Source organism: Macrobrachium nipponense, chromosome 6 (genome assembly GCF_015104395.2).
Source record: "Macrobrachium nipponense isolate FS-2020 chromosome 6, ASM1510439v2, whole genome shotgun sequence".
NCBI classification, from domain to species: domain Eukaryota; kingdom Metazoa; phylum Arthropoda; class Malacostraca; order Decapoda; family Palaemonidae; genus Macrobrachium; species Macrobrachium nipponense.
In genome coordinates, this window is record NC_061108.1 from 114,675,861 (window position 1) to 114,820,039 (window position 144,179).

General features: G+C 41.5%; 2 protein-coding genes across 2 annotated transcripts; one reads left to right on the forward strand and one right to left on the reverse strand.

Annotated features, from left to right (window-relative positions):
- The first annotated feature begins 9,609 nt into the window (after positions 1-9,609).
- Positions 9,610-103,821, forward strand: LOC135216010 (V-type proton ATPase subunit C-like). Its single transcript, XM_064250931.1, has 9 exons — positions 9,610-9,793; positions 34,264-34,417; positions 54,817-55,003; positions 55,121-55,219; positions 83,539-83,700; positions 92,320-92,413; positions 95,818-95,915; positions 96,148-96,277; positions 102,366-103,821. The coding sequence occupies exons 1-9, from the start codon at positions 9,656-9,658 to the stop codon at positions 102,462-102,464; spliced, it is 1,161 nt and encodes a 386-aa protein (XP_064107001.1). The 5' UTR covers positions 9,610-9,655; the 3' UTR covers positions 102,465-103,821.
- Positions 103,822-109,353: 5,532 nt separating this feature from the next.
- On the reverse strand, positions 109,354-125,785 carry LOC135216013 (arylsulfatase A-like). The gene is made up of 12 exons (XM_064250944.1): positions 125,771-125,785; positions 116,710-117,146; positions 116,340-116,423; positions 115,448-115,571; positions 114,955-115,154; positions 114,493-114,625; positions 114,139-114,305; positions 113,265-113,389; positions 112,868-112,998; positions 110,231-110,339; positions 109,843-109,978; positions 109,354-109,632 (listed from the first exon to the last, which is right to left on the reverse strand). The coding sequence occupies exons 2-12, from the start codon at positions 116,961-116,963 to the stop codon at positions 109,419-109,421; spliced, it is 1,677 nt and encodes a 558-aa protein (XP_064107014.1). The 5' UTR covers positions 116,964-117,146; positions 125,771-125,785; the 3' UTR covers positions 109,354-109,418.
- Positions 125,786-144,179: the final 18,394 nt, after the last annotated feature.

Sequence of the window (144,179 nt, forward strand, 5' to 3'; positions counted from 1 at the left end):
AGTTAGGAAAAATGCAATTTTTCGACATTGTCATTTCTGGGCTCAGCTCGTGTCGCTGCGCGAAATATCCTTTAATCTATTATTTCTAGGGTAAATGTACTAACACATACCAGAGAATAGAAATAAATAGAAAAAAAGAAAAAGGTCAGTTAACTTGAAAACTGCGTCGCTTCACGCCTCCAGGAGGGTGTCGGTATGAAACACTAGGCGAGTGAGGACCACAACCACGAGCCAAACGCCAATAGAAATCTCCCATACCAAATCCCTCCAAGAGGGGAGCCGACCCACAGGGTGAGCAGCTCGTACTACTACTACTCCATCCCATGCTGTCGACCTGCTGCGCCCCTCCCCTGGTGGTCATCCTTTTTCGTTAGCTCGCACGAGTCACAAGTGCTATTTTTCTCTCTGTGTGTGCCCTTTCTTCGGATTTTCGATAATGGAGCGTTCAGCTATTGCAGCAGCTAAGTTAAGTACTCAGTATTTACGGTTAGTGCGTTTTTTCCGTCCCTGAGACAGTATGTTTAGACGGTTTTTTAGGTATAAATACGTTCTCGGGGGGGTCGGAAGCATGGCGGCATGGTCCTGCCTCGTGATGGGTTCGTTCTTGGTCTTCCATACCTGGAACATCCCCCCTTTCATTTACGCTCTATTTTTGATTATCCTCGTTATTAAGGTCTACTCAGGTTGTCATGCATGCATGTTTATCACCTTATGTAGGCTTTTTCTATCCAGACCCTAGTCTGGGTTCTTTGTATCGGCCCCACCCCTGACTAGCTTTGAGTGGTAGACTTGCCTTCGGGTTAGTCGTACACTCCTGGATTTTTTTCTCCTGCTTTTTTACCTTCTTTCTTTCATTTTTATTTTATTTATTTGTGTATTTTGTCATTATTAGGTAGTTTGGCGTCTGGCTTAGCCTAGGTCCCGGCTCGCAGAGTCTATTCTACCGCTGATCAGTTCGGTGCTTCCACATAGTCTTCTCTCTGATCAGTTGGTTTTGCCCTATGGCCTTTAGACTACCGCTTTCAGTTCAGGTTGCTTCCCGATAGCTTTCTCTCTGATCAGTTGGTTGGCCTAGGTTGGGTTACCGTATCCCAGTTATCGCCTCGTGGTCCACTGTGTGATCACGGGGTCGGCCAGACGCCTGGCCCAGTCCCCTTTCCCCTACCCCGCCTCTCCATAGAGTCGGGGCGGGGGTGGGTACGGTCTGTCCTTGCCGCCTCACATACCCGAGCCTGCCTCCCCCTCTCCCCTCCACCGGAGGGCTAGGGAGTCGGACAGACCCAGACTGGATCCGACCTCTCCGCTTCTGGTTATCCGGCCAGGGTGTACGTTGTGGGGGGGCCCTGGCCTTTCCCCCCCCTCCGTTACTGCCTTGTCGCTCCGAGTTAGCTCGAGCACGTATGTCCTCTCGCCCTTCCCTCCTTACTAGAGCTCCTCCCTATCGGAGTTCTGGTATCCAGCGGAAGGAGATAGTCCAACCATAGTTGGACAGGTGCATACAGCAGGTCTCTACTAACCTTACCGTTAGCTGAGTTACTACACTCCGCTTCAACTGGACCTAGTCCGGTTCGCTTGTGCTTAGGTTTAAGTTATTTTTAAGTTATCTTAATTATCTTAAACCAATCCCCCCCCCCTCCCTATATTGTACCGGATCTTTCCGATTATAGCCTATTCAGGCAATGCAGGGAGGGGTTATGCCCAAATTTTTTTCCGAGCTCCGGCATGTAACGGAGTTCTTTTGCCTTTTTAGTCTGTAAGTGTTATCCTCTAAGATACTCATGTTGTCTTGCCCACTTACAGCCACCAACTGTGAGCATCCGGGATGTTCCGCTACACTTCAGGACCCCTGTGGACACGAAGTTTTGCCGGTCCCATGCTCCATGCGCGACTCCGCACGGTGACATCCAGGTCTGGTACCATGAAACGTGTACCACTATGTTTTTACGATCTGGTGAGCCAAGCTTTGGAAGGGCGTAAGTATTTCCAACCTTTCCAGTAGGCCTGCTTAGCTTCTTTTAGTACTTAAGTTTCCATCATTTATTAACTTAAGACATCTAGTTTAAGTTATACTCTAAGTTTTAGTTCTAAGTGATTCTTAAGTCTAAAATACGTCCCAGCCTGCTTACAGGCTCCGGCAGTAAGAGATACAGCACTGGCTACCCTGCGGGCCTGGGTCGGAGGTTTTGGCAAGAACGCCGCCAAGGGTCAGACCCTACATTCTTGAGAAGCGTCTGGCATTGCTCATCTTTCCCGGAGGCAGGGCGACGGGTTACAACGGTCCGACCCGGTAGAATGCGGACCCGTCTATTGCCTTCATCCAACAACAGCTGGCGGCCTCTTTAACTGAACAAGACCAGGATATCTCCACGGATGTCGCTACCCTGGATATTAATGTTGAACCTATGGTAGGTATAGACGACCTGTTGGTCGAGGTAAAGTAATGCCAGGTAGCCCCAAGGGTCCTCCCTTGAGTCTGACGTCTCTTCTTCTTAAATCTTCCTGCAGAATCTTTCGCCGATAACCCTTCCAAGGCTTTACGGCTGATGACTGTATACTCCTCCTGAGGCTTCGGTTAGGCCTAAGAATCAAGTCTAAAATAATGACCTTGACTAAGACGTCATCGTCTTCGAAGAAGACGTCCTCGTCTTCTTCTTCCTCGCGTAAGTCTTCCGGCTCGTAATCCCGGCTCAGACAGGTCTAAAGGCTCTAGCTCCGGCTCTAAGTCCTCGAAAAGTAAACCCAAGGAGAGATCTCGTACCCCGGCAGTATCACCAGTTCCGCTACCTTTGGTTCCTATTCAGAGCCTACCCTCCACCTCCGCAGCAGCTCCGGCTTTGGACTCCAATGCTGGCCGTGTTGCAACAGGTGGGCGATCTAGTGGGTACCCTTAAGAGTAGTATGGAACAACAAATGATATCTCGCCTATCGGACAGAATCACTCTCAGGATTCTATTATAGCCGGTCTAAGAGAAGCTGCTAGCCTCTCCCTCAACCTCCAACACTAGTGGATCTCAGTCTTCCCCCGTAGACTCGCTGCCCGCTTTCTCCATGAACAATCCCTTGGAGAGTAGCGTCTAATGCCCCCTTCCAGGATGGTCTTATCTCCATACCGGAGTTCGGAACTCGAAGAATAGAGGACTTCGAGTTCTACCCGGAAGGCCTACAGCCTCCTTGTTATAGGCTGACGCAAGGCTCACGCCTTCGGCTATGGTTCGGGACGATAGGGTACCAAAGGAGACAGTCCTCTATTCTAGAGACCAGGCTCAGCAGAATGGCTCAGATGTTAGAGGAGGCATGGATTGTTCAAACACCAAAGTACAACCATTTAAAAGTCCCTTTACCATTTTCACAATGGATGAAAGTACCCCGCTCCCGTTCCTAAACCAAGATAGCAAGGTCGACCATCTCAGCAGCTCAGAAGGGGGAACCCATGCCTCAGTTGAAAGAAGCAGATCCCACATCTCCATTGCTCCCTTCAATCGGAGAATTGTGGGAAGACTTGCCAAATACATTCTCAGCTGGCAAACTCAAACCTGACTGTGCTATGGAGCAGTTTGGCGAAAAGCTACCCAGGCTCCCAGATAGTCTTATTCAGGGCTGAATTTGACTCAAAATCACGACTAGCCAGATCAATCAACTCGATGGCTATGTCTGAGGTAGCAACCATGGCTTATGGTTCAGAACCAATTTTTAAGCTTATGACCAAAGCCCTGACTCAAACGGTGCAGTCAGATATGTTCGATTTGCCACTGCTAGAACGAATTGTAGGAAGCATGTCCTGCTAGAGGCAACCATTCGTCACGAACCGAATAGGTTACTCTCTTCCAACATCTGGGGCGCAGATCTCTTCCCAGAGGCCATGGTTAAGGAAGTACAGGCAGAGGCTACGAGGTTGAACCAGAGCCTTAAAGACCGTTGGGGTCTTACGGCTAGGAGGAGGCAAGACCTGACACCTAAAGGTAAGGGACAAAGGAAACCCAGACGTTTCCACCTTACCAAAAGAAACAAACCGCGCTTCCCCAGCAAGTTCCAGCTGTGCCGTTAGTGCAGACAGCCCAACCCTCCACGTCTAAAGGTCAATCACAATATTTATGTGATATCCCCTCAGCCTCAACCCTCCACCTCATATGCCATCTCTCCAGCTTACAATCAGCCTTCGAGAGTCAAGCTTCTCAGAAGTATGACCGCTCGGGCAAGGGAGGCAGAGGTAAGCGGTCCTTTCGTGGAAGAGGATCGGGAGACCCCTTTCAATAGGGGAAGCACTTCAGAGGAGGCCGAGGTGTTACAAGAACCAATGAAGAACTTCAGGTAGGAGGAGGCTGTTTCACTTTCGCCACCGGTGGAACTTCAGCCAGTGGGCTCAGAGCATAGTGTCAAAAGGGCTGGGTTGGAGCTGGTTGACGAACCCACCTCCAGCCAGACCTTTCCGTCAACTTCCTTCCAAAGAATTGAACAGAATACGCAGAGGACCTCCTTCAGAAAGGAGCTATAGCCAAAGTCAAGAGTTAAAATTTCAAGGTCGCTTGTTCAGCGTGCCAAGAAAGGCTCAAACAAAAGAAGAGTAATCTTAGACTTGTCCCGCTTAAACTTAGCCATCCGCTGCGACAAGTTCAAGATGCTCACGATCTCACAGGTGCGGACCTTACTTCCCCGTGGGGCCGTCACCACCTCTATCGATCTTACAGACGCCTACTATCATATCCCTATTGCAAGACACTTCCGTCCATATCTGGGATTCAAGATAGGAGACCAGACATTCTCCTTCAAGGTATTCATTGGGCCTCAACGTGGCAATCACATGGTGTTCACGAAGCTAGCGGAAGTAGTAGTACAACAGCTCAGAGCGCAAGGGATTATGGTAGTGGCGTATCTCGACGATTGGTTGATCTGGGCCCCGTCAGTCGAAGAATGCAACAAGGCCACACTGAAAAGTGATCCAGTTCCTAGAATATCTAGGATTCAAGATAAACAAATCCAAGTCGAGACTCACTCCAGAGTCAAACTTTCAGTGGCTAGGCATTCAATGGAATCTATCCTCACACACTCTGTCGATTCCATCTACCAAAAGGAAAGAAATAGCGAAGTCAGTCAAGCAATTTCTGAATCACAAACTGGCATCCAGGAGAGCTCAGGAAAGGATCCTCGGCTCTCTCCAGTTTTTGCATCAGTAACGAACATCTTGATGAAAGCCAAATTAAAAGACCTAACCAGGATCTGGAGCTCACGAGCAAATGTCAAAGTCCAGGGACAAGCTATCCTCAGTGCCTCTGATTCTAAAGAATCGGCTTCGACCGTGGGCAAAAGTCAAGAATCTATCAGTGTCAGTTACCCCTTCAGTTCCCTCCACCAGGGATCACCATCCACACAGACGCGTCCTTAAGCGGCTGGGGAGGGTACTCCCAAGTCAAAAAGGTTCAAGGGATTTGGTCACCTCAGTTCGTCGTTTCACATAAACGTACTGGAGGCAATGGCAGTATTCTTGATTCTGAAAAAGATTACTCCCACCAAAGTACTCCCACATAAAGCTAGTCCTGGACAGCGCAGTGGTAGTACATTGCATAAACAGAGGAGGCTCCAAGTCACGTCATCTAAATCACGTCATGATAGCCATCTTCTCCCTGGCAGACAAATTCAGTTGGCATCTTTCCTCCACCCACATAGCTGGAGTCAGAAACGTCATAGCAGAACGCCCTATCCCGATCAGTACCCCTAGAGTCGGAATGGTCACTAGACGACAGTTCGTTCCAATGGATCCTTCAAAGAGTCCCAGGGCTTCAGGTGGACCTATTCGCATCCCAAGCGAACCACAAACTACCGTGTTATGTAGCCCCCAACCTGGACCCTCTGGCTTACGCCACCCCGGACGCCCTAGCTCTAGACTGGCAAACAAAACTGGGGGAAGATTTGACGTTCCCTCCAGTGAATCTCCTTATGAAAGTATTGGACAAACTCAGGACATTCAAGGTCAAGTGGCTCTAGTAGCCCCAGACTGGCCGAAGAGCAATTGGTACCCCCTGATTCTGGAACTGGGCCTTCGTCCCCTTCGGATCCCCAGTCCCAAGCTCTCCCAGTCAGTACAAACGAGACTGTGTTTCGCTTCCTCAGGGATTCTCAAAACCCTAACTTTATGGATTTCATGAAGTTTGCGGCTAAAAGAGATGCGAATATTGACCCTCAGAATATTCTCTTCTTGGAATCCGATAAAAGGGATTCAACTTTGAGGCAGTATGATGCTGCTGTCAAAAACGTTAGCAACCTTCCTGAGAGAGTCAGAATATCAGAATCATGACAGTTAATTCAGTATTCCTTCTTCAGATCCTTATTTGAAAAAGGTTTAGCAGCTAGCACGATTACGACAAACAAGTCAGCCTTGAAAAAGATATTTCAATTTGGATTTAACATAGACTTGACGGATACCTACTTCTCGTCTATTCCTAAGGCATGTGCTAGACTTAGGCCTTCTGTGAGGCCTACGTCAGTTTCATGTTCTTAAACGATGTTTCTAAAACTGGCTTCCGAAACCGATAATGACACATGCTCGTTTATGATGCTCCTAAGGAAAACCCTATTTTTATTAAGCTTGGCTTCAGGAGCAAGAATTTCAGAACTGTCGGCTTTGTCCAGAGATCCGGATCATATTCAATTCCTTCCCACAGGGGAAGTACTACTTTCTCCGGAACGTAGCTTTTTGGCAAAAAATGAAGATCCTTTGATGAGGTGGGAACCTTGAAAGTTTTACCTCTTCCACAAGATGTATCCCTTTGGTCCAGTTTCAGCCTTTACGAGCCTTTCTATCCAGGACCTCCTCATCCTCATCGGGGCCCCTCTTTAAGAGGGAAAAAGGTGGAACTTTATCCATTAAAGGCATCAGGCAACAAATCCTGTACTTTATCAAACAAGCCAATCCTGACTCTTTCCCAAAGCACATGATGTCAGGGCAGTAGCCACCTCAATTAATTATTTCCAACACATGAACTTTGATGAGTTGAAAAAATATAACCGGATGGAAATCGCCGACAGTGTTCAAACGCCATTACCTTAAGTCCTTGGAAGCTCTGAAATTTTCAGCAGTAGCAGCGGGAAACATAGTTTCCCCTGACTCTAGTTATTTGTAGTAGAAGATTCAGTCCTCCTTTCTACCTGCCTCACCCAACAGTTCGTCTATTCCTACAGTGTTCATTTACATTCACCTTGTGCCTTAGCTGCTTTTTAATAAGGTAGTGAGTGCCCCTTATTTTTGTGCTAGGGACACTCACAGATGATTATGCATATTGATCTCATGGATGTTACCCCCTTATTTTTATGCTAGGGGATACATCTCATTTATAATGGTTACGGGTTTTGTATATTAAGTCCATTATACATTCCTTATATATATATTATCATTGTTGATTAATTTGATTGTTTGAATTGCTATTATATTTTGATACATGCCTTTACACAGATACCATTCTGTTACATGTAAGCCAATTTACCTCTGTACATATGTAAATTACCTTATGTTTAAGAAACATGTTTAGAATTAAGGGTAATTTAAGCATATTGTTACTTTGTATCACTGTGTATTTGTATCTTTTTAGCAATTATATTCTTTATTATTTTTTTCTTTATTTTATTTGGGACCTATGATTATTTTAATTTATTACTTTTGTTTACAATCTTGTGCTATTTCTCTGGTACGATTTCGCGCAGCGACACGAGCTGAGCAGAAAAGGGATTTTTGACGTAAGGAAAAATCTGATTTATGGGCGGGGATTAGGCTCGTGTCGCCAGCGAAAATCCCACCCTACCCATCCCTTCGCCAAGATTGTCTGCTAACTTCAGGATGGCCACCAGGGGCGCAGCAGTCGACAGCATGGGATGGAGTAGTAGTAGTACGAGCTGCTCACCCTGTGGGTCGGCTCCCCTCTTGGAGGGATTTGGTAGTGGGAGATTTCTATTGGCATTTGGCTCGTGGTTGTGGTCTCACTCGCCTAGTGTTCATACCGACACCCTCCTGGAGGGTGAGCGAGTCAGTTATACTGACCTTTTTCTTTATTTTATTTATTCTCTGGTATGTGTTAGTACATTTACCCTAGAAATAATAGATTAAAGGATATTTCGCTGGCGACAGAGCCAATCGCCCAGAAATAGATTTTTCCTTACGTCAAAATCCCTTTTCTCCAATCCCAGACCGTCTCGGCTGGAGGATGGATACGATGTTGCAAGACTAGACTGGTTTGGATGTCTACGCCTTCCCTCCCTTCATTATGATCAGGGAGGTCATAAACAAGTTAGCCTTTCACCAGAATGCAACAGTGACTCTAGTGGCCCTCTTTTGGCCAGGGAAAGAGTGGTTCCCAGACTTGATGATACTAATTAGTTAACAACTTTTAAGTCCTGAGAGACCAGCATCACTCACGTTATCTGCTTGTTGCCTCTAATCATGAAGCAGGAGGGAGTGAATTGTCTGATGGTACCTCTGAACAGGTGGCTAATGAAGGAGAGTGGGCAAAGGGAACATCTCCACAGCTCAACCAGGAGATTAAGCAGATCAAGATACCAATCAAGTGGCCAACAAGGTCCCACATGGTACGATCAAGACCTGGTTGGTCACTTAACAAATCAGGGTGAATGGTGGAAAGACACAGAGGTCCAGCTTATGCTAGGGGACTGGGATCATCTTTTGCCCTCCGAATCTATTTTTGATTTTTTAGGTAATGAGGGTGGGATTCTTGAAACGTCAGACCACATGCCCATGGATACTTTTTCCTTTAGACCTGTAGTAACTGCTTAACAGATTGTTTAGCCACCAAGCTTTGCTTTTATCTTGTTTGAGGACTGAAGTCTGTGTAAATCTTGGGTTAAATGCAGAGTGACTGATCTTCCTGCTTTCTCTTCTCCTTTCCTTCTGTGTGGAGCAGCAGCTAAGGCCTAGTACTTACTGGATTGGGCCATGATACAGGTAAGCTACAAAATCAAGCATCCGGTCTTTGGGCATCAAGACCTGTCTCCCTCCCATCTTTGTTTTGACAAAGAGGATGGGTGGCACTGGTAGAGGTATTAGCCAGGTATTAGCCTTGCAATTGGTGTAACCCTAATGAGGGTAGCACATTTGTCTCAGAACTTTTCTGTATTGGAGCAAGGCTCAAGACACATTCAGTGCCCTACCAGTCCATCATCCTTATGCAAGACCATGTACAAGGTTACAGTTATTGCTCCCCTTGCTTGCTTTTGTGATAGAGATCATGAAATTTCTATGTTGGTTTGTAGCTTCCAGTTAGTTGACAGAGATGACCTCCCTGCTTAAGAGTGATGTCCTATATAAGAGGTGATGGATTCTATTTCTGTATAAAAATGGATTTTTTTTTTTTTTTACACTTTTCTAAGGTTTACAAACCAGAGATTTTATCATATTACCCACTTCATCCATTCCATTATACCTCCCCTCCCTCCCAGCCACCAGTTACCTACCTTGTTACCAAGGTTTAACAACTGATTGCAGTTCGTGCTGAATAATGCTACCTAAAAGACTATGGTTTATACCTATGAGAAAAGTAGATTTGTTATCTTCTACTACTATAATATAATAGCTATTACTGTTGTTAAAGCCTAATAACAAGATGTTGAATTATTTGCCTTTTTACTTTATTTTAGCTGTGGTTCGTAATCCATCATGACGTCCACTGAGTACTGGCTTATTTCAGCCCCTGGGGATAAAACATGTCAGCAAACATGGGAGAAAATGAACAACACCACAGCTGTGCAGCACCAGCTGTGTGTCAACCACAAGTTTCATCTTCCTGACCTTAAGGTAACATAAATTAGTTTGAGATGTTGAGAATGAGTATAGTACATAATGTTTTTACACAAATAACTTACCAAGCAGTTACATAGCTGAAAGTTTCCTACCTAGGCAATCGAAAATTCAAATGTTGTGGTGACCCACCCACTTTTGGGATAGCCAGATACAATTTAGCAGAACTGTCAAGAAGTCGAAGGTAGTGAGCACGGAGTTGGTGCAGCTGGAGTGTTTGCCTGCCTCTCACTGGTGCTTTCAAAAGTTCGACTCTAAGGGATTCTCTGTCGATCTCGAGTGTTCTAGTCCCCCCCCCCCCCCCCCCCCCACCCCCCCCCCCCCCCCCCCCCCCCCCCCCCCACATCTCGCATACGTACGTCCGCCATGCTCATGACTGTTCATGGACATGTGGAGTCATCTGTTGAGGTAGGTGATGTTCCTAGTGTTATAATGGGTTGTCTCGGAGGCCGACGCTTGGACCCAGTCCAGACAGGATAGTAGGTGTTTCGGACTGTTTGGCTGCCAACCCTTCCATTAATTTTGGTGGAGGAGGCGCATTAGAAGAGCCTACACACCCTTCTCGTCGTCGGTCTCCATTGCCAGAGCAGGAGGAGGGAGACACGCAAGAGTTTCTGTCTTCCTTTTCGGAAGTTGTTGATCTCATTCGTGGGTTAACAATTTGGAAAGTAGGACTCAGGCTCAGTCGTCTTACACTCCTTGCTTGGAAGCCTTGTTGGGAGCTACTCAGGACTCCAAATCATCTCTTCAGCTTCCTTTGTCGGGGCACGTTCATCTATGCTACGAGCTCTGCGTGGGTGAAGGAGTTTCTGGGGAAGGTAGAGGGTCATTCTGTCGTTCTCATGTTGAACAACACCACGGTGGTAGCCTATGTGAACAAACAGGGAGGCCTGGTTTCACATCAACTTCACGCCTGGACCGTCGAGCTTCACCAGTGGGCGGTCAGCAATTTGGTAGAGCTCTCAGCCAGGTATATCCCAGGGAAACGGAATGTGGTCACAGACAAACTCAGTCACCAGGATCAGATCCTAGGCTCAGAGTGGTCCCATCATCAAGTGATGGCAGACAAACTTTTCCAGACTTGGGGGAGACCCATGCTGGACCCTTTTCGCGACGCGCTTCAACAGGAAGCTGGAGGTGTTATGTTCAGTGGTTCCAGATCCTTTAGCATTGGCAGAGGACGCATTCCAACATCCCTGGGACAACCTGGAGGTGTATGCCTTCCCTCTGTTTTGTTTGATCTGTCAGGTTCTGAACAGGCTGATGAGTTCACAGGATCTCAGGATGTCTTTGGTAGCCCCCTCTGTGGCCTCAGGCGGAATGGTTTCAAGTTCTGCTGTCGTCGTTGTCAGAGGTTCCGAGGGAGATTCCGCCTTGGTGGCATCTCCTGTGTCAGCCCCATGCGGAAAGGTTCCACCAGTCAGTAGAATCCCTGTCTCTTCACAGTTGGAGGCTATCAAGTATCTCCTCCGAGCGAGAGGCTTTTCTCAGAGAACAGCTGGGCATATGTCCAGCAGTCTGAGAAAGTTGACCTCCGCAGTTTACCAAGGCAAATGGGCGATCTACTGTGATTGGTGTCATAAACGGGGTTTTCATGTATGACACTTACCTGGCAGGTATATATATAGCTATATCCTCTGTCGCACTGGCAGAATTTTCAAAACTCGCGGCAACCACTAGATCACTGGTAGATTAGGGGATTGCCACCCCGTTCCCGTGGCGCTGGCGCTCTGAACCATTCCCATTTTCATCAAATTTTCTCTGCCAGCCGAACCGTCAACATCGTTGAGGGTTCCCTGCTAGGATTTCGAGCTCGTTGCTGACTTTTCACTGTATATGGACAGATTTTTTGGTATCGTATTGGAAAGTTAGATTGGCAATCGCTTTTGGATTTTTCTCACAATGTCTGATTCTGGTATTATCTTTAGTGTGTGTGAAAGAAGGGTGTAAGGTGAGACTACCGAAAGCTTCGGTAGACCCTCACACTGTGTGTAAGAAGTGTAGAGAGTGTGTGTGTACTTGGGACAATAGGTGTAATGAGTGTGAGAGTTTGAATGAAAAAGAGTGGAAGACTCTCACGAAATATGTGGAGAGATTGGAGAAAGATCGAGTTAGGAGATCTGTGTCTCGGAGTGAGAGGTCAGGCTCTTCTAGTAAGGCCTTGAATGATTCAGTGACTATTTCTCCACCTCCTTCCCAAGTAGAAGTTGTAGCACCTTCCCCTCAGGTTTCTCCTGCGCCTGCTGCTGTTTCTGAGGATGCGAAGGACTCACATTATGTTAAAGTGTTTGCTGCCCTAGCATCAATGGGCGATCAGATTCAGCGTCGTACTGACAAAGTGGGTGTTTTTGATGTGTGTGACAGTGTAGTGGAGGGGGCGGCTGATCGTCTCTCTCGTGCTCCTAGACCTAGACCGCTTCCAAGCTCCCAGACCCAAGGGAGAAGGTATGTCGACAGTCGAAGGGAGGCGAGAGGGGTCCCATACAATCAGTCGTCCCTTCAGGCAGTCCTGTTGCGTCCCAGGCTGCAGCAGTGCGCAGTAGAAAAGGCGTCACTGGGAAGTGTTTTTCGTCTTCTGATAGCTCTGCGTCAGGCAGGTATCGGCGCTATGCGGAGGAATCGCATCCCCTCAAGAGGACGCTCAGACCAGCCTCATCTCAGGACGAACTCGGCTACGCGCAAGAGAGATGGAGTAGCCCCGAGATTTTCTCATCTAGTGCGGATGAGGACGATTTTCCTGTTGAAAGGAGGAGAACGTTTCGTTCAAGGGAGGACGCAAGACGTTCTATGGTAGGCGGTTCTCCTGAGAGAGAGACTCCTTCTGCGTCCTGGGTGCACTCTCCTGTATCTTCTCCGTCTTGCAGACCTCAAGTTCATTCTCCTCGTCGTACCAGTGCTTCACGACTTCGCTCTCCGCCTTCGCGTGCGATCTGTCAGGAAACGGACACTAGAGACTTTCTCAGAGAGATGCAAGTGAAATTAGCCGACCTGGTTAAGTCTTGGGAAGCAACGGATCAGCCTTCCTCGAGACGTAAGGACGCGTTTCTCCCCGTCAAGTCCTCCAAGAGGACGCATGATCAGAGTTTGCCTCCTCCTCCTCGTCCTTCGGTTTCTCGGACAGGACGCACGGTACCGGCTAAGACGGACGATCGCTCAGTTATGCAGGACGCAGGATGCAAGAACAAGCTGGATAGACGTACGGTGGACGCAGCTCAAGCGATGGACGCAGGCGGCAGGACGTTAACCCGTCTTTCTCCCGACTTCTGAGAAGACTTTCGTCAGGACGCGATGAAACATTCGCTTGCTAAACAAGTTTTGGATCCGTACGCTGGGGATTTTCTTCGACAAGACGTCGGCTTACAGGAGGTTTCTTCAGCGGAAGAAGACGTTGAGGACTTAGCTTCTGAAGAGGAGAGAGATGTTGAAGCTCCATCTTCTGATTATAAAAGGTTGACTGATTGTCTCCTGTCAATCTTTGAAGGGGAGTTTCAACCCTTAGCTCCGTTGTCCCCCCTTTCGCAGTTCTCGAGGAACAAAACCCCCAAGAAATCATCGTTTTTGAAGATGACTCTTTCTATTACTGCCAAGAAAGCCCTTCAAAGGATTAACTCCTGGTTGAAGGAAAAGAGGGAAGCAGGGAAGACTTCTTTCTCCTTCCCTCCAGCCAAGTTGGCCTCAAAGTCTGGGGTCTGGTATGCAACAGGGGAAAGTCTCGGCCTGGGAGTACCTGCCTCCTCCCAGGGGGACTTTTCCAATATTGTAGACAGCTCCTGCAGGCATGCTCTGCACGTGGCCAAGATTTGGTGGACGTCTTCAGAGTTGGATCATCTTCTGAAGGGCATTTTCCGGACTTTTGAAGTGTTTAACTTCCTTGACTGGTCCTTGGGGGCTCTGGCTCGCACATTAGAAGACAAGGAATCGTCTGCTTCTCAACTGCCAAGCAGTATTATGTCCTGCATGGACAAAGCCCTGAGAGATGGGGCGAACGAATTGGCGTCCCTCTTTACGGCAGGAGTGTTGAAGAAGAGGTCCCTCCTGTGCTCTTTTGCAGCAAAGGGCGTTTCTAACGCTCAGAAATCGGAGTTGGTTTTCTCCCCACTCTCAGATCAGCTTTTTCCTTCAGAATTGATTAAGGACATCTCGCTATCTTTGACTCAGAAGGCGACTCAGGACCTTTTGACTTCGTCTGTAAGGAAATATTTGCCCCCCAAAGTGGTTAAGAAGACCCCTAAGGAGTCAAGACAGTCTCAACAGCCCTTTCGAGGCAAAACATTTTCTCGCCCCTCCTTTAGAGGTAAAAGGGCTCTTCCCAAGAGAGGGTCGAAGCCCGCTAACAAACAATGAAGCACAAGTCCTCCAGTCATCAGTTGGGGCCAGACTCCAGGAGTTTTGGGAAGTTTGACACAACAAGGGAGCGGACCCTTGGGTCGTCACGATAGCCAGGGAAGGTTACAAGATCCCCTTCCTGAAGAAGCCTCCTCTTTCTACATCCCCGAGGGATCTTGGGGCTCATTACAACGATCCAGAGAAAGAAGAGGCCCTGCAGGAGCAACCCCTCTCCATGATCAGGAAAGGAGCAATAGAACCTGTTCTGGACCACTCATCCCCAGTATTCTACAACCGGCTTTTCTTAGTAGTGAAAGCCTCGGGCAGATGGAGGCCAGTGCTGGATGTAAGTCATCTCAACTTGTTTGTGGAAAAGACAAAATTCACCATGGAAACGAACGAATCAGTACTGGCAGCAGTGCGTCCAGGGGACTGGATGGTTACCCTGGACCTTCAAGACGCGTACTTCCACATCCCCATTCATCCGGGATCCAGGAAGTACTTAAGGTTTGTGATCCAGAACAGGGTCTTTCAGTTCAAAGCCCTTTGCTTTGGACTTTGCATGGCTCCACAGGTGTTCATGAGAGTGATGTCGAACATGGCGAAGTGGCTGCATCTACTAAGAATCAGAGTCTCTCTCTACCTAGACGACTGGCTTATAAGATCCCAATCAAGACAACAATGTCTGGAGGACTTAGAAGTAACGTTGGAATTGACAAACGAATTGGGTCTGATGGTGAACTTAGAAAAGTCGAATCTGATCCCCAAACAGGAGCTAGTCTATTTAGGGATTCTGATTTCCTCAGCGACTTTTCAGGCTTTTCCATCCCCCGACAGGCAAGTTCAGTGCCTTCGGAAAGTGCAAGCCTTCCTAGAGAAAGACCAATGCTCGGCGCGAGAGTAGATGAGCTTACTGGGGACTCTCTCGTCGCTGGAGCGGTTCGTTTCTCTAGAAAGGCTTCGCATGAGACCCTTACAAATCTTCCTGAACGAAGTCTGGCCAAGAAAATCGCAACCGGATTTCTTCCTGTTTCGGATTCCTTACAAGATCAAGGAGGAATTGCAATGGTGGCTAACTCCAGGAAAGTTAGCAGAGGGTGCGTCGCTCCAGCAGAAGAACCCAGACCTTGTATTATTTTCAGACGCATCGGACGCAGGCTGGGGAGCGACTCTAGGCCCTCAAGAAGTGTCAGGTCGTTGGAGCAAGGAGGAAGCGTCTTGGCATATAAACAGGAAGGAACTGATGGTGATTTTCTTGGCTTTGAAAGCGTTCAAGGCGTTGATCTGCAACAAGGTTGTGCAGGTCAACGCAGACAATACCACAGCTCTGGCATACATTCGCAAGCAAGGAGGAACTCATTCCGTATCGCTGTGCAAGTTAGCGGAAGAAGTCCTTCTTTGGGCAGAGAAGGAGAACATCACCCTGCTCACCAGGTTCATTCAAGGGGAGAAGAATGTGAGAGCGGACCTGTTGAGCAGGGAAGGTCAACTGCTGTCTACAGAGTGGACCCTACATCTAGAAGTATGTCAGAGCCTGTGGAACTTATGGGGTCGTCCAGTGGTGGACCTGTTTGCGACCACAACAACGAAGAGGTTACCGACATACTGCTCTCCAGTCCCAGACCGTCAAGCAGTCACAGTAGATGCCTTCCTTATAGATTTGACGGGCCTCGATGCTTACGCCTTTCCCCCGTTCAAAATTTTAGGAAAGGTTATGAAGAAGTTCAGGGAGAGTCAAGGGACAAAACTGACTCTCATAGCCCCCTACTGGCTGGCCCAAGATTGGTTCACAGAGGTACTGGAATGGACAGTCGACACACCAAGAACACTTCTAGCAAGAGTAGATCTACTCAAACAGCCTCACTTCAACAGGTATCACAAGAACACCCTCGCTCTGGGTCTGACTGTGTTCAGACTATCGAAAGACTTGTCAGAGCAAGGGGGTTTTCTAAAGAAGAGGCCAAAGCTGTGGCCAGAGCAAGAAGAACCTCAACAATCAAGGTGTACCAGGCGAAGTGGGAGACCTTTCGTAAGTGGTGCAAGAGTTGGAAGGTTTCCTCATCCAGTACCTCTGTGACCCATATTGCGGACTTCCTTCTGTTTATGAAGGAGGAAGCAGGGTTATCTACTCAAACAGTCAAAGGATACAGAAGTATGTTAGTCTCAGTTTTTAGATACAGAGGCTTAGACATTACCAACAATTTGGATCTGAGGGACCTCATAAGGTCCTTTGAAACAAGGAAGGAACATCGTTACAGAACTCCTTCTTGGAATCTAGATATAGTGCTGAAATTTCTAGGAACTAATAAGTTTGAACCAATGGGTCAAGCTTCTTTGAGAGATGTCTAGAAAAAGACAATCTTTTTGGTGGCCTTGGCCACAGCGAAAAGAGTTAGTGAGCTGCAAGCCATTAGTAAACATGTTGGCTGGAAACATGACAAGGCAGTATGCTCTTTTCAGGAAGACTTCTTGGCCAAGAACGAAAATCCATCTCATCCTTGGCCAAGGTCTTTTGAGATTATGGGTCTGTCAGATCTTGTGGGACGAGAACAAGAAAGAGTTCTTTGTCCAGTAAGGGCTTTGCGCCATTATCTAGAGAGAACTAGGAGTATTAGAGGGACTTCAGAATCACTTTGGTGCTCTGTGAAGGACCCCAGCAGAGCCATGACTAAAAATGCTATCGCCTTCTTCCTAAGGGAGCTAATTAAGGAATCACATATGCTATGCCACAAAGAAAACTTCGGCCTGCTTAAGGTTAAGGCGCACGAAGTGAGAGCGGTAGCTACGTCCTTGGCATTCAAGAGAAATATGGCCCTCAAAGGATATTATTGAGACAACGTTTTGGAGGACTAATTCAGTTTTTGCCTCTCATTATCTTAGAAACGTCAAAACAACTTTTGACAACTGTCAAACGTTGGGCCCTTAGGTATCCTCAGGTGCAGTATTGGGCAAAGGAGTTTCCACCCCATAACTTACTAACATGCTAGGATATTTTAATTAGTTTGTAGTGTTTTTATGGTTGTCTGAGAGGGTTTATTCCCTCTTCAGTCTATGAAGTGTAGTTTGTTAGGGATAATGTGTGTGTGTGGTTCAGGTGGTCTAACATTTCCTAGCATGAATGCTAGGGTTTCCTGTCAACAAATTGGTCTTGTCCAGTTGTCAGACCCTTTTGATAGCTTCTTCAACATTCAGGTCACATCCTAGTTGAGAGCTACTAAGGTTTAGCAGGCTAAGAGGCAGGACCTATGAAGTCAGCTACCTTAGCAGGTAAGGAACCAAAGAGTATTTTAAAATTTATTTTAAGTTTTAAACTCTGACGATGTTGCTGTCTTTGACCCACTCCCAAATGTGTCAATCAGCTATATATATACCTGCCAGGTAAGTGTCATACATGAAAATGACGTTATTATGATATAACAAAGTTTCATGTATACTTACCTGGCAGGTAATATATAGCTATATCCTCTGTCGCACTGGCAGAATTTTCAAAACTCGCGGCAACTGCTAGATCACAGGTAGTTCAGGTGATCGCCTCCCCGTTCCCGTGGCGCTGGCGCTCTGAACCATTCCCATTTTCATCAGATTTTCTCTGAACCCTGTCTCCTGAGGGGAGGCGGGTGGGAATTTAATTATATATACCTGCCAGGTAAGTATACATGAAACTTTGTTATATCATAATAACGTCATTTTTTCTCCACTCGCAACCTCTATTCAGCGAAAAGCAGACTTTTTAACCTTCCTCAGAGATGAGAAACGTTTGTCCTTTTCTGCTTTTAGAGGCTACAGGGCGGCACTGAGTTTGGTTTTACGCCTTAAGGGTATCGACACCTCCTCTTCCTGGGAACTTTCCCTGCTAGTTAAGGGGTTTGAGCAGTCGAGTTCTCCTAGAGAGCTCAAGCCTCCAACGTGGGATGTTTCCTTGGTTCTTAAGAGCTTCACTAAGAGACCATATGAGGCCTTGCGTCACTCATCTGACAGGAACCTGACGCTCAAGACAGTTTTCCTTCTGTCTTTGGCATCCTCCAAGAGGGTAGGAGAGCTCCAAGGTCTCAGCTATGAGGTGAAGCACACCAGGGGTTGGGGTTGATGTCCTTTGATTTGTCCCAGAATTTGTGGCCAAGACCCAAAATCCCTTGGTGCATGATGAGAGGTTCACTTCGTTTTCCATTCCATCACTGACTGACTTTGTGGGTGGTGATGCTCAAGAGCTTTTGTTGTGCCCTGTCCAGGCCCTGCGTTGCTATCTTAAAAGGACTCGGCACCTTACACCAGGCTGCCGCAGACTTTTTGTTAGCACAGGCCGTACAAGAAAGAGATGTCTTAAGAATACTGTCTCTTTTTCGATACGGGAAGCCATCAAACGGGCATACTTGACTCTTGATGATTCCACCACTACGTCTGTGCAGGCTAGAGTGCATGACGTCAGAGGTATTGGTCCCTCTCTGGCTTTCAAAATAAACTTGGCTGTACATAGAGTGCTGAGCGCTGGTACTTAATTACACCAATCCACGTTCACCTCGTATCTTAAGGATGTTGCCCACAGGTCTACGGACACGTTTTCCCTGGGTCCTGTGGTGGCTGCCCAACAGGTTGTGTAACTCATAGTTGCCCTTAACAGGGCACCTTTGTATCTTACCTAAGATGATTGTGTGGATGAGAGAATGAGTGAGTTTGCTGGCCTCCGTCTTTCTCTTGTACCTTTCCTTCTTCCTTTGGGCGGTTTAAGGAATAGACACGTCATTTGCTGGACTGGTCTGATGCAGGCGAGTAAGGTAGTTATACTGGTAGTGTGGTCATGCAATATGCAAATATCTTACCTGCTATTTGGTAGCATATGCTCCACTCCTTGGCAAGGAGGAGTTGGGAGTAATACAAACCCTGGTTTCTTGGTTTGTTATTGGACAGTCAAAGTTTCTCTTTGGTTCCCTATACAATGGTTATCCCATATATGTATCATTGTATGTCACTCAGGTTCTGAGTGGTTAGATATCAATTTATTTAGCTTCTCAACGGGCTTCAGTCCCTCTCCAAGAACCATTTCTTTCGAGAGCTGGACTGGTGGGTAGGCCCCCAGCTGGTCTACGATGTCTTATACCTCCCTCCAAGTATGAGTCTATCCTATTGTTAAGTCTGAAGGTTTGTTTGCGTATGAACAAATGACAAATTTTCTAAGACATTTTGTATTTTTCATAGCTACAAACCTGAGGTCTTAACGTTATACTGCCCACCTCTAGCCTCCCCTCTATTTGTTAAGTCATCCTGAGTTGGGAAAGACTGACGCGTTGTCGTAGGTGAATGGTTTTCGACCATTCTTCACCCAATCTATGCATGCGTTGCCAGATATCACAAGATTCCTTGCTTTCATCTGCTTTTTAACCGGATCCAGCTAGGTGCTAGAAATTATCCTGTTGTTAAGACCTCAGGTTTGTAGCTATGAAAAATACAAATTGTCTTAGAAAATTTGTAATTTTTCTGCCGGCTCCAGACCAACATCAGTAGTTGTATGCAGTCCTTACCTCATTGGTTGGATATTTTCCAGGGATTTGGTGAAATGTTTCATCTTGAATGGTGTTGTTTGCTCTTAGCTTTTGCCGGCATCAATGACCTAAGTTGTTGGGACGCCATGGTACATGTTTTACATCAATCAATCTTAGCTTTTGCTGTTAGTCTGTTATGTCAGATTCCAGTTCTTCTGGAATTTGGTACTGCTTCGATGGATGCAGGACCAGGTTATTTAAGTTAGGTTATGATACGTACTCGTACTAGGAGTATCAAGAGTAGAGGGTAAGAGTGCACTAAGGAGTTAACATGCTCAGAGTGTAAAGGGTGGGATGATTATCAGTGGAAAATTTAAAGATCTCAGGCAGACAAGTTAGATAAAGATAGGAAAATGGAGGTGGCTCTTAGAGGCAAAAGTAGAGCTAGTCTTGAAGCTGCGTACTACTACTTTACCTGAAAAGGTAGAAGATAGCGCTTTTCCTTCCACCCCTGCTCCTGTGTGTCACCCATTCTTAGCCCTCCTTCATCTTTGCCATGGACTCCTCTCCCAGGTTCCCATGCCTTCAATCCTAATACCATTGCCAGTCTCGAGTCTTGTTGTGACAAAAAGTTTGGGTGTTTAGGAATTAGAGGCTTCATTCAGAGCTTTTATTGATAAAGTATCAAGTGAAAGTGCAGTGAAAAGTGTCCAGCCTACCAGCGGGGAGAAGACGTAATGGAGGTCCAAGGGAGGCAGTTGCTTCTTCCGTCATACCTGTTGTGCGCTCCCAGGTGTCAATAGAGTACCATAGAAAAGGCGTCTCGGACAGTGCTGCATGAGTGTCTTTGGACACGGATGTGTCATCACCAGACAAGAGGCGCCGTCAACGTAGTAGTGTGGCCTTGCGATCTCTTAAGAGGTATTTAACTGCTGATATTTTGCCTCCTCCTATCAAGAAGCCTAGAGAGGTGGTGTTTAGCCTGCAACCTTTGTGTAGTTATATTTGGTTTAGCCTGCAGATACACCCGCAGCTTGTGACTGTCGTCCACCTTGGGACAGTCCTCTGACTTCCGCGGCCTCTGTGTTTCTCATGAAAGTTAGCTCTCTCTTCTTCCGTCAAGACGGTAATTCGCAAAGTGGATGACTGGTTAGTCTCTGAAAGAGACTGGTAAGGCTTACTTTGCGTTCCCACCGTCCAAGTTGATCAAGAAGACACCATTTCTACACCACTGGGGAGGCTCCTTCCTTGGGAGTTCTGCCTCCTCCCAGGGGGACTTCTCTGGTTTGGTAGAAGCCTCTCATTGGTTGGCTTTTGCTGCTGCAAAAGTGACGTTCTCATCACCAAAAGTGGGCCACCTTGATTGGAACCTGTTTAAGGTTATGGAGATATTCAGCTTCCTTGATTGGATGGTGGGAGTGTTGGTAAAAAAGATTGAAGATATTCCTGCACTCACTGAAGACTTTGTCTCGGATTGGTTGGGGGTTTTGTCTTGCGCAGGTAAGGCAGTCAGGCATGGTTCTGCCGAAGTTGCTTCCTTATTTGTGATGGGGACTCTCAAGAAGTGGGAGTTGTAGTGTTCCTTTGCCACTAAAGGGGTTATAACTAACCAGAAATCTGTGTTCCTGACAACTAACCAGAAATCTGCACTCTTTTTCGCTCCCTTGGATGAGCAACATCTTTTCCCTCAAGAGACTGAAAAGACATTCTTTCGGCTTTGCAGGAAAAGTCAACAACCGACCTGTTGGCCCTGTTGACTAAACGACCAAAGGAATCTTTGTCTTCTGTTTCCAGTGTTAGGGTGGCCTCCCCTTCACACCAACACCCCTTTCAAGGGGATAGGTCCAGACCTCAGCAGAGACCTTGTTCTAACCTATGACCCCCTTCCTAGACTAGCTAAGAAGCCATCAATCAAATCAATCAAGCGATTTGTAGGTCCTTTGCGCCCCAATTAGAGGGAGACTTCACCTTTTTTGGGAAGAGTAGAGTCAAAGGGGTTCAAAAGCTTGGGTTGTCCAAGTACTAAAGGAGGGTTACATCATTCCCTTCTTAGAAAAGCCTCCCTTGTCCAAATCGCCGATCACCTTAGCAACATATTCGGTAGGGTCCAGGTAGTGTTTAGGCCTCTCTAAATAATTATGTACAGCTGTTAATTTGCAAGAGAACGATAGAGGAGGTATTGGATCATTCGACAGAGGGGTTATACAACAGACTCTTCATAGTCCCCAAATCATTGGGGGCTGGAGACCGTTTTTTGTATGGAAACAAACTGCCTGGTAATGTCGTCTGCACCAGGAGGACTGGATGGTATCCCTGGATATGCAGGACGTGTATTTTCACATGCCAATCCTTGCGGTTTGTATTTCGAGGCAAGATTTTCCAGTTTCAGGTGCTGTGCTTCACCCTGTCCACAGCCCTTCAGGTATTCACATGGGTACTATCTCCTCTGGGCAAGTGGCTTCATCTTTTAGGAATCAACATTTCATTAGTATACTGAGATGACTGGCTTCTCTGTTCTACATTGTATCAACAGTGCATGAAGGACCTAGAAAGAATGCTACATCTAGCTCAACGATTCATCATTTTAATAAACACCCAAAAATCCCAGATGACTCCTTCACAACAAATTCTTTATTTGGGAATGAAGCTGAACAGTAGCTTTTCAGGTTTCTTTGTTGCAGAAGAAAGTTTTGTGTCTGCAAACAGTCCACCAGTTCCTAACCTTGATGCGATGTACAGCTCTACAGTGGATTAGCTTGCTTGTAATAACGTTGACCTCAGTAGAACAATTTGTGAATCTGGGTAGATCTCACATGAGGCCTCTTTAGTATTATCAGTATTATTTCAAGTCAAATTGGTATCGGAAGACACAGCCAGACTCTGTAGTTTTTCCAATTTTGATGGAGATAAAACTAGACCTCAGTTGGTGGTTACCGAGGGAAAAACTGCAGGAGGGGATCTCCATTGTTCCTCTGAACCCCAACCTAGAATTGTACTCCGACACGTCAGGTCTGGGTTGGGGAGCACTGTTAGGAGACCAACGAGTATCAGGGAAAAGGATGTCAGAAAAACAATCCTTCCACATGAACATCAAGGAACTGTTTGCAATTTTCCTGGGAATTTGTGCTTTTTTTAATGTTATGCCTTTCTGCCGTTCAGCATGATGAGAGGTGATAACAAATTCTTGTCTCACTTCAACGTCTCTATGACACTGGTAGCTCCTTTTTGATCCAGGAAAGAGTGGTTTTTGGACCTTCTTCAGCTCTTAGTAGACTTCCCAAGACTCCTGCCACAAAGACGGTTGCTGCTCAGACAGCCCCACTTCCTCAGATATCATCAAGGATTGTTCAATCTGGCCCTTACAGAACTCGGACTGTCAGGAACCTCCTCAGAGTGAAGGGATTTTCAAGGAAAGCTGCAGATGCTAATGCTAGAAGCAGGAGAATTTCTAGCTAACTCTGTCAGTCAAAATGGTCCGTTTTCAGAGGATGATACATAGAAAATCCCATCTCTTCCTCTGAAACAACTGTAATGCAGCTAGCAAATTTTTTCCCTTTATATAAGGAATACCAGGAAGCTAATGTCAACCACTATTAAAGGATATAGGTCTATGTAAACCCTTAAATGCCGAAGCGGTAAAAAAAAAATGTCTCCCGTGTGCCGGAGGTGTTTCAGAGTGAGCGCGGAAGCGGAAAAAATATTTTTTTCAAAAAATCACAGCGCGCTTAGTTTTCAAGATTAAGAGTTCATTTTTGGCTCCTTTTTTTGTCATTGACTGAAGTTTAGTATGCAACCATCAGAAATGAAAAAAATTATCATTATCATATAGTATAAATAATGCGATATATGATAGCGCAAAAATGAAATTTCATATATAATTGTATTCAAATCGCGCTGTGCGCAAAACGGTTAAAGGTAACAAGTTACTTTTTTTGTTGTTGTAATGTACACTAAATTGCAATCATTTTGGTATATAACACATTGTAAAACGATAAAAGCAACACAGAGAAAATATTATCACAAAATAATGCATGAATTCGTAACGCGCAGACGTAAACAAATATTTTTTTCAAAAATTCACCATAAATCTAAATATTGTCCTAGAGACTTCCAATTTCTTTCAAAATGAAGACAAATGATTGAATATTACTATACTGTAACAGTATTAGCTTATAAATGCAGTTTTTGACCATATCTGATGAGTTAAAGTTGACCGAATGTCAAATTTTTTTATATATATTTTTTTATATGCAATTATTTCGGAAATAAGAAAAGCTACAACCTTCAAATATTTTTCGTTTTATTCTACATGAAATTGCGCACATTTTCATATATAAAACTATGAAATGCCTAATATGAAACGGAGCAAATATTCCGAGAATGGGACGTACGCATTTCGGAGATTTGTGGCGGAGAATCCACGAGCGAAGGGAAGGAAAGTTTTTTTTTTAAATTCACCATAAATCTAAATATTGTGCTAGAGACTTCAAATTTGTTTCAAGATGAAGATAAATGACTGAATATTACTAGACTGTAAGAGCTTTAGCTTACAATTGCGTTTTTCGACCATTTCGGTAGAGTCAAAGTTGACCGAATGTGGGTATTTTTCTATTTATCGTGATTTATATGCAAATATTTCAAAAATGAGAAAAGCTACAACCTTCAATTATTTTTTGTTGTATTCTACATGAAATTGCGTGCATTTTTATATATAAAACTTTATGTAATTTAAAATGGTGCAAACATTACCACAATCACACGTATGATTTTTTCGGAAGAGTTACCGTGCGGACGTAAAGAAAATGTTATTTTTTTCATAAATTCACTATAAATCGAAATATTGTGCTAGAGACTTCCAATTTGTTGCAAAATAAAGGTAAATGATTGAATATTACTAGAATATAAGCGTTTTAGCTTACAATTGCGTTTTTCGACCATTTCGGTAGAGTCAAAGTTGACCGAAGGTTGAAAATTTGTCACATCATTTTTTATTTGAAAATATTTCAAAGTTGATAAAAGCTACAACCATGGGTTGATTTTAATTGTATTGTGCATGAAATTGCGCACATTTCCATATATAAAACTTTATGTAACGGCTAATTTAAAATGGTGCAAACATTACCACAATCGCATGTATGATTTTTTTTTGAAGAGTTACCGCGCGGACGTAAGGAAAAAGATTTTTCCTAAATTCACCATAAATCAAAATATTGTGCTAGAGACTTCCAATTAGTTGCAAAATTAAGGTAAATGATTGAATATTACTAAAATATAAGAGTTTTAGCTTACAATTGCGTTTTTCGACCATTTTGGTAGAGTCAAAGTTGACTGAAGGTTGAAATTTTGGCACTTATCGTTATTTATATGAAAATATCTCAAAAGTGATAAAAGCTACAATCATGAGTATTTTATTGTTGTATTCTACATAAAAATGCACACATTTTCATATATAATACTCCATGTAACGGCTAATTTAAAATGGTACAAAAATTATGTCAAAGTGACGAAATAATTTCCGAGATGTGTCACAGATACTTTTTAGTGCGGCAAGAAAGAAATTCGCGCTTGCGCGCCTGGGTAACGATTGTAAACAAAACAACACCTTGATCCGTGAACTCCCAGCATCCCCCAAGGCGCGTGATTCAAGAGTTTTCGGGTGGTAGGCCTAAAAGTATTTTTCCGCGAATTTTTAAAAAAACTTTTGTATGTCGACGTAAAATATGTCCAGTCTGCACCCGAGAGACAAAAAATGTTGACATAAAATACGTCCAGTCGTCGTTTAAGGGTAAGTTCAGTCTTTAGATACAGAGGGCTAGACATTTCAGATACCCAAGATTTAAGTCAACTTATTCATTCCTTTGACACGTCAAAAGTTACAAGTCCTGTTGTATTGGCATGGAACTTAGATGTGGTTCTGAAATGGCTCTTATCCTCAGCTTTTGAATCTCTTTCTGTGGAAACTAACACAAAAGTCACTTTTCTTAGTAGCATTGGCAATAGCTAGACATGTCAGCAAGATTCAAGCACTGGACAAGAGAATAGAGTTCAATCGAGATGCAGTGTGCTTCCTTTCTCTGTCCTTTCTCGCCAAGAATGAGAAGGCATCTGTGCCTTAGCCTCAATCATTCATTTATAAAAAATCTGATGGATATCCTCAGGCTGGATGAAGAAGAAAGGCATGTGTGTCCAGTAAGGGCTCTTTGTTATTACATTAGGAGAACCGAGAGATTAGAGGACCATCAAGCATTTGTTGGTCCTCGGTTTAGAATCCATCACGTCTCTTTTCCAAGAATGCCCTTTCCTTCTTCTTACATAATATTTCCTGTGAAACTCCTGATACTTCCATTGACGAATCAATGAAAGAAAAGGAAGGCACCAGGGATATACTTGAACCCGCCACAGGGAGAGCATTAGCCGAAGAGGGAGAAGTTGAGTCATCCAGTTAAGGAGAAGAAAAACCCTCCCAAGAACGACAAGTCGAAACTCTGTGATGTTCCCTCTTCTTGTAAAACACCCTCCACTGCAGCAGGCTAGGAACAACATTCCAGGCAGGGATTAGTAATTGTATAATAATTAGCTTGGCACATACTGCAAGTCATATGAGGATCAATGATTGCAGACGCCAGAAACCTGGAGCACCGAATCCCTAAATGCCTGGGCACATGACCAGCTCTCACCTCGTTCCCACAGGATTTGCCAGATCTCACAGATTCCTTGCTATACAATCTTTGATTGTTTTTAACTGGTTTCCAGCTGGCACGCTAAAGATTTATCCTATTGTTAAGACTGAAGGTTTGTTTGCTATGAAAAATACATATTGATTAAAAATTTGTCATATCTCCGAAGCGCATTCGCAGGGCCAAGAAAACTCTTTTGAAAGTCAAAGCACATGAGGTTCAAGCAGTAGCCACATCATTAGCCTTCCGCTAAGGTATGTATTTGGCTTCAATTCTGCTGTCGACCTTCTGGAGATCAAAGTCAATCTTTGCCTCGTATTATCTAAAGGATGTCGAAACAATGTGTGAAAATGGTTATACAGTAGTGCTTCAGGATATGAAATTAATCCATTCCGAAGCGGCCTTCGTAACCTGATTTTTTCGTATCTCGAACTACGTTTTACATGTAAATTGCCTAATTCGTTCCAAGCCCTATAAAAACACCACAGTAAATTTTATAATAAAGCTAAATTGACCAATAAACAATGAAATACAACAATTTGGACCATTCAATACCTAACATAACCTTTATTGTATTACTACCTGTAAATAAAGTGTATTAGTATACAGGGTACAAGAAATACTGTACGTACATATGTAGTAAAATGTGGAACCTTACCTTTCAAGTGAGGCAAAGTCTGAAAATGGCAGCAGAGGAGGAGGACAAATGGCAGAAAACATGAATGTTCAACTTTACGAAACACATTAAAAAATGGCAGAAAACATTAACACTAAACTTTATGAAACACATTAACAAATTGCAGAAACATTAGCACTTAACTTTACAAAAAACTTAAAATTAAATTTTTTTTTTTTCAAACAAAATTTCAGTTTCTTCACCACTTTCAATTTTCTGTTTTTTTGTATCACTTGGATCTTCCTGTTTGCTTATTACTAAAGGCCTCTTTAAAAAATAACTATCCAAGGAAGATTGCTTCTGCCTGCTTTTCAAAATGTTCCTGAAACGACTTAGGCAAACGTCATCAACCTGCGCAAGCATACGACCTGTGTAAGCCTTTTCGGGGTGTGTGTTTTCTACAAAGATTGCACTTTATGTAAAGCAGCTAGAGCATCTTTAATTTCTGCCGTTGTCATAGGGTCCTCCCCCTCCTCCTTGCTGCTGCTAGAGAACTCTTCTTGAACGACATTATGTTGGATGGCCTCTAACTCCTTCAGGTCATCCGTCGTAAGCTCCTCTTGGTGCTCCTCAAGAAGGTCATTGATGTCGTCCTCGTCGACGACCAGCCCCATGGACTTGCCGAGTGCAACGATCTCGTCAAGATCTGGTTACAAAACAGTTTCAGGATTGTCAACTGTTTCTGAATCTGCATCAGCTTCGCCCACGTTGAATCCCTGGAAGTCTCGGGCGGATATGGCATTAGGCCAGAGTTTCCTCTACAAAGAATTTAAGGTTTGCCTCGAAACCCCCTGCCAAGCTTGATCGATGAGTTGGATGCATATGACGATATCGAAATGCTCCTTCCAAAATTCACGCAAGGTGAGGTTTGTGGTATCAGTGATGTCGAAACATCTCTTGAAAAGATGTTTTGTATACAGCTTCTTGAAGTTTGATATCACTTGCTGGTCCATGGGCTGGAGGAGAGGGGTGGTGTTAGGCGGAAGATAAAGAACCTTGATGAAGGAATACTCTGCTAGGATATCTTCCTCGAGGCCAGGAGGGTGAGCAGAGGCATTGTCCAACAACAGCAGACATTTCAGAGGGAGGCACTTCTCTTCCAAGAATTTCTTCACTGTCGGGCCGAAACACAGATTTACCTACTCGGTGAACAAAAGTCTCATTACCCAGGCTTTTGCATTAGCCCTCCACATCACCAGAAGCTTCTCCTTGAGCACTTTGTGGGCCTTGAAGGCTCAAGGAGTCTGAATGATAGACAAGTAGGGGCTTGACCTTACAATCCCCACTGGCGTTAGAACTAAGTGCAAGTGTAAGCCTGTCTTTCATAAGCTTATGCCTGGGTAGCTTCTTCTCTTCCTCCGTGATGTACGTCCGACGAGGCATTTTTTTTCCAAAAAAGGCCAGTCTCGTCACCGTTGAAGGCTTGCTGAGAACTGTAGCCTTCCTTGATCGTCATCTCGTCGAACGTCTTAATAAAGGCTTCGGCCGTTTTCGTGTCCGAGCTGGCAGCCTCCCCATGCTGCACCACCGAATGGATGCCAGTCCGTTTATGGAATTTATCAAACCACCCCCGAGAAGCCTTGAAGTCTGGGGTTGCCGTCAATTTCCCTTCTCCTCCGTCATCTTTGGCCTGGGCAATCAGATCACCAAAAATAGCGCTGGCCTTGTGGCAGATTGCCATCTCGGTTATCGTATTGCCAGCGATTTCTTTGTCTTTAATCCATACAAGAAGCAGCCTCTCCATCTCATCATGCACGTGGCTCCTCTTGTTGGACAAAATAGTCATGCCCTTGGAAGGTGTAATGCTTTGATGGCTTCCTTCTGCTCAAGGATGGTGACTATCGTCGATGGATTTCAGCCGTATTCCTTAGCGATCACACTTAACTGCATGCCAGCTTCATACTTTTTAATGATCTCCATCTTTGTCACCATAGAAAGTATCCTCTTCTTTCCATGAACTTCAACATTCTTGGGACCCATGGCTAATTAAGTTAATTAAGTTCACACACAACATGATAAAGTAACTTACTACGAAGAAAGCAAAATCACTAACACGAATTTATGTTAACAAACGAAATCTATGTGAACGAACGAATTCCATGTGCGTATGATAACACTGATGTGAGGAAGTGGTTGAAGGATGCCTTTACGTAGAGGAATGATGGGACAGATGCTGACCAATAGGAGAGCAGGATCTTATGGCAGTGACTAGCATCAGGAACCAATGGGAGAGTGGGAGGATGGTGGCGAATCTACTCAGTTGGCAGTGTGCGAGTTTTAAAATTGTTCTTGGTGGTCCAGGCGAATCACAGACTTTACCCTTTCACAACCTGAATTATTTTCGTATACAGAAGAAAAAAAATCTCCGTCTTTGCTTTCATAACCAGGATTTTTCGTAAGTAGGGACTTTTGTATGTAGAGGTTCCACTGTACTTTAGGACTTATCTCCATGGCTGCATGGTATAAGAAAAGGTATGGGGACTGTCCCTTATACATATACGTACTCTCTCCTTGCCTTGGTTAAGGTGTTGAGTCTTTTGGGGAGCCTGGGGTACAACGTACCCAGAGTACCCTCCAGTTCTTATTTTAGTGGATGGGGTTGTGGTTTTTTAATCCAGTGTAGGTGTTGGTGGTGGTGTTTTTTTGTTTGTTTTTGTGCTCAGGGCAAGGGTAATATTGTTTTCTTTGTTGTTTCATTAGTGTACTGCCATAAAATCAAGTTCCCTCTAAGTAGAAGCTACTCATGGCCAATACTGCCAAGTCTTCTATAACGTAAGAGAACGCCAACCAGAGGCAGTAATAACCTGCAGCTGCTCTCTTAAAGGTGAAGTACAATAAGCATTCGTGCAATGCTAGCAGTTATCTATTTCAAAGCCATTATCTTTTCTATAATGTTTTGGAGTAGTTAGTCCATGATCCCCCCCACCTTTTAATGTGAAATCAATTATGTAACTGCTTGGTAAATGACATTTTTATGATAAAACTAAGTTTTTCACCATACTTACCAAGCAGAGTTACATAAGCAAAGCCCTCCCTCTTCTCCACAGATGGATGTTTTTGGAAGAAAATGAATTGGGAGGTTCTGCTATATTGTACCTGGCTATCCTGAAAGTGGGCTGTTCACCTATAGTAGCGATGGTAGCGCCACTGCAAAATTTGAATTTTGGACTGCTGAGGTAGTAACCCTTCAGCTTTGTAACTAGGGGACAAAGGCACAACACTAGTATGGGGTGTGACAGCAGCAGGAGACGAAGCATCAGGAAGAGAAGAAAAACCCTCCCACGAAGGAAGAGTACAAACCCGACGATGCTCCCTCTTACTATAAAATAACTTCCACTGCTCTCTAGGCCACGCACGGCATTCTGTGCAGGGATTTGTTATTGTACAGTAAGTTCCAAAACTGAAGCGACAAATTTCAGAGAATTTCGTTCGAAATTCACTAACTGGCAACTACAACTCGTAGCTGAAAAATATATATTTTTTCTACAGTGAAAGCTCTTTCAAGCAAAATAAAGCTAACATATGATGCACAAATATCAAATCTATGATATTTATAACAATCATAAGAAAAAATTAAGGTAATAGTAATTATTTTAAAGTATAGCAATTACTTCAAACTATAGAAACGAAACAATTTGAAATTTTCGTTCAACACAGGATTACCAACATTACCAATGTATATTTCGAGCAATGTGGAAACAAATATTTAATATTATAGTGTATTATCAATTATTTTAGCGAAGATGCATAAAACCATGCAAGTATCAATAGAATGTGAAGGGAAAATCTCCGCGACATTAAACATAATCAACCATGAATGCACCTAGATTCAATGGAGAAGTTGGGGGTGGTTGGTAGTTCTGACTCTAGCTTCTAGGACCGAGCATAAAACACCATCTTCGAGAAAGGCTCTAACCTCTGTTGCTACCTTCAGGTGACTAGGCCTAGTTCCGGGCATTGCAAGGCTTACAATGCAGGGGCATTGTCTGTTATTTAGGCAAAGATAGAACCTTCAGGACCGACACCAGGACCTATCCTTGCACCTGGGAAACAGACTCGCTATATAAAAAATAAGAAAGTCGGTCGCAAACAACCAGAACACCCGTAAAATCACCATCTGGTTAAGTAGGGAGACGACAGACCCCAACCACCCCTTCCCCCCTCTACCTTTACCTCTACCCACAATACTAACTCCACCTTTTTCATTTTTCTTCAACCTATTACTTCAAATCTTCGAATCATATCCCAACCGTGAAATTTAAGACTGAATTTGCGTAAGTGGGCGTATCATAAGGGAGTGATATCACCCAAATTCATATCACCACTGACAACCAGCAATCAGTTCGATCCAGTCAAGTATCATTGCATAACAGAAATTTATAAGTTTTTGGGGATATATATATACTATATATCTATATATATATATATATATATAATATATATATATATATATATATAAAGAAGCACCTGAGCATGACCAATAGGCCTAGTGCTTGATTCTTAAAACAGACCTCTGGTTATTCCTGATAGATAAAAACGTAAAAGCGCGAGAGAGAGAGAGAGATGAGAGCATAACAGGGAATACTCGAATTAAAATAATACTCGCCAAGCATATTCACACTCCGGATCGTATGGACAAGAATAGTCTCACTTATGCACTGAAAGAAAGAAAGAAAAAAAAAAGGTGGAAACCTACGAAATACTTGTCTGGTGCGACCCTGAACGCAATTCCGCATGCAAAAATTTGCACAATCGAGATATTCCATGAAATTATTAACTAACAAGCTGGAAAATATATTTCCTTGATTCTTGAAATATGCCTAACCATGTAACCAACGCTAAACGCGCACATAACTTGGATTTCGTTTTTTTTTTTTTTTTTTTTTTTTACACCAACTTGTCTTATTTATATTTCATTTAATCAGATGCTAAACTTCTCTGTGCTTTATCAAAAGAAATCATAATAACTTTCGATATAACGCTATAAAAGTAGAAAGTTAATTTACAAATATTAGGCCAATGCTTATGCACATGGTTCCTGCTGCCACTCTATGGTGAACACTTCATATCACACTTTGGAAGCCGCAGATGTTTCTTTGGGGAAATTCTTTTTTTTTTTTCTATTAATAAACAATTACTGAACTAACATTGATCATTCACTGGGGAAATACTTTGTGCGCTTATTCAGTTAATCACTGATACGTATTATCAGATAAATAGGATGACAATAATTGGAATAAAATATACTAACTGGCAACCCCATGAGTTTCTATAGAAGTACGATCAATTCTGAGATTTGTCGCTTCACTTCTGGAACTTACTGTACAAACGTTAGAGCAACACCTACTACAAGTGATGTGGGGGTTGGTCGCAGCCGAAGCCAAAATATGAGAACACAGAAAACCTGGAGTTCCGGGGCACACTCATTGATAAGGCCGAGTGGGGCAGAAGAAGCCATAATAACAGCACACACACACTAAAACAAGCAAAAAGGGCAATGAACTGGGTAAAGGCTGAGAGAGGTCAACCACAACTCTCCCAGGCAGTTAAGAAAAGACTAATGCAGTGGCGTAGGTGCGTGGTCCTTGACCACTCTTCACCCAATATACGCACGCATTGCCAAATCTCACAAGATTCCTTGCTTTCATCTGCGATTTAACCGGATCCAGCTAGGTGCTAGAGATTATCCTATTGTTAAGACCAAATGTTTGTTTGTGTATGAAAAATACAAATTGTCATAGAAAATTTGTCATTTTATCATAAAAATGTCATTTTCAGAGAAAACACTTTTACCAATGCAAACTCATCTTTTACATTATCCCAATTTGTGGTCTTCACAGTAAAAAAGATTTCTTTCCCTATTTCTTTGATAGGTCAGGGGAAATCAAGTGAAGTCATTGGCTCATTTTGTCCAAAGTTTTTCTGCCTGCCACGAAATCTGACATGACAGATTTCGTGGCTTTTTCAGTTATATTTTTAGCATCAACAGTTGTATAAGGTATTCATACCTTTTGTTTTCTTAGTGGGATCATCTTCCATAGTTTGAACAGTTCTTTCTATAGAGTATGTACTTAGTTTAATGGGCCTACAACATCATTATTACCCCTTAATCTAGAGACTTTGTGTTGGGGTCAAGTAGATGACTTTGATACCTAGTGTGAGGTTATTTAGTACTGAAAGGGAAAGTGAGTTTAGAAAGGTTTTAAACGTGTAACAAGAGGAAAACTTTACAATTGCACTATGAAACAATTGCTAGGAGAAGAGAGATTATAAACAAAGATACAGTAAAGGGAGTGAAAGGGGTTGCATCTAGGGGGCAAAGGGATGCTGCGAAGAGCCTCAAGTAATGCCTACAGTGCATCATATGTGGTGCACAGGTGGCACAACCTACCTTCAGGAGACACCATTGGTGGACCTTTATCTTCTGACTTCAGAAAAGTGTTCTGGAAGTCAATGCCTTCTTACAGTACATCAAAGAGAATGACAGTGGGAATGGACCTTTTTATTGCAGTGTCTTACCGAACAATTATACAGCTGTTCTCTACACCTGTATAATTGTTTGGTAAGTATGCAATAAAATTTAATTTCATTGTAAAAATTCCATTTTACCTTCGAGATTGGGATAAGGGCTGTTCTAATACAAAACCCAGTGGTGCTTGCACTAAACAGCTAAATCTGTCTCTTGTCTTGCCTTATAGACTGGTGCTTGATACACTACTTGACTACTTTATGTATGTCTTCTGTGGTATTTTTTTTTTCAGAACAGTCCAGTTTCATTGGCAATAAATATCTGCTCCAGCAAATATTCTTGCACAACTGTAAGATTTAGTATCCAGTGGCTTATTAAGTGCTTTTTGGTCAGCAGAAGCTGCTTTTGCTTTACATTTTTTAGTTCATACCTCCATAAAGTAAATGGGTTTTACCATTTTATTTATAGCATATTAAACTTTTTTAGTTTTCTTCATACTGAAGTTCAAAAAGAATTCCATTTACCTATTTGTAGAAGAAAATTCATTGGGTGTTTAAATCCATGACTCTAAAACCCATGAGTTTTAAGCATCAACACTATTGTAAAATGAATAAATTATTTTCTCCTTAGTAAAAATAATCAAGGCTTGAGTAGAGTGTTAGTTTTCATTTTAAAATTTATTTTTCTTTTCAGAATATACTTATTTATTCACAACCCTTTTAGTGTAATGAATTTATAGTGCAATGTAAAAGTGCTCTGCTAGATTTTTTATGAACTGGTAAGGATCTCAGCCTTATATTTCATATTACATGAATTTCATTTCACCATACTTAATGTTTCAGGTTGGTACCTTAGATCAGCTGGTTGGGCTTAGCGATGACCTGGCAAAACTTGACACTTATGTGGAAGGTGTTACCAGAAAAATTGCCCACTACCTTGCAGAGGTGCTTGAAGACCAGCGGGACAAGCTACCTGAAAATCTTATGGCAAATCAAAGTATGTTTTTTTTTTTTGTCAGTGTTTATAGGCATTGTCTCTTTTGTGAATACAGTGGTCCCCCGTATTAGTGGGGGATGTGTACCAGACCCCCCCGTGAATAATTGGAACCCCTTTAAAAATGCTTAAAACCTCCTATTTTGTTAGTTAAAACTCAAGAAAAACCCACTAAAAATGTTTATACCTGGTTTTTTTTAATAGCTTTATCACAAAAAGTGCATTTTCTGGGCTCAGCTCGTGTCGGCCTATGAAAGTATCCTTAATATCATTCTTTCTAGGTAAAATTAGCCTAAAATTACCAGAGAAAAACAAAATTAAGAAAATGTCAGTAAAACTGACTCGCTCACTCTTAAAAAGAAGTGTCGGTATGAAATAGGGGCGAGTGTGGAACACTACCACGAGACAGACACCAATTAGAACTTCCCTATCAAAATCCCCCCAAGAGAGAGCTGATACCAACGGGCGATGCAGCCTCTACTACTAACTACTAGAGGACGCCACGGACAGCAGCGCCCCTAGCGGTCATCCTTAATTTTTAGCGCCAGCATCTTGACGCTGTTTTCTCTTGTGCTTTTACTATTGTGGATTTATCTCGTTTTCTAAGATGGAACGTTCTGCAATTGCCACGGCTAAGTTAAGTAACTCATAAGTAATTATTTAATCATAGTTTTATCTTCCGGTACCAGTATTTTCCTTTTATAGGTCATATACGGTTCCCCGGTTGTCTCGTGGCGGCCATGCTGCCTCGTAAGAATTCCCGGTCCTCCATACTGGGACTTCGTTATACTTATGGGCTTATTTTTCACGTTCATTGTTTTTACATCGAGTTTTAGCTAGTTTAGCCCTCTTACCATTCTCTTAGCTTGGTATTTAGGGCTATCATTATTTTATTCTGGCCCAGCATCCCGGCTCTTGCTCTACATCGGCTATCGCTGGCTCCGAGTAGGCTACTGTTTCTTGGAATAGTTGCCTCCTCCTGGCTTCTTTCTCTTTCCTAAAAGTGTCTCTTCCAGGGAAGTCGCCCTACGCCACTCTGAAAGCGTGGGTAGGCGGCTTTGGAAAGAACGCCGCCAAGGGCCAGCCCTACATTCTGGACAAAAAAGCTGGCCATCCAGATCTTCCCTGCGGCAAGTCGACGGGTCTACGTCGATCCCTTGTCCGCCGCCCCCGTAATAGCCGCCATCCAGCAAGATCTTCAGCAGTCGTTGGGGCTCGTTAGCCGCCCAGGAGCCAGTCCCGGACGTCGCCGGCCTGGATCTGAACCTCGAGCCGATGGCGGTAGTGAGTGAGGGTTTGTTGGTTGAGGTAGGTTTGTCGGGCGCCCAAGGTCTTTCCTTGGACGCTCCTGGATCTTCTCCTGTCCCTTCTTCTTCCGCATCTTTCCAAGGCTTTCCGGGATCTGAGATCCCTAGCCGCACTCCCGCTCTCTCTGTACCTCCCAAGGAGAAGGGAAAGAGAGAACCGAAGACTCTGTCTAAGTCGACTTCTAGAAAGTCGTCTTCGTCTTCTTCGGCTAGGAAGTCATCGACTTCTTACGCCGACGCGGTGAGGCTAAGCCAAGCTCTTCCCAGTCGAAGAGTTCTAGAGGCAAGCTTCGAAGGAGAAAGCTCGCGCTACCTCCGAGTCGTTGCCTTCTCCCGCCTCCGTTGCCCCCTCTCCGGCTATGCCGGCAGGGGTAGCAAGCACCAGCTCCTGCGTTCCTTCTCCTGTCTCACCAGGAATGATGGAGCAGGTAGGGTGATGGTGGGTTCTCAAATCTCAGCTTGGGGAACCCGCTTTGAGCAGATGTTCGCACAATTGTCGAGCACTCTGTCTCAAACTGGACAGACCGTCCAAGAACTCTCGAATAGAGTAAAGAGAGACTGAGGATCGGATGTCTGGGCTATCCCAGGCTCCTCCCCCAGTATCCCCTGCTTCTAGCACGGGATCATCCAACTCCCGTCTTACGACTCTCTGCCAGCTTTCTCTATGGAGAATCCATGGAGAGTAGCGGCCTATGCTCCCTTTAAGGACGGGATGATTTCGATCCCGGAGTTTGGCACTCGAAGGATTGAGGACTTCGAGTTCTATCCTCCGGGTCTGTCACAGCCTTTCATCGGGTATGCTAGGCTGACACCAACGGCTCTTACAAGGGAGGACAAGATCTCGAAGGAGTCTGTCCTCTACAGTAGAGACCACGCCCAACGGGAAGGGAATGGGTTCACTGCCTTGAGGACTGGGAGTGTACGAATACTAAACTCCAGGCCTATAAGAGCCATTCACTATTTTCGCCACGGAAGAGGAGGTCTCTCTTCCGTTCGCCACGAAATTGGTGGAGAAGGCTCTTCAGGCAGTCCTCAAGGATGAGCCCCTTCCGCAGTTGAGAGAGTCGGAGTCCACTTCTCCACTCTTTCCCGCCTTCGGAGAGTTATGGGAAAAACCTGCCTGCTACTTTCACGCAGGGTAAACTCAAGCCGGACTGCGCTATGGACCAGTTCGGTGAGAAGTTGCCTAGGCTGCCGGACTCCCTAATCCAGGCAGAGTTCGATGCGCGGACTAGGTTTGGCAGGTCCCTTAACTCTATCATAATCACGGAAATGGCTGCACTGACTTATGCGAACGAACCGCTATTTAAGATCTTAGCGAAATCACAATTTCACACGGTTTTGCTAGACGCTTTTGACTTCTTCCAAGCCAGGAAGAACTGTCGGAAGCATGTTCTTCAAGAGTGTACTATCAGGCACGAGCCTAATAGACTCTTATCTGCCAGCATGTGGGGGAGCGGATCTCTTCCCAGAGTCAGCAGTGAACGAAGTTCATCACGAAGCTGCTAGACTCAACCAGAGCCTTAGAGCTAGGTGGGGCATTTCCTCTAAGAGGAAACAGGAATCCGTTCCTACTGCTGGCAAGAAACCAAAGAAGGCTGGTAAGAGATTCCAGCCATACAAAAAACTCCAGCCTCAGCAGCAGTTTGTGCAGGCGGTCCCAGTCACCCAACAAGGACAACCTGCTACAGCTAAACAAACTCAGCCGTTCCTCCTGGTGCCCCAGCAATCCCAGCCTTCGACCTCCTATGCCATCTCGCCTGCCTTTAACCCTGCTTATGAGGTTCAAGGCTACTCTCAATCGAGGGGTAGGGCGAGAGGTTACTTTCGTCACCGTGGCGCAGGAAGGGGCGCAAGGAGTAAACAGTTCAGAGGAGGGCGTGGTGGCCAACCCGCCCATCAGCAATGAGGTTCTCCAGGTAGGAGGGAGGCTGTTCCTTTTCCGCCACAGGTGGGGGTTCAGCAGTTGGGCACAGAGCATAGTGTCCAAAGGATTAGGCTGGAGCTGGATCCAAGATCCTCCTCCAATCAAATCATTCCATCAGCTACCGTCAGAGGAATGATAGATTACGCGGAAGAACTCCTTCAGAAAGGAGCTATTGCGAGAGTCAAGCATCTAAAATTTCAAGGTCGCTTATTCAGCGTTCCAAAGAAAGGCTCAACAAAAAGAAGGGTAATCTTAGACTTGTCAAAGCTAAACTCTTTCATTCGCTGCGACAAGTTCAAGATGCTTACCCTCTCGCAAGTAAGGACCTTACTGCCGCGTGGAGCCGTCACATGCTCCATCGATCTTACAGACGCATACTATCATATCCCTATAGCCAGGCACTTCCGCCCATTCCTAGGATTCAGGCTAGGAAATCAGACATTCTCATTCAAAGTGATGCCCTTCGGTCTGAATGTAGCCCCCAGGGTATTCACAAAGATAGCAGAAGTGGTTGTACAACAATTGAGAGCTCAGGGAATCATGGTAGCGGCATACCTCGACGATTGGTTAATCTGGCACCAACAGTCGAGGAATGTCTCAAAGCTACCAAAAAGGTAGTTCACTTTCTGGAGCATCTGGGGTTCCAGATACAAAACGAAATCCAGACTTGTTCCGGAATCTCGTTTTCAGTGGCTGGGAATCCAGTGGGATTTGTCCTCCCACAATCTATCAATTCCAGTAGCCAAACAGAAGGAAATAGCAAAATCTGTCAGGCAATTTCTCAAGTGCAAACAAACGTCAAGAAGAAACCAGGAGAGAATCCTAGGGTCTCTTCAGTTTGCTTCAGTAACAGATATCCTTCTGAAAGCAAGGCTGAAAGATATAAATCGAATTTGGCGGTCAAGAGCAAACTCCAAATATCGAGACAAGTTGTCAGTAATCCCACAGATCCTCCGCAACCAACTACGGCCTTGGTCAAAAGTAAAGAACTTAGCCAAGAAAGTACCCTTCAATATCCCCTCCCAGTGTTAACCATTCACACGGATGGCATCCCTGGTCCGGGTGGGGGGGATACTCTCAGTTCAAAACAGGTTCAGGGGACTTGGTCAGTTCAATTTCGCCAGCTCCACATAAACGTGTTGGAAGCAATGGCAGTATTTCTTACTCTGAAGAGACTTGCTTCCCCCGAAGAAGTCTCATCTAAGGCTAGTTTTGGACAGTGCAGTGGTAGTTCATTGCATCAACAGAGGAGGATCCAAATCCAAGCATGTGAATCATGTCATGATAGCCATCTTTGCATTAGCAAACAAACACAAATGGCATCTGTCTGCCACTCACCTGGCAGGAGTAAGGAATGTGATAGCAGACGCCCTGTCCCGGTCAGTTCCTCTGGAATCAGAGTGGTCTCTGGACGACGGGTCATTCCAGTGGGTAAGCCGGAGAGTCCCAGGTCTCCAAGTGGATCTCTTCGCCTCACAAGCGAACCACAAGCTCCCTTGCTATGTGGCCCCCAACCTGGACCCTCTGGCTTATGCCACGGACGCCCTGTCGTTGGATTGGAATCAGTGGAGGAGAATTTACGTTTTTCCTCCAGTGAATCTTCTCCTGAAAGTCCTAGACAAACTAAGGTCTTTCAAAGGGATAGTAGCTCTGATTGCACCGGACTGGCCCAAGAGCAACTGGTATCCACTTCTCTTGGATTGGGTCTCCGACCTCAACGGATCCCCAATCCCAAACTATCACAATCAGTACAAATGAGGACTGTGTTCGCTTCCTCAGGAACTCTCCAGACCCTAACTTTATGGACTTCATGAAGTTTGCGGCTAATAAAGATGCTAACATTGATCCACAGAATATTCTCTTCCTGGAATCAGATAAGAGGAGTCAACCATCAGACAATATGACTCAGCTGTTAAGAAATTAGCATCTTTCTTGAGAGAATCGAACACTACAACCATGACAGTTAATTTGGCTATATCCTTTTTCAGATCTTTATTTGAAAAAGGTTTAGCAGCTAGCACGATTACCACTCACAAGTCGGCTTTGAAGAAAATCTTTCAAGTAGGTTTTCAGATAGATTTAACTGAATCTTATTTCACATCTATCCCTAAAGCCTGTGCTAGACTTAGACCTTCTCAGAGGCCTACTACAGTTTCATGGTTCTTGAATGATGTTCTCAAACTAGCTTCAGATACTGACAACTCATCTTGTACATTCATAATGCTCCTGAGGAAGACTCTATTCTTTTATTAAGCCTAGCCTCAGGAGCAAGAATTTCAGAACTGTCGGCTCTATCCAGAGATGCGGGTCATGTGGAATTCCTCCCATCAGGAGAAGTTCTACTTGCTCCGGATCGTAGCTTTTTAGCCAAAAATGAAGATCCTCTTGCAAGGTGGGGGCTCCTTGGAAGGTTATCCCACTTCCACAGGATCCTTCTCTCTGCCCAGTATCAACCCTTAGAGCCTTTCTATCTCGTACTTCTTCTAGATCCTCGGGTGCTCTCTTCATGAGAGAAAAAGGTGGTACTTTGTCAGTTAAAGGTATTAGGCAACAAATCCTTTACTTCATTAAACAAGCCAACCCTGAGTCATTCCCAAGAGCACATGATATCAGGGGAGTAGCCACCTCTATTAACTATTTCCAACATATGAACTTTGAGGATCTTAGGAAGTATACTGGATGGAAATCCCCGACAGTCTTTAAACGGCATTATTTAAAGTCCTTGGAATCTTTAAAGTTTTCAGCAGTAGCAGCGGGAAACATAGTTTCCCCTGATACTGCTTAGTAGTTGTAGTATTGATCCAGGTCTCCTTTCTACCTACTTCAACCAACATGCCTCAACCTATCACCAGGCTACTCATCATTATAGCCTTAGCCGTTGTGTGTTATAGTGGTTTGTCCCTTATTTTTTGCTAGGGACAACCACATTGGTACTGATATGTACCCCAGTGGTCCTAACCTTATTTTTATGCTAGGTTAGGCCACAATATGTTTGTGTAAATTTCCATTTAACTTGTGATAACTTCAGTCACAATGTGTTTGTATATATTTGAATTACTTATTTTATTTGTATTAATGATGGAATTGAGTGTACCTACCCTTATTTTTATGCTAGGGTAGGACACATGTATGTATATAATTGTACCTATATATTCTAATTAAGTAAATTCAAACTATTTTCTTTGTTTTACATGCATATTATATTATTGTTACTACCATTTAAGTACTTTAAGTTTACTAACATTCTGTTATTGTTTACCATAGTTAGTTTAAGTACTTATTTTGTATGCTGTATTTGATTTACTTATATTATATCCATCATTTTAACAGGTTTTTCATTTTTCCTTTTCCATCTTGTCTGTTTCTCTGGTACTCTTTCATAGGCCGACACGAGCTGAGCCCAGAAAAGGGATTTTGACGAAGGAAAAATCTATTTCTGGGTGATTGGCTCGTGTCGCCCTATGAAACCCATCCCCTTTTTTATGGTTTGTTTTCCCCCCCTTGCAGGACAAGATGTATTTATGTTTTTATTAAGGATGACCGCTAGGGGCGCTGCTGTCCGTGGCGTCCTCTAGTAGTAGTAGTAGAGGCTGCATCGCCCGTTGGTATCAGCTCTCTCTTGGGGGGATTTTGATAGGGAAGTTCTAATTGGTGTCTGTCTCGTGGTAGTGTTCCACACTCGCCCCTATTTCATACCGACACTTCTTTTTAAGAGTGAGCGAGTCAGTTTTACTGACATTTTCTTAATTTTGTTTTTCTCTGGTAATTTTAGGCTAATTTTACCTAGAAAGAATGATATTAAGGATACTTTCATAGGGCGACACGAGCCAATCACCCAGAAATAGATTTTCCTTCGTCAAAATCCCTTTATGATGAAATTTATAAAAAAAACAGGAATTTGTAGATATTTCTCATAGAAAAATACAGTGAATAGGTGAATTTTCCGCAAATAATGGGGGAAAAATGTTCGAGAGAGGAATCTGCGAATGTGTGAGTCCGCAAATCCAGAGAACTCGAATACGTACGGGGTGTCCACTGTATTATGAATCTGAGCTAGTACGCTGAGTATGGTGTGTACTAAAGGGATTTTGACGAAGGAAAAATCTATTTCTGGGTGATTGGCTCGTGTCGCCCTATGAAAGTATCCTTAATATCATTCTTTCTAGGTAAAATTAGCCTAAAATTACCAGAGAAAAACAAAATTAAGAAAATGTCAGTAAAACTGACTCGCTCACTCTTAAAACAAAAAGAAGTGTCGGTATGATATAGGGGCGAGTGTGGAACACTACCACGAGACAGACACCAATTAGAACTTCCTATCAGAATCCCCTCAAGAGAGAGCTGATACCAACGGGCGATGCAGCCTCTACTACTACTACTAGAGGACGCCACGGACAGCAGCGCCCCTAGCGGACATCCTTAATCAAAACAGCTAAATACATCTTGTCCTGCAAGGGGGGGTTTCATAGGGCGACACGAGCCAATCACCCAGAAATAGATTTTTCCTTCGTCAAAATCCCTTTTCTGGGCTCAGCTCGTGTCGGCCTATGAAAGAGTACCAGAGAAACAGACAAGATGGTAAAAAAGGAACAATGAAAAACAGTGTAAAATGATGGATATAATATAAGTAAATCAATTACAGCATACAGATTAAGCACTTAAACTAACTTATATTAAACAGTAAAATAATAGAACGTTAGTAATCTTAAAGTACTTAAATGGTAATTACAGTAAATTACAGAGCTGCATGTAATATAAAGAAAAAAGGGGATTTACTTAATAAAATTACAAGATATACACATTCATGTGCCCTACCCACCCTAGCAAAAATAAAAAGTAAGGGTAGGTTACACTGAAATCCATCATTAATACAAAATAGTGCAAAAATATATACAACAAAACATTGTGACTGAAGTTCCACCTAATACAAAAATGGTGAAATAATAATACAAACATATTGTGTCCTACCCTAGCATAAAAATAAGGGTAGGTACACTGAAGTACATTATTAGTACAAATGTGGATGTCCCTAGCAAAAAAATAAGGGACAATCCACTATATGATTCAACGGCTAAGGCTATGATGTTTGAGTAGCCTGGCGATAGGGTGAGGCATGTTGGCTGATGTAGGTAGAAAGGAGACCTGGATTTAAACTACAACTACTATACAGTATCAGGGGAAACTATGTTTCCCGCTGCTACTGCTGAAAACTTTAAAGATTCCAAGGACTTTAAATAATGCCGTTTAAAAGAGGGGGCTGTCGGGGATTCCATCCAGTATACTTTCTAAGATCCTCAAAGTTCATATGTTGAAAATAATTAATGGAGGTGGCTACTCCCCTGATATCATGTGCTTTTGGGAATGACTCAGGGTTGGCTTGTTTAATGAAGTAAAGGATTTGCTGTCTAATGCCTTTTACTGATAAAGTACCACCTTTTTCTCTCATGAAGAGAGCACCTGAGGATCTAGAAGAAGTACGAGATAGAAAGGCTCTAAGAGTTGATACTGGGCAGAGAGAAGGATCCTGTGGAAGTGGGATAACTTTCCAAGGAGCCCACCTTGCAAGAGGATCCTCATTTTTGGCTAAAAAGCTACGATCTGGAGCAAGTAGAACTTCTCCTGATGGGAGGAATTCCACATGACCCGCATCCCTGGATAGAGCCGACAGTTCTGAAATTCTAGCTCCTGAGGCTAGGCTTAATAAGAATAATGTCTTCCTCAGGAGCATTATGAATGTACAAGATGAGTTGTCAGTATCTGAAGCTAGTTTGAGGACATCATTTAAGAACCATGAAACTGTAGTAGGCCTCTGAGAAGGTCTAAGTCTAGCACAGGCTTTAGGGATAGATGTGAAATAAGATTCAGTCAGATCTATCTGAAAACCTACTTGAAAAATTTCTTCAAAGCCGATTTATGAGTGGTAATCGTGCTAGCTGCTAAACCTTTTTCAAATAAGGATCTGAAAAAGGATATAGCCAAATTAACTGTCATGGTTGTAGTGTTCGATTCTCTCAAGAAAGATGCTAATTTTTTAACAGCTGAGTCATATTGTCTAATGGTTGACTCTCTCTTATCTGATTCTAGGAAGAGAATATTCTGTGGATCAATGTCAGCATCTTTATTAGCCGCAAACTTCATAAAGTCCATAAAGTTAGGGTCTGGAGAGTTCCTGAGGAAGCGAACACAGTCCTCATTGTACTGATTGTGATAGCTTGGGATTGGGGATCCGTTGAGGTCGGAGACCCAATTCCAGAAGAAGAGGATACCAGTTGCTCTTGGGCCAGTCCGGTGCAATCAGAGCTACTATCCCTTTGAAAGACCTTAGTTTGTTTAGGACTTTCAAGAGAAGATTCACTGGAGGAAAAACATAAATTCTCCTCCACTGATTCCAATCCAACGACAGGGCGTCCGTGGCATAAGCCAGAGGGTCCAGGTTGGGGGCCACATAGCAAGGGAGCTTGTGGTTCGCTTGTGAGGCGAAGAGATCCACTTGGAGACCTGGGACTCTCCGACTTACCCACTGGAATGACCCGACGTCCAGAGACCACTCTGATTCCAGAGGAACTGACCGGGACAGGGCGTCTGCTATCACATTCCTTCCTCCTGCCAGGTGAGTGGCAGACAGATGCCATTTGTGTTTGTTTGCTAATGCAAAGATGGCTATCATGACATGTAAAATAACGTACAATTAGGGTATATCCTTAAAATAAAAATAATAAAACAACCTCTCTCCGCCCGTCTACTAGAAGAGTGCGTAGGTAAGGAGTAAGCTCCCTTCCGGTAGCGGGGGAGAGATATAAGGATATAGTAGGCAAGCAACCGACCACTCGTAGTACCCACCCCGCCCGCTAGCGGAGCCAGTAACCTATAATCAAAGGTGCCCCGGCTGCGACGGAAGGCTCCTTTCGTATAGCAAGGGAGGTGGCTGAGCAACTGGGGAGGGGGGGAGGAAGGTCTCGGCGAAACACGGCGGGAGCGAGAAAAGGGGGAGGGATGGCCTACTCCTCCCCGCCTCACCAACTACCCGCATGGAGACCCGGTACCTCATGAGTGGTCGCCCTATACCCCCCGCTGGAAGGAACCCTTGGTCACCTCCGAGAGGATGAGAGAAGGCGACTGAGGTTGTTATAACAACCAAGGGGTCCCCCAGCTCCTCCCTATACCAGAAAGGGAGGGTAGGGGCAGGGTAAGGTGCTAAGGAACACGTGACCGCAAGTGGCCTAGGCCGCGAGCAACACAACCGTGAGAGGGCCACGTGAACCAAGCTGTACCAATACAAGGAACAAGCACCTAGGCTAGCCTAACACCCTAAATAAAATAAATATATACATCGAAAAAGGGGGAAGAGACACTTTTAGTAAAAGAGAAAGAAGCCCAGGAGGAGGCAGACTGTTCCAAGAAACAGAAGCCTACTCGGAGCCAGCGATAGCCGATGTAGAGCAAGAGCCGGGATGCTGGGTCAGAATAAAATAATAGCCCTAAATACCAAGCTAAGAGAATGGTAGGAGGGCTAAACTAGCTAAAACTCGATGTAAAACAATGAACGTGATAAAGTAAGCCCATAAGTATAAGAAGTCCCAGTATGGAGGACCGGGAATTCTTACGAGGCAGCATGGCCGCCACGAGACAACCGGGGAACCGTATATGACCTATTAAGAGGAAAATACTGGTACCCGGAAGATAAAACTGTGGTAAATATTACTTATGAGTTACTTAACTTAGCCGTGGCAATTGCAGAGCGTTCCATCGTAGATTACAAGGATAAATCCCAAAAAGCACAGCACAAGAAAAATGGCGACTTGTTGCTAGCGCTAAAATTAAGGATGTCCGCTAGGGCGCTGCTGTCCGTGGCGTCCTCTAGTAGTAGTAGTAGAGGCTGCATCGCCCGTTGGTATCAGCTCTCTCTTGGGGGGATTCTGATAGGAAGTTCTAATTGGTGTCTGTCTCGTGGTAGTGTTCCACACTCGCCCCTATATCATACCGACACTTCTTTTTAAGAGTGAGCGAGTCAGTTTTACTGACATTTTCTTAATTTTGTTTTTCTCTGGTAATTTTAGGCTATTTTACCTAGAAAGAATGATATTAAGGATACTTTCATAGGCCGACACGAGCTGAGCCCAGAAAAGAAATTTTGTCCAAGTCAATGCAAAATTACGTACTACTGTTATGAAAATAAGCTCAACAAGCAGGGTTTTGATATTTATGCCCATTTATTGGGCAAATAGCATAAAACTCAGTACAGCAGGCACCCCCTGTATTTGCAAACACAGCTTCGCGGATTTCTCTCTGAACCATATCTACCATTATTCGTGGGAAATTCGCTTATTTGCGGTATTTTTGTATGAGAAATATCCAGAAATTCCTGTTTTTTTATCAATTTCATCATAAAATGCACTTTTTGTGATAAAGCTATTAAAAAAACTAGGTATGAAAATTTTTAGTGGGTTTTTCTTGAGTTTTAACTAACAAACTAGGAGGTTTTAAGCATTTTTACAGGGGTTCCAACTATTTGCGGATTCCAAACATTTGGGGGGGTGGGGGGGATGTCGGGGGGGATAGTACGCATCCTCCGGTAATACCTGGGGACCACCACTGTACAGGCACTGTACTATAAGGAAATTAAGATTTGAAATACAGGGCCTTGAATAGTTAATAACATAAATACGTAGATGGTAGTTTTGGTAAATAACTTCCTCACAGTATTAGGATGGATATTCATACACTGCATTGCTAGGATGATAACTTAGCAGATGCAGCTGGGAAAGTTTTAAAAATGAAAATAAAATAACCACGTATAAAGTACATGAAACAACAGTTGTAGATACCAACTGCAGAGTATGTAGTATATGCAGGACAAATAATTTTTGTACATGAACTTCCCTGACAGATATATACTTAGCTATAGTCTCCGACGTTCCCGACAGAATTTCAAATCTCGCGGCACACGCGACAGGTAGGTCAGGTGGTCTACCTTACCCGCCGCTGGGTGGCGGATGTACGAACCAATCCCCCTTGCTTGTCAGATTTTTCTCTGTCGCGGGAACGATAACAACTGTTGTCGGTTCCTCTCGATAGTTTTTCGATTCTCGCTTGCCTGGAGTTAATTTGGACTTCTTTTGGTGACGTATTCGCTTTGTTTGGCTTGGCATACGCTAATTGTGGACCGTTTTGATTTTGATTTTGATTTTCTTTAACGATGTCTGACCTAGATTCAGTAGTTAAAACTTCTGTTTTGTTTAGGATTTGCGTGAATGAAGGATGTAAGGTGAGGTTGCCGAAAGCTTCGGTGGACCCTCACACGGTTTGCATGAAATGCAGGGGGAATGAATGTTCTTTTGCTAACCCTTGTAGTGAATGTAAGGTTTTGAATGAAGAAGAATATAAGGCTCTCTCTTCTTATGTTAGGAAGTTGGAACGTGATAGAGTACGTAAGGCTTCCTCTAGAAGTTCTAGTAGGTCTAGAATGAGTGAGTTGGATGTGGATCCTAATACTAATGTAGAATTAGAACCTTCTTCCCAAGTTGCAGCCCCTGCTCCCCGCACCGAAGCCGAAGATTCGCCTTCGGAGGCGGCAGCTCTAAGAGCCACGATTCTATCTATGGATCAGAAGATTTGTCAGTTGGAAGGTAAGGAGAGTGTTAGTGATCAGTGCAGTGTCCCCAGTGTTGTGGAGGGTGTGTCTGACCGGCTCCTTAGTGCCTCTAGGCCTAGACCTCTTCCAGACTCCCAGTTCCAGTGGAGTAGGAAAGTCGAAAGCCGCAAGAGGGCTAGGGAGAACCCCACCGGTCAGGCGTACCCCTCGGCAGATCCGAAGTATGCTCCCAGGCTGCCTCGGATCGCTACAAGAAGGAGCTCCTACGCCAATGCTTCTCCTCTTCGTCTTCTCCCTCTCCGAAGAGAGGTTGGAACTCCCCGGATGCGTCGCGCCCGTTGAAGAGGGCTTGGAAGGCTCCCTGCAGTCCTTTGGCTTCTAGTCTGGAGGTTTTCCCGGAAGAATCGTCGGTGGAGGCGAAGAAACCCAAGAAATCCTGTGATCGTTCTTCTTCTCGCGCTCCTCGCTCTGCGCCTGCTTCCAAGGAAGAACAAGATTCTCCTACGAGAGTACTCGCGGGACTTCAAGCTCAGATCACGGCGCTAGCAGATTCTCTAGCAGTTAGATCATGTAGGAAGAAGGACGTTTCTCTTCCGATCAAGAGATCTAGGCGCCGCTCTTCAGAGGATCGTTCTCCTCTTTTTAGGCGGTCTCCTTCATATGAGGAGGTTTCGTATGAAGGTAGGGGCTCACATGAGCGCCCTCGCTCTCCTGGCTCTCTTTCGACTTCAAGGCGCCAAACATCGGTAGGACGCTCTATGGAGAAAGAAGTTTTTTCTCCAGATTGGATTCCCGCTTCCGGTAAGCGCACTGCACCTGCTCATCACGCTATTTCTTCGACTCCCTCGCGTGGGACTTTTCCTCAGCAGCCTCAAGATCCTAGAAGGCGCCCTTATCCAAGTAGGCGTTCTTCTTCCAGATGTCGCTCTCCTCGAGTGTCGGATCGTGACTTCTCTCCTTACAGGCGTCAAGAGTCTGGTAGGAGTCGTGTGCATGATAGACGGCCTGCTGTTAGCCGCTCCCCGCAAGGTAGGCGCCAAGAGCCTACTGCACGTCGATCTCCTAGTAGGCGCTCGTCTCTTTTAAGGCGTCCTACACCTGATTATTCTCCTCGGGGCAGACAACAAGAGTCTTTCAAGCGCCCTTCTCCGTGTAGGCGCTCTCCCTCTTCTAGGCGCACTACTCCTGACCGTTCGTCTCTTGTTAGGCACCAGGAATCTCGGAAGCGCCCTTCGCCAGGTAGGCGCTCGTTAGCTTTGAAGCGCCCTTCTCCTGAATGTTACCCTCTTGTTAGACGTCAAGAGTCTCGCAAGCAGCCTTCTCCTAGTAGGCGCATTTCGCCTTCCAGTCGAACTTCCGTTGATCGTACTCAACTGGACAAGTATGGAGAGCCATGCAAGCGCTCTGCTCCCGATAGGCGCTCTTCTCCTGGCAGCCGCTCGCCTCAGGATAGGCGCAAAGAGTCTAGCAGGCGCTCGCCTCCTCGTAAGCGCCCTGTGGATGTTTCCAAGGATTCTCGGAGTAGGAGCCCTACCTCTCCTTCTGCTGAGATTCCGTCTACCTCGAAGAGGGAGTCTCATCGTAGACAACCCAGATCTTCTCATCGTTCTCCAGTGGATGTGAACTCTTCTACGAGAGGGCGTTCTCCAACCTCTCGCTCAACTCCTACTAGGATCCCTTCGTCACCTAAGGATCTTCCGCGCTCGCCTCGACAAGACGTCCTAGAAGGTTCGGATGAGGAACCGAACACTTCTGCTGCTGTGTCTTCTTACAAGAAGCTTACAGAGCTACTTTTGCAAGTTTTTGGGGATTCCCTTACTCCTACGGCTCCTCCTTCTCCTCACTCACTTTTTTCAACGGCGAAGACAGCGAAGAGTTCTTCTTGTGTGAGGATGAAGCCAACTCTTTCAATGAAGAAGGCACTTAGGAGTTTTGGTTCCTGGATGGCTTCCAAAGAAGAAGTGGGGAAAACGATGTTCGCTTTTCCTCCTTCGAAGTTATCAGGACGCGCTGGTTTCTGGTACGAAACAGGAGAGTCCTTAGGATTGGGTATACCGTCTTCGGCTGATTCGGTTTTTTCGGCGCTGGTAGATTCGACAAGGAGAGCTGCCCTTAACTCTGCAAAGACGACTTGGGCAATGAATGAACTAGATCACATGCTAAAAGGCATGTTTAGAGTGCTGGAGGTATTTAACTTCCTTGATTGGTCGTTGGGGGTCCTAGCAAGAAAATTGAAGTGCCAGAGTCATTTTCGCCAGAAGATCTCATGTGTTTTGTCTTGTATGGACAAGTCGGTAAGAGACGGAGCGAGTGAAATCGCCTCCCTGTATGGGGCCCCGCCGGGATCGTGAAGAAGAGGTCCGTTTATTGTTCCTTCTTAACGAAGTCTGTCTCCCATGCCCAGAGGTCTTCTTTGCTGTTTGCTCCTCTGTCCGCTCAGTTGTTCCCTAAACATCTAGTGCAGGACATTTCGAGATTGCTTTCGGCTAAAGCCACCCAGGACCTTTTGGCGCAGTCGGCAAGAAAACCTCGCCCTTCCTTCCCTACCAAGGCTAAGAAGGAAAAGTCAGGTGTTCGAGAACCCTTTCGAGGGGCGTCTTCCTCAAGAACCTCTACGTTTAGAGGTCGTAGACCTTCAAGAAGGGGTAAGACTTTCGCCAAGTCAGTTAAAGCCCCCAAATAACTTGCAAGTCCTTCAAACAACGGTGGGCGCCAGACTCTTAGAGTTTGCAGAAGTCTGGGCCCAAAAAGGGGCGGATCCTTGGACCCTTTCAATTTTGAGGAGAGGTTACCTCATCCCTTTCGTCGAAAGACCTCCCTTGACGACCATCCCAAGGGAGCTGACGGCCAGGTACAGAGACCCCATCATGAATCAAGCTCTCCATCTAGCAGTAGATCAGATGCTGGAGAAGGGGGCTATCGAACTAGTGACAGACCATCGTTCATCGGGCTTCTACAACCGCCTTTTCCTAGTTCCGAAGTCCTCAGGGGGATGGAGACCGGTGTTGGACGTAAGCGCCCTGAACTTCTTCGTAGAAAAGAAGAAGTTCACGATGGAAACACCTTCATCAGTGCTGGCAGCACTTCGTCCAGGGGACTGGATGGCTTCCTTGGATTTACAGGACGCTTACTTCCACGTACCGATCCATCCTTCCTCGAGGAAGTTTCTCAGATTCATGATGGGGGGGAAAATTTTTCAGTTCAGGGCTCTGTGTTTCGGCCTCTCGACGGCCCCTCAAGTGTTCACGGGGATTTTGAGGAATGTAGCTCAATGGCTTCATTTGAAAGGGGTGAGGATATCCATGTACCTCGACGATTGGCTGATAAGGGCCAATTCAGAAGATCGTTGTTTGAAGGACTTACAAGTAACACTAGAATTGACGAAGGCGTTGGGACTTCTCGTCAATTTCAAGAAGTCGTCACTAATTCCCGAGCAAGAGTGTGTATCTCGGGATACAGATGAACTCTCTGAGTTTTCTGGCTTTTCCCTCTCAGGAAAGGATAGCCCGAGGATTCGAGAGAGTAACAACCTTCTTAGGGAAAGAAGTATGCACAGTGAGGGAGTGGATGAGTCTGCTGGGGACGCTCTCGCTGGAGCAATTCGTTTCCCTAGGAAGGTTGCACCTGAGACCGCTCCAATTCTTTCTTCATCGGAATTGGAGTCGTCGTTCTCAGGATTTGATGTTCTCCCTGTCGTTATCCCAGGACGTCAAGAAACATCTATGTTGGTGGACAGATCCCAACCTCTTTGCGAAGGGACTGTCTCTTCAATCCCAGACCCCCAACCTGGTGGTGTTCTCCGACGCGTCGGACACGGGGTGGGGGGCAACTCTGGGAACCAGCGAAGTGTCAGGTACCTGGGTGGGGGACCAGGTAGCCTGGCACATCAACAGAAAGGAGTTGATGGCTGTGTGGTTGGCTCTGAAGGCTTTCGAGCCCAAAGTCAGAAGATCGGTAGTGCAGGTCAACGCGGACAACACTACAGCTCTGGCATATATCAGGAAACAGAGGGGGACGCATTCCTTCTCCCTGTACGAGACAGCAAGAGACCTTCTTCTGTGGGCAGAAGAAAGGGGAATCAAGCTTCTCACCAGGTTCGTGCAGGGAGAAAGGAATGTAAGAGCAGATCTCCTCAGCAGGAAAGATCAGGTCCTTCCCACAGAGTGGACCCTTCATCTGGATATATGCCAGAGCCTGTGGAAGTTATGGGGCAGGCCACACATAGACCTCTTTGCCACGTCAAAGAACAAGAGACTGGATCCTTACTGCTCTCCGATATCGGATCCAGAGGCATTAGCAATAGATGCTCTTCTTTCTGACTGGAGCGGACTCGACGTCTACGCGTTTCCCCCCTTCAAGATCCTGGGGCTAACCATCAAGAAGTTCGTAGAGTCTGATTCAACGAGAATGACCTTAATCGCTCCCTTTTGGCCGGCCCAAGAATGGTTCACAGAGGTACTGGAATGGTTAGTGGACCTTCCAAGATCGCTCCCGCTAAGGAGCGATCTACTCAGACAACCCCACTTCGACAGGTACCACAAAAATCTCCTCGCTCTCAGTCTGACTGGCTTCAGACTGTCCAAAGTTTGGTCAGAGCGAAAGGCTTTTCAGCAACAGCTGCTAAAGCAATCGCAAGAGCGAGGAGACCTTCCACCTTGCGTGTATACCAGTCAAGTGGGATGTCTTCAGACGTTGGTGCAAGAGGAAGAACATTTCCTCTTCCAGTACCTCTGTGACCCAAATTGCGGATTTCCTTATTTTCCTCAAAGAAGAGTGTCATCTTGTTGTGTCAACTATTAAAGGATACCGCAGTATGTTGGCGGCGGTATTTCGGCATAGAGGCTTAAATATATCCGATGATAAGGACCTGCATGATCTTATTAGATCATTTGAAACCATTAAGCGTCCTCATGTGGTACCGAACTGGAATCTAGACGTAGTTCTGCAATTCCTTGGATCGTCTAGATTCGAACCTCCTGGCTTAGCCTCTTTCAAGGACCTGACGAAGAAGGCTCTCTTCCTTTTGGCCCTAGCTACAGCTAAGAGGGTGAGTGAGCTCCAAGCTATTGAGGGCAATGTCGGGTTTAAGGAAGATTCTATGGTGTGTTCGTTTCTTCCATGGTTTTTCGGGAGGGCAAGGAATGAAAACCCATCACGCCCTTGGCCCAGGAGCTTTGAAGTTCGTAGTTTTATCTTTTCTAGTAGGGGAAGAGCCTGAAAGAACTCTTTGCCCTATGAGAATTATGAAGTATTTCCTTAAGAGGAAGGAACAACTTAAGGCTAATCAAGATGTGCTTTGGTGCTCCGTAAAGGACCCCACTCGGCCCATGTCGAAGAATGCTCTTTCCTTTTTTCTGAGAAGCCTTATTACAGAGGCACATGTTGCCTGTAAGGAAGAACATTTTAGACTACTGAAAGTGAAAGCTCACGAGGTGAGAGCCATTGCAACTTCGCTTGCATTCAAGAAAAATATGTCTGTGCGGAACTTGATGGAGGCGACTTTTTGGAGATGCCAATCGGTTTTTGCAAACCACTACCTACGTGATGTAAAAATCACATATGATAAATGCTTCGCCTTGGGTCCTTTCGTATCGGCGGATTCGGTGCTGGGGCAGGGAGCTGAAACTTATCCTGTGTAAATTTTTTATATGTTACCCTATATTTTATATTGGTGTTTTTTGGTTGTCTGAAAGAGGTTGCAGGAGGCACCTCTTTTTGTCGTAATATTAACCCTTTGTATTTTGGTTAGGTGGTCTGGTGGTTTTTGGCTCTTTGCAGAGGTAGTGGTAAGGATCTGTTATGTAAGCGGACAAGGTCCCTCTAACAGGATCCGACTTGGATTCTACCACAATAGGGGATCACATATCCCAGTGGTAGATCCGAGAGTCTTTCAGCATCAGGTCACGTCCTAGCTGTAGCTCTCCAGGCAATGCAGACTCAGAGACAGTATCTATGAAGTCTTCATCCTGAAAAGGTGAGAACCAAGGTTTTTATATCCTACAACATTAGTTGTTTCCCGTCTTACCTGTATTATTTAGCTGTCTCTTACCCTCCACCAAGGGTGCCAATCAGCTAAGTATATATCTGTCAGGGAAGTTCATGTACAAAATTGATATTGTTAAACTACAATAAAGTTTTGTACATACTTACCTGGCAGATATATACTTAGCTATAGTCTCCAACGTTCCCGACAGAATTTCAAATCTCGCGGCACACGCGACAGGTAGGTCAGGTGGTCTACCTTACCCGCCGCTGGGTGGCGGATGTACGAACCAATCCCCCTTGCTTGTCAGATTTTTCTCTTCCACCTGTCTCCTGAGGGGAGGCTGGGTGGGCCATTAATTGTATATATCTGCCAGGTAAGTATGTACAAAACTTTATTGTAGTTTAACAAGATCATTTTTTCAAGCAGAATTTTTGGCTCTTATGAGGATAAAAAGCTGGAGTTGTATATGGTACACCACTGGCACAAGGTGGTTCTGTCTTTGAAACCTGGTAATAAGAAGTTAACTAGCATTAAGCATGTGATGGGATGGAGAACTGCCCACTAACTTTACTGTCAACCCCAAATTTTTTTCCACCTGTATTTGAGTCAAACTGAACAGAACTTTGGTTGTGAAAGTTATTTATATATTTGTTTAGTATTTATAGTTTGTTTTGTGGTTGTTCTGTATGCTAGGGATTCTATATTGGTGATTTGATTATTTTGTTGATTTATCTTGCTTTTAGTTACTTGTCCCATTATATACTAAGTCCGTGGAGGGTGATGGAGTTTCTCTGCACTCATACAACAACTGAGGTGGGTGATTGAGGATGTACGGCAAAGATCTTTTCTATCCTGGTTCCCTTTGCCCTGTGACCATATGTTTCTTTTATTTTCACAGTCCTGGTAATTCGTGGAAGTCTTTCTGGTCAACTTTAAGGTTTACCAGTACTTGCCATCAAACTAGTATGTGGTTTCATTGGTGAGGAATTAGCTTGAACAAGAGGCAGTCATTGACAGGAAGAAATATGAGGTATATGAGGTATAACCAGAAAATTTACTGGCAAATAAGCTGTGAAACCCCCACTCAGCTAGTTATGAAAAATTTCCCTGGAATACTATCGAAACTGTTTTGTACCAATAGTGAAGTTAAAGGGAATATATGCATGCATAATTAAAGAAAAAATTAAATAGAAAATGACTTAGTTCTGGCAAAAATGTTTTTAAAAATGGATTTTTTTTTAACTAATAGGCTAGAACCATGAAAAATGAGACTACAGCCTGTGATTAAAAAACTGTAAGGTGCATGAGCAGCGCTACCCGTCTGCAAATGGTTCTATTTTTAAATTCAAGCTAATTACCTGTATAAGTTCAGTAATGGTTTGTTGTGAAACAAATATTAATAGCACAGTAGTATGGCAAATTAAAGAAGCAAGAATTCCATCTTAAATCATACTTAAAATGAGAAAAGTTACTTACCCCTCTCTCATTTATGAAGTCCCTTTATATTGCCATGCTATTTCCTCAACTGAAGTATTTTAGCTCATTAGTAGTCTAACTTTGCATTAATGCTTTTGTGTTGATACTTTCCAGTGACATTGCCTGTGTACTTAACAAGATTTCAGTGGGACATGGCAAAGTTCCCAATTAAGCAGTCTCTTCGAGGGATTGTGGATGCCATCAATAACCAGTGTACTCAGATTGAGAATGACTTGAAGTCCAAGGCTAGCAACTACAATAACCTCAAGTCAAATTTGGCAAACATGGAAAGGAAACAAACGTAAGGAAATCAGGCAAATCAAATGTAGACTTTTGAGAATATACAGTACATTTACGATATTTGCTTATAGCTAGAAGGTATATTATTCCATATAGTAATTGTTTTTTCCTTTCTCAGTGGTAGCCTTCTGACACGTAATTTGGGAGATCTGGTCAAGAAGGAAGATTTTGTACAAAATAGCGAGTATCTTGTGACTCTACTTGTAGTTGTGCCAAAGTGAGTATATATGCTCTTTGTATCTTTTACAATGATTGTTTTTATTCAAAAGATTTGTATCTTTGTATTTCCTAATATATTCTATATGTAAAATATCAAACAGTATTTGACAAACACAGATGTTAGAACTATAGTTGGGTTATTAAGCCTTCTATATCTGATAATTTTAGTTAGAATTTTATTGGTTTACACTAAACATACCATATGTTTTGCATAGGCAGTCCCCAGTTATTGGCAATCCGGTTTTATGGCGCTTGTGTAGTGACGACAACTGAATTTTCAGCACTGCTATGTGCTGAACCCTGCTTATTGGCACTGATCCTCGGTTATCAGGGCTAATTCCCAGTTATCGGTGCCAATAACCGGGAATCAATGCTGTTATCGCCAATTCCCAGTTAATAGCAGCACTGATTCCTGGTTATCGAACCAGGGATCAGCACTATTATCACCAATTATCATTATCAACAATTGTTCATATGCGGAACAAACCTCTGGTCTTAACAATAGGATAAATCTTCTGCCCCCAGTTGGAAACTGGTTAAAAAACAATCAAAGATTGTATATGCAAGGAATCTGTGGCATCTGGCATCTAAAGCATAGAAGAGGTGGAGAGTGGTCACCGACCACGCTTGAACCCTGTGACACATTTACCGGTAGTCTTTCTTCAACTACATACCTTGAAGAGCAGATGTTTGCTCTTTCTCTCCTCCTCCCAAGCCAGTCTTTTTTAGATAGCCTGTGATTCCTTCTTGCTTTTTGGTGCTTTTGGGTGTCTGTGTGCTTTATGGTATGTTATGGATTGCTCCATCAGATCTAAAAAGTTGTGGGTGCGTCAGCACATGTGTCCCGACCTTCCAGGGTTCCCATGCTCACACTTCCTAGCTTCCAGTTTGACTGACCCCCATATAACTTGCAGTAGGTTTCATGCTAATTCTTGTAATGTAATCAATCCATGCCCGAAGTGTCGTTCGTGGCCTGTTGTGCAGTGGATGAACTAATACAAGAAGAGGGAGCATTGTAACATGTCTGCGCATCCATCTTGGGAAGGATTCACTCCTCCTCAAGTGGACACTTGTGCTTCCCCTTCTTCCAGACTTTTTCCTCCTGCATCTCATCCATTGATGCCTTGTCTCCTTCCTTTTCTTCCATTGATTCGTTTTTGGAAGTATTGGGAGTTGATCAGGGTGATACTATTTTGTTTAATGCTGCTCTTTCTTTCTTTTGGGGAAGAAGGCCCTTCAGGGAAGAAGGAGGCAGCACCATCTTGTTCCTTTGTTTCAGAGACCGATTTGCACAAGATGGTGTCTGGGCCTCCTTAGGCCTACTATGGGTTCCCTCCTTGGGAGGCCTGTTGTCCCATTTCATGTCTGCATGCCTTCTAGCTACTGCTCCCCCAGCAGTCCCCCCTCCTCCTGGCCTCCACTACTTTGGGTCATGTATGCTGCCACTTAGCGAGATGTCATCATTAACTACGTCTCATCCTGGGTCACCTTTTATCTCATCATCAGCGAGGCCATCGTCTCTGGCTAAGAGTCCAGTGCATGCCGTGATGTCACTGCAGCATTGTCTCTGCTGTGAAGTCAGTACCAGTGACATCACACTCCCTGCCTGTTGCTTTGATGTCACATCCAGCTTCCTCCAGAAGCTTGTCAACCCATCAGAGGTTTTCATACAGGCTGTGATAGACAAACTGGAATGTTTTTTGAGAGAGGTACCGTGGTACCTCTAAGAGGAAACATGTAGATCACCATCTTTGTCCTCTTCATCTTCATCGTCTCCTTTGCCTTAGCCTCCCCCTCCTTGTTCTCAAGTTAGACGTTGGAGGCTTGAGGACTAACTCGCTCCCACTTTAGGGAGCCTGAAAGCTTTGTCATCTTCCCCACATGGAAGTGAGTCACCTCTCTTCACGTTTGTGGTTATGATCCTCTCTCTCACATTTGTGTGCCTGTGGAAGATGATCTTCGTCCTTCTTCTTCTCAGAAGTCTCTTGCTTGTTCTACGTCTCCTCAACCTGTTCGAGTTCATTGTAAGGATGACAAGGCTCTGATCAAGAAGTCAAAGATGCTGGTCCCTCAGGTTAGAAATCCAGTTGCTTCGAGACCTTCAAGACGTTCTTCTCCTCTTCTGAAGTAGCATTTGCTTCTAAGTCTAGAGCTTCCTTGCCTGTTACTCACCTTCACGGATGTGCTTCGAATAATGGCTGTGAGGTTGTTGACAGCCATTTCCCTCATCACAGATGTGCTTCTACATCTATTCGTGATGGTGAGAGAAGTTGCATTTCACCAATTTCCAAGAAACCTAGGCATTCCTCATCACATTCTCTTGGGAGGTCCTATGTTCGTTGTTAGTTTTCCAGAGTCAGGGGTTGTGACTCATCAAGGCAAAGATCTTGTGCTTCTCCTTCTCCCAGATGATCTTACATACGGTCATGTATGTGATTCTTCTTGGTTGGAGACAGACGCATGTTCATATTTCTTCATTCATGGACGTAATCCTTCAAGGGGAAGAGATGACGTTCGCCCTTCAAGGAGGAGCTATCTCAGTCTTCTACTTCAGGACTTCGAACTTCGATGCATGATCAGAGGACCGGAAGAGTCAGAAGTTTCTTTCTTCATACATGGAGGTTATTGATCTCATTCATGAGTAAAATAATCTTTCTGAGAAGATTGAGACTCCTCCATCTGTGATCCCTACAGACATAGAGGCCTTGCTTAGACCAAAGAAGGATGTGAAGACTTCATTTGAACTGCCATGTTCTGGGCATGCTAATTCAATTTTGCATCATGGGAGTTCTTTGGTCTCGGGACAGGAGAATTCTTTCCGTCCCATCAGGTCTTTCAAGCTTCTTTCCCCTCCTCTTGTTCGGCATAAAAAGTATTAGTCGATTAACCTGGTACAGCTGATGAGTAGACAGGTGATATGTCTGAAACCTGACGTGACCCTGGATCAAGTTAGGGCTGAGAGCCCTTCATTAACTTTTCAAAAGGCTTTTACCTTAGAGTCGACTGCCTTTTCTGCCTTTTAGACTTTCTCTTGGCTGGACATGTGGTCGTCAGCAGTCTGAATGCTAATTTGTGGGCTAACTTACTCCTAATTAGAAAAGACTCAGCTCTTTCTAAAGTGGCTCATTCTGACAACAACAATCGGGTTGTCCAGCAGCCAGTCACTAAATCAACGGCTCATTCTTGCCCTCCAGCTCCAACAGAGTAAGCAGTCACCTGCCAGGAAGTCTTCAAAGACATTGACTTCCACTAGGGCCTCTCAGCCAGTTCCTATGCCAGAGAAGCAGCTGCTGCAGCGTCGCTTTCAGCCTTGCTCTTCGAAACCAGGGAGGGGGCTAGGGGCAGGGGCAGGTCAGGTTGTTGATAGATTGGACGCCACTCCCTGCCTGTTGCCATAGGTGGGGGGAATGCCTGTTGAGCTATTGGGCCAAGTGGCAATTGCACAGAACGGAAACATGGGTAGTAGATGTCCTTTGGGTAGGGTATCTACTTCTGTTCGTCTTGCCTCCTCCTCTTTCCGATCATCCTCTCCTACACTTGATGGATGCCCAAGGCTCTGAAGCACCTGGCTTTCCAGGAAGAAGTGTCAAAGATGGTGAACTAGGCTGCAATGGAAAAGGTAGATTGTCTTTTCCCTGGGTTCTACAGTCAAGTCTTCCTGGTACTAAAGGCCACTGGCAATTGGAGGCCAGTGATAGACCTTTCAATGTTGACCCACTTTATCAAGAAGACGAGGTTCAACATGGAGACCCTGGACAGTCTTGGCGGCCGTAAGAGAGAACGACTTCATTCTGTCAATAGATTTGAAGGATCCCTACTTCCAGATTCCAATCCACTTTTCGTCCAGGAAATTCCTCTGCTTCAGCTTTGGAGTGCAGTTCTTCCAGTTTAAGGTCCTTTGCTTCGGCTTGACAAGAGCTCCTTAGGTGTTCACAAGGGTCTTTACCCTAGTGTTGACGTGGACTCATGCTCAGGGGATTTGCCTATTGAGATATCTTGACGATTGCCTGGTCTTGGCAAGTTCCAAGGAAAAACTGGTACAGGACAGGGACCGTCTTCTCCTTAAACGCCGAAGTGGTATTTTAAAAATCGTCTCCCGTATGCCGGCAGCGTTCGCGAGTGAGCGCCGAAGCGGAATAAATGTTTTTTTTCAAAAAATCACAGCACGCTTAGTTTTCAAGATTAATAGTTCATTTTTTGGCTCCTTTTTTTGTCATTGCCTGAAGTTTAGTATGCAACCATCAGAAATGAAAAAAAAATATCATTATCATATATAAATATTGGGATATATGACTCATTATCATATATAAATATTGGGATATATGACAGCGGGAAAAAAAATTTTCATATATATAATTATACAAATCGCGCTGTGAGCGAAACAGTTAAAACTAATGAGTTAATTTTTTGTTGTTGTATTGTACACTAAATTGCGATCAATTTGGTATATAACACATTGTAAAACGATCAAGGCAACATAGAGAAAATATTTTCACAAAATGATGCATGAATTCGTAACGCGAGGACGTGAAAAAAATCTGTTTTCAAAAATTCACCATAAATCAAAATATTGTGCTAGAGACTTTCCGTTTGTTGCAAAATGAAGGTAATTGATTGAATATTACTAGACTGTAAGTGTTGTAGCTTACAATTGCAGTTTTCGACCATTTCGGTCGAGTTAAAGTTAACTGAAGGACAAATTTTTTCTATTTATCGTTATTTATATGAAAATTTCAAAACTGATAAAAGCTACAACCATGAGTTATGTTTTTTTTGTATTCTACATGAAATTGCGCACATTTTCATATATAAAACTTTATGTAACAGCTAATTTAAAATGGTGCAAACATTACGACAATCGGACGAAAAGATTTCTGATTTTTTCGGAAGAATTACCGCGCGGACGTAAGGAAAAAGTTTATTTCATAAATTCACCATAAATCAAAATATTGTACTAGAGACTTCCAATTTGTTGCAAAATAAAGTTAATGATTGAATATTACTAGAATGTAATAGTTTTAGCTTACAATTGTGTTTTTTGACCATTTCGGTCGAGTCAAAGTTGACCGAAGGTTGATATTTCGGCACATCGTTATTTATATGAAAATATTTCAAAACTGATAAAACCTACAACCATGGGTTGTTTTTAGTTGTATTCTACATGAAATTTTGCACATATCGGCTAATTTAAAATGGTGCAAACATTACGACAATCAGACAAAAAAATTTATGATTTTTTCGGAAGAGTTACCGTGCGGACATAAGGAAAAAGTTTTTTTCATAAATTCACCGTAAATTGAAATATTGTACTAGAGACTTCCAGTTTGTTGCAAAATGAAGATAAATGATTGAATATTACTAGAATATAAGAGTTTTAGCTTACAATTGCGTTTTTCTACCATTTCGGTAGTCAAAGTTGACTGAAGGTTGAAATTTTGGCACTTATCGTTATTTGTATGAAAATATTTCAAAAATGATAAAAGCTACAGCCATGGGTTATTTTTCGTTGTATTTTACATGAAATTCCGCACATTTTCATATATAATACTCCATGTAACGGCTAATATAAAATGGTGCAAAAATTATGTCAAATTGACAAAATAATTTCTGAGATGTGTCGCTGATGCTTTTTAGTGCGAGAAGAAAGAAATTCACGCTTGCGTGCCTGGGTAACGATTGTAAACAAAACAACACCTTGATCCGTGAACTCCCAGCATCCCCCAAGGCGCTGATTCAAAAGTTTTCGCCTAGTAGGCCTATGACTATTTTTCAGCAAATTTTTTAAAAAATTTTCTTCGACGTACCATACGTCCAATCGGCACCCGACAGACAATTTTCGTCGATGTTTAATACGTCCAATCGGCGTTAAATGGTTAACAAAGCAGTGGGTTCCAGAAATCTCAGGATGACCTTGGTAGCTCCTTTGTGGCCTCAAGCAGAGTGATTCCCAGACCCTCTGTCTCTTCTGTCAGTGGTTCTGAGAGAAATTCCCCCTTGGCACAACCTTCTCTGCCAGCCTCATGTAGAGGTACTACTAGTTGGCAGGGTCCCTATCTCTTCAGGGCTGGGGACTGTACTGTATTTCTTGTGAGTGGGAGGTTTTTCTCGCACAGCAACGACTCAGATGTCTGTCTACCTCAGGAGATCTTTGTCAGCTGTGTACCAGGGCAAGTGGGCCGTCTACTGTGATTGGTGTCGTCAACAGGGTTTCTCTCCACTCGGAACTTCTATTCAGCAGGTAGTGGATTTTCTGGTTTTCCTCAGAACTGAGAAGCATCTCTTTGTCTCTGCTATCAAAGGCTACAGGGCTTCCTTGGGATTAGTTCTGTGTCAGAAAGGTGTGGACATCACTTCATCCATCACTTCATCCTGGGAGGTCTCTTATGTTGTTCAGGAGCTTTGAACAGTCTTATTTACCTAGAGAACTCACACCTTCTACATGGGACCTTACTCTGGTTCTGAGTAGTCTCACTTGGGCTCCATTATCCACTACGTTGATTGCCAGACAGGGAACTGACTTTGAAAACAGTTTTCCTCCTGGCCTTGGCTTCCTTGAAGAGAGTTGGTGAGCTTCATGGCCAAGATTATGACGTAAAGCACACCAGGGGTTGAGGGGCTGTAGCCTTCGAATTAGTCCCGGAATTTGTAGCCAAGACTCAAATCCCTCGGTTTACGATGACAGATTTGCCTCCTTTTCCATTACTTACTTGAAGGAATTTGTTGACAATGATCCTCAAGAGTTGCTTTGTCCCGTCAGAGCACTGTGTTTCATCTAAAAGGAACTCGCCACCTAAGCCCTAGGTGTTGCAGACTCCTTGTTAGCACAGGCTGAGCCAAGAAGGAAGTGTCCAGGAATACCATTTCATTTCGGCTTTCTGAGGTGATTAGGCAACCCTACTCATCACCTTCATGTTCTGTTATCAATACTGTGCATGCAAGAGCACTTGACATCAGAGGAATAAATTCTTCTCTGGCTTTTAAGCTTTTAAGAACTTGTCTGTCCATATCTAAAGAATATTGCCCACAGGTCCTTGGACACTTTTTCCTTGGATCCGGTGGTGGCGGCCCAATAAGTTGTGTAGTTCATCTGGTGCCCCAGTTCATATCATGCCTAAGATGATTGTGTGGAAGTGAGAATGAATGAGATGATTGGTGTCTTTCTTTCCCTTTCTTCCATTCTTCATTCCTATAGGCAGGTTGAAGATAGGACACATCATACACTGGAACTGGCTTGATGCAGGTGAGTACGACAGTCTTACTGTTATAGCACTTTATTTTTATGTTCCATACAGCATACATATCTGCTTCTCAGTAATGCATAACCCTCTCTCCAGCAAGGGAAGTGAGGAGTGGTGACAAACCCTTTGCTTGTTGCCGACACGGTTTGTTGCTTGAACAGATAAAGTTCCCTTTATCTTCCATGTATGCAGTGAATCTGGACATGTCTAATTGTATTTACTGAGTTTTAAGATACATTTTTAGTGGACCCTCTGTATTCACATTCTAGTCATTTGTGGACTCACATATTCGCGGATATCTCTACGGACCATATCTACCCCATTATTCGTGGGAAGTTCATGTATTCACTGTATTTTTCTATGAGAAATATCTACCAATTACTGTATTTTCATATGAATTTCATGATTAAATGCACTTTTTGTGATGAAACTATATATAAAATAAAGGAATAAGTAATTTTAGTGGGTTTTTCTTGAGTTTGAACTAACAAAGCGGTTTTATAGGGATTTTAAGTATTCGCGGATTCTAGTTATTCGCAGGGGTAGTCTGGAATGCATCCCCTACAAATATACCACTGTACAGTGGCCCCCCTGTATTCGCCGACTTGCATTCGCAGATTTCTCTCTGAAACATTTCGCCCCATTATTCGCGGAAAATTCGCCTATTCGCTGTATTTTTCTATGAAAAATATTCACAAATTCCTTTTTTTTTTTTTTTATCAATTTCATAATAAAGGGATTTTGACGTAGGAAAAATCTATTTCTGGGTGATTGGCTCATGTCGCCCTATGAAATATCCTTAAGATCATTATTTCTAGGTAAAATTAATCTAAAAAATTACCAGAGAAAAAATAAAATCAAGAAAATGTCAGTAAAACTGACTCGCTCACTCTATATAAGAAGTGTCGGTATGGGAATAGAGGCGAGTGGGATCACTACCACGAGTCATTTACCATTTAGACCTTCCAACATAAAATCCCCACCAGAGAGAGCTGATACTAAAGGGTGATGCGGCCGCTACTACTACTACTACCGACGCCACGGACAGCAGCGCCCCTAGCGGTCATCCTTAATCTATGAACATCTTGTCCTGTATGGGTGGGAATAAAAGGAAACAGGGTGGGTTTCATAGGGCGACACGAGCCAATCACCCAGAAATAGATTTTTCCTACGTCAAAATCCCTTTTCTGGGCTCAGCTCGTGTCGGCCTATGAAATAGTACCAGAGAAACAGACAAGATGGGAAAAAGGACAAATGAAACCCAATAGTAAAAAAGTTAATATAAGTGAATCAAGAACATTACAGTATACAAACAAAAGTACTTAAAGCTAACTTATACTAAACAATGGCATGGTAAAGAAAGCAATCAATATAAAGTACTTAAAATTAGCTTATACTAGACATGGTGATACATAATAGTGTAATGGCAAGAACAATATAGAATGATTCACTTAATTTAGATATTTACAAAATATACAAACTCATTGTGTTCTACCCTAGCATAAAAATAAGGGTAGAAACACTGAAGTACATTATATGTACATAACATGGATGTCCCTAGCAAAAAAATAAGGGGCATTCCACCAATATGATTCTAGCGGCTAAGGCTAGAGTATCCCGAGTAGCATGGCAATAGGGTGAGGCATGTTGGACGAGGTAGGTAGAAAGGAGACCTGGATCTATACTACAACTACTGTGCAGTATCAGGAGAAACGATGTTTCCAGCTGCTACTGCTGAAAATTTTAAAGATTCCAAGGACTTCAGGTAATGACGTTTAAAGACTGTCGGTGATTTCCATCCAGTATACTTTTTAAGATCCTCAAAATTCATATGTTGGAAGTAATTAATTGAGGTGGCTACTCTCTGATATCATGTGCTTTTGGAAATGAATCAGGGTTGGCTTGTTTAATGAAGTAAAGGATCTGATGTCTGATTCCCTTTCACTGATAAAGTGCCACCTTTTTCTCTCATAAAGAGAGAACCTGAGGATCTAGAGGATGTACGAGATAGAAAGGCTCTTAAAGTTGATACTGGGCAGAGAGAAGGATCTTGCGGAAGTGGGATGACTTTCCAAGGGGCCCACCTTGCAAGGGGATCCTCATTTTTAGCTAAAAAGCTACGATCCGGAGAAAAGTAGAACTTCTCCTGAGGGGAGAAATTCCACATGATCCGCATCTCTGCATAGAGCCGACAGTTCTGAATTCTGGCTCCTGAAGCCAGGCTTAACAAAAATAACGTCTTTCTAAGAAGCATTATGAATGTGCAAGACGAGTTGTCAGTATCTGAGGCTAGTTTGAGGACATCATTTAAGAACCATGAAACTGAAGTAGGCCTTTGAGAAGGTCTAAGTCTAGCACAGGCTTTGGGAATAGACGTAAAGTAAGATTCTGTTAGTCTATTTGGAAACCCAACTGAAAGATTTTCTTCAAAGCCGATTTATTAGTAGTAATAGTGCTAGCTGCTAAGCCTTTTTCAAACAAGGACCTGAAAAAGGATATAGCTAAGTTAACTGTCATGGTCGTAGTGTTTGATTCTTTCAGGAAGGATGCTAATTTTTAACAGCTGAGTCATATTGTCTAATAGTTGACTCTCTTTTATCTGATTCTAGAAAGAGGATGTTTGTGGATCAATGTTAGCATCTTTTTTAGCCGCAAACTCATGAAGTCCATAAAAGTTAGGGTCTGAAGAATTCCTGAGGAAGCGAACACAGTCCTCTTTGTACTGATTGCGACAGCTTGGGATTGGGAATCCGTTGAGGTCGGAGACCCAATTCCAGAAGCAGAGGATACAGTTGCTTTTTGGCCAGTCTGGAGCAAATCAGAGCTACTAGTCCTTGAAAGTCCTCAGCTTGCTCAAGACTTTCAAAAGAAGATTCACTGGAGGAAATACATAGATTTTCCTCCATTGATTCCAGTCTAACGCAAATGGGCTGTCCGTGTGGCATAGGCCAGAGGGATCCAGGTTGGGGGCCACATAGCAAGGGAGCTTGTGGTTCGCTTGTGAGGCAAAGAGATCTACTTGGAGACCTGGGACTCTCCGGCATATCCACTGGAATGACCTGTCGTCTAGGGACCATTCTGACTCCAGAGGGACTGACCGGGACAGAGCGTCCGCTATCACATTTCTTACCCCTGCCAGGTGAGTGGCAGACAGATGCCATCTGTGCTTGTCTGCTAGAGCAAAGATGGCTATCATGACATGATTCACGTGTTTGGATTTGGACCCTCCTCTGTTGATGCAATGTACTACCACTGCACTGTCCAAAAACTAGTGTTAGATGAGACTTCTTCGGGGGAAGGAGTCTCTTCCAGGGTATAAGAAACTACTGCCATTGCTTCCAGAACGTTTATGTGAAGCTGGCGGAACTGAACTGACCAAGTCCCTTGAACTTGCTTGAATTGAGAATATCCCCCCCAACCGGACAGGGAGGCATCCGTGTGAATGGTTAACACTGGAAGGGGAGGTATGAAGGGGTACCAATTTGGCAAGATTCTTCACTTTTGTCCATGGACGGAGCTGATTGCGAAGGATCTGTGGAATTACTGACAACTTGTCCCGAGATTTGACGTTTGCTCTCGATCGCCAAACTCGATTTATATCTTTCAGCCTTGCTTTCAGGAGGAAGTCTGTCACTGAGGCAAACTGAAGAGACCTAGGATTCTTTCCTGGTTTCTCCTTGATGTTTGTTTGCATTTGAGAAATTGTCTCACAGACTTGGCATATTTCTTTTCTTTTGACCACTGGAATTGACAGATTGTGGGAAGACAAATCCCATTGGATTCCTAGCCACTGAAAACGAGAACTCCGGAGTAGTGAGTCTGGATTTCGTTTTGTTTATCTGGAACCCCAGATGTTCCAGAAATTGTACTACCTTCTTCGTGGCTTTGAGACATTCCTCGACCGTTGGTGCCAGATCAAACCCAATCGTCGAGGTAAGCTGCTACCATTATCCCTTGAGTTCTCAACTGTTGAACTACCACTTCTGCTATTTTCGTGAATACCCTGGGGGCTACATTCAGACCGAAGGGCATCACTTTGAATGAGAACTTCTGATTTCCTAGTTTGAAGCCTAGGAATGGACGGAAGTGTCTGGCTATAGGGATATGATAGTATGCGTCTGTAAGATCGATAGAGGTTGTGACGGCCCCACGGGGAAGTAAGGTCCGTACCTGCGAGATGGTGAGCATTTTGAACTTGTCGCAACGAATGAAAGAGTTTAGCTTTGACAAGTCTAAGATTACCCTTCTTTTTGTTGAGCCTTTCTTTGGCACGCTGAATAAGCGACCTTGAAATTTTAGATGCTTTGAACTCTCGCAATAGCTCCTTTCTGAAGGAGTTCCTCCGCATAATCTGTCAACTCCTTTGATGGTACTTGATAGAATGATTTGATTGGAGGAGGATCTTTGATCCAACTCCAACCCAATCCTTTGGACACGATGCTCTGTGCCCATTTGCTGAACCCCCACCTGTGACGGAAGAGGAACAGCCTCCCTCCTACCTGGGGAGCCTCACTGTTGTTGAGCTGGGTTGACCTCCGCGCCCTCCTCTGAAGTGCTTGCCTCTTGCAGCTCTTCCTGTGCCACGCTGGCGAAAGTGGCCTCTCGCCCTGCTCCCCCTAGAGAACCTGTTGAAGGTTGGGTAGGCCTGGCTTTCATACATCGAATTGAAGGCCGGCGAGACTGCGTAAGAGGTCGAAGGTTGACTTTGAGGAGAACAACAGGAGGAATGGGCTGTGTCGCTTTGAGGTTGGACAGCTGTCCCTGTTGTGTAACTGGGACGGCCTGAACGAAATGCTGTTGCTGCTGTTGTTTTTGATAGGGTTGGAATCTCCTACCCGTTTTCTTTAACTTCTTACCAGCAGCAGGGGCGGTCTCTTGTTTCCTCTTGGAAGAGATGCCCCATCTGGCTCTAAGGCTCTGGTTAAGCCTAGCAGCCTCGTGGTGCACCTCATTCACAGAGGCCTCTGGGAAGAGGTCCGCACCCCACATGCTGGAAGCTAAGAGTCTATTAGGCTCATGCCTGATAGTGCCTCCTGCAAAGACATGCTTTCGGCAGTTCCTTCTGGCTAAGAAGAAGTCAAAAGCATCGGCTTGAACCGTCTGGAGCTGGGATTTAGCCAGTATCTTGAACAGCGGTTCTGTAGCATAGGACAGGGCAGCCATCTCCGTAATGATAAGGGAGTTAAGAGACCTCCCAAATCTTGTACGGGCATCGAACTCTGCCTGAATAAGGCTATCAGGCAGTCTTGGGAGCTTCTCGCCAAACTGATCCATCGCGCAGTCTGGCTTCAGCTTACCTACTGAGAAAGTGGCAGGTAGGTTCTCCCACAATTCTCCGAAGGACGGGAAGAGCGGAGATGTAGATTCCGCCTCCCTCAACTGTGGCATGGGCTTGTCTTTGAGGACTGCCTGTAGAGTCGCTTCTACTACCTTAGTAGCGAACGGAAGAGAAGCCTCCTCCTCCGTGGCGAAGATAGTAAAGGGACTCTTGAATGCCTGGAGTTTGGTATTGGTACAGTCCCAATCCTCCAGGCAGTGAACGCTCCATTCCCTCTGTGCATTGATCCCTACTATATAGCACAGTCTCTCGGGAGATCTTATCCCTCTCTATTGAGAGCAGTTACGGTCAGCCTAGCATACCCTATGAAAGGCTGAGGTCAGTCCGGAGGGTAAGAACTCGAAGTCCCTCAATCCTTCAAGTTCCGCACTCCGGGATAGAAATCATGCCGTCCTTGAAGGGGGCATAAGCGGCCACTCTCCATGGATTATCCGTAGAGAAGGGCTGGTAGGGATTCATAAGGAGGTAGCTGTAAGAGACCAGTACCTGCTACAGGGGAGCTTGGCTGAGGGGCCTGATTGAGGCCAGCAAAGCGGTCGTCATGCTCTCTAACTCGGTTAGAGAGGTCTTGGATGGACTGACCAGACTGGTTGATCGTGTTTGACAGCTGGCAAACATTTGCTCAAACTTGGAACCAAGAGAGCCAACCATCTCTCCCACTTGCTGCATCACTACTGCTGAGAAAGTGGTGGGATCAAAAGAGCTCGGTCCCGCCACCCCAACAGGAGTTACCGGAGTAGATCCGGTAGATGCCGGAGAAGGCGTTGGCTCGGCCGGAGCGCGAGCCTTCTCCTTAGAAGCCTTGCTTCTAGAGCTCTTTGAATAGGAAGAGCTAGGCTTCGTTTTCACCGCGTCTGCGTAGGAAGTCGTAGACTTCCTAGCTGAAGAAGACGACGACTTCTTAGAAGTCGTCTTATGTAGGGTCTTCTGTTCTCTCTGTCCCTTCACCTTCGGGGGTACAGAGAGAGCGAAGGGAGAACAAGCAGGGATCTCAGATCCCATGAAGCCTTGGAAGGAAGAAGATGAAGGAACAGGGGAAGAAGATCCAGGAGCGCCCAAGGGTAGACCTTGGGCGCCCGACACACCTACCTCAACCAACAAATCCTCTGCCCCTACCGCCATAGGCTCGATATTAAGGTCCAGGTTGGCCACATCTGGGACCGGCTCCTGCGTCGAGACGGACCCGAACGCCTGCTGCACCTCCTGCTGAATAGAAGCTATTGAGTGGGGCTGCCGAGATGGGGTCCACATAACCCGTCGCCTTGCCTCCGGGGAAGATCTGGACGGCCAGCTTCTTGTCAAGCATATAAGGCTGGCCCTTGGCGGCGTTCTTCCGAAGCCGCCCACCCAAGCTTTCAGGGTTGCCTCAGGGCGACTCCTTCACGGCGGCAGCCTGTAAGAGAAGGCGATATGAAGCTTCTAGCGGCGGAGATACGGTTTAAAGAAGCTTAAAACTAAGGGTTAGTGAATGATAAGACGAAGAAATGTCCAGGAGTAAACTTACCCCACCCAAAAGCTGACTCACGAGGTCATAGCAGATGGTGCATGCCTCCGGGTGCCAAACGATCAGCCCGTTGTGGTTGGTGGCACACGGGAGGGGCGTGGGTCCTACACTCTTCATGGCGCAGGGGTCGTACAACTTAGCGTTGCAACCTGGAACCTTGGCAGTTCGGTATTAAGCCTGTAAGTGGAGAGATACACGAGTATCAGAGTGCACACTTACAGCCTAACAAATACTCCGCTGCATGCCGGAGCATGTAAAGTTAGATTAAACTAGAGCCCCGCCGTAATAGTGTGGTTAGCTAGGCGGTTGGTAGGAGGTCTGAGGCTTACGCCGGAGACAGGAAAAAGATTCCAACCAGGAGTGGTGAGGAGCCATGAAACCACGACGGAGAATGACGGAGATAGTACATAAAAAATAAACTAAAACAAAAATAAAAGTCATCGTAACAGTTAGGGTATATCCGTATATAATGAGTGGTATAAAACTTTCCGTCTACTAGGTGAGTGCCCCGGGTAAGGAGCGAGCTCTCCTCCGGGTAGCGAAAAAACAGGATATAGTAGGCAAGCAACAGACCACTAGTAATTTCCCACCCCGCCCACTGGCGGAGCCAGGCGGACCTACCTATAACTGAAGGGGCTCCCGGCTTCAGCGGAGGCTCCGTCCGTTAAGGTAGGGGAAGGGTGGGACTGAGGAAAAAGGGGGGGGGGGGTCCCGGCGTGGAACACGGCGGACGAGAGAGAGGGGGGGTGGCCTCACCACCCCCCACCCCCCCCCCCCCCCCATCGCTACTACTACCCGCTCGGTAACCCGGTACCCGAGACAAGTGGTCGCCCTATACCCCAGCTGGTATGGAACTCCTGGCCTCCTCGGAGGGAGAGGGAGGTAGGCTACGGTGGTTGTCGTGACAACCAAGGAGATCCACCAGACCCCTCCCTATCACATGGTAGGGAGGGAAGGGGAAGGGTAAGGTGCTAAGGGACACGTGATCGCAGGTGGCCTAAGCCGCGATAGCAACACAACCACAGAGGGGCCACGTGAACCAGCCTGTACCAACACATGGCACAAAGCACCTAGGCTAGCCTAACACCCTAAATAACACTGATAATACATCGTAAAGGAAGAAGAGACATTTTTTAGTAAAAGAAAAGAAGCCCAGGAGGAGGCGAACTGATCCGAAGAACAGTCGACTACTCGGAGCCAGCGGTAGCCGATGAAGAGCCAGAGCTGGGATGCTGGGCCAGAAAAACACAGTATAGCCCTAAATACCAAACTAAGAGAAAAATGGTAAAAGGGCTGTGTCCTAGCTATAAAAACGATGTAATAAAACGATGAACGTAAATATAAAAAGCCCATAAGCATAAGATGTCCCAGTATGGGAGACCGGGAAATCTTAAAAACACGAGGCGGCGGCACGGCCGCCACGAGTCAACCGGGAGACCGAATATGACCTATAAAAAGGAAAATACTGGTCCCTGGAAGACTGGAATACCAGGAAATACTACTTATGAGGCACTTAACTTAGCCGAAGCAATTGCAGCACGTTCCATCGTAATGGGTGATAATAATCCGGTGAAAAACAACACAAGGGAAAAATGCACCTAGCGCTGTAAAGCTAAAGATTAAGGATGACCGCTAGGGGCGCTGCTGTCCGTGGCGTCGGTAGTAGTAGTAGTAGCGGTCGCATCACCCTTTAGTATCAGCTCTCTCTGGTGGGGATTTTATGTTGGAAGGTCTAAATGGTAAATGACTCGTGGTAGTGATCCCACTCGCCTCTATTCCCATACCAACACTTCTTTTATAGAGTGAGCGAGTCAGTTTTACTGACATTTTCTTGATTTTATTTTTTCTCTGGTAATTTTAGATTAATTTTACCTAGAAATAATGATCTTAAGGATATTTCATAGGCCGACACGAGCTGAGCCCAGAAAAATGCATTTTTTGTGGTAAAACTATTAAAAAAACAGGTATAAAAATTTTTAGTGGGTTTTTCTTGAGTTTTAACTAACAAAATAGGTTTTAAGCATTTTTATAGGGGTTCCAACTACTATTTTTGGGTTCTAACTATTCGCAGGGGGGGGGGGGGGGTTTGCTCTGGTACGCAGTCCCTGCTAATACAGGGGGACCACTGTATATCTAATCTTTCATAGTTGTAGACCCCCTTCTTTAGAACTCTCATTTCTAGGAAGAGTGGTCAGGTGTACCATACCGCCAGTTTTGTTCAGAATTCTCGTGCCTCCCTCCAAGTATGAGGCTACCCTATTGTTAAGACCGAACGTTTATTCCACATATGAACAAATGACAAATTTCTGGGCTCAGCTCGTGTCGCTGCGCGAAATATCCTTAATCTATTATTTCTAGGGTAAATGTACTAACACATACCAGAGAATAAATAAAATAAAGAAAAAGGTCAGTATAACTGACTCGCTCACCCTCCAGGAGGGTGTCGGTATGAACACTAGGCGAGTGAGACCACTACCACGAGCCAAATGCCAATAGAAATCTCCCACTACAAAAACACCTCCAAGAGGGGAGCCGACCACAGAGTGAGCAGCTCGTACTACTACTACTCCATCCCATGCTGCCGACTGCTGCGCCTCTGGTGGCCATCCTTTCAAGTTAGCGCACACGAGTCGGTTGTGATATTTTTCTCTCTGTTTTTTGTGTCCCTTTCATTGGATTATCTATAATGGAGCGTGCAGCTATCGCAGCAGCTAAGTTAAGTACTCAGTATTTACGGTTAGTTGGTTTTTTCCGGCCCTGAGACAGTTTTTGCCGTTTTTTAGGTATAAATACGATCTCGGGGTCGGAAGCATGGCAGCATGGTTCTGCCTCGTGGTGGGTTCGTTCTTGGTCTCTCCATACCTAGAACAATCCCCTTATTTATGTACGCTCTATATATTATCCGCTTTACTTAGGGTACGGTCTACTCAGGTTTGTCATGCATGCATGTATTTACCTTATGTAGCTTCTTCTATACAGACCCATAGTCCAGGTCTAGTATCGGCCTCTGACTAGCCTTTGAGTGGTAGACTTGTCCTTCGGGTTAGTCGTACACTCCTGGATTTTTCTCCTGCTATATTGCTTTCTTTTCTTTCATTTTATTTATTTATACTGTGTATTTTGTATAGTTAGGTTAGTTAGCGTCTGCTTAGCCTAGGTCCTGGCTCATTGAGCCTATACTACCGCTCATCAGTTCGGTTGCTTCCCTATAGCATCTCTCTGATCAGTTGGTTTTGGCCCAGTGGGCCTATGCTACCGCTTTTCAGTTCAGTTTGCTTCACGATAGCATCTCTCTGATCAGTTGGTTGATAGGCTTAGTTGTCGTATTTGGTCTTACCGCCTCGTGGTCACTTCGTGATCACGGGACAGCCAGACGCCTGTCCAGTCACCCTTCCCCCCCCTCCCACCCGCTCTTCCATAGAGTCGGGCGGGGGTGGGTCGGTCTGCCCATGCTCGCTCCGCATACCCGAGCCTGCCTCCCTCTCTCCCCTCAGGAGGAGGGGCTACTAGGGAGTCGGGACAGACCCAGACTGGTCTACCCCCCCCCCCCCCGACCTCTCCGGCTTCTCGGTCCGGCGGGTGGTACGTAGTGGGGGGTACTGGCCTTTTTTTCCCCCCCCTCCGCGCTACCTTGTCGCTCCGAGGCTAGCTCGAGCCTGTATGTCTTCTCGCCCTTTCCCACCTTACTAGGTGGCTCCTTCCTGATCGGAGTCCTGGTATCCAGCGGAAAGATGTTAGTCCACCCAGTAGAGTGGACCGGAGCATACAGTGGGTCTCTGCTAACCTTACCGTATTGCTGAGTTACTACACTCCGCTACGCACTGGACTTAGTCCGGTTCGCTTGTGTTTTAGGTTTAAGTTATCTATAAGTTTATCTTAAGTACCTTAAACCATCCCCCCCTCCCTTACATGTCTTACCGGATCTCTCCGGGATTATAGCCTATTCAGGCGATGCAGGGAGGGGTTATGCCCAAATTTTTTTTTTCCGAGAGCTCCGGCATGCAACGGAGTTCTTGGCTGTCCTTTAGTCGTAAGTGATGTTTTTTAAGATACTCATGTGTCTTCCCACTTACAGGCCACCAACTGTGAGCATCCGGGATGTTCCGCCACACTTCAGGACCCATGTGGACACGAATGTTTGCGGTCCCATGCTCCATGCGCGACTCCGCAGGGCGGGGGACATCCAGGTCTGGTACCATGAGGAACCAGAAAACTGTACCATATGTTTTACGATCTGGTGAGCCAGCTTTTGGAAGGGGTAAGTATCCATCTCCAGTAGCTGCTCCCGCTTCTATTTTAGTGCTTAAGTTTTCATCATTTACTTTAACTTAAGGCATCTAGTTTAAGTTTATCTTTAAGTTTTGGAGTTTTAAGTGATTCTTAAATCTAACTTACTACGCCCTCTCTTCCAGGCGCGGCAGTAAGGATACCGCACTGGCTACCCTGCGGGCCTGGGTCGGCGGTTTTGGGAAAAACGCCGCCAAGGGACAGCCCTACATCCTGGAGAAGCGGTTGGCATTATTAATCTTCCCCGGAGGCAAGGCGACAGGATACGTCGACCCGGTAGATGCGGCTCCGACTATCGCCTTCATCCAACAACAGCTGGCTGCCTCATTAACTGATCAAGACCAGGATATCTCTACGGATGTCGCGACCCTGGATATTAATGTTGAACCTATGGTAGGTATAGACGACCTGTTGGTCGAGGTAGGTAAGGTGGACACCCAAGGGTCACCCTTGGGCGTAAATGTTTCTTCTACCCTGCAAACCTCTCCATCCTTCCAAGGCTTTACGGGTGACGAAATATATTCTCCTCCTGACGCTTCGGTTAGAACCTAAGGTCAAGGCTAAAGTGATGACCTTGACTAAGACGTCGTCGTCGTCTAAGAAGACGACTTCGGCTTCATCCTCCTCCCGTAAGTCTCGGCTGGGAATCCCGGAGCAGACAGGTCTAAAGCTTCTAGCTCCGGCTCTAAGTCCTCGAGGAGTAAATCCTCCAGAGAGAGATCTCGCACTCCGGCAGAGTCACCAGTTCCGCTACCATTGGTTCCGATTCAGAGCCTCCCCTCCACCTCCGCAGCAGCTCCGGCTTTGGACTCCAATGCTGGCCTGTTGCAACAGGTAGGCGACCTGGTTGGGTCCACCCTAAAGAGTAGCACGGAACAAATGATCTCTCGTCTGTCGGATAGGATTACTTCCCCAGGACTCCATTATAGCCGGGCTGAGAGAAGCTCCTCTAGCCTCTCCTCCACTTTCCAACACAAGTGGAACTCAGCTTCCTCCGTATGACTCACTACCTCCGTTCTCTATGAACAACCCATGGAGAGTAGCGTCATACGCCCCCTTCCAGGACGGTCTCATCTCTATACCGGAGTTTGGGACTCGACGAATAGAGGACTTCGAGTTCTACCCGAAGACCTCCAGCCTCCGTTCATAGCTACGCAAGGCTCACGCCTTCGGCTATGGTTTGGGACGATAGGGTACCTAATAAGGAGACAGTCCTCTATTCACGAGACCAGGCTCAGAGAGAATGGCTCAGGTGTTTTAGAGGACATAGGATTGTTCTAATACCAAGATACAACCGTTTAAGAGTCCCTTTACCATTTTCACAATGGATGAGAGTACCACCCCGCTCCCGTTCCTAACCAAGATCGCGAGGTCGACCATCCCAGCGGCCAGAAGGGGGAACCTATACCGCAGTTGAAGGAAGCAGATCCCACATCTCCGTGACTCGCTCAGTTGGAGAATTGTGGGAAGACTTGCCGAACACCATTCTCGATGCTGCAATCAAACCGGACTGTGCTATGGAGCAGTTTGGTGACAAAAGCTACCCAGGCTCCCAGATAGCCGCCTTATCAGGCTGAATTTGACGCAAAATCGCGACTAGCCAGATCGATCAATTCTATGGCTATGACTGAGGTAGCAACATGGCTTATGGATCAGAACCGATTTTTAAGCTCATGACCAAATCCCTGACTCAAACGGTACAGTCAGATATGTTTGAGTTTGCCACTGCTCGGACGAATTGTAGGAAGCATGTCCTACAAGAGGCAACCATTCGGCATGAACCGAATAGGTTACTCTCGTCTAGCATCTGGGGAGCAAGATCTCTTCCCAGAAGCTATGGTTAAGGAAGTCCAGTCAGAGGCTACGAGGTTGAACCAGAGCCTTAAGGACCGTTGGGGCCTTACGGCTAAGAGGAGGCCAAGACCTGACAGCTAAAGGTAAGGGACAAAGGAAAGGAAACCCAGGCGTTTCCAACCTTACCAGAAAAAGCAACCACGCTTTCCTCAAATCAAGCAAGTTCCAGCGTACCGTTAGTGCAGACAGCCAACCCTCCACTTCTAAAGGTCAATCACAGCCAATTTATGTGATATCCCCTCAGCCTCAGCCCTCCACCTCTTACGCCATCTCTCCAGCTTACAATCAAGCCTTCGAGAGTCAAGCTTCACAGAAGTATGACCGCTCGGGTAAGGGAGGCAGAGGTAAGCGGTCCTTTCGTGGGAGAGGATCGGGAGGCCCCTTAATAGGGGAAAGCACTTCAGAGGAGGCGAGGCGGTTACCAGAACCAATGAAGAACTTCAGGTAGGAGGGAGGCTGTTTCACTTTCGCCACCGGTGGAAACTTCAGCCAATGGGCTCAGAGCATAGTGGTCAAAAGGACTGGGTTGGAGCTGGTTGACGAACCCACCTCCAGCCAGACCTTTCCGTCAACTTCCTTCCAAAGAAATTGACAGAGTACGCGGAGGACCTCCTTCAGAAAGGAGCTATAGCGAGAGTCAAGAGATTAAAATTTCAAGGTCGCTTGTTCAGCGTGCCAAAGAAAGGTTCACAAAAAAGAAGGGTAATCTTAGACTTGTCCCGCTTAAACTTAACCATCCGCTGCGACAAGTCAAGATGCTCACGATCTCACAGGTGCGGACCTTACTTCCCCGTGGGGCCGTCACCACCTCTATCGATCTTACAGACGCCTACTATCAAATCCCTATTGCAAGACACTTCCGTCCGATATGGGTTTCAAAGATAGGAGACCAGACATTCTCCTTCAAGGCTAGTTCCATTCGGACTCAACGTGGCACCCAGAGTGGTTCACGAAGCTAGCGGAAGTGGTAGTGCAACAACTCAGGTCACAAGGGATTATGGTAGTAGCGTATCTCGACGATTGGTTGATCTGGGCCCCAACAGTCGAGGAATGCAACAGAGCTACACTGAAAGTGATTCAGTTCCTGGAATATCTAGGCTTCAAGATAAACAGGACCAAATCAAGACTCACTCCAGAGTCAAACTTTCAGTGGCTGGGCATTCAATGGAATCTATCCTCCCACACTCTGTCGATCCATCAACCAAAGGAAAGAAATAGCGAAGTCAGTCAAGCAATTTCTAAGTCACAAACTAGCGTCAAGGAGAGCTCAGGAAAGGATCCTGGGTTTCTCTCCAGTTTGCATCAGTGACGAACGTCTTAATGAAAGCCAAACTGAAAGACCTAACCAGAATCTGGCGCTCGCGAGCAAATGTCAGGTCCAGGGACAAACTATCCTCAGTGCCTCTGATTCTAAAGAATCGACTTCGGCCCGTGGGCGAGAGTCAAGAATTTGTCAATGTCAGTACCCCTTCAGTTCCCTCCACCAGGGATCACCATCCACACAGACGCGTCCTTAAGCGGCTGGGGAGGGTATTCCCAGGTCAAAAAGGTTCAAGGGACTTGGTCACCTCAGTTCCGTCAGGTTCCATATAAACGTACTGGAGGCAATGGCAGTGTTCTTGACTCTAAAAAGGTTACGCCCACCAAAGTATCCCACATAAAGCTAGTCCTGGACAGCGCAGTGGTAGTACATTGTATAAACAGAGGAGGCTCCAAGTCACGTCATCTAAATCACGTCATGATAGCCATCTTCTCCCTGGCAGACAAGTTCAGTTGGCATCTCCTCCACTCACATAGCTGGAGTGAGAAACGTCATAGCAGACGCCCTATCCCGATCAGTGCCCCTAGAGTCGGAATGGTCACTGGACAACAGTTCGTTCCAATGGATCCTTCAAAGAGTCCCAGGGCTACAGGTGGATCTCTTCGCATCCCAAGCGAACCACAAACTACCGTGTTATGTAGCCCCCAACCTGGACCCTCTGGCCTATGCCACGGACGCCCTGGCTCTAGACTGGAACAACTGGGAGAAGATTTATGTCTTCCCTCCAGTGAATCTCCTCATGAAAGTATTTGCAACAAACTCAGGACATTCAAGGGTCAAGTGGCTCTAGTAGCCCCAGACTGGCGAAGAGCAACTGGTATCCTCTAATTTTGGAGCTGCGCCTTCGTCCTCTTCGGATCCCCAGTCCCAAGCTCTCCCAGTCAGTACAAACGAAGACTGTGTTCGCTTCCTCAGGGATTCTCAAAACCCTAACTTTATGGATTTCATGAAGTTTGCGGCAAAAAGAGATGCGAATATTGACCCTCAGAATATTCTCTTCTTGGAATCCGATAAAAGGGATTCAACTTTGAGGCAGTATGATGCTGCTGTCAAAAAGTTAGCAATCTTCCTGAGAGAATCGGTATTAGAATCATGACAGTTAATTCAGCTATATCCTTTTTCAGATCCTTACTTGAAAAAAGGTTTAGCAGCTAGCACGATTACGACAAACAAGTCAGCTTTGAAAAAGATATTTCAATTTGGATTCAACATAGACTTGACGGATTCCTACTCTCGTCTATTCCTAAGGCATGTGCTAGGCTTAGGCCTTCTGTAAGGCCTACGTCAGTTTCATGGTTCTTAAACGATGTTCTAAAACTGGCTTCCGAAAACCGATAATGACACATGCTCGTTTATAATGCTCTTAAGAAAAACCTATTTTTATTAAGCTTAGCTTCAGGAGCAAGAATTTTCAGAACTGTCGGCTCTATCCAGGGACCCGGATCATATTCAATTCCTTCCCACAGGGGAAGTCCTACTTTCTCCGGAACGTAGCTTTTTAGCAAAGAATGAAGATCCTTTGGTGAGGTGGGAACCTTGGAAGGTACTGCCCCTTCCACAAGAGTATCCTTTGCCCAGTTTAGCCTTACGAGCCTTTCTGTCCAGGACCTCCTCATCTTCATGGGTGGGTCCCCTCTTTAGAGGGAAAAGGTGGAACTTTATCCATTAAAGGCATCAGGCAGCAAATCCTGTACTTTATTAAGCAAAGCCAATCCTGACTCTTTCCCGAAAGCACATGATGTCAGAGCAGTAGCCACCTCAATTAATTATTTCCAACATATGAACTTCGATGAGTTGAAAAAGTATACTGGATGGAAATCGCCGACAGTGTTCAAACGTCACTACCTTAAGTCCTTGGAAGCTCTGAAATTCCCAGCAGTAGCAGCGGGTAACATAGTTTCCCCTGACTCTAGCTAATTTGTAGTAGAAGATTCAGTCCTCCTTTCTACCTGCCTCACCCAAAAGTTCGTCTATCCTACCTTGTTCATTTGCATTCACCTTGTGTCTTAGCTGCTTTTGTGATAGTGTAGTGGGTGCCCCTTATTGTCTGGCTAGGACACTCATGATTATAAACATTGATCTCATGGATGTTTCCCCTTATTTTTATGCTAGGGGATACATCATATTATAATGGTTACGGGTTTTGTATATTAAGTCATATACATTCCTTTATATATTATTATCGTTGGTTGTTTATATTAATTGCTATTATACTTTTGATACATGCTGTTACACAGATATCATTTGATACATGTAAGTCATTTTACCTGTATATATGTAAATTACCTTATGTTAACAAACATGATTAGATTTAAGGGTAATTTAAGCATATTTCTAATTTTATACCCCTGTGTATATGTATCTTTTAGCAATTATATTCTCTTTATATATATTTTATCTTTTATTTGAGACCTATTCTGATTTATTTTATTTTATTACTTTTGTTTACAATCTTGTGCTATTTCTCTGGTACGATTTCGCGCAGCGACACGAGCTGAGCCCAGAAAAGGGATTTTGACGTAAGGAAAAATCTATTTCTGGGCGATTGGCTCGTGTCGCCAGCGAAATCCCACCCTACCCATCCCTTCGCCCCCAAGATTGTCTGCTAACCTTCCAGGATGGCCACCAGAGGCGCAGCAGTCGGCAGCATGGGATGGAGTAAGTAGTAGTACGAGCTGCTCACTCTGTGGGTCGGCTCCCCTCTTGGAGGGTTTTTGTAGTGGGAGATTGTTTCTATTGGCATTTGGCTCGTGGTAGTGGTCTCACTCGCCTAGTGTTCATACCGACACCCTCCTGGAGGGTGAGCGAGTCAGTTATACTGACCTTTTTCTTTATTTTATTTATTCTCTGGTATGTGTTAGTACATTTACCCTAGAAATAATAGATTAAAGGATATTTCGCTGGCGACACGAGCCAATCGCCCCAGAAATAGATTTTTCCTTACGTCAAAATCCCTTTTTTAATCAATTTGTATTTTTCATGGCTAACAACAAACCTGAGGTCTTAACATTGACTGCCTACCTCTAGCTGCCCCTCTAGTAATCCTGGGTTTGAAGACAGGCTAAATGTGTCACAGGGTTCAAGCATGGTTGGTAACCGCTCTCCACCTCTTCAAAGCTTTAGATGTCAGATGCCACAGATTCCTTGCATATGCAGTAGATCCCCCGTATTTGCAGGGGATGGGTACTACACACCCCCCCTGTGAATAGTTAAAATCTATAAATACTTGAAACCCCTCTAAAATCACTTAGAACTACCTATTTGATAGTTACACACACAAAAAAAACTTCTAAAAATGCTCATACCTAAGTGTTTTGATAGTTTCTCACAAAAATTGCATTTAGTCACGAAGATGATATGGAAATACAGTATTTGTGAATATTTCTCAGTGAAAAATACCACGAATAGGTGAATATTCCATGAATAATGGGTATTATATATGGTGCCAAGAAAAATCTGAGAATAGGCAAGTCCGCAAATGGCAATGGTTGACTGTACTACAATCTTTCTTTGTTTTTTTAACTACCGTATATTTTCACGTATAAGACAACCTTTAAATCCTAAAATTCCCCCCTAAAAATTGGGGGTCGTTTTATACTGCAATACTAAAGATCAAACCTTGAATTCTAAGATGTGTATCTGTAGGGTAGCCTCGGCCTCGGTGCTATAGCCTAACCACCAACATACATAAAGATTCACTTTATGAAATAAAATGATAATGAAGGTAATAAAATCATTTTACCATATTATTGGCATATCTTCATAACAAATCGCCTGTTTGAGGAATAATTCTAAATCAAAGAAAGAAAGAAACATTTATCTATGCGATCCTAGCTGAGAAAATGTAATCATCTAGTTGCAGTTGTGCTGATAGCAACCTTTATAACTTTTGGTAACCCTTAAGAAATTTCATTAGTAGTGTAATTACAGTAGTAATAACATTTATGATAACATAATATTTATTTTTCATTAAAAGTTTCTCATACATATCACAAGATTGATCACATGTACCACGATCTTAGGGATTCTAGTCTGGTTCTGGCGAGTCGACTTCGGCTTCATCGTTGATATACAAATCATCTTCGGTACCGTTCATGGCATTTTTGAAATTATTTTATAGCACTATATTTTCACGTTCCCTCTGTAATTTTATGATAGACACAGCGAACATCAAGTGAGGCAGGACACAAAGCTGTTTGTAATTTAAAATTGTAACTGTTTCGAACAAGTCAGGCAAATGAAGATGATTGTGTACAATTATTATTGTTCATTATTGTAGTATTATTAGCGGTTGTTTGAGAATACCGACGAAATGTAAACATATAGACTCGGCTTTTTTAAACCCAACATTGATAATTTATGAAAGGAATGTATGTATCTCTTAATTAAGTTCCATTCAGCAACTAAAGACAGTGATGATATTGGTAAAACGCGATCAGCTGAGACTGTAAACAAACCTAGAATGCGAATGGCACAGCATTATTTTTTCTTATAATGTAATATAATAATACATATATGATTAGTTAAACATATTTTATTTAAATTATCATTATCTCAATATACAACTATTATTTGACTTTTCCAAGTGGATATCTATCAGTGTAACAACCTGACCGAGGCATCTCTCTCTCTCTCTCTCTCTCTCTCTCTCTCTCTCTCTCTCTCTCTCTCTCTCTCTCTCTCATCGATTGTAATACATACTAATGATACTCCTCCATCCTCCACTACAAAATTCCGGTTTTTAGAATTCTGAATCAAGCGATTATTGTAAACATGTATTGACATAAGCAACCAAATTGAAAACAGCTGATAGCTGACATCATTTACCGTAACTTTTGAGCGTTTATTAAGAGCTCCGTTAAAATTGTTAAACCCTACTGATTCTCAATAAGTAAAAATAAAATACATTTTTGTTCATTTCTCATGCAGTGGGGATCTCAAGAAAACATACTAGTAAATTGAAGCTGCAGGTTATAGCTGAGGGTGAATAAAATTAATAACGGCCTGGTGACAGTGATGTTTGGAACTGGAGAAAGTGCACCTACTCAGTGCTTATACAATCAAGTAATATGTGCATGTTTTCAACCAAACTTCGTTATGATAAACGTATCTCCGAATTATATCTCTCCTCACAAATACAGTGGATCCCCCGTAATAGCGTTCTCTGGATTCGCGGACCCACACATTCGCAGATTTCTCTCTGGAACGTTTCCCCGCATTATTTGTGGAAAATTCGCCTATTCATGGTATTTTTCTATGAGGAATATCCACAAATTCCAAGTTTTTGTATCAATTTCATCTTAAAATGCATTTTTTGTGATAAAACTATTAAAAAACTAGGTATACAAATTTTTAGTGGGTTTTTCTTGAGCTTTAACTACCAAAATAGGAGGTTTTAAGCATTTTTATAGGGGTTCCAACTGTTTGTGGGTTCTAGCTATTCACGGGGGCATCTGGTATACATCCCCCGTGAATATGGGGGGGACCACTGTAATGGCATTCAAGATATTGATAATACTCAAATCAGCTGAGATTTTGAGAATGTAAACCATATCAAATGCAAATGCTGTACATGACGATGTTTATATTCTGTAATACAGTAACAATATGATAATAGTAATAGTACTGTTATTGGATACAACAAGCAAAACAACCTTTATTTAAGTCATCATTATTATTAATATAGTTGTACTGTTTAATTTTTGCAAATAATCACTTTTCTCCAAAAAAAACATTTCGATTTGTAATTTAGAAGTCATCCTATACTACAGATATGAGATAAATTCATGAAAATTTGCCATGATTTTTGTCCTCGTCTTATCTAAAGGTTGTCTTGTACATGGAAATACACGGTAGTTTCCAGCTGGCACCAGAAGATTTATCCTATTGGTAAGACCTCAGGTTTGTTAGCTTTGAAAAATACAAATTGATTAAAAATTTGTCATTTTTCGGTTATCAATTTTCGGTTATCGTCATGCCGTCAGGAACAGAACCCCCACCAATAAACTGGGAATGCCTAGTTCTAAAAATATGTGAATGCTCAACCATAACATTGTCAGGAGGACTAGGTATGAAAAACCTTTTGTGTTTGGCAAAGTAGCACAAAGTAGTACAGTATTCTGATACTCTGTAAAACAAGAAACAGACACCTGTATCTTATAATGATAACCTTTGGTTTATGTCAGAAGAAACATCTCTTACATGTGATAAATTGCAAAACAAGGAGGCCAGAAAGTTCATGATTGCTGGATGAATCTGCTGAACACCACCAGTAAAGATTATTCACAAAATTTTTAGTTGTACTTTGATGGCTTCAGCAGAATATGATTCCATTGTTTTATTGAAAGTGGAATATGCAAAATTTATTAGGAACATGAAAATCTGATAACATTACATTGCTAAATTTGTTAGTTGAATAATTGCATCATGAAATTTTGTGTGATGTTATTGAATTAATTTTATGAAGAAATAGATAAAAGTGGCAACCGTAGCAAAAGCTGCAACAAACTTATTGTCATTCCATAATGACTACATCTGTGCCTGTTGCTAATTCTGTTTAGATATATGTCTGGATTGGCATATTTTGTATACATATACACTTTTCAGTTACACAAATGCTTGAAATAAAGGTTTGACTGTTATGAATCATTAATTCTTTACTAAAATGTTAGGGTTTAATATACCAGAAAAGTGTTTTTATCTTTCTTTTGTAATAAAGTATCCTGGATTATTGAAAATTACCTTATAAAATATATTTTATCTTTTCTCCTAACAGGAATATTTATCATGACTGGCAAACTAAGTATGAGAATTTAGCAGATATGGTTGTTCCCCGCTCTTCTCGTTTGATCTTTGAGGACCAAGATCATGGCTTGTACACCGTTACCCTCTTTTCAAAAGTAGTTGATGAGTACAAACTTCATGCTCGTGAGAACAAGTAAGGCAGGGTTTTAGTATATATTTTTAAATGGGTTCAGGGATTTAAATGCTGTTTTTGTTTCACTAAAAAATCCAATGCAATGTACGTATGTACTTGTAACTACTAGCCCACTTTTGTGGTTTTCATGAATCCTTTTTGACAACTGAACTGAAGCTCTTATTCTGTATGCACTAATCAAGACCACAGCAAAATCATAGTAACTGTATTGGTCCATCAGGCCAGGAGTGGACCTTGTCCAATTAAAGCCATATGTAAAAAATTTGGAATTTGATAAATTGATGGTGAATTTTCTGTGATTACTTGATTTTTTCCTGATTGGAGAGAGAGCTTTTGACTATAATTAATGGCACCTGCATAGTTGAACAAACAATGTTTAAAAAAGACATTTAAAGAAATAAGATTATAAAATAAAAGAAGCCAAATGAAATTATTACACATTTGCAGCATATCGCCAATTGCGCTTAAATGCTAACATAAATGGTTGGGTAAGTCTACCTGTAAATGCCATGTATGAAGAATAATTAGGAGTTCAGGGTTGTGAAAATTTTTTTCTTAGTTTTATTGTATCCTTAAAGATCTTATGCATAAAAAATGGAAATAAGTAAATTATGTAAAATTTCTTATGATTTTCTGACTTCTGTAACTGAAAATTTTGCATTTTTGTTCGAAAGTTTTTAGGCATATGATCAACTGAAAATAGCAGATGTGCTCAATTTAGCCCACCAAATGTTTTACATTTGTAAAGCCTAAAGGATTTACGTAGAGGGATATTTTTTACTTTTTTAACCTTGTTTTATCTGTGCATGTATGCCAGGGAAGGAATGCCCTGACTGGGGGAGGATGGTAGATAAGTAATTTCCTTTAAATCTAGTTTCCTTTTGCCAAAATTCTAATGCGGCATGCTTTCTTTTTGTGTGCTTTAGTTATTAAGTGAAATATGTATATAAATAAAATAAAATGTAGTTTTCCAGAGATACATGAAGTTTACTAAAAATTTGCAAAGGTAAAGTCATATGAAAATTAGTGTTCAGTACTATCATAAATTCTTGCTAAACCCTATTTTTTTGTATGCCTGATGCAAAAATACACATTCTAAGTGAAATTTTTTTTGCATTATGGTTTGTTCATGAAACTTACCTGTCAGATATATATATATATAGCTGTATTCTCTGAAGTCCGACAGAATTTCTAAAAACTTACGACACACGTAGTGGGAGTAGGGTGGTTAGTACCCATTCCCGCCGCTGGGAGGCGGGTATCAGGAACCATTCCCATTTTCTATCAGATTTCTTCTGTCGCCGGTGTTGTAAACAACTGTTTACAGCACCTCCGCCTCAGGATTTTGGAAAACTTTTCATTGGCTTGAGTATCCTCTTGACTTTTTGGTTTTTTGTTATTGGATCGATAGCTTGGCATACGTGACTTTGGATTGTTTTGATTTTGGCTTGGTTTTTTCCTTAAATATGTCTGGATCTAGTTCGGCTAGCGCCAGGGTGTGTATGAAAGATGAATGCAAGATGAGGCTACCAAAGGCCTTGGTTGATCCTCACACAGTGTGTAAAGGTTGTAGGGGACAAGTTTGTAGGTATGATTTTCGCTGCAATGAGTGCAAAAGTTTGAGTGATGTGCAATGGAAGACGTATGAATCCTACGTTAATAAATTAGAGCGTGACAGGATCAGGAGGTCTTCCTCCAGGAGTAAATCGGGTAGCAGACAGGGTATTAATGTAACCCCTTCTAACCCTCCTTTAGATTTTGTCTCTCCTAACCCCATAGTGTTGCCTTCGGGCCCTCAAGTGGTGTCTGCTTATTTTGGATTCATTGAAAACGCTTGAATCTAAAGTTCTTGCCCTTGAAAACAGGCAAAGTGCTAAGTGCAGTGATAGTGCCCCTAGTGAAGTGGAGGGGGCGTCAGATCGGCCCTATAGCGCCTCTAGGCTGGGACCTCTGCCGGACTCCCAGGACTCAGGGAGAGGGCATGTCGAAGGCCGAAGGAGGGTTACGGGGATCCCCCACCGATCTGACGTCCCTTCAGCAGTTCCTGTGGACGCATCCCAGGCTGCTAAGGAGCGTGCTCGAGCACGCATCCTGAAAGATTGTTTCTCGTCTTCCGACGCGTCCTCCCCGCGCAAGGGGTGGGAATCTCGTCCGGATTCGCGGCCTTTGAAAAGGACTTTTCAAGATCAAGACGCTTCACGTCATGCTCTGTCTGATTGGCATTCTTCTCCGGAAAGCGTGTCCTTTCCGCCCCAGAAGAAGTCTAGGACGTCATCTGATGATGACGCCTTCGAGCGCCCCAGTCGCTCTAGAGCCAAGGCTGTTCCTGGGAGAAGGAAGAAGGCGTCCCCTCGCCCCTCGCCTTCTCACAGGCACAGCTCTTCTCCTTGTAAGGAGACTTCTCAGACTGAGATAATCCTTGCTATGCAACGGCAACTGGACGCTTTACTTAAGCAGAAGGAGACGGTTCCTCGTCGCAAGAAAGACGACAGACTTCCGATCAAGAGAACAAGACAGTCTTCTCCACCTGCCCCTCTTTCGTCCCCGTCTCCTGGTATTTCGCCCTCTAGACTTCGTTCTTCTCCCCAGTGTTCGTCTAGAGGTGGCGGTAGACGTCATGAAAGAGAGGTTTCATCACGCTCCCCTCTCTTCGCGACGAGAGGACGCTCGGCATTCCGACCTCGACGTTTCTGCTGGCGACGATGTTGTTCCTGTCGGACGAACTTCAGTACGTTCTGCTCCTCTTCGACATGCTCGTGTCGACGCTCAACGGGACGCTCGTCAGGTGGCAGGCCCTGTTTCTTCGCGGGACGTTCGTAGGGACGCTTCGCGTGACGTTAGGAGAGACGCTTCGCTGGACACTCGGTTGGACGCTCGGAGGGACGCTAGGTTGGACGCTCCGATGGATGCTAGTAAACATAGTCGTAAGAGCACTTTGGACGCGAATGTGGAAGTTCGCTATCACTCGGACGCTGTTCCCGAGTCTTTTGCTGACGCTTCACGTCTTCCTACAACTTCACGTTCTCCTCAAGTTTTGATTTCTGACCCTGTGACTGTTAAGGATTCTGTTAAGGGTCCGCTACCCTCTTCTTCTCGACATCGTTCTGACATGAGACTTGGAGCGAAAGGACTTTTGCCTCTTCCTTCGGGGTTTCACTCGGGTAAGAAAGAAGGGGAATTAAGCTGTTCTTCTGAGGATGTTGACGAAGAACAACCTTCGACGTCGGCTTCTTCAGACTACCAAGTATTGGCTCGGCTGCTTCGTGATTCGTTTGGGTATACCTTCCTTCCTTTTCGTCGTCGAAAGCAAGCAAGACGCCAGGGTTTGTGAAAATGAAGACGTCGTTGTCTACCAAGAGAGCTTTCCGTAAGGTTAACACCTGGATGGAGTCTAGGAAAGCAAAGGGAAGGACCACTTTCGCCCTGCCTCCGTCTAGACTTAGCGGTAAGGCAGGGATGTGGTATGAAACCGGCGAAGAGTTAGGATTGAAGGTTCCTACTTCAGCGCAAGGAGATTTCGCCAGCGTTGTGGATGCCTCAAGGAGATCTCTTTTGGCTTCAGCTAAAGTGTCGTGGACGACTTCGGAACTCGACCATCTGTTGAAGGGACTTTTTAGGTCCTTGAAAGTCTTTAACTTCTTAGACTGGTGTCTCGGAGTGTTAGACAACCAGTCTCGTAAGCCAGATTCGATCAGCTTGGGGGAGCTGTCCAGTGTATTGTCATGCATGGACAAGGCCGTCAGGGATGGCTCAGAGGAGTTAGCCTCTCATTTTTCAGCAGGCGTGTTGAAGAAAAGATCGCTTTATTGCTATTTTGCGGCTAAGTCTGTCTCTCCCTCACAGAGGACAGAACTTTTTTATGCGCCTTTTTCGAGTCATCTCTTCCCCCAGGCTATGGTGAAGGATCTGGCAGTAAGTCTTCAGGAAAAAGCCACTCAAGACCTTTTGGCCCAGTCGTCGAGACGTCCTGCTGGCCCTTCCACGTCTTCAGGAGTCCAATCGAATAGAAAGTAGAAGCCCTTTCGTGGAGGGACTTCCGCTAGATCTTCACCCCGAGGAAGGAGTCTTCCTAGAGGTAGAGCCCCGGCTAAGTCTAGGGGCAAGAAGTGAGAGATCCTTCTTTCAGTCACCGGTAGGAGCCAGGCTGCAGTTGTTTGGAGAGGCCTGGAGAGAAAGAGAGGCGGACACCTGGTCTCTCAACATCATAGAGAAGGGGTACAAGATCCCTTTCGTAAAGCCGCCCCCGCTGACTTCCACTCCCAGGGACTTGTTCCCGTCGTATCCTCGAGAAAAGCGGAAGATACTCTTCGACCTGCTCGAGCAGATGCTCGAGAAGCGAGCAGTGGAACAGGTCTTAGACCTGGCAACGCCAGGATTTTACAACAGATTGTTTCTTGTACCGAAACAATCGGGAGGGTGGCGGCCGGTCTTGGACGTAAGTCATCTAAACCTCTTTATAGAGAAGCAGAGGTTCAAGATGGAGACACCTCAGTCAGTTCTGGGGGCCTTAAGACCTGGAGATTGGATGGTATCACTCGACCTTCAGGACGCCTACTTTCACGTCCCGATACATCCCCAATCTATGAAGTACCTTCGGTTCGTCCTGCAAGGGAAGGTCTTTCAGTTCAGGGCTCTTTGTTTCGAACTGAGTACGGCCCCATTTGTCTTCACCATCTTAATGAAGAATGTGGCGAGGTGGCTCCATCTTTCCAACATCAGGATCTCGCTCTATCTGGACGACTGGCTCATACGAGCCTCTTCGCAGACCCGGTGCCTGAAGGACCTGCAAACGACTCTGTCTTTAGCTGCGTCCCTGGGACTTCTGGTGAACTTCGAAAAGTCACATCTGACCCCAACACAGTCCATCGTGTATCGGGGATTCAGATGGATTCAGTGGCTTTTCGGGTCTTTTCCGTCCCAGGAACGTCAGCAACAAGGCATAGAAAAAGTGTCAGCCTTTCTAGGGAAGGATTCATGCTCGGTGAGGGAATGGATGAGTCTGCTGGGGACCATTTCCTCGCTGGAGAAGTTTGTTTCCCTGGGGAGGCTACACCTCCGACCTCTTCAGTTCTTCCTGTCGGACAGCTGGACGGACAAGGACAACTTCGACGTGATGTTAACCATCTCAGAAGAGGTAAAGAGCCATCTAAGATGGTGGCTCGATCCGTGGAAGCTGTCAGAGGGCATATCCCTCAAGCTTCGGAACCCCGACCTAGTGTTGTTCTCAGACGCGTCATCCACGGGGTCGGGAGCAACACTAGGTGGGGAGGAAGTGTCAGGCACCTGGAGAGGGGAACAGGTAGCCTGGCATATCAACTTCAAAGAGCTGGCATCTGTTCAGTTAGCGCTCCAATTCTGTCAGGACAAAGTCTCCCGTCGAGTAGTCCAAGTCAACTCGGACAACACCACAGCCCTGGCATACTTGAAGAAACAAGGAGGAACACACACTCGCTCCCTGTTCGCTCTAGCGAAAGAGATTCTGCTTTGGGCGAAGGCGAGAGAGATCACGATCTTGACAAGGTTCATTGCTGGAGTCGAGAACGTCCGTGCGGATCTCGTCAGTCGACAAGGACAGTTGCTGCCGACAGAGTGGACCCTCAATCAGGACGTATGCCAGGAGCTGTGGGGTCTTTGGGGATGTCCTTTGGTGGACATTTTTGCAACATCAAGAACGGCGAGACTTCCTCTTTACTGCTCCCCGGTTCTCGATCCGGGGCATTAGCAGTAGACGCCCTTTTATGGGATTGGACGGGCCTAGATCTCTACGCATTTCCCCCCTTCAAGATTCTGGGGGAAGTGATGAGAAAGTTCGCAGCTTCGGAGGGGACGAGGTTGACGTTAATCGCCCCCTTTTGGCCCGCAGCGAACTGGTTCGCAGAGGTGATGTCCTACCTGGTGGATTTTCCGAGATCTCTTCCGTTAAGTAGAGATCTACTCAAACAGCCCCACTTCGAGAGGTACCACAAAAACCTCTCCGCTCTGAGTCTGATTGCGTTCAGACTATCCAGAAGTTGGCCAGAGCGAGAGGTTTTTCGAAACCTGTGGCTAAAGCTATCGCCACCGCGAGGAGACCTTCATCAATCGCGGTTTACCAATCAAAGTGGGCAGCTTTTAGAAGCTGGTGTAGAAAGAAAGGAGTTTCCTCTACCACGACCTCTGTGAGCCAGATCGCCGACTTCCTACTTTATCTTAGGCGAGATCTGAAGCTTGCAGTGTCAACCATTAAAGGCTACAGAAGTGTCTTATCTGTGGTTTTTCGCCATAGAGGTCTTGACCTCGCTAATAACAAGGATCTCCATGATCTATTGAGATCTTTCGAGACCACCAAGGTGCCGCTACCAAAGTTACCTTCGTGGAACCTGGATGTGGTCCTCAAGTTTTTAATGTCAAGTCGCTTTGAACCTCTTTACTCTACATCTTTGCGAGATTTGACGAAGAAAACTGTATTCCTAACTGCTCTGGCGACGGCGAAGAGAGTTAGCGAGATACAGGCTATTAGTAAACACGTCGGCTTCAAAGGGCATAATGCGGTCTGCTCTTTGGGTATGTCTTTTCTGGCTAAGAACGAAAACCCTTCCAATCCTTGGCCTAAAACGTTCGAGATCAAGGGTATGGCAGAGATCATTGGTCAAGAGCCAGAAAGAGTCCTGTGTCCTGTTAGGGCTCTTAGAGAATATCTTCGTAGAACAAAGGATTGTAGAGGTTCTGCGGAGAACTTATGGTGTTCGGTCAAGAGACCAAATATGCCCATGTCCAAGAATGCACTGGCATTCTTTTTAAGAAACACCATAAAGGAGGCGCACTCTTCTTGCAAAGACAGTGACTTTAGGCTGTTAAAAGTTAACGCGCACGAAGTAAGGGCTATTTCGACCTCGATAGCCTATCAGAAGAATATGGCCCTCAAAGACATTTTAAGTGCCACTTTTTGGAGGAGTAACTCAGTGTTCGCCTCGCACTACCTACGGGAGGTGAGAACGACATATGAAAACTGTTACTCTCTTGGACCATACGTTGCCGCAGACACTATTTTGGGGGCAGGAGGTAGCACTCATCCTTTCCCATAGAAAAGGGTAGGTGAGTTTTAATAATTGTAATGTTTATGGTTGTAGGGTCGGCCGCCGAATGCGGTCGTCCCTTCTTTTAGCCTTTGGTATATGGGAGTATTTTGTTAGGCTAACTTAGGTGGTGGTTTTGCCTCGTTGCCCTCAGAAGTATGGTCATGGTCTAGTCACATTGTGGTCTCGTCCCCGTTGACAGATCATCTAGAGCGCACCAACTACACAGGTCACTACCTTGTTGGTAACTCTAGTGAAGCAGATGCAGGCTTGGGTGACAGTAATCACGAAGTCAGCTATGCTAACAGGTAAGGAACCAAGATGTCAATCATCTACATTTATACGTTTCCTAAAATCCTTTTCTGTCTCTCCCACTGCCAAAGGTGGGATTCAGCTATATATATATCTGACAGGTAAGTTTCATGAACAAAATGATATTGTTAAGATACAATAAAGTTTGTTCATACTTACCTGGTAGATATATATATTTTAAGTACCCACCCACCTCCCCTCAGGAGACAGTGGAGATAGAAATCTGATAGAAAATGGGAATGGTTCCTGATACCCGCCTCCTAGCGGCGGGAATGGGTACTAACCACCCTACTCCCACTACGTGTGTCGTAAGTTTTTAGAAATTCTGTCGGACTTCAGAGAATACAGCTATATATATATATCTGCCATGTAAGTATGAACAAACTTTATTGTATCTTAACAATATCATTTTTATTCTAATGAGTATGTATGTGGTGTGTGAAGGACCAAGAGTGTGCATAACATAAGACTATATTCTGTTTTTTTTCCATCTTTCCATCCGCCTGTGGTGTTTTCGCATGGTAACACTGCGTCCCGGGCTTTAAATAGTTACGCTGTGTAAGTTTTAGGTAAATAAAAGGATATCTGGGTGTACATTTTGCAGCTAAAAGTGTTTTAATAAATTACTGTATGCGAATTACACTGTTAATGTTCGAAATAGGATATTATTTAAAGCCAGGGATGCAGTGTTACCATGCGCAAACACTACAGGCGGATGGACAGATGGGAAAAAACAGAGTATAGTAATACGATACTTGTGTAGTATATAACTATTAATAATATAGCACACTTTCACCACTTATTCTCTCTCTCTCTGATTATACAGGAACAGAAGACACCACACATGCACTAATTACATACATGCACATTATCTACAGTACATACATTCATTTGCTTACAGATCTAAACTTTAAACATATTGCTCTTAGATTAGAAAAAAAGAAAAAAATGGCCATAATTGGATAAGTGGTCTGCAGAGGGTCTCTGATCGAGTAATTGAACGTACATTGAGTTTTCATATAGTGATGCTTGCATGTATTTTTGATTGTAGTAAATCTAGTACAGTGTTTGCTTTTGCTCCCAAAATTATGGAAGGTTTGGCATCTTTTTATATTTTTATTCTTTCAAAATAACGTTAAGTAGTAATTTTTTATTCTAAATTTCCTGTGACTGATATCATTATACATTATATATACTTTTTTTATTTACTCTACAGGTAAGGATTTAATAGCCTACTAATTTTAACTTTCAGATTTGTTGTCCGAGATTTTACTTACAATGAAGAAGAGTTGACTGCCGGCAAAAATGAACTATCCAAGCTCATCAATGACAAGAAAAGGCATTTTGTAAGTTTCCAATGATCATACTTATCAAATGTATCATGTGTTCATATTAACCCTTAAACGCCGAAGCGGTATTTTAAAAATCTTCTCCCGTATGCCGGCAGCGTTCGCGAGTGAGCGCCAAAGCGGAAATAATGTTTTTTTTTTTTCAAAAAATCACAGCACACTTAGTTTTTAAGATTAAGAGTTCATTTTTGGTTCCTTTTTTGTCATTGCCTGAAGTTTATTTAGTATGCAACCATCAGAAATAAAAAAAAATATCCTTATCATAAATAAATATTGGGATATATGACAGCGGGAAAAAAAAATTTCATATATAATTGTATACAAATCGTGCTGTGAGCAAAACGGTTAAAGCTAATGAGTTAATTTTTTTTTTTTGTATTGTACACTAAATTGCGATCATTTTGGTATTTAACACATTGTAAAACAATCAAGGCAACAGAGAAAATATTATCACAATGATGCATGAATTCGTAACGCGCGGACATAAAAAAAAGCTGTTTTAAAAAATTCACCATAAATCGAAATATTGTGCTAGACTTCCCATTTGTTGCAAAATGAAGGTAATTGATTGAATATTACTAGACTGTAAGTGTTGTAGCTTACAATTGCAGTTTTCGACCATTTCGATCGAGTTAAAGTTGACCGAAGGACGAATTTTTTCTATTTATCGTTATTTATATGAAAATATTTCAAAACTGACAAAAGCTATAACCATAGGTTGTTTTTTTGTATTCTACATGAAATTGCACACATTTTCATATAAAAAACTTCATGTAACAGCTAATTTAAAATGGTGCAAACATTACGACAATCGGACTAAAAAATTTATGAAGTTTTCGAAAGTTACCGCGCGGACATAAGGAAAAAGTTTATTTCATAAATTCACCATAAATCAAAATATTGTGCTAGAGACTTCCAATATGTTGCAAAATAAAGGTAAATGATTGAATATTACTAGAATATAAGAGTTTTAGCTTACAATTGCGTTTTTCGACCATTTCGGTCGAGTCAAATTTGACCGAAGGTTGAAATTTGGCACTTATCTTTATTTACATGAAAATATTTCAAAACTGATAAAAGCTACAACCATGGGTTGTTTTTTGTTGTATTCTACATGAAATTGCACACATTTTCATTTATAAAATTTTATGTAACGGCTAATATTACAACAATCGGGGAGGAGTTACCGCGCGGACGTAAAGATTATTTTTTTTATAAATTCACCATAAATCGAAATATTGTGCTAGAGACTTCCAATTTGTTGCAAAATAACGGTAAATGATTGAATATTACTATAATGTAAGAGTTTTAGCTTACAATTGCGTTTTTTTACCATTTCAGTTGAGTCAAAGTTGACCGAAGGTTTATATTTTGGCACTTATTGTTATTTATTCGAAAATATTTCAAAACTGTTAAAAGCTTCAACCAGTGATTGTTTTTAGTTGTATTCTACATGAAATTGCGCACATTTCCATATATAAAACTTTATGTAATGGCTAATTTAAAATGGGACAAACATTAAGACAATCAGACAAAAATATTTAAAATTTTTTCGGAAGTTACTGCGCGGACCTAAGGAAAAAGTTTTTTTTCATAAATTCACCATAAATCGAAATATTGTGCTAGAGACTTCCAATTTGTTGCCAAATGAAGGTAAATGATTGAATATTACTAGAATATAAGAATTTTAGCTTACATTTGTGTTTTTCGACCATTTCGGTAGAGTCAAAGTTGACTGAAGGTTGAAATTTTGGCACTTATTGTTATTTATATGAAAATATTTCAAAATGATAAAAGCTACAACCATGAGTTGTTTTTCGTTGTATTCTACATGAAATTGCACACACTTTCATATATAATACTCCATGTAACGGCTAATATAAAATGGTGCAAAAATTATGTCACAGTGACAAAATAATTTCTGAGATGTGTCGCTGATACTTTTTAGTGCGAGAAGAAAGAAATTCGCGCTTGCGTGCCTGGGTAACGATTGTAAACAAAACAACGCCTTGATCCGTGAGCTCCCAGCATCCCCCAAGGCGCGTGATTCAAAGGTTTTCGCCTAGTAGGCCTATAACTATTTTTCCGCAAATTTTTAAAAAACTTTTTTATATTGACGTACCATACGTCCAATCGGCATCCAACAGACAATTTATATCAACGTTTAATACGTCCAATCGGCGTTAAAGGGTTAATGATAGCTTTCTATGTACTATAGTAACTGTGTATACATAACACACTTGGGTACTTTATTGAAGTATTAATTTTCATTGATTGCTGGTAAAGTATTCATTACATTGTCTGCTGTCTTTAAGTAATGTAATTTTGGTTGCTGATAAATTATTACCCATCGTGATATAAGACATTATGGCAGTTTGTCTTCCTTTTCTTTTTTTTTCTAAAAGCTTACAGTTTTACAATGGTCCTTTGTATATAGACCATTTTATATGATACTGATGGTGATGTTTTGTTAGATATCTCTTGTAAAGTAGAATTAATGAGCTATGAAATTTAATCATTAAAGCCACATTAATAAATGTATTGTGGCACTTTCAGCCACTGGTTATGCTAAGGTGTGATAGTGGCTGAAAAGAAAAATGGAAGAAAGGAAAGAAGGAGGCTATTCAATTATAATTTGGGCCAACATTTTTTTTCTTATATAGGGAATTGACAATTGTACATATTACTTTACTTTAATTTTATCTTCCCACCACTGGCCAGTGGCATAAGGCTGATACAGTTCCTCACCATCTGTCTCTATCCCGAGCCATTTCCCTCGCTTCCTCTAGGTTATGGATTTCATCCTCAAGATCCCTGACAATTATGTCTGGCCACCTCATTCTTGGTCTACCCAGAGGTCTTCTTCCTATTTGGTTGTACTTATAGGAAACTAAATCTCAGCACTTGAATGGCCTTACAGGTCTCAGTGCTTGGTCTTTGGCCTAAATTTTATATTCCATTAAAGAAAATTAATGCCATTACCAGAGCCAGTTAAGAATTTATATTAGAAACCTCTGAATCATAGTATTCATCCTTTAGTAATTTTACCAAAATAACCAACTGTAAAACAGAGTTGATCCCAAAAGTCTGTGACTAAGAGAATTTCAGTCAGGTTCTATGCTGAAGATACATTTTGTATCAAGGTATCCCCCTTCTATACCCAGGTACTTTATACTACATATTGTTTCTGCCTTATATAACTTCTCATCAATAGATAAGAGATTGTCACAGAGGGTTATGACTTTTAAGGTATGTTTATTGCAGACAGAGAAAAAGAAAATTTTTAAGTTTTGTGTTTTACCTCATTACATTTTCACTGCAAAGGATTCTGCATTTCATAAATCCCCAATTTTTTCAAGTGGGATACATGTAAGTGTAATGAGGTACATTTTTCCTTTTAGGGTCCCCTGGTGCGATGGCTGAAAGTGAACTTCAGTGAATGTTTCATATGCTGGATACATGTGAAAGCCATCAGAGTCTTTGTTGAATCAGTTCTCAGGTGAGTATCTTATTGTCTCATGATTGTATATGATTAGGCTCATCTAATTTGTTTAATTTGGTTTGTTGACTTTTTTTTAACATGAATTATGCCTAGCATAAATACTGTACTTGAACAATCTAAGCTTAAAATGAGTGCTGCTATACTATAATTTTAAATTGAATCAATCAGTTTCACCACAAAGAATCACATGATGAAACATTTAATTTTGATAAAAATTATATTCCCAAAGGTATGGATTACCAGTGAACTTCCAAGCTATCCTAGTTCATCCACACAAGAAGAGTATGAAAAGATTAAGAGATGTCCTTAATCAGCTATATACCCATCTTGACTCTTCTGCTACTGGTGGTGCTGGTGAAGTGAGTATTTGTGAAACACTATAGTAGTGATTCTTTTGGAAGTAGTATCTGACTTTTGAAAGTCCCACATTTTGAAATTTAATGAAAATGAATGAGGTCATTTATTAACCTGTAATCAGCTTCATGTTATGGACCTGTTGTACTTCTTTGTTTTGAAGTCATATTTCTCCAGTTGGTGTTGGGAATTGTGTTCCCAGGTCTAGATTGCTGTTGCTTTTGAATCAAAATCAGTTTCAGTGGGTAGAAGGTGGAATGTTGCACTGAACAACAACAGAGAACATGCAGCTTCCCATCAGTTAAGGTCCACATTAATTTTGTCATTTATTATTTTTAATTTATGAAGATAAATACATGAACAGTAGTTGGGGAAGGTTAGCAAAGAAATTAACTTTTTAAATCGTTACTCTATCCAAAGCCGAGGTCGTATAATAGGCTGTACTATTTATTTATTTGGTAATACTATTTGCTATTTTTAATGTTCTCTTTTTAACTAAAAATGATAATACCATTTACATTGCCAAATAAATTATTGAAAAATTACACAATGATTTCCTTTATAACAAATTTTTTAACTATCCCAAAGCATGTTCTTATGTATCATGACTTCTGCATGAGGAAGATTTTCCCATTCTTCAAGAGTTTGGGATTGGGTCAGGTTAGGTTGGGTAAAATTCCTAACTTAGCTTACCTTTATATATCCAAGTAACTAGACCATTACTGTTTCTCAATAACCTAGTTCTTGTCTCTGTAGGAGTTAGGATCCATCTTTAGTGCTGCGCTTTGTTGCTCAGGAACGTCACTATGGTGGTTCCTTAGTCAAAAAGGTTGGGGGGGTGGGGTGATGCATGTCCTATCATCATGGGACATCTCATCTGATGCATAGCATACTAAACTTATGTCATCATAGGGGATCTCTTTATAGGACATCTCTGTTGAAAATGCACTTTCCTTTGGCAGCACGAGGACATCTTTGTCTACAGTGTGATTCCTTTGACAGTGCACAAAGTTGACAATAGGATATTTAGAATATATTTGCATAGAGCATATTATCATAGGACATCCCCTTGGGTTATCCTATTGTCTCCCCTGTCTACTTGGTGGAGACCCATGTTAGACCTCTTCGCTACACAGTTTAACAGGAAGCTAGAGGTCTACTGTTCATGGTCCCAGAACTCCACTGGGGTAGAGCACTCCCTTCTGCTTACTGGGAACTACCTGGGAGGTTACGCTTTTCGTCCATTCTGCCTGTTCCGTCTTGTCCTGAACAAAGTGATGGGTTCTAAAGTCTTAGGATGACCATAGCAGCTCTTTGTGGCCCCAACCTGAGTGATTCCAGGGTCTTTTTCTCTTCTCTCAGCAGATTCCACCTTAGCACAACCTTCTCTGCCAGTCTTGTGTGGAGAGACCAATAATCAGTAGGATCGTTATCTCTTCATATCCGGAGTCTGTCCAGTATCTCTTTTGAGCGAGAGATCTTTCTTGCGGAGCAGCGACTCAGATGTAAGACTACTTGAGAGGCTCTTCATCAGCTGTACACAAGATGAGCCGTCTGCTGCGATTGGTGTCATCGAACAAATTTCTCTCCTCTCAGAGTTTCTGTTCGGTATATAAAGATCATCTGGATCTTTTTCAGAACAGAGGAAATCCTTTCTGTTTATCCTGGCAAGGGCTACAGGGCTGCCTTGTGATTAGTTCTTCATCTGAAGATGTGGACATCATTTTGCCCTGGAAATTCTCTTTGTGGTTCAAGAGCTTTGAACACTTGTTCACTAGGGAACTCAGACATCCTACGTGCAACCATACTCTGGTTTTGAGTAATCTCGCTTGAACTCTATTCAAGTCCAAGTGTCAATTTTCTTGCAGGAAACTGGCTGTAGAAACAGTTTTCATTCTGACCTTGGCTTTCTTGGAAGAGTTGGAGAGTTCCATGCTCAGGATGATGACATAAACTCACAAGGGGTTGGGGTCAGTAGCTTTCGAATTTGCCCTGGAATTCGTGGCTAACACCCAGATTCCTTGGTTCATGATAACAGATTTGCCTCCTTTTCTATTCCTTATGGTCTGGAGTTTGTTATCTGCAACTTTCAAGAGTTTCTGCTTTGCATGAGAGCATTGCGTTGATATCTAAAGGATTTGTCACCTACAGATTAGGTGTTGTAGACTTTATGTTAACCCTCTTACGCCGAAGCGGTATAATAAAAATCGTCTCCTGTATGCCGAGGGGGTCTCAGAATGAGCGCCGAAGCGAAAAAAATATTTTTTTTTTTAAATCACAGCGCGCTTAGTTTTCAAGATTAAGAGTTCATTTTGGCTCCTTTTTTTGTCATTGCCTGAAGTTTAGTATGCAACCATCAGAAATTAAAAAAATATCTTTATCATATATAAATAATGCGATATATGATAGCGCAAAAACAAAATTTAATATATAATTGTATTCAAATTGCGCTGTGAGCAAAACGGTTAAAGCTAATAAGTTAATTTTTTTCGTTATTTTGTACACTAAATTGCGATCATTTTGGTATATAACAAATTGTAAAACAATCAAAGCAACACAGAGAAAATATCACAAAATGATGCATGAATTCGTAACGTGCGGACGTAAAAAAATGTTTTTGTTCAAAAATTCACCTTAAATCTAAATATTGTTTCAAAAATGAAGATAAATGATTGAATATTACTATACTGTAAGAGTTTTAGCTTACAATTGCAGTTTTCGACCATTTCGGACGAGTTAAAGTTGACCGAATGTCGAATTTTTTTTTATATATTTATTTATATGCAAATATTTCAAAAATGAGAAAAGCTACAACCTTCAATTATTTTTTGTTGTATTCTACATGAAATTGTGCACATTTTCATATATAAAACTCTATGAAACGCCTAATATAAAACGGAGCAAATATAACGAGAATGTGACGTACGCATTTCGGAGATTTGCGGCGGAGAATCCGTGCGCGGAGGGAAGGAAAGTTTTGTTTTTAAATTCACCATAAATCTACATATTGTGCTAGAGACTTTGAATTTATTTCAAAATGAAGATAAATGACTGAATATTACTATACTGTAAGAGTTTTAGCTAACAATTACGTTTTTCGAATACTATTTTGGTAGAGTCAAAGTTGACTGAACGTGGTTTTTTTCTATTTATCGTGATTTATATGCAAATATTTCGAAAATGAGAAAAGCTTCAACCTTCAATCATTTTTTGTTGTATTCTACATGAAATTGAGCACATTTTCATATATAAAACTTTATGTAACGGCTAATTTAAAATGGTGCAAACATTACGACAATCGCACAAAAAAATTTCGGATTTTTTTCAGAAGTTACCGCGCGGACGTAAGGAAAATGTTTTTTTTTATTTCATAAGTTCATCATAAATCAAAATATTGTGCTAGAGACTTCCAATTTGTTGCAAAATGAAGGTAAATGATTGAATATTACTAGAATATAAGAGTTTTAGCTTACAATTGCGTTTTTCGACCATTTCGGTAGAGTCAAAGTTGACCGAAGGTTTATATTTTGGCACTTATCGTTATTTATATGAAAATATATCAAAACTGATATAAGCTACAACCATGGGTTGTTTTTTAGTTTTATTGTGCATGAAATTGCGCACATTTCCATATATAAAACTTTATGTAACAGCAAATTTAAAATGGTGCAAACATTACGACAATCGCAGCATGAAAAAATTTATCGGTAGAGTTGCCACGTGGACGTAAGGAAAAAGTTTTTTTCATAAATTCACCATAAATCGAAATATTGTGCTAGAGACGTCCAATTTGTTGCAAAATGAAGGTAAATGATTGAATATTACTAGAATATAAGAGTTTTAGCTTACAATTGCGTTTTTTGACCATTTCGGTAGAGTCAAAGTTGACCGAAGGTTGAAATTTTGGCACATTGTTATTTATATGAAAATATTTCAAAACTGATAAAAAGCTACATCATGAGTATTTTATTGTTGTATTCTTCATGAAATTGCACACATTTTCATATATAATACTCCATGTAACGGCCAATTTAAAATGGTACAAAAATTATGTCAAAGGGACAAAATAATTTTTGAGATGTGTCACTGATACTTTTTAGTGCGATAAGAAAGAAATTCGTGCTTGCGCGCCTGTGTAACGATTGTAAACAAAACAACGCCTTGATCCGTGAGCTCCCAGCATCCCCCAAGGTGCATGATTCAAAAGTTTTCGCCTGGTAGGCCTATAAGTATTTTTCCGCAAATTTTCAAAAAACTTTTTTATGTCGACGTTTAATACGTCCAATTGGCACCCGGGAGACAATTTATCTCGATGTTTAATACGTCCAATCGGCATAAGAGGGTTAACACACGCTGGAACTGGCTTGTTGCAGGTGAGCGTTGCAGCCATACTGTTACAGCTCGTTTTATCTTCCTTACAAAGTACAAATCTGCTTCTCAGTTGCTTCAACTCCTCCCTCCAGCAAGAGGAGTGAGGAGTGGTGACAAATTCATTTCTTGTGGCTAACATAGTTTGTTGCTTGAACAGATGTAGTAGTTCTTATTTGTCTTCTGTATTTGCAGTGAATCTGGACAGGTTTCATTGTATTTAAACGCAATGGACTGGTTCTTGGATATACACATACCTAAAATCTCAAAGGCTTAGGTCCTCTTCATTAGAATTCTAACTTCTAAGAAGAATGATGAGGTTTATTGTACCTCCAGTCAGTTCAGGATTCTCATACCTCCCTCCAAATGTGAGTCTATCCTACTGTTAAGACTGAAGGTTTGTTTTGCATATGAACAAATGACAAATTTTCAGTTAATTGATATTTTTTATAGCTAACAAACCAGAGGTCTTGACATTGACTTGCCCACCTCTAGCCATCCCGCTTACATCTCATCCTGGGTTGGAAGAAAGAATGATACGTTGCTAGGTTCAATCGTGGTGTCTGACTTGCTCCTACCTTAGCTACTTATTGGATGCCACAAATTCCTTACATTTACAATCTTTGATTGTTTTTAGCTGGTTTCTACCTAGTGCCAAAAGATTTGTCTTACTGTTAACACCTCAGTTTGTTAGCTATGAAAAATACAAATTGATTAAAAATTAAACCCATTTTATATTTATGCCTTAATATCAGTACCAGTTTCTTTAAAATATAAGTTTTGGTTGGCCTCAAGAAAGACATTGAAAAGCAAAGTGAGATCAGTGAAACTTATTAAATAGACAGGTTGCTGCATCTGTATTGTAAATTGCAAATCTAAATGCTGAAATTCTGACCTATGGCAGAAAAGGGGCAGTCTCTTCTAAGGCAGTATGTGTGTGTCAATGAGTTTGCATCAGATGGAGAGTGTAGAATGATACGTATTAATACCTAATTAGACTCAAGAGTTAGTTGGAAGCACACAGACAAATATGGGAGCAGAAGACTATTGTACAAATCTGGTATGATACATAAATGGAGACAAAATGCAAAAAGCAGTACCTTTGGTGCTTTTGACACAGAGTACTCTCATTCTTAGTTACATCAGTGAGTGACTAGAAAGCCCTCATTTATAAACTAAAAATAGTAAATTAAATCTCAAATTAGGAAGATGAAATTTGACACAGATTGGATTAATGGTGCTTTATATTGATCTGTCCTTGTTTGAGAACCACTAGATAATAACAGTGTTATGGAGATGGGTCAGTTCCATGACGAATGACTGAGGAGGACACTTAGCCATCAAAATTATTACTTTAGCAGAATAAATAGTCTTCATAGGTGATTATTTTGCTTAAGCTTCTGTGCAACCTTAAGGAGCCTTGATAACTTGTGAAAATTGTCCCTGTATGCTGGATGATGGAATTGCCAGTAGCAGCATTGTTCGTGCTTGATAATTGGATCTTTTTGACATTTTTAATTTTTGCCATTGCTTTTACTACATGTAACGGGCAATAATATGCCTGAAGTTCCATCAGTTCTAATTTTTATTGTATACTTACCGGTAATATATTTTTTTCACTTTAAATGATTAATTTTGATAGGAAAAGGAGTAAAGTAGTGCACTAAATTACATAGTACACAGACTTGAATAAATTTTATTTGATGTAATTTCATTTTATTGCAGAGTGTGGACATCCCTGGGTTAGGCTTTAATACGAGTGAGTACTACCCATATGTGTCTTTCAAGATCAATACAGACATGATTACTGATCACAGGCCATAGAAAAACAGCAATACTCAAGTAACCATAAGTTGTTGTAAGTCCAGAGCTCTTAAATGTTATGTTGTGTTTTGGATTATCTTAACTTTTAACGTTGCATAAGAAGGATGCATCTGAAGTTTGGAATCAGGTTTTGCAAAGCAGTTGTATGTATTTAATGGGAAAAGTGTAAATAGATGTGCAGCTTCTTGAGGAATAGTTTATTAGTAACTTGATAACATGCACAAAATCCAGGTTGATTGAGAACTTTAGTACTGTAGTAGGTTGTGAAAGCCTAAACAGTTTGACAAACTTTATTTTAAAACTTGCCCTTCATGCTGTCGTGGTCATTTTAATGTGTAATATATTTTACTTTGTACATTCTCTTTTATGAACAGTCAAGATGGCTTCTGATGGCGGGCAATAGTTGTTTTGTAGATATTTTCCCCCACATTCCTAGAACACCTCCATTCCAGTATTTAATGTTTAGTTTTTGTAAATTGAATGGAAAGATAATTTTATACACTAGCATGATTCATATATTAAATAAATTTTGAAGTTATCTGAGAATTGCTTTTACTCCAGGTTTTACCCATACTGTTCAGTAAACTGGTTTTTTCTTAGAGAATTCTGCAAGATGAGATTTCAGTTGCACAGTATTATGATGGTGCAGAGGAGAAACATAAAAATGTTAAATTTTGTATTACGTATTAAAGAACTAAAGACCTTCAGTGCAGTATACATGAACTAATTTCAAAACTTTTGATAGCAGTCATAAGAGCTTCTAATTACAATAACCATTTCTTTTGGATTCACTGTCTACTTTAATATGTATTCTTGATTACAGTTCTTGTTTTTTAATAAAAACAATAACTAGTTGTGAAACTTATCATTGTGACTGGTGACATATTTATGGTAATAATGAGTATTAATACTAAAATTATTTTCTTTTGCAATACAAATAATATCTGTGTATTGTTAAAGCTGAAATACTACCTTTAATGAGGTATCAGTAATATGATATGTGACAAACCCAAGTTATGTATCAAGGTGAATATCCTCTTCTTGTGCATTTAAAAGACAAACTGTCCTGTACTTAGTAGAGAGGCATATCTTCTGCAGAAATAAGTCCTAAGTTATCTGCTTTATTAAATTGTATTAGAGGGTTTTCTGTTTTTCTACCATTTATATATAAATTTCAGAAGAGCACAAAAGGACACTCTAATTGTGGTGATATCTTAAGGAATGCCATATTACTGGATGTATATTTTATGTATATTAGTAGACTTTTGGAACATTTTAATGTTGGGTAACAGTCTACAGTCTTGTATGTACAGATTGGTCAATAGTTGATAATGTTGTGAATAAAGTGGTAAAAGAATTTGAAATGTTTTATTACTCCCAACAGAACTTATACATTAGCTTATGCCATGCAAGTATGTAATGCTGGGCACAGGATCTAGTTATCTCTCTTGAATTCGGCAAATATAGTATTTATTATTTAATTGGAAGTGGTCAAATTTAATACGTATTGTATACAATGAGCTTTACTTACTAATGCTATAAATAAAAGCCAATATGATTTTGCCATCATAGATTAGTGTTTCCAAACTGTGCAAACTCTTACATCTTAGTTAATGTAAGCTTAATGAGTTGCTTGTGGAATAAAGTGGAATAAAGATTAAGCCAACTTGGTAAAAATCATCCCAAAGCTTTGTGTCTGCATTGATTGTTAGGTGTGTGAAAGATTTTTCATTGCAATGTTCAATCAAACCAGTTACATTTCTTGATATATGTGTGTGTGTGTGTGTGTGTGTTTGAGGAGTAAGCAAGATGGAAAAACTGGGCAATAGCAGTGGGAAAGGTTAGTGGTATGGTGTTGGCGTGCCACCTCGTTGGCCGCAAGTTTGATTCTTGGCCGTTCCACTGAGGGGGGAGAGATGTGTATTTCTGGTGATAGAAGTTCACTCTTGATGTGGTTCGGAAGTCATATAAAGCCGTTGGTCCCGTTTCTGAATAACCAATGGTTCCATGCTACGTAGAAATACCATACAAACAAATGAAAGGTTATCTACTTAAGCAGATGCAATGTCAAAGCCATTCCAGAGGATCTACACCAGTGGTCGGTGCAACCTTTTGAAGAGTGCTGGCCACACAACTATGCAGTGTTTTGGAGGAGGACCATATCAAATGTACCATAAGGAAGGATAAGGATTGCTTAATGCCTTAAGCTAGGTAACAACTATTGGATAATTAGTGTCCACATATTAAGTAAGTGGACTGGATTGAAATCCCTTGCGAGCCAGATATGGCCTGTGGCTAGAGGTTGCTGACCCCTGATCTAGAAAAAGGCTGCACCTGTTATTTCTGTCTGTTTTTTGTTTCTAAGTCACTGACTTATTACTAATGATCAATACAGAGAAAATTATCAGTTTTGGCTTCATGTTGGTTTTTGACAGAAGTGGAGTTGAACTGGAGTGCCTGATGTCAAACACATAAATTCAATGTCAAAACCTTACCCACAGTGTACAGCACTGATGGCAAGTATATTTAGGTGGTTCTTCTAGGGAAGTAACAGGTACGTACGTACTAGATTGAAAAATAACATTATACTGTACTACTAGGTAGTCCCCGGGTTACGACGGGGGTTCCATTCTTGAGATGTGTTGTAAGCCGAAAATCGTCGTAAGCCAGAACATCATAAAAAATCCTAAGAAAACCTTACTTTGGGTGCATTAAAAACTATGTAAACTGCATTCTTATTGCATTTTTCAACAAAAAAACCTTCAAATATTGATTATTTTTCATTTTTGGAGTCATATTTCTTCTGCCAGATCAGTGTTGTAAGCGTCGTAACCCTGGAACATGCATCGTAAACCAGGAAATAATGTCTGATAAATATATTTGAAAAGTGTTGTAACCTCGGAACGTCATAAGCCGGGGACTGCCTACTGGTAGTGCTCACTGAGTTGGGCTGCTAATCTTTGCCTTTTAGCCAGCAAACAGTGCACTGTCTGTGTTGTTGTCCTTGTGATAGTCACCAAAACTTCAATGATACTAAGTTTAGTCCTTTACAAGTTCATGTAATAATAGTCTGGTGTTTTGTGTCCTGCCATTTGCTATTTAGTGTAAATTTTAACCCTTGCCAGTTCTTATAAGGATTTTTATTTAGTCAGGGATGTTTGCATCAACTTTTTTTAGTACTGTACTAAGGGTTACCTTTAATGGCTCTTTCTGTCTTGGTTTATAAAGAGATTCCATTGTATAGATGTTATAGTGGATATTGAATTTAATTTGCATTACTGTGTTCATTATGCCTCAAAGTAATTGAATGGATACATTCATACTCAGATAAGGACCCTCATTTCTTCATAGTCCCTACATGCAGGGGCCAACAGTGCTTTCCCAACTGGACCTGTGATAGGTATAAGAACTGGCCCAAATCAGTAGTATCAGTATACATACAAACAACAGTCTTCCACTTCAGCAGTTGGGGAGTTGTCTGACTCAACTTTACCTTGTCACTCCACAGTCTCAACTGTTAAATCTCACGATTCTCTGAAGAAAGCACCCTCCTTTATTTTTTTCTCCTACTGATAGAGATAATGGGGCCAACATCAATGGTGTGAACCTTCTCCTGCCTTAACCTGTTGTTTTCTCACCTGAGAAATATCATTCATGGAGATGTCACCTCCTCCAAAGGATCTTTTGGGCACTTCTGGTAAAGAGTATCTGGTCATGTCTACTTTTATTCAACTGTTTAACTTCCCTCCAGCTCAGGCTGGATCTTCTGCTTCATTCAATCCCCTTCCTTTGCCCTGTTGATGATGACTCCTTTGCAAGACTTACAATAAAGATTTCAAATGTTGCAAGATAAGTCTTGCAGCTGGTGATTCTTTCATGCAAGAGTTAATTGCAACATACTTTGCTGCCATCCCCTTGGCTTTCCTCTAATCTCGCAGTCGGGGTCAGTGCCTCCTGCTTTGATCTTTCCCCCTCTTAGACTATATATCCCTTTGATACAGAGCATTTCTCCAGCCAAATACCCAACTTTCTTGTCTGTTCCTGCTTTCTTGTATACTTCATTACTGATATGTATCTCCAAATACCATAAGGTTTCCATGTACTTAGTTGCTCCTGGTTCTTTAACTGCCCATGTATAATTGGCTATTTCTACTTGTGTCGAAACCTGTGCCCCTGATTGCTTTAATATCCATGGTGTAGACTTACCTTCCTGCAACTGTAAGTTCTCTGATTTCTGTGTATAGTACTACGTTGGTGCATCTGGTTTCTAAAACTCATTCTAATTCTAACTTCAGGAGCTTGTGGACTTTGGTTTGGTGTACTTTTCTACCTGTCATCATCATTACTCTTGCCTCAGCACCCCTTCTCCTGTCAACTTTCTTGCCTACTTTGTCTTCTGTTCTCACCAGCTTCCATTTTGGTTCCCCGTCCCCACAACCTGGAGCTCTGTTGCTTTGCCCCAAGCTATTCCTACCTTACAAGAAAGCTTCACTGTCAAGCTCAAATTTACCACCAGTTCAGCAGCCTCTCACAGACACATGCTCATACATCACTCCTGTCGCCACTACTTAGGTGACAGATCACCTGCAACTATTATTCAGCCTGCTTTTCAAATTAAAATAGTACTGTATTATTTTACTTTAGTACCGCAACTGTATACTGGAGTTTTCACTCATATTCTCTTTCTTCCATCTTACTTTCAACCCTCTCCAAAGAATGGAGTTATAGGGCAACTGCGAGGTCTTCCTCCTGTTACACATTTTCAAACCTTTTTACTGTTAATTTGCATGTCATTGGTGAATGATATGTTAGCTCCCAGCACTTGCTCTTAATTCTATATTCTAATTTGAAGCTCGGTAGATCTATATTACTATTCCGCGGCGGCCTAGACTTAGGCAGTTGCGGTTTTCTATGCAGTTTTACCTACTGAACAAGAATTTTAAGTAATATATATTCGGACGACTGTAATTAACCCCCAGGGTTAGGTGAAGTGACCCGGCACCATCGTTAGGGTAGGTGGCGGGGGCCAGGGGAAAGCCCTGGAATGACTGGGGTCCCGACACCGTGGGTTGCGGGACGGCTCGACCCTCGGCGGTTCCCGGCGTCTTCATCCGAAACAACCCCATTTTCTGTATGATTATGGGCTATGTTACTTGAATGGCTACTTCCCTTTATTGATAATATTGATAACTGTTGTGAAGTTAGTTTCCTTATTAATGAACTTTCATTTGTAACCTAAAAATTGTTTAAAGCATATTGTCATTATTAAATAACTGATATTAGCATATAAACTTTTATGTATAAAGCGACTACATTTATTATCTATTTAGTAACAATATCGAATTAATGATTCCATATCTGTAATGCATACTTAAATTAGCAGTTATTTCAGCATCTCTTAATTTGTGTACTTTCAGACTGCGTTCGTTGTTGTTCTCAAAAAGAGAAGGAAATAGACCAAGTTCTTGTATGAATGGGGATGAGTTCATTACTGAATTTAAAGTGAATATTTCGAAAAGTCCACAATAATAAGAAGTTAAAATCCACATTTTCTTTTCACTTCCCTTAAAGTAATAACTTTAAGGGAAGTAATGGAAAAATATGGATTTTAAGCTTTCATTATCACAAAATTTACTGCCAATAAGGTTACTACTTCCTGAATGATAGTTTAGGAGAGATGGGTCATAAGTAGTCTATCGTCAAGTTTAACACTTGGGTATTCTATTAAAGGCAATTTCCTATCCAACCGTGACAATGACTTATTTGCACAGAAGTATATCTTTGACCGCGTGGGAGGCAGGGTGTCGTTTCTGGTGTGGCCATGTGTCGTTTTGACGCTGCTCCCCCGCCTAAGTCGTGCCTGTACCTCGACGCTTTTCACGTCCGGTGTGGCCTTACCCTAACATAATTTTCTTTCATGCTAACAATATGAGATTGCTCCAGAGCAACAGCCAACAGGTTCGTGTACGAAAAACTCTGGATGCGAGACACTGAGAGGTAATGTCATGAAAACAATGATATGGATAAATAACACATTCTTAGAATTAATATAAACATGGTATGGTATTTATGACCGCATATTCCATCTACAGATGAATCTTTGAGTCATCAAACAGCTAATAGCTACTGATAACCAACTTTATATAGGCTCAGGACAACAAGGTATGTTTCTCTTCCAGATAAAGCCAGTTCAGGTGATGTGAAACGGTCACGTAGATGGCTCACAATTATTACTCATTATATACAGTGAATTTATACATCAAACCATTATTACATCATGGACTTTAAAATATATTTTTTCCATGTTCAAATGTGTGCTTTGAATGTTTCCGATCTTTACTTCATTAGCAAATGAGTGTTTTGAGATGGTGACTCCACATTGTGTAAGCTGGGTTCTGGGTGGGGGAGAATACAAAATTAATGGACACAAGGAGCAAGCTTCTTATTTAGCAAGGGTGGCTTCATCAAAAGTCCTTTTTTGGTTCTAGACCCCCTCCCTACCTAACCCAACCGGGGTGCCTAGGTTCTTACCAATAATAGTCCCTCTACCTGACCTAAACTAGGACGCAAGGACCATACCTTAGTGAGGAGGACTTTGATGTTAATTAAATGCTTCCATATAGTGCTATCGTTATTTAACCAGTATACAGCAAAATGAATAACCTTAAACTCGATTTTCATTGTTTATTAAACAACCAGAGTGAGTAGCTACTACTATAGTTGCCATGCAACATGAAATCTTTAGTCACAATTACTGGTGTCATGAGAAATTATCTCACTTCTGTAAGTAGTCATGAGGAAATTAAAGCGTTCTTTGATTGCTTTGTATGGCACTGTATAGAAAAAAAAATCGCACTGAATTGTGAACCAAGGAATTAAAACAACGAGACGAGACAAAAGTAATCTATTCCTCTTCTGTCTTTGTCTCATAAATGAATTTTAGAACTTGTTAGTTTAATCTATTGGTAGTATTGTTTGAAAGTTGTAACCGAATATGTGGTTGAGATGGTAGTTGGTAGGACAATCGCAACATCCTGGGAAAGGATTGCATTTGTTGTCAGTGCAGCATGGCTGAGACCTTTCGTCAATGGTTTGAGTCCGCGCTTCTATCCACGTCATATTTGCCATGTGCTCTTTACGCCATGCTACGAGCAAATCGATGACATTTCTGTAATTATTATAATAAACTAATAATCAAGATATGAATACGTTAACGAGCAAATTGATGACATTTCTGTAATTATTATAATAAACTAATAATCGAGATATGAAGACATTAACGAGCAAAAATAATTCCAGATACCTAAGAGACATTTGCTATGCAGAGAGTGTATCAGTTTGATGAGGGATCACGTCTGTGATTGTTTTATTGACTTACTTATAGTCTGGATCTTTTCCAAGGTCGTAGCGTTCTCCTGGATCAACTTGCATGTCAAATAACAAAGGAGGGTCGTGAAGAGTCAGCTGATGGCTACCAGGGCACATTGGATCATAGTTACTGGCATCAGATAAATCTGAAAGCAAAGTAATTACTTGAATATATCTGGCAAACAGCACGCTGAATTAATTTAGCAAAGTAGTAGCCTGTCAAAACTAAGAAGTTCGTCCAACTTAGCCATGAATAGTTCAACTTCACTGTAAACAAAGGCTTAATATCATAGTCTATGAAAGACGGAAACTTCTGGTTTATTTAATGAGGTCCATGGAACACGCCATTGTTAAGTTCACTACAATTTATATTTAATGTAAAAGAAGCATAAACTTACCTGAACCTTTGGTATAGAAATGAGCTTTGTATCGATCGTTCCTTACAGCAAAGGGTCCCAAAGATCTCTCTGGAGTTTCAGGGTAAATAGGAACGAATTCACGAGGGCTCTGGAATGAAAGAAAAGACTTGCCAGTAAGTTCACTAATATGTAATATTAAGTACAAAATAATTGATTAATGTTGATACTGAAGATATCCCTGTTTAACATCTCTAGCTATGGTTTGCATACAGCTACTTAGTGAGTAAGTAATTATTATTAAAACATTTAGTAAAAATGTCTAAAGTGATGATGCTTTATTGCCAGAGAAAAATTTGGTTATTATTATTATGTAAATAAATGAGCTCAAGTTCGCTGCCCATACGATGGGTTTCAGAGCCGATGGAATAAGGTGAATGGGTTTCTGTCTGGTGGATGGGCGGGGCAACATTTCGTAAAACGATGTTTACCTTGCTTACGTAATGAATGTTTTTCGACTCTTGGCTCGCAATCATTGGCCATGGCGTCGGTTAGATCATTTTTACTCTATAAAAATTAAAACTATTGGGTTTAGATTATTGATAATGCTGACAAAATTTGTGTGTAGTTGTAAAATATACATATGTCAACTTTCAGCTACATCCGATGCTTTGATAAGGAGAAAAATCCAAAAAACCGTGTTACAGAGGCCCTGAATTTCATAGTAGTTGTAGTTTTAATGGAAAACAAATCGTGGTTGAATTAATGTTCTCATCAAACATGTATCATAGATTGGCGATAGCAAGAAAATGAAGTATGGTAGCCTAGTATGGCTTTCCTCAAACTCCTGTATCAGGTTAATCTTATCCTAAGAAATGAAATAGCCCTTTTATATTTTATATTTGTTTTATTAATATATATATATATATATATATATATATATATATATATATATATATATATATATATATATTAGAATTTTATCCCAGAGAAGTTCAAATTACCTACTTTCTTACGGTAATCATAAGTTAACATCTCTGAAAATAGTCTATAGCCCTAGAATATAATAAATAAATAACATTAATAGCCTTTCCCGTCGTCAATTTCTTTACAATCTGTGAGGTACCAATAGGCCTACAATGTGCAAATTTCGTTGCGTAAACTATAGCAGACCTCGGAACGCTAATATTTCAAAATATGTTACAGTAATGATTAATTTACATGTAGTAAAATGACAGTTTTATAATAATAATCGTATGAGATAAAGATAAAGCAATGTGCTGCTTCAGTATGATGAAGGTAATATGCTGTTTACTGGTCTGTTTTTCAATATGGCCGGCCGAGGTCGCTGCTCCATGTTTATTGGCTGTGGTATGAATATGTATTGAAAAATGATTTGAGGCTCCTCGGTTACAGAGGAAACTTAAATACCCATCCTTGGCATAAGACAATTTATTTGAGATGTGGGCAGTGCTTATGTCGTCTGAAAATGACTATATTTTTTAAAGATTTGTGCACTTACAGAGTACGCTTATTGAATCTAGTCATCAAGGGGTTAACATTTTTATTCATTACATTTTCATTTAGATTGATAAAACTGGCACCACGTGTAAAAGGCAATAATACCACGCCATTCCTTACGGACATGCTAAACTAGCTAGAGTTTAGTTGAATTTAAAGGGCATTTTGGGAACCTGGTTTTTTGCGTGTATGTTGGCTACAGGGAATTAATGGGGGAAAAAAGCACAAAGGAAAGGGTGTTGAAGTGTAACCCATAAACATACCAAGACTGTAAAAAAGAAATAAAGAATAAAAGCCTTACGCAGAGTTCACATGAGTAGTATGAATTTTGAAACGGAGCATTTTTAAATCTAAAATCCATCAGTTTGAGTATGTCAGTATTCGGAACGGATCTATGGAGTGATAAATACTGGCTGATACTGATGTAAACTTATTAGTTCATGATAAATATGAATTTATACCAAATACATGCACTGCTTCAAGTTACCTTGAAGTAATAATCAATGTGATTCATTTATAGCCTCACGTGTTTCACTGAGAGGATTTCCTTTATCTTCTTAAGAAATGAATGTCATGATGAATGTTTCCTATGATACAATGTGAATACAAAGGAAAGTTATGTATTTTCACTAAGTATGTAATGAAGTAAGACATGAAAGAGAAAGAATTGGTAATATTAAGTGATTCATTAATATTCGCGTCTATTTTTGCAAATGCCATGCGTATTGTTTTTAAAAAGAAAGGAGAGAGATATCTCCAAAGGTTTCAAATAAGACCAATAATAAAACAAATATTCTGAAACTCATTCCTTGTGGAGGGCAAGAATGAAACCCTGATAATCTTTAAAACTGGATGATGTGTCATCGTCAGAATACTGCTATGTAGTACATGGTTAGTGGTTTGCTGTAGAATATTGCTCTTTAAGATATGAACTGTCTTTAATTGCAGTGAAGTTGAAAATGAACAAGTTTACTTACATGTACAAGGTGAAATCAGTATATTTTCCTGTTTTCCTCTTTCGGTGTCATTTTCAACTATTTCCCATCAAATATCCTTAATGGCAATTTAGAATATTTGCGACCAAGTTTTCATGCATTCCCAGAACTCATCATTTTAACTCAGAGGTTAAGAAAAAGAAAGAAAAAAAAAAACACTGACTGTTGCTTGTGGGTCCCACAGAAGGGAAGAAATATCGATGCCATCCAGAGTAAGGTTGGATGTGTCAATTCCTGTCATCTTCGCGATGGTTGGAAGTACGTCAAAAGTCGATGCCAAGGCACTTGTTCGCCCTTTATTAAAAATAAAATGTTTTATCAGTTAAAGATGCATTACATTTGAGAAGTATAGAAACTCCAACTCCAATATATCACGTAGAAGAGAACAGAAGAAATAAAATTCATTATTAAAGCAACATTCAAGTATGAATGGTCCTTTTCATGATAACTAGGATTTGGTGTGTTACGCGGACCGTAAAACAGTTTGATAATGAGTGTTCCATTTTACTCACGAAAATTCATCAACAAATTCAGAAAACGAACTCAGACCTGATGCTCACCTGGTTTGACGTAGTCTGGCCAGTGAACGAACGTTGGCACTCGAACGCCTCCTTCCCAGGTGGTGCCTTTTCCACACCTCAGCAGACCGGCGCAGCCGCCTCTCTCATGACGTGTCAAGCTTGGTCTTATAACGAGAGAAAATGGATTTTTATGCATAGAACAAAAGCAGTCAATTCACAATTAATCATAGATTTCCGGAGATTTATTTCACGAAAACTTGACTGACATGATAAACATTATAAACACAAGGGAGAACTCAACTCTGAAAATTGTTACGTACATGGCCAATTTAAATGCAAGTGCCACTTTCGAAGTGTGAACGTAACAATTTAGCACATAATATTTGCTTCTGACGACACCTCGGTGTTGATGTATCATAATGTTTTATATAATCTTGATTTTAAAATCCAATGCCTTTTCCATGTTAGAAATTAATATTATCGTTAGGAAGTGGAAGGTAAATTTCTTCTTACCTACAGTCGTTTTGTTTCTGTTTAAAATATTATCCATAAGATGGCTGATATATGACATTTTTATTACCCTTTAAAGTATTTACTCACGTGCAGACGAGTTGTAATTTTTCTTTTTCTTTCTACATTTAATACCACATGTTGTTCTGTGCAGATTTTTCCGTAATTCTTTCTGGCACCGAATTAAGTCATACCTTGTTCACTCTTTAATACAATAGCTAGTACTAAAATAAGTACGAATTTTCGTGTAAGGCGAAGATGAGTGCTGATAGATACAATTCTTTTCAGGATTCAACACCTTGGAGAAAAAATGACATGGCGTGGAAATCAATTCGAAGGATCATGAGAAGTTGTCTCACATCCGTGACAAATTGCAACAAAAGCTGATTCCCTTGCAACTCACCCGTTATCGGAACTAAACCATATCAGGGTTGAAGAAAGAAGACCCAAGTTTTGAAGGCGAGTCGCTATTTCTTGGACAGCCCAGTCAAGCTCTAGGAGGGCATCGCCAATTCTCCCTCGCTGACTCTTGTTGTGGAATTTCTTTGAAGCAAATTGAGGGTGATGAACCTGGTAAAAAAAGGAGGTAAGAAAGTTTATTGGTCAATTAATTGATTTTTTCTGTTGCACTTTCGAATTGGGTAACAGAAGATTCAGGATAAAAAATCAAATGTATTGTAAATGTATTGTCCTCAGCTCCTGGTGAACATTATTTATGTTGCCAGTAAATTTGGGAACGAGTACGCATAGCATGTACCTGATGGAAGGGAAGATAGAGGAAAAATGGAGTTTTCTGAGCAACTGCATTGTCGATGAAAGACAGAGCTCTGTTTACGTATCGTTCGGTCAACGTAGTGAGGTCAGCTGGCTGTTCGATGATGTCCGTATTGCTACAAATATAAACAAACTATATATATATATATTAGATTAAATATATATATATATATATATATATATAGATACTATATATCTATATATATTAATATATATACAGTATATTTTACCTTCACATGTCAATAATTCAATAGCCACACGTTTCAGAATTGTATTTAACTGAAATGTTTTATCAGTCACTGAAGAATAACCATTTTAGAAGTAAATGAAGGAAACACTAATGATAAGGTAAAGCTTATTGTCAAATACCTCAAAGAATATTCGCAAATGGGCCCATTATATAAAAAGGTCACAATTTCCTAAAACAGGCGATGCAGTAACTCACTTGAAGAGCGGACAGGAGACATCCTGTTGCCAACACAGATCGTAACACGGACCGTCTTCTGGGAAACAGGTGCGACATGGGCACATGTCGTGGGAGTAAGGTATCCCGTAGTACCCGTCGAACCCGAAGTGAGTGGGCAGGTACTCTTTCGAAACGCCGACGCCCAAGTGCCATTTGCCGACGATCATCGTGTTGTAGCCCTGAAATCATAAGAGGGCGTTTGTTGAGCCTCTCGATACAGTGGTATGGAATCTATGGTTTGTCACAATGAGGATCGGTAGGGTGGGGCGAATAAGGAATTACTGAGTTAACAAACGTCTCGTTATAATAAAAGTATGGCCATAAAAGAACCTACTCAGTGAAAGTGTAAAACATTTGATTTTACACATTTTCATGAAAAACCTATACAATTTCCGTAGTTTGTCATTTTGTCACTAGCAACTCTTTATAGTCACTCTGTTCCTGAGTAACTCTGCTAACTCTTTATAGTTACTTTGTCACTTAGTAGCTGAGCGATGGTAGTTTCGTTTCGCGGGAGACCCAGGGTGCTATCAGGGGTGAAGGTTCCCGGATACACTCCACTCCGGACCTGCAGCCGCCCCGTCAGTAGAGAGGCCCTGAGAAGGGAAGCTTGCGATGAGAGGGAGGAATTCTGTTGTTATTTTGTCTGTGTGCTATGCCAGTGCTTTACGAAGCAAAGCATATGTGTATGATATGTGCAATGTTATCGTCATTATTGGTCCTAGAATTCTATAGGAGTTTGTGATCTCTCTTCTACCAATTAAAACAAACAAGACACACGAATGCAGAAAGAACTCGTTTACTTTGCTCCTGACAGGAGACAATAGTATCAAGAAAATGGATTGATTCTTCTCTCAAGAATCAATGCCGCCCTCCGTGCTTCAGCGAACCTCTCGTGATCTCAACATAACGTGACCTTCGTCATGTTGAAAATAAGAGCTTCCGCCGGAAATAGCGGCGCTTGTGGAGGGAAAAAATGTCCCCCTCATCAACAGTAGCTACTTCGCCATGATATAAAATACTGAGACCATAAAAAGAGATAATCGTACAGACAGAGAATATAAAGATATAAGAGTAGTGAAAGTTCTTAATAATAATAATAATAATAATAATAATAATAATAATAATAATAATAATAATAATAATAATAATAATAATGTGCTTAATTTACAATGAAGGATGGGTTGGCCAGATGCCACCATGAAACCTTGCACAATGGCGTCCAGTCAGTGATAGTTGAAGTGATGTGACCTAGTAAGGACCTCTGGATTTGGAATCGCCAACGAAGACGATTAGCAACGAGAACGTTAATAATTCTTCGTAGAAAAAACAGTGATGCTAAGTTTTTCCAACATTTTTCTTACCTTGATGGGCTGCAGATGGGGCTAGAGACGTAGAAATTGGTAAAAAATCTTCCATTGCTGGCCAGTTGGTCTATGGTTGGCGTCCTGACAAGGGTGTATAAAATCTAGTTCATAAATCGTTTCAGTTTTGGAATTACAGATAAAATTTTATCTAAGAAGTATTGCAAGTTTGATAGTATCAGCCTTTTTATTTAGAAGTTGAAATCTTGATCTTAGAACATTGATCTGAAGTATGCTTTGATCGGTTAGGAAATGCACAGGTAAGACCAGTCATTAGCAAACACTTGCATTTAACTACTTTCGTTCATGCTTGTAGCTCTATTTTAGTCATTAAGGTTTTCCATTAACTGTCTTTAAATCGGTTACTCACCTAGAATTGGGGTGGCCCGAAAAGCCGAGATCGGCGAAACCTAAGTCATCGGCGAATATCAAAACAATATTCGGGCGCTGAGACAGATTCTTTTTGTAGTCCTTGATTTTGTCATATGTTGTATCCGACGAAGGTAGAGGCTTTGTTTCCTCCTTTTCTCCTTCTGGGTCTTCAAGACTCAGGGAGAATGTGGAGGGCACAGCACAAAACAGTGCTGTCACAACCAGTGAAATCGTCAGTGAGAGCGGAATCATGTCCACTTTGCACGGTGGCCGGTCACGAAGGCGAAGTCGATTCTCACGGGGTCTAGAAACTGACTGAGTGGATTAGCGTCAATGGACGCTGTGAGAAAATTGATAAAACGGCCGGTGCCTCAGTGCACCAGGGCCAGTTTAGTACATCTTTTCAAGGGCATTTATTTTCTCACGATGTCATTGCTGAAAATAATAATAAGAAATGAGGTGTTACTGGGTTACTGTAGCTTTGAATCATCCATATATATTACATACACACACACACACACACACACACACACACACACACACACACACACACATATATATATATATATATATATATATATATATATATATATATATATATATATCGTATCTTCCAGCTGATAAGTAGAAAAGACTTAGCATCACTCTGGATAACCATTTAAGTAACCAGAAAGTTTCTTACAAGATGGTAGGTGATATTTGACAATTATGTAAGCCGAACAACTACTTTTGTCAAAAAGCCAAAATGTCAGTGCATGGCAATGGAACTCATGATCATGGGTTTCTTGTTACAGAATAGGGTGCGTCCATTTCCGAACACTCCCTGGAATAGTCTGTCCTCAAGAATCTATTTCGCACTTGTAACACACCCAAGCCTTTTATACACCTTACTTTTTAAGAAATGATACTCGGTCATGTGTCTCGCTGTCTTGCCGTTCCCGCCAGACCCCAAGTTTTGTTGCAGTTTCTCAGCATTGCCTGCTAGGAGATGCAGTCTCAAACTCAAGGCTATGACTCTTAATACTTCATTAACTTGTTTGTTTTCTTTGTCCACTTTGTACCCCGTCAAGTTTGAACATTTTTCACATGAAATGTTTGTATACCAAAGTTTTCGTGTGGGGTATGCGGAATAGATTGATATTCAAGAAAAAATTGTTTGTATATTGTCTCTGTGTGTTCATAATCACGGCCATAAAATATTTGACATGATGAGAGATAAGTGTTTGCTGCTTGATGTTGATCTAGAACAGGGGTTCTTACCAGGGGGTATCCGTATCCCTTGGGGAAGTATGAGAACCACTTGCTGAGAGTATGGGACTTGACCTCTGGATATTTGGATATATTTGATTTTAATGTGTCAATGTACTACACATGGGTACATTTTGTAAATAATTAACTATATAAAACTATAAATGCCTTTGATTTTCTTATATGTTCTGTTCCTAGTTATTCATACTTAAAGCATGTTTAAACTAAGTATATTAAGTGGACTTGAGCAAAGGGGGTATGGAACCATATTGGGCAATTCTCTGGGGGTCTGAAGTCATCAGAAGGTTAAGAAACCCTGGTTTAGAAGATTGTCATGTTTTAATTACTATAATATACGTTATATTTGCTTGAAAAATCACAGTAGGTGCACGTGACTTCATTAATAACGCATCGCCACGGGAAAGCGCTTGGTACTGATCTTCTGTATGTCACTTTCCTGTGGTATTCGCGTAAACATACACACATATATCTATACCCATATATATATATATATATATATATATATATATATATATATATATATATATATATATATATACACAAAACGACAAAAATCAATAACTTAAAATTCACTATAAGGACGGACATGAACTACTTAAACTGAGACAAAAAAAAAAAAAAAACTAAAACATCTAAAAGAGAAAGAGGGTAAGTAAAAATTAGAGTGGTTCCTTCTCTTGGTGCATGGAAGATATGATTCTAAAATCTGCATTATTGGTGTTGGTTTTGCAGTGCAATACCATATCTTCCACGCAAGAAGAGGGGGAACTTAACAAGTTAGAGCTTATCGTAATAAAAACTCATCCCCCCTTTAATCAACCAAGCAGCCTCGACACCGCTATTCATAGCGTAACAGTTTGTTTATATTTTGGTCTGCAATTCAACTTTTGCTTACCCTTTGTCTTTTTGATGTATTAGATTTTTTTTTCTTTTTTTTTTACTCGGATCATGTCCGTTATTATAATGAATCTTGAATTATTATTTGCTTTTTGATAGTTTTTTAAATAAGATTGTAAGTTATTTGTATTTTTGTTGAATTGTAGCCTTAAGGATGCAATGCGGTATTGCGAAACGCCGTCTGCAAATTAAACTGTTGTTCTAAGTGTTACGAAGTGCCAAGTATCTGGTTACCATTCATCAATTGTTACCTCACAAAAGCCAGACACCTGAACCCTCATCACAGGTATTAAACGACTGAATACTCTAAAGGCAACTGTGATCCCTTAACAACTTACCAGTATTGCAGAAAATCAGACTAAGTTCATCAAAACAGGTGTAAGATAATCTTGTAAGTTATTAAATTAATCAAAGGGCATCACTCCATCAATAACTTTAAAAGTCTAAGTATTTCCCTGATTTCAGAAGTCTAAGCACTTCCCTGGTTCTAAGTCACTTCAAGTAAATTGAAGGAAAGCAGACATATTACCACTCTATGTTTCTACCTAACATCAATATAATCAAATGCAAATATACTGGTTAGAAATGAAATACTTATAAAAATTTTAAATATAAAAATATATTATTAAACTCAAAATTTATAAGTGAAATTCACAATATCAGGGAAAATTACTGTTACTTGAAAACAAAGTAAAGTTTAATTAATTCTTGAATCAAATAAAGTAAAATTAAATCAAAATTAATTTATCACAAAATTCAAGAAAATTAATTCAATCAAAATTCAAAAGTGTTAGGCAATAATTGAAAATTTGAAATTAATTCACAAGTGCTAAACAACAATAAAACTTGAAAAGAATTCTAAGTAAATGCAAATTAATTCACACGTGTTAAATTAAATTAAACGTGCAATGATTAAGCAATAAAAATAACTAAGTCAATTAAATTGTGAATGTAAATGAAAATACAGAAAAATGTGGACAGTATCAAAATAAAAAGGCACACTTCAACAAGAAAATGAAAAAAATGCACAAAATGAAACAAACACAAAACACAAAAATTTGCAATGTGTAAAAGTGTAAATCTTTTCACTCAAAACATTGTAACCATCAGTTTTTATCAAACCACTGTTCCTATCAGTTATTAGTTAACCACTGTTCCTATCCATTATTAGTTGCAACTAATAAAAATATAACACACTTTACCTTTTTGGTATACCAACTTCTTTCTTTGCTGCAGTCTTGTTTTACATTTTCACAAAAACCAGGCGCTGTTCCAACAACAATGTTTGTTCAGGTTCCACAAAAAACACTACTTAACACTAAATAAACTCTGAGAAATATCAAATATGAAATTCTCAAGTTACGAGTGACCAATTTACGTTACGTTAATATAATCTCAAGGATGTCGACGGAGAGAGAGAGAGAGAGAGATCTGAACGCCTCGAGTATCTGAGATGTAATGAAATTCTTCTCCCTTGCGGAAACTGGACAGTGGATGACACAAAAACGTTTTTGGCAATAATGCTTCCAGAAGCTTCGAAATCTTACGCAATTTTACATACTAAATGTGTAATCTGCACGTGGCACTCGGCAAAGACATACGTGTTCAAGACCAGTCTGTTAAAAAAAAGACATGTACTCGACTCAGTCGACCAAAGCAGAAGCCCTTATCTTACTTGATGACAGATTCTCAAAACACAAATGAAGTCTCGAGCTCGCTTATCAAAAATGTTGACAGATTAGGAAAGCAAACGGAGATCTCGCAGTTCCTCTAATCTCACAGTGCTGACATAATAGGGAAACAATCGTAGTTTTGAATGGACAAAGAAAATCTCTCTCTTTCTACATTCTACGTTATATATATATTATTTTACAATATGTTATGCGAAATCTGAACACACATTTTAAACATCCTATCTCTAAGCTATCTAGGAATCTGAAAAAATGTTGCACAATTCTACATAACATTTTATACAATCACAGAGGAGATATATGCATTTTGAAAGTAGCAATATATAATATAAGATACGCACTGCCTTTTCCTTGATGCTCCTTGATAGCTATATATATATATATATATATATATATATATATATATATATATATATATATATATATATATATATATATATACAGGCAGTCCCCGGGTTACGACGGGGGTTCCGTTCTTAAGACGCGTCGTAACCCGAAAATCGTCGTAAGCCGGAACGACGTTGGAAAAATGTCTTAAACTAATAAAAAGTTATAAAATCCTTACTTGTAATCCTTTGGTTACACTACATGTTGTTTCCTGTAGTTTTATGTACAACCTGGAGTTATTTTCATAAAAAAATGCTGGTTCTTGAAGGTAAAAACTATTGTAATCCTCTGGTGACACTACATTCTTGAAGTTTTATGTACAACCTGGAGTGATTTTGCCAAATCTTGAGGGCTACAAGAACAATTGATTACTATTTACATACCATATAGACTAATTAAAGTAAACGTATCTTTAAATAGGCTTATATATTAGTATCAACAAAACATTTACTGGCATGAGTCAGAGGCCGTTTAATGAAACGAACACTTCTCTGTCCTATCTGTTCTGAAAATAAACATTATGTCAATCCCCAAGACCATTGTTGCCAAGACGCCTCTCTCTCTCTCTCTCTCTCTCTCTCTCTCTCTCTCTCTCTCTCTCTCTGATCAAATTACTGGATAATGTCTCTCTTTGGATACTTCGATTTTGCCAAATCTTGAGGGCTACAAGAACAGTTGATTACTATTTACGTATCATATAGACTAATTAAAGTAAATGTATCTTTAAATAGGCTTATATTATTAGTGTCAACAAAATATTTACTTGCATGAGTCAGAGGCCGTTTAATGAAATGGACACTTCTCTGTCCTATCTGTTCAGAAAATAAACGTTACGTCAATCCCCAAGACCATTGGCAAATGATCTCATTTGCCAAGACGCCTCTCTCTCTCTCTCTCTCTCTCTCTCTCTCTCTCTCTCTCTCTCTCTTATCAAATTACTGGATAATGTCTCTCTTTGGATACTTGGAATTTGCCTTGTAATCTAACCAGAAACTTAATTTTGTTATTATTACTGGAAACAAGCAATGATTTTTTCATTATTTGCGCTTTTGGACTGTTATAAACTTTGCACATCGCAAGCTAGTATTCATTCGCTCGGAAACTAGTTCTGCATATGAGGCGTCACTAAAAAAATTAGAAAAATACGACATAAAAAGTGTCGAAAATCATCATAACCTCAAAATTTTTGTTGTAATCTAACTAGAAACTTATTTATATTAATATACTGTGCTAAACTATAAAGGATTTTTATCATAGTATGCGTTATTTAAAAGCGTCGTTAACTCGGAGCGTCGGAAGACGCCTCTCTCTCTCTCTCTCTCTCTCTCTCTCTCTCTCTCTCTCTCTCTCTCTGATCAAATTACTGGATAATGTCTCTCTTTGGATACTTGGAATTTGCGTTGTAATCTAAGTAGAAACTTAATTTTGTTATTATTACTAGAAACAAGCAATGATTTTTTCATTATTTGCACTTTTGGACTGTTATAAACTTTGCACATCGCAAGCTAGTATTCATTCGCTCGGAAACTAGTTCCGCATATGAGGCATCACTAAAAAAAATTAGAAAAATACGACATAAAAAGTGTCGAAAATCGTCATAACCTCAAAATTTTTGTTGTAATCTAACTAGAAACTTATTTTTATTAATATACTGTGCTAAACTATAAAGGATTTTTATCATAGTATGCGTTATTTAAAAGCGTCTTTAACTCAGAGCGTCGGAAGCGTCAGCGTCGTAACGTCGTAACGTCGGAACAAATGTCGTAACCCAGGGCAGATTTTTCAATGAATATTTAAGAAAAAGCATCGTAAGCCGGAGCCGTCGTAACCCGGGGACTGCCTGTATATATATATATACATATGATATATATATATATATATATATATATATATATATCTATATATATATTATATATCTATATATATATATATGTATAATATATATATATATATATATATATATATATATATATATATATATATATATATACATATACTATATATATATATATATATATATATAGATATATATATATATATATATATATATAAAATTTTACTTTTGACCGAAGTCGATCATCTGTTGGAATTTAATAAATATATCAACAAAGCAAAAATAATGTTCTCTAAAGGTTTAAACGAGCGTGTATATAAACCTTTGTAAATGTCAGGCTATCATTCCTGGTGAAAATTTCTCTCACTGCGAAGCATTTTGAAAAAGATTGTTCATCTTTAACAGAAAATTACCAGATAAGAGCGTATTTGTCCAAGGTAACTCGAAATCCTCATATTGTCAACAATAGCGGACAGTATCTTTCGTTTCGTTCTTTCAGTGTCTGAAAAACATATAGGAGTATAAAATGTTTCTCTTATTTGTATTTTAAGAGGAAGAAAGTCGAGTCAATGAGATTAAGTTTTGCCGTTAGCGATTCGTTCCATAGATATATCTTTGAATTCTTTCAGTAATTTGAGAGCGCGGGTCTGCGCACGCGAAGCACAGGGACAGAAACAGAGACAAACAGAGAGAGAGAGAGAGAGAGTTTTATTCAGAGTAGTCTTGGGAATAACGCCCACCAGGTCTTTCCTGGAAGTTGCATAACATCAACTCAGTTCATCTGAGATCAATACAATCCTGCTGAAGTGGGATGGCCTCGGAGACCGTCCTCGGGATTGAAGATAGTTTCAACAGAGAGAGAGAGAGAGAGAAGAGAGAGAGAGAGAGAGTTCTAATCGTTAAAGTTTTATGTACTAGTTTGAAACGTAAGTGGGTGTGATACATGTTTACCTTTTCTGGATGGTGACTAGAAACCCAGCGAACACTGTTGCTATGGCGATCATAGTAAAGGATTCAAGGGACGATGGCGAAAATGTGTTATTTCAGGGAAAATTAAGTTGATATTTCATCATTGATATTCATTCAGATTACAGTCCCGCCTTGTGTGACTTATTATACATCCATTAATGGATCTCATAACAATATTACCAACCTTTGCAAAATCAGCTTTCCGTTATGGTAATATTATTTGCAGGCAGTTGCCACTTCACCACAATATTTTTAAATGAGTCACCTCCAATTGGAGACTATAGTCTACACGAATAAGTGATTCTTCTTTGGGATTGCACTTTACCCTTGGCAGCAATACAAATCTGAATTTAAATCATAACTATTTTTTCCTGCCTGAAACTTATAGGCATTGCATTTGTTGTTTTTTATGCGTTAATCATTACGTTATCTTACTTTTCTCCAAAAGTTCATGTTTTGCTTCTTTTTCTTGGTTTCAGCTTATCTCTATAACCTTGCTTTTGTTCATAGCTCCCTTCGTCTATCTTTTCTTGCTCACATTTCAAACTCGCTCGCATGGTCCTACAATTTCTCTTTAATATCCCCATTCAGAACTGTATTATTTTCTAACTCTAACTATTCCACACACCGTTCATAATTCATTTCCCTATTCTTTAATTTGACGCTTACATGTTATGGCATTTCAGTGATTCTTGCATCACTCCATCCAAAGACTCTTAGACCCATTTGTACACAAAACCAGTCCTTCTTCCACCCACATATTCTTAAACACATTTAACTTTCTTCCCAAAGGTTCAGTTGTTATCAACAACTTTTCTTGTATTAGTATGCATGCATACTCAACAACACCCCCCACATTGCCTCTCCGCCTGTTCGATAATAAACAATTCCAAGGTTCATTTATGTCTTATGCTTACCTCTACTTTAAGACACTCACGACTGTGTCATTGCTAACGCTTTATGTACACACCCTCCTCTTTGTCTAACCCAGATAGTTCTTCCTATATCAGTCTTCAATTAATATCCTCTTACTCACCTTTCCTGTTATAGTAAGTAACATTGTGCCCCTTCAACTCATACAGTACCCCACTACTTCCTTGGAACATTTCCATTATCAAGGCATACCTGCTCACCTTGGCCTGTCACTCAATTGCATATACATTTTGAAACACGCACACATTATATATATATATATATATATATATATATATATATATATATACAAATGTATAAGTTATGGGAGTGTCTTCGTGCGTTGCGTACATGCGCGGCTTTGCAGTCAATTTAAAGTGGAACACTACTGACACTAGAAAATAAAGAAACGCTGTAAAAACATAGAAACCCCCCCCCAAACCCCCCAAAAAAAAAAAAAAAAAAATTAAGAATGAAATATAAAAAAAACTCGAGAAATGAAAACAAATTTATGGAAAACTACGATAAACTTCAGTCTAATATTGTGGCACTGTTACAGATCATCCGTTATGAAAATTAACCAACTATTGAAATTGATAGATAGGACATTTTTTATTCCCCTACACCAGGGCTGAGTATAATCCTCCTTATGTATATTTTTAGACAACGATGTAAATGATGTTAATAATAAGCATGACACGTGCCTAAAAATTCTCGGATAAAGAAATTCACTATAATGTACAGATTATATAATCTGTTCGTGTTAAGTAGCTTAAGCACTTTTTACAAAGTGCTTCCTCATCTTCCTAATGAGCTTCAAGTGCTCCTCGTGTACAGTGAATGTAAAATTAAAAATAGTTAATGATCAGCCAGCTGCCTACAAATTATACAACAAGGGAACGAAATGAATTGGGAGGAGGAGGAGTGTCTGGTTATTTATGGAAAAGAAGACCGAGAACTCTTCACCATTAAAAGTGAATATAATACGTACGTTAATATCATCTAGCTTTTTCTCTGGTTTTATTTCACTCACACGCATAGAATTTTGGATGCTTCCGCACTGCAGTTAATCGTATTACAAATACACGTCGGTAACTTACCATATACATATCATAAGCAGGTTTGAATTAAGTCTACGACCTTAAGGTGGCTATAATTCTTGGTAAATGCTGGATAACAATCGTTGCATTCAACCTATTTGTGATGTGTGCGACAAGTTGCCTACGTGTGGTTATGACAAACGTCGCATTTTACAGTAGTGTGGACGTAACCACCCTTAGATTATATCAGATAACAAGTATCACCCAGACTGTTATTTTTTCGATTCACGATCCGTTTGACAACGACACAATGTATTGAGATACACTGGTTTGGCGCTGAGGTACAATGTCCAGTGTTCACCTCAGTCAAGGTCATCTCGCGTTATCATCATCACATTACGTGAAAGTCCCTGATAACTCTCATTGAGCTCATGTCAAGATGTAGCAGGTGTTATGGAATGATGTCGTCTGCGACGGCGAGAAAAATCAGCCTTTGTTACCTCAGAAAGCTCTGATAAAATTCTGCTTAGTACCCACGCGGATGACTGTGCTACTATTGGATATTTAGAAAGACCAGAGGTGGGGAGGGGGAAGAGCGGTTAATACAATCGTCCTTATTTTCATCGACATTATAGATAAAGGACAATGACTCACATTACACAGGCGCGTGAATATCTATTCATCTATTTCATATGTTCACACACAAATATATATGTATGTATCCGTGTGTGTGTTTGTGCATGTTAAATGTATATATAGTTTAAGATTTTAGAACATATACTGAGGGAGTCATTGCTTGAGACCTACAATCCGCACAACCTTGCCACCAATTGATTTTTCTTGGCGACTGAAATAAAACGTCACTTGAGTACCAAAAGAGACCGAATCTGCATCTTAAAAGAAAATGTTGAGACTGAAAGAATGAACGGTCGGTTGTCAAAAGATTTCTGAGGTTGGAATTTTAGGGGCAATTGCTAATAAATGAAGTAAATCCCAATGGTAACCACCGGTAGAGGACCATCACCTTACATTTGCGATATTTGATACTTTATAGATGAGCGCAAAGCATTCCACGATAAGAATATATATATATATAATATATATATATATATAGATATATATATTATATATATATATATGTATATATATATGCACACATATTTGATAGGGGGAAAATCATAACCTTTTGAACTGCAAGATATTCTCCGATACAGAATAAAAGAAGCATTTGTACAGAGGCTGAAGATCCTCTATTTTAGGAAAGTAGTAAAGATATAACAAATTTGGAGTCGTTTCCAGTTTCTTTATATCTACTATTTTCCTGAAAAGGATCGTCGGCCTCTGTAAAAAATAGCCCTTTTATTCTGTGTCGCAGAAATAGCCTTTAGTTTAAACGATAGCGATGTCTTTTCCTTATCAGCATATACTATTTTTATAATCTTTCGATGTGCATCGAAATTATTGTCGGTATTTGGAAAGGAAAGTGGTGCTGAGTCACTGTCTAATGAGCAGATAATTTAAAATATTACGGACCTCCTTGGAGCCACTTTTGTCAACACGCGGTGGTATACATAGAGACTTGAGGGGGGGGGGGGGCGAGAGTTTGCAGGCAAAGCTATTCTCATTATTACTATTTCCTTTGGACTCCCATGGGATGGGATCCCCCCAAAAGATATGACGTATCAAGATAAGTAAATCAACAGATAAGGCGAAACGTGAAACTTAGAAAAGTGAAAATAAAATTAGGTAAATGAAATCTAATACACAACTCATGCACTGTGCCATAAAACCAGAAGAAGGTATATATATATACACCTAGGTCACTCATAACGTGATGTCATCTGATTATTTATGAAAGAAAAGATCGTCGGGTGTCGTGTGTTCGGGTTGCCAGTTGGTTGTTTTAGATCCATACCGGCCCCATTGGAGGGTGTTGAAAAGATCCAGGGGGCGGCTAAAAAAGAAAAAAAAAATGGGGGGGTTGGGGGGGTTGTTGGGAGGTGGTGTGGGAGAGGGCAGCAGGATCGCAACGAAACCATGGGAGAATTTTTTTATTTTACGAAAATGATAAGAAGAAATATAATTCACGATCACTTAGTGACAAGCACATTCATCCCTACAAAACCTTGAAGGTCAATCGGTTGCGAGTGAGGTGTCAGTCAGTCTTGATATTGCAAAAGTACGTTAGCTTATTATTGGTTAAGTTTCCTTTTTTGAAATTTACACTCTTCTTGTCTAAAGGCAGTTTGGAAAACTTTTGAAGAGTATAAGGGGCCTGGTGTAGGCCAGGCGGGCTTAGTACGTATTTACATACCGTTTGTGTGATCATGAGATTAACATTTGCATCATTGCACAATGCTGCAATTTGCGCGTCAAGCATCTTAAGATGGTATGTTTTATTCAGTTCCTCTATTAATGTTATTCGCTCTATTTTTTTTTTTTTATGATTTAGGTGATTGAAGCTTTACCCTTTAACTATGAAACAAAATACAACTGTTCCTTATATTTACATTTCTTTTACTTTTACATAACAAAAAATCATATTGTATCTGTTGCGAGTCTTCAGGTGTAGTTCTTGCTGATAAGAATTTCTACTTCAGTGTATGAAACGGTTATGAGGAAGAGGCGTCGTTATCCAGGCACACTGGCCCAGCAGTTCGAAGGACGAGTGCAACTATACTCGGTTTTTTTTCATCTGTCCATCCGCCTGTTGTGTTTGCGTATGGTAACACTGCGTCCTGGGCTTTAGATAGTTACATTCAGCTTACATTCAACAATAATAACTATCCTATTTCGAAAATTAACGGTGTAATTCGCATACAGTAAATTATCAAAACACTTTTCAGTTGCAAATGTACACCCAGATATCCTTTTATTTACCTAAAACTTACACATAGCGTAACTATTTAAAGCCCGGGACGTAGTTTTACCATACAAAAACACCACAGGCGGATGGACAGATGGAAAAAAACTGAGTATAGGATGGTAGTCTCATTTTGTTCATCTCATTTAGTCACAGGAAAATTGCAACAGTTAGCACTAATTCCTCCACCCCTTCAAATACACTGCACTAATTCCTCCACCCCTTCAAATACGCTAAGCACTAATTCCTCCACCCCTTCAAATACGCTAACTTTCAACTTAGCAACGAAAGAAGCCATATAAGTTTGCATAGCGCGGTGGACAGACAGCATATTACTATTCTATTTTATTTTTGTCATCGAGTCAATCAAAATTCACATTGATTTTTATAGTGAGCAAGGAAAGGATAAGTTAAGGTGTACTGTATTTGTTAATCCGTAGCCAGTGCAAGGAGGTTGAGCCGGAGACATTGTATACGTCCCGGAGTAATAGCTACGCCATGTCGAGCGCTGTAGGCTTTACGTAAGATTCTTTACAGCGCCCCCCACCTCCCCCCTTAGCTACATACAACCTCCGTCATTCCTTTGACTATACCCCTATATCATATTCTCTGTTGAAACTGGGCCTGTCCATGTCCTAACCCACGGAAATGTCGCTTGAGATCTTCCTCCTTCGTAACAGAGACAAAGATATTTTCCTTTCAAGTCTGCTGTGCTTTTTCGCAGAACTTTCAATATATAAATATATCTATATATACGTATATATATGTATTATACATATATATTGTAATTTCTGCGGAAAAGCAGAGCAATTTTGAAAGGAAAATATATTTTTCTCTCTTACGAAGGTGGAAGATCTCAAGCGACATTTCCGTGGGGTAGGTCATGAACAGGACCCGTTTTGACAGTACTCAACGAACAATGCCGAGAAAATCTTCAATGCAACTGAACCATTGTGATTCCAATGGCTTCCAAACTTATGCTTTACTGATATATATATATATATATATATATATATATATATATATATATATATATATATGTATGTATGTATATATATACAGTGCCTGTACAAATTCCATTAAAAATTTATGAAAAAGCTTTTTAACGCGAGGGACGTTGTGTCGAGTAGCTTGTTGAAATCTCCCAGACGATCAGGAACGTCTAAAAACCTGAGACAATGTTTATACTTTCGCTAGACCTAAGATGATATTCTCACCTCGACTACACGAAAATTAGTGGAACCTTACGACTCTTGATGACACACCAGAAACGCTAAGATGAAATCAAGCAGCCCATCAGGGATCTCTTATTTCATTTTTCCCCAAGATTACAAGACAATCAAGAAATGTTGAAAGATAGCAAAATCTATGCACGAAGGCAAATGAATGTCCCATTGTCAACACACACACACACACACACACACACACACACACACACCACACACATTATATATATATATATATTATATTATATATATATATATATATATATATATATATATATATATATATATATAATATATATATATATATATATGAGTCATCACACATTACCGTGATTCATATACATACATCGAGCTACAAATGTCCTTTAATATCTAATTCGCTTTACCTCGGAATTAATATATTAATATATATGTTAACCGAAGGGGAATTTTTTTAGTCGATAAGAAATTTGCGGTGTGGTATAAAGCTTCACTGTGCGTCCTGAATTTGTTGGGTTCGAGGGTTCGCTCCCGTGAGCCGACAAATTTCTTATCGACTTAAAATTACATATACACATAGGCGTGTATACACACACACGCACACACACACACACACATATATATATATATATATATATGTGTGTGTGTGTGTGTGCGTGTGTGTGTATACACGCCTATACATACATACTATATATGTGTCTAATTAATTTTAAAATGACTGGAGAAACAGTATTTACACAATCCAAATATGGCCTAAATTTGATATCCAATACATTCCATTTTTGTAACATAAAATCGAAAGACATTAAGATGAAAACTCGGTGGTATACAAGTTAAGGTAAAACATTAAGATATGAATGACACTATGTAAACCTTTTATATAAGCAGCCATCTCCTGCTTTGGCCATCTTATTTTATTTATTTATTTATTTATTTATTATATATATATATATATATATAAATATATATATATATATATATGTATATATATATATATACACACACATATATATATATATATATATATATATATATATATATATATATATATATATATATATATATTTTTTATTACTCACGTCAACTTTCTATATCCTGCAGAGAGCCTTATTGTATACCATCGCCTTCCCCTCCTTCTATCTTATCTTTATTTACCATCATATTCTGCACCAGGATATTGATCCATATGCTATCTATGCCCCGATTTATCAGTTCAGGAAAATCAGATAGCAGCATGACAATAAGATATACGCTTGTCTCGTTACGCTAAAATGGGATCGTTAGAATAATGTTTTATTTTCTGGTTGAAAATGCAGGCTCCGCTTGTTTGACAGTGTTATAATTATGACTATTTTTTTAATCAGCAGTTATATAAAATAGTGAAAAGTTTCATTGATTGGGCCATTTATTTCTTAGAGACAACAAATTAATACCCCATTCATATGCCGTAATATTTGGCCGACTGTCAAAATTAGAATAATGATTTGCACGGGAAATTTTCCACTGGCTTCTTGGAAAGAGTTCAGATCTTATAAGATAATTCACTACATTTATCGTTTCCAGTCTTTTGTTTTTCATTGGTAACGTAAGATCGCAAATATAAAAAAGTAAATGAAATCAAAGATAGGCTTGCGAAGTCCTTGTCACGAACTCATACAACATTGCTCGCCTGTGTCTGACTCTCCCTAAATATTGTTATATATGTTTGAATATATTTTTAACCAAGGTTCCTGTTGAACTGTCAAATATCTGAACAGGAAATTTTTCGATAAACATTGTGTGCCCTTTAATAGTCGGTTAGTCTCCGTAATAAATCAAACCTGAAGTATGCGGTTCATTCATTCCTGTTCAATGGGAGTTTACTCTGTCAAAAGCATTTGATAGATTAAACCACCCGAAGCTGCATAAGAGAGGCACGCCTCTGTTATGTGTTTAATTGGCATTTTATGTTGCTGGTTCTCTACACAGTAATTCTGTGTCATATGGGGTAACGTCAATGAAACAACTATAAACAACTTCTGTTACGCCGACGATATGGTTCTGATTCCCCCATAAATGCAAGGTCACCAACGACTCATCGACACTTGCCTCTAATATGCAAAGGAATTTGATATCCTATACAACGAAACCAAGACCCAGTGCATGTCGCTGCTCCCGAGATCGCTTAAGCATATTGCAGAACCACAAATTTTCCTCGGAAATCATCGGCTGGAATTCGTGCACGAATTTCCGTATTTGGGTCACATTATCACGGACGACCTAAAAGATACGGTAGACATTTAACAGAGGCGTCATAAACTATGTGCAGCTGGCAACATGATTGCAAGGAGGTTTGTCTTCTGTCACCGAGACTTGAAACTGCTGCTCTTCCACTCGTATTGCTACAGTGTCTATGGGTGCTCCCTATGGACGAACTACACTACACCCGAGAGAACATGAGCCGTATCACTGTTGTTCACAATGACATTTTGAGACGCCTCACAAACACTTCTCGCTACCACTCCGTCACACAGATGTTCACAGAAAACCACCTGGATGATTTAAAAATCATTGTAAGGCGAACAATGTCCAGTCTGATCATCCGACTGTAAAACAAAAGCAATTCGCTCATACAAAGCATCCTAAGGAGTGAGGCCAGAAGGAGATCTCAATTGTGGGGAAGATGGGAAAGTGAGGCATTTGTTCCCTAAATGACTTCATCTCTGTTTTTGCAAAATGTCATCTGCAGACTCTGTCATTATTATTGTATTGCTATGATTATTGTTATTACTGGTATTTTCCTTATTTCATTATTACTGTGATTATATTCAATATAGTTTTTACATTCAATGTTTTAACTACTCTCAATTTTATTACGGTTATGACCATTATTTTGATTACCATCATTTTTACTACCTCAGCAAGTGTGGATATTCCCGATTAATCTTTTTTTATCATGTTATCTTATGTATCTAGACTGTATGTTATTGTCTATTCTTTGTATATTCTATGTATATATGGTCTTGAGCTGATAATATGTGAAAAGAGAAAAATGGCAGTATATGAGGATTAATCAGCATTGAAGTTAAGATTATCGTGAATTATGCCAAATTTCCTGTAATAAAACCTGATAAGATAGTAACGACAGTAATTTTCTCGTAATAAGTATAATGCTTTCATGTTAGGTACTGCTGGCCAGTAGTCTCCTGTGATCATTTGTGATGCATGGTTACGGGGATCGCCACTTCATACCAAAAACGAATATACAGAACCTTTCAACAGATCCGTTGCTCTTATAATCCTTTATTTTTTTATTATTTATTTATTTCAATTTTGTTTGCTCTTTCATCCTGTCTTTGAGCTTTCCTCCTATCCTCAGTCTTCACCTATGATTTCTTTTATTTATTTGCTTTTACAGTCTTAATTGATTCCTGTTTGTTTTCATTCTCTGTATTTGCAATTCAAAGAATATCACCAAATACACAATTCATAAAATGGCGTCTTAAAGAAGTATCTCCCCCTTTCAATTATGTTTTGCTAGGTGGTGACCATGTGACTTGATGTTCACATAAATTACGCTACACCCTAGACTATACCATGGTTTTTTTTCACTCTTGAGCCTGAGGGAGGTACACCTAAAAACAGTTTCTTATGCTTGCTGGTGCGTAATTGTACTTATTGTCGTTTGTTACCAGTCATAAAATATATTTATTCCTGTTGCATATATTTAATTTAACCATTCGTTCTTCTATAGTTGTTACGTTGTCATTCTGTTTATCTGTTCATACGTGGTCATTCATATCTGCAAAAGCTTACTGGAGAAAGCTCATTGCTTGCCTTGTTCCACAATTACTCCTATTTACCGATCTATCATTTTTCTCTGCGCTGAATGACCTCATAGGTCCCAGTGCTTGGCCGTTTGCCTAAATTCTATATACAATTTAATTCAATTACTTTTCCCTTCTGCACCCGAGAACCTGTTCCCAGCCGGCTCTTTGCTCCTCCCACCGGCCAGGTGCTGCCGTCTTCTCTCGGGCTGTGAGAAATCAATACGCAAGAGAAAATGAATCAAGAAAGAGTAACGACACAAAATGTCGTCAGGAGAACAGGGAAGAGTCAGTCACGTGCAGTCCTCCCGCAGGAGACTGAAGTATTGATCAAAGACGTTTTCCACTTGTTGGCATTCACGAGAGTCTCGCCTCATGTACTCGTAAGTCTGGCTATCTATCTATCTATCTATCGATCTGTCTATTTACTCTCCGCTCTTTGCTCGGCAGTATTGTCCTTGATTCGCCCTCGCGTATGTTCAGGACTGAATGAAAGCATGTCCTTTTTATTTTGCTTGGCGCCCACGCTTATCTAGCGCACGCTATGTATGGGCATTGAAAATGTCACAGAAGTGAACGTTTGGTAGTTTGGTATTTGAATAAATAACACAGAAGTGAGCTCCCATATACTATATATATATAGATATATATTATATATATATATATATAGTATATATATATATATATATATGTATATATATATATATATATATATATATATATATATATATATATATATATATATATATATATATATATATATATATATATATACAGTATGTGTAGAGTAGATAGATAGATAGATAGTGATATAGATATAATATATATATATATATATATATATATTTATATATATATGGTTGTAATGTTATTTAGATAAGAGATAAATCTCCAAAAATAGTGCAGTAAAAATTATTAAAACCTTGACCTTAAGGCTAGAATATTGATAGGAAGTTTACCCACAGAAACTTTTTTTTTAACAAGCATAATTAAGAATAGGTAGTTGAAAAGGGTTGGAAAGTTGCAAAAGACTGTTGTGACGATCTGTCTACCATATATGGTATAATTTCCATTTAATATTAACGACTTTTACATTATCTCCTTTTGAGCTTCATTCTCTAGTAAGTTCCCTGTATGGAAATTAATATTTTATTTTTTTATCCCCCTTAATCTCTGTCCGAAATTGTACTTTATATATATATATATATATATATATATATATATATATATATATATATATATATATATATATACATATATATTATATATTTTCCCCATTTTGCCACTCGGTTGAAAGAAAAGCTCGTAAAAAATCCATCGCCAGGCATGCCTTTTTTATCTCTCTCTCTCTCTCTCTCTCTCTCTCTCTTTGATCTGCGTTTCTCTCGCTTTGTTTGTCTTGCCGCCTGCCCGTACTTTACATAAGCAGCTGGCGTCGGAAACCAAAAGCCGAGAATTAAGGCAGAAACCGCCGGAGGGCAAAACAAAGCTAATAAAAGAGGTCAATGGGAGAAAGTCTCCTAAAACGCGCCCCAAACCTCATCCAGCTCGAAGCTCGAGCGCCTCAGTGGCGTAGTTGGTTTGGTGTTTGCTTCTCACCTTGGTGGTCGCTGGTTCGGTTCTCGGCCATTCCATTGAGGAGTGAGAGATGTGTATTTCTGGTGATAGAAGTTCACTCTCGACGTGGTTCGGAAGTCACGTAAAGCCGTTGGTCCCGTTGCTGAATAACCACTGGTTCCATGCAATGTAAAAACACCATACAAACAAACAAACAGCTCGAAGCTCTTGGTATCTGCAGGGCTGCCCCCTTGTCCCCTGCCCTTGTGCCTCACGTGCAGCCTGTAGACCATTACCTGACGACTTTGGAGTGATTTCCCTTCCTTCGTTGGTGCCTTTTAAGAAGCGGAACCCAGCGGCAAAAGACGGTAATGTATAGGTGTAGTTGACAGTCACTTTTTCCCTTCTTTGTGCTTGTGTGATCATTCATAGCTACCCCTTAGTAAACCGCCCCCCCAACCCCGAGCCGTGCTTCCCTGTTCTAACATGACAGAATATTCTATCAGGAATCCGGTTGCAATTTCAGATGAAACAGAGTTCGCACATATGCCAAGACCATCAGATTCACAACGTACCAAATTCACCTACTCACAATCGGTGTCCTATAGCAAATATTGTCTCTTTTGAAAGGAAAGGATGCAAAAAGAATTTTTTTCATGAAGCCACAACCACCCAAGATGGTACTGCCGAAGATGTAGCAGACGAGAAATCAGCCTTAGGTATCGATCTTTCTGATGTGCATGCTAAAATGAAAGACAAATACAGAGATAGTCAGGTTTATTTAAAGAAAAAATATAAATAAAAATGAGTTACAACTTAGTATATAACTGTTAAAGGAAGTCAGTCAGTGGACAGAAAATTAAACTGATTGACCTAAGTTCGGTAAGTCCAAGATGTTTTAGACACGAGAATCAGTTTAGATACTCGGAAAATTCATCATACAATTAGTAAGAGAAATAGTGCCCGACATTGGTGTTAATATAAACGCATTATTTAAGATCGTTTATAGTTTTAGGAGAAGAGCAATTTGAGATGTATACATTTAAAGTACAAGAAGTGCCAGAGACTTTGTTGGCAAGAGTCTGTGGTTGTGTTGCTCACTATCAAGAAAGATGCAGAAGGGAACAAAGCAGCTTATCTCAGACTTCAGTTGGTATAGCGCTTGATAATTGCCAAGTGATGAACTTACATAATAAAAAAAATACATTAAAACAAAATCATCAGAGAAAAAGCCTAAAGGAACAAGAGAGTTGCAGATGAATGACAGACCTGTTTCATTCCCCTGGCTTATTGGCAGAGTTGCTCCACCTTAAAACGTCGTTAACGTATAAAAAGTCTAAAAAAAGCGCTTATAGACAGGTACACGAGAAGAATCTGCACAGTTTTTTTTTTTTTTTTTTCATCCCCAATACTTCTGTCAGAGAACAGCATCTCTTCTTGTGAATGTAGATTTTAAAGAGGATTCTCCAAATATTTAATACTCGTATACTTTCTTCACGGGAGTTTCATCACTGGACTAGCAGATAGAGCCTATAATGCGTAACATAGAATATCTTTATATCATACAGAAATGAACAAAAACAGAAGCCTAGACAGGCGAAACGGCGTAATCGTAAAAACACACAGAGGCAAATCTTTTTTTCAGGAAATGACTTGAATCCTCCTCGTATAGCTAGTTACATTCCCACAAGGTCTAGAGCTAGACCTTGCATTCCTAAGTGGTGCCCACGAGTACCTCGCATTGCCGAGTATACAAATACGATAATGCTCTTATGTTTCTACATTTGGTCACCATGGTAGTTGCTAGGAGAATCTCAAGAGAACGACAATTGCCGGGAAAACCGACAAATTCAATAGTATAGTCATATTTGTTACTAGTATAAGGCTTCTGCTATGGCACGAAAAAGGTTTCATATTTCTACTGAAAGACGTTCCCTCGTGTCCTGGTTGCCCGTTAGAGAAATTGCCAGGACGTTCCACCTTGCCTTCGCCCCGCGTTCCATTTTAAGGTTGATTTCGAACATTTTAGGTCCTGGTGGTTGAAAACTCAGGCGACAGGTCGTTACTGAATTCGATCGGTGAAAAATACGAGAATTCTGAAAGTGATTTCATGAAGAGGTAATTATATTTATTTAGGTGATTTTTTGTGGTCCTTTGCATGAGAATGCGTAATGTTTTTACCAACTAAATATTTCCCCATTCTTGTTCACCATCATGAGCTACGACTTATTGAGACCTAGAATACTATTTTATTTAATTCCTTGTTACCAGAAAGAGTCGAGATGAATTTGGTGCATTAACTAGAGTGGGTAAACTCGTGGCAGACATTAGCATTCACCTACCAGTTTAACGACTAATCAAAACCGGAATGTGACAGGTCCTCTCGATATACGAAAAGCTGCTTGTATACTGGAGTGTGAGCACAGAGATCTCGCAACTAGGTGATGCCTTTAAAATCTCTGCAGGACTAAAAATAGAATGTTCTTCTACTTGAGAGAGAGAGAGAGAGATTAAAAAAATGGAAACAACATAAAGAAAAGAACGAATCAATTGACAAATGAATCATTTCACCCAGTGCCGGAAAAAAAAGCTTTTGAAAGGTTATATCACTGTATATATTGTAATCCATTGCCCGCGTTTGCTTCAGAATGCCATCAAACAATCGCTAGCAGAACTGCAAGCACGGGTTCAGCCCCGCACGTGCCTCTCCTTATTGATCCTCGGATCTTGACAGAGAAAGAGAAGAAAAGAGAGATGGATAGAAAAGAAGGTATTTGTTTTCTTTTTACAATGCTTAGTAGAGAGAGAGAGAGAGAGAGAGAGAGAACTATCCAGGTTTCTGATTACAATACTTCTGGAGAGTGAAACAGAGAAAACCTGAATATCTCGTTCACTTCATTGTATTATTGAGAGAGAATCCCGGCGTTTAGAGAGAAGAAGAATTTCTGGAGACCTTTGGAAACGTGTAATGATAACGCTGGTTCATAAAAGTATGCAGAAAGTGGTGTTTTTATATTCTGAAGAGCAGCACGGCAGGAAAAGGGAGATTTGTCGCTAGACGTTGAAGGATATTTCTATACGCATTCAAGGTCTAAGGCCTTTTATGTATTTCCAAATAAAGATCTCGATGGAAAATAATCGTGTCTTACACACCGTCTGTAGATGAAGATTCTCAACTCTATTATTTAAAGCAGTAATTTGTAGTTCCCCGTTTAATGACATAATTATCTAAGTTAACCTAACTCAAGCTAAACTAGACGAGTTTCGGCTAAAGTAGATTCACATCAACCATGCATTTGATGTCTAGGCCAGTCCCTTACGGCTCTCCTGATTGGCTGTTGATGATCCAATCACAGGGCTGGAAACTCTCAGTCTCTCTCGAGAGTTCACATGGGTAGGATCTATGTTCCACCTCTCCTGAGGGATACGTCTTTCAAAAGTATCCCTCAGGAGAGTTGGAACATACATCCTGCCCATGTGAACTCTCGAGAGAGACTGCGAGTTTCCAGCCCTGCGATTTGCTTATCAACAGCCAATCAGGAGCGTCGTAAGGGACTGGTCTAGACATCAAATGCACGGTTGATGTGAATCTACTATAGGAAAAATCAGGCAACGTCCACTTTTCATCTTGATAAGAATTAAAAGAAAATGTTTAGAATGATTCAAATTCTGTTCCTTTCACGACTTATTTTATACTTATTTACAGAAATATTAAACAGCCGTGGGAACACAGCATACCAGTGTTTCACGTTGACTTTTACAACACTCCGCGGTTACATACTTTAACACATGCGTAGCTTTGTCCATAATAAATACACAGCCTCTACGCACCATCGAACTTAGTGCCCCGGTGTTACTCTCGTGACATTTGTTTTTCCTGGACATCATCTTTTAGGAGACAATAGATGAATGATAGCAATACATTGTACGAGAAATATTATCCTTTTCTTGTACAATGCAGCTCTGTTGTACGAGAAAAAGATATTATTTGTAAGATATTTCCCCTACAGGAGAGCAACACATTATACTTTCCACTAATAAAACTGCTTTACCTACTTGAAGTTCTTGGGCGTAAGAAGTATTAACGGTCTAATATAAGTCGCCAGTGAGAGCACAGAGAAGGAACAGGTCATTGCACTTGTACACAATGCCCTAGAGAGTGACCATACATCAAACTTTTGCTGACTGCCAAAGCCCACTTTCCAGCCTCTATCCATACTCACGTTAGACTTGATTGAACTAGAGTGGCTACTAATTGACTAAGCAGGTAGGCCTGTACACCCCCTTAAACCCATTATTAATAGTTCTCATAAGCAGTACGAACGTGTCAGTGAAAATCAGTCAGGTCTGAGTAGGATATTAAAAGTGCTTATGGCTTGGGATACTAATACATTTATGTTTCTTGGGAGAGAGAATGTCCAGCAGAGAGCATTGGGTTCTTCGATTTCTGGCAGTCTCCCCTGAATATCAAATAAGCATCTCCCAAGACCAAGAGGAATCGCACTTTTACCTTATCGAATACCCTTAAATAAAACAGCAATAATTTTGGTACCACATATATAATTGTAAAGCATCATCACAATGGAACCAAATGACAAGGTAGACAAATAGGAGCTTTACTGTGTTTATCTTACTCAAGACAAACAAATGCTGTATCTATCAAACAGAACAACGATTTGACAGCATTAGGAGAACAAACAAACGCACTCTTGCCTATAAGTTACAATTGATTCTGGAGGTCTATGTATTAACACCACTCCTTTTTTGCTATGAGTTTAATAACTTTATACTTGCTAGATAATCCACCTTTGACCAAAAATCCCGGACAAATTAGATTTTGTCGATAAACAATTAAGAATAAACTTACTTCAATTGTCACGAGGTTTAGAATGGCACGTTTTCACACACACAGATAGAGAGAGAGGAGAGAGAAAGAGAGAGAGAGAAACATTTGATTTCTGCAAGTGCATGTAGATAAACAAAAGAGGACGAGGGAAGCAGAAAAGTAACATGGCGTGCTTGTGCAGGAGTATGTCAGATCAGAGAATGTGACTTTTGATATCAGGTGATATTTATCCTTATTCACTTCTATAAGAAGAAATTTTATCCATGGGAAGCCGAGAGCTGTAGACCTCAGTAACAGTGTTAAGGTTCAAACGTTATTTTCGATGTGGTTTGTGTATATACATATTCGTGGAATTTCGGAAAAAGGGCCGAAGGGTGACCATAATCACTCTGCGGGAACGTACGAATTCCAGTAAAAGCCGTCTACTCTAGTCCTTGTGAATTCGCCCATTTGCCTTTGTCCTCCTATTATTATTATAATTGTTTTTTTTAATTTTTCAAGTTAATTTCTTCCTTGACAGCTATCCCAACCCGAGATATGCTTAAATCATGAATTCAATTCAAGTACGGAAACCCTGACAAAGATTTTGTTGCATTCATTGTAACTATAGTTCTTAAGAATTTCCTAAATTATATCAATCCTAACTTTGCTTAAAATACTAAAGCTTATTTATGGCTTAATTATTCCGTAACGTTGCTTGTTGCTTTATCTCACATCGCGATGTAGAGTCTGAAACTAAATATCCTAAAGGCATCTAAGATTCATATGCCACAGTAAGTTTAAGTGCTCTTGTGAGCAAGGATCAAAACATGTTAATGGGGCCTAGGTGCGACAAAGATATTGGAATAAAAACACTTTTAAACTCATGGCATCAAGATTAATCAGCATCGCTACCCTTAACTGAAAAGATGTGGATCTTTTGACCTATTCAAGAAGAAACATATGACATTCATCCACAAAGTTATGAGCTCGAAAAAAAAAATATTAAAGAACTATAAACTGTAAATGATCAATACAAATGTATTCACCTTACCGACAAAAGGAAGAAATTAGGTTTCAAAAGATTCCCTTTATTCAGCGTGATTGCCATTTTTGTGTCTTATGCTGATAACCAATCATTTCAAACTCCTAGATGTGTCAGGTTTGTTAGAGTGCAGTTTACAGTATGCATGAAGTAAGATAACAGCTTTTCTCAGCTGGTTTTTTGCTTTTCAAAGAATATTCTGGTTTTTGAATAATTTACTTTATGTAAGTCATATTTAAATCGAGCTTTTGTTTGATAAATTGTAATGTCAGAGGATTAGTGTTCAGGGTACGAAACCGATTTTATTTTCAGTCGCTTCACTTCGCAAGCATAAAACTTGGACACAAAAGCAGCCGTGGGGTTTGGGTCGATATAAAGACTAGAAGTTTGTCAGGCCTGGAATAGTTCTGCAAAAGAGAAATTCTGACTGGTATCTGCTGCAGTTCCTTCGTACACTATCGCCACAGTTGGGATCAGAGTGGCATTCTAATCAGCCGATGCCGTGGAGCTAAGTCAACATCTCGACTACGTATCACGAAGCTCGTTATAATTCGCAGAGACGTCAAAAAATCACGCAGCAACCGGGAATCATATCCTTTTACTTCAGCTGACGAGAATAACTTGACATCGTTTTTATTTATTATTTTTTTTTTAACGTCGACTGAAGAAAGGGGTAAAGTTGATTTACCGAGGACAGACGGTAAATAAGTTCTTCATGAAGAAAAGGGATTTCAGAAAGGGATGAGCGGTCCTACGAGATTATGCTATGTTTTTTATTTTGGAAGATAGAGCAGATGGCAAATGAAGAACAGTGATTTCGCTGTCGTTTGAAAACCACTCATTTCTGACAGATCTCCAGGTGTTCTTGCAGGGTGTACTGTATATCCACATGGTACCTGTTTGAGGATTAAGTCATATGGATACCAATCATTTTTAGCCTCGCCGTCAGACATTTTCAGACCACCACGGAATGTGATTCATAAAACAGTTTTGCTTGAGATGGGAACTAAGTGATCCTTAAATTGCACAGGACACGTCGCTTTCCAGGTGGCGCTGCTGTGTCATGACTCAATGATCACGAGTCACCGGTGCCTATGTTGGAAGAAAAGGAAAATTCTACATTTCACTCAATTGCAAGACCATCCTGCGATGAGTAAGTTACCTCCAAAATCACTCTGTTTAATGAGTATGCGGTGGATAAGAACTGACTTTAAAGAAAACAAGGCCTTGTCCTACCAGACAGATCAGCATGAAAGCAAAAATTCACTTCAGTGATATCTTGAAATTCAGCAGGAGATGGGGCTTCATAAGAATGTTGTTTTCTCTCAGCTCCTAGAAGACCTAAGAGTGTGTTGGGGAAGGTTTGTCTACTAAAGGGGTTATAGCATACGAAAGCTGCTGATGTAAATTTTTGCCGTACTCAAAGCGAACCAGTAAGGCATGAGAAGCCTCACGAATGTGCCGATGTTGGCGATATTACTAACCCCTCTCCTGGTCATTTGGGAAAAAGAAGAAGCCCTTCGTTATTCTTGATAAGCGCCTCCTTGCTGGTGCACTCAGGTTTGTGAATCTAGACTCTCTCTCTCTCCTGGGCAGACGACGTAATCGATCTCCCGTGCACTGCTGACCTTCCTTGATCTCTTTTTCTCAATAATAAGAAGGTGGCGTCCTGGGACATTAATGAAAGTTTCTGAGTTATATACAAAAAGAGAATTAAGTCTAGTTCAATTTTTTAAAGGAAATTCCTATATTATTATTCGTCTTTTGGTTTGTAGTTACGTATAAGCTCTTGGTATCGAGGTTATCAATATAGAGTTAACGCACATTTAATTAACATCGTTAAGGATGTCAGAATCTAAATCAACTAAATCCTTGGTATCAAGGAGCTTGGAGATCGAGTTTCCCTGGTGATTTCCCGTCCGAAGTATTATTCCATTTTAGAAAAAGCACTCTCCTTTCTTCAGTGTTCGCTGAATCGTTAGAAAGGGAAAGCTACTCTCACTGCTGCATCGACTGTGCTTGTGGGGCAACCGAATTAAGATGTTCCGCAGGCTGATGATTGTGTTCTTGTTTCTGTTCCAATGTAGGTATTTTGTTTGTTAACAAACAAAAGTAGATGATTTTCAAAAGATGTAGCAATACGATATCTTTGGTGTATAAGCTGCGAAAACAATCGCTGAAATTACCTAACTTTCGTAAGCTGACTTGAGAAGCACGTCTGCACCGAAGACCTTGGTGGACGCGTTTCCACGGGTTTTCCACGAGAATCTTCCCACTCATCGTCTTTTACAACACTATATTTGGTCAGAGCAGTTGTGACCTATTCCCGGAAGAAATAATAGTCCGTTGCAAAAATCTGACAGTTCAATTCTTACTGGTTGTGTATGCTAGTTTGAGTCAACGCAACTAATCATGCTATTTTTTTTCCTCTTATAGAGTATAAACTGGTATCCAGAAATAGCAACAAAAACAAATGACGACGCAGTGAATTTGGCTAGAAAAGTTTCCTGTGTAACATTTACAAACAGCTTTGCAAATTAATCAACTTTCAGCGAAAAGTGCGGATGTTAGTCTCTTCTGTTAAAATAGAATGAGTTATTCCTGTACTTTGCATTACGCTACACCAGGACCCACGGCTACACTTTGGTGTATATTGCTAAATGGCTTATGTCCACAAGTAGGTACTGTACAATATATTAACCTCTTTATCCCTGTGAAGTATACCTTGAGTAAGCGATTAAAAGACTAGGCTCGTATTTCGCAAAACTGCAGAACCAATATGCGATAAGGATCGGCGAGGAAGAATAGCAGTATAATTTGGCGGTCTCGTCACGAGCGCTTATATTTTGTTTTGGTTGCCTTCCTCTCTTCGGACCCAAAACCGCACCGGTCTTTATAGATCCACTGGCGGTTTGCTGGCTACAGGCAAGATGACGTCACGCCTGCGACTCATTCTCAATTTCGGTTTTGTACCCCACCCTTCAGAGTCCTACTTTTCCTTTCGTATAGTATTTGAATTTCAGACCTCGCCGTAACACGTGTCCCTGACGAACTGTTCGTACCCAACGGCCTCGACAGACCGTAATATCAAGCACGCAAGCGGGGTACCCCGGCTCAGAAGCAACAACACAAGAGTGGGTTGGAAAATTGGCCAGAAAGCCACTCGGT

Bases quoted from the DNA above. Each gene is read 5' to 3' on its own strand.
- LOC135216010 (XM_064250931.1), top strand. From the start codon at position 9,656: ATGACGTCCACTGAGTACTGGCTTATTTCAGCCCCTGGGGATAAAACA. The intron at 9,794-34,263 runs GTAACATAAATT...TTAATGTTTCAG, and splicing joins TTCATCTTCCTGACCTTAAG to GTTGGTACCTTAGATCAGCT. The intron at 55,220-83,538 runs GTGAGTATATAT...TTCTCCTAACAG, and splicing joins CTACTTGTAGTTGTGCCAAA to GAATATTTATCATGACTGGC.
- LOC135216013 (XM_064250944.1), bottom strand. From the start codon at position 116,963: ATGATTCCGCTCTCACTGACGATTTCACTGGTTGTGACAGCACTGTTT. The intron at 115,572-116,339 runs GTAAGAAAAATG...TTCCCTTCTCAG, and splicing joins CCCATCTGCAGCCCATCAAG to GGCCTCTCTACTGACGGGGC. The intron at 110,340-112,867 runs GTCAGTGTTTTT...CTTTCATTCCAG, and splicing joins TGTGGGACCCACAAGCAACA to AGCCCTCGTGAATTCGTTCC.